At 44.2% G+C, this 131,857-nt stretch overlaps 4 protein-coding genes and 2 long non-coding RNA genes across 27 annotated transcripts; 4 read left to right on the forward strand and 2 right to left on the reverse strand.

The window, feature by feature from the left end:
* Positions 1-8,177: 8,177 nt before the first annotated feature.
* On the reverse strand, positions 8,178-34,940 carry LOC140848768 (uncharacterized). 2 transcript variants are annotated; one of them, XR_012129885.1, is made up of 3 exons: positions 34,595-34,940; positions 26,382-26,508; positions 8,178-8,493 (listed from the first exon to the last, which is right to left on the reverse strand). It is a non-coding gene; the product is annotated as an uncharacterized lncRNA (long non-coding RNA). The 2 variants fall into 2 exon arrangements; XR_012129884.1 differs by lacking the exon at positions 8,178-8,493 and adding an exon at positions 15,395-15,711.
* A 109-nt stretch (positions 34,941-35,049) lies between these two features.
* Positions 35,050-51,756, forward strand: MEIOC (meiosis specific with coiled-coil domain). The gene is given in 9 exon segments (XM_073235688.1): positions 35,050-35,296; positions 35,299-35,330; positions 35,870-36,001; positions 40,443-40,600; positions 42,842-42,946; positions 43,833-45,696; positions 46,173-46,307; positions 48,861-49,041; positions 49,465-51,756. Coding segments are annotated over 9 exon segments (2,868 nt in total). The 5' UTR covers positions 35,050-35,265; the 3' UTR covers positions 49,695-51,756.
* On the reverse strand, positions 48,881-62,246 carry CCDC43 (coiled-coil domain containing 43). Of its 3 annotated transcripts, XM_017670984.3 has the most exons (6): positions 61,993-62,241; positions 58,220-58,307; positions 56,580-56,715; positions 55,188-55,246; positions 53,818-54,043; positions 48,881-49,020 (listed from the first exon to the last, which is right to left on the reverse strand). In XM_017670984.3, the coding sequence occupies exons 1-5, from the start codon at positions 62,194-62,196 to the stop codon at positions 53,856-53,858; spliced, it is 675 nt and encodes a 224-aa protein (XP_017526473.3). In that variant the 5' UTR covers positions 62,197-62,241; the 3' UTR covers positions 48,881-49,020; positions 53,818-53,855. The 3 variants fall into 3 exon arrangements, with proteins under 3 accessions (XP_017526473.3, XP_017526474.3, XP_017526472.3); XM_017670985.3 differs by lacking the exon at positions 48,881-49,020 and having other exon boundaries at positions 52,445-54,043; positions 55,221-55,246; positions 61,993-62,246; XM_017670983.3 differs by lacking the exon at positions 48,881-49,020 and having other exon boundaries at positions 52,445-54,043; positions 61,993-62,240.
* A 25-nt stretch (positions 62,247-62,271) lies between these two features.
* On the forward strand, positions 62,272-68,610 carry LOC108403682 (uncharacterized). The gene is made up of 3 exons (XR_001854753.3): positions 62,272-62,415; positions 63,788-63,878; positions 64,592-68,610. It is a non-coding gene; the product is annotated as an uncharacterized lncRNA (long non-coding RNA).
* A 4,243-nt stretch (positions 68,611-72,853) lies between these two features.
* DBF4B (DBF4B-CDC7 kinase regulatory subunit) lies at positions 72,854-96,057 on the forward strand. 9 transcript variants are annotated; one of them, XM_017670958.3, is made up of 13 exons: positions 72,861-73,503; positions 73,997-74,059; positions 79,217-79,370; positions 82,337-82,522; positions 83,141-83,191; positions 83,993-84,074; positions 85,156-85,229; positions 86,806-86,839; positions 88,274-88,319; positions 90,486-90,602; positions 93,064-93,172; positions 93,287-93,411; positions 94,160-96,057. In XM_017670958.3, exons 3-13 carry the CDS (start codon positions 79,251-79,253, stop codon positions 95,091-95,093), a joined length of 1,878 nt encoding a protein of 625 aa, XP_017526447.2. In that variant the 5' UTR covers positions 72,861-73,503; positions 73,997-74,059; positions 79,217-79,250; the 3' UTR covers positions 95,094-96,057. The 9 variants fall into 9 exon arrangements, with proteins under 9 accessions (XP_073091792.1, XP_017526439.2, XP_017526448.2 ...); XM_017670961.3 differs by lacking the exon at positions 72,861-73,503 and adding an exon at positions 73,593-73,665 and having other exon boundaries at positions 73,997-74,063; positions 79,232-79,370; XM_073235691.1 differs by having other exon boundaries at positions 72,854-73,503; positions 93,064-93,411; positions 94,238-96,057.
* Positions 96,058-101,792: 5,735 nt separating this feature from the next.
* ADAM11 (ADAM metallopeptidase domain 11) lies at positions 101,793-121,657 on the forward strand. 11 transcript variants are annotated; one of them, XR_001854752.3, is made up of 27 exons: positions 101,794-101,922; positions 102,363-102,538; positions 110,256-110,332; positions 110,466-110,532; positions 111,550-111,635; positions 111,720-111,795; positions 112,178-112,244; positions 112,311-112,378; positions 112,727-112,801; positions 112,881-112,952; positions 113,150-113,316; positions 113,850-113,934; positions 114,055-114,145; positions 114,278-114,329; positions 114,735-114,834; positions 114,917-114,988; positions 115,102-115,194; positions 115,557-115,637; positions 116,148-116,198; positions 116,305-116,368; positions 116,598-116,697; positions 116,903-117,022; positions 117,114-117,282; positions 117,373-117,487; positions 117,575-117,665; positions 118,258-118,429; positions 118,790-118,924. XR_001854752.3 is itself a non-coding variant. In XM_036997013.2 (27 exons), the coding sequence occupies exons 1-27, from the start codon at positions 101,862-101,864 to the stop codon at positions 119,176-119,178; spliced, it is 2,790 nt and encodes a 929-aa protein (XP_036852908.2). In that variant the 5' UTR covers positions 101,794-101,861; the 3' UTR covers positions 119,179-120,850. The 11 variants fall into 11 exon arrangements, 10 of the variants coding, with proteins under 10 accessions (XP_017526436.1, XP_073091791.1, XP_073091790.1 ...); XM_036997013.2 differs by having other exon boundaries at positions 118,151-118,275; positions 118,790-120,850; XM_036997014.2 differs by having other exon boundaries at positions 118,151-118,429; positions 118,790-118,972.
* Positions 121,658-131,857: the final 10,200 nt, after the last annotated feature.

The following is a 131,857-nucleotide window of genomic DNA, read 5'->3' on the forward strand; positions in this document are numbered from 1 at the left end:
ATACAAGAGGTTCAGGGTGTCTGTATATTATAGACCATTGAATGGTACACTTTAAAAGGGTGAGCTTTACAGTATGCATATTATATATATCAGTAAAGCTGGTTTGTTATCATTTTAAACAAGTGTCTGAGGGGTGGTAGGTAAGTCTGTCTCCAGAGGTAGGTAATACTGGCTATATGGGGCAGGTAGGAGGATGGATAAGAAGTTTAGATGGACCTGGTTGCCTCCAGGTTAAAGTGGATCTGGGTTGGACTAAAGCAGTGGCATCTGTGCAGACAGTGAGGTTGGGACCAGTCACTGCCCATGGAGATCCAAGGCGCGTCCAGAATGTCAGCCTTGCTGTCCTGAAACATCACCACCCAAGTGGCCCTTTCGCTGATTCAAATAACACTTCACAGTTTACCCACATCCTTAAGATCCACTCGTACAAACAAGTCCTGAATTTAACCTCATTTCAGGCTTATGTCCTCACTCTTTTTTTTTTTCCACTTCTAACTTACTTTCTATTTTATGCTATCTTACATCTTATGTATCCTTTAAGCCTCTGTAAAACTGCACAATAATATCAAGCTGAAAAGCTTCTGTACAGCAAAGGACACCATCAATAGAACAAAAAGGTACCCTACAGTATGGGAGCATATATTCATAAATGACATATCCGATAAAGGATTGACGTCCAAAATATATAAGAGCTCATGCACCTCAACAAACAAAAAGCAAATAATCCAATTAAAAAATGGGCAGGGGAGCTGAACAGACACTTCTTCAAAGAAGAAATTCAGATAGCCAACAGACACATGAAAAGATGCTCCACATTGCTAATCATCAGAGAAATGTAAATTAAAACCACAATGAGATATCACCTCACACCAGGAAGGATGGCCACCATGCAAAAGACAAACAACAAATGTTGGCCAGGTTGTGGAGAAAGGGGAACCCTCCTACACTGCTGGTGGGAATGTAAATTAGTTCAACCATTGTGGAAAGCAGTATGGAGGTTCCTTAGAATGCTCAAAATAGAAATACCATTTGACCCAGGAATTCCACTTCTATGAATTTACCCTAAGAATGCAGCAGCCCAGTTTGAAAAAGACATATGCACTCCTATGTTTATCGCAGCATTATTTACAATAGCCAAGAAATGGAAGCAACCTAAGTGTCCCTCAGTAGATGAGTGGATAAAGAAGATGTGGTACATATACACAATGGAATATTATTCAGCCATAAGACAAAAACAAATCGTACCATTTGCAACAACATGGATGGAGCTAGAGGGTATTATGCTCAGTGAAATAAGCCAGGTGGAGAAAGACAAGTATCACATGATTTCACTCATCTGTGGAGTATAAGAACAAAGCAAAAACTGAAGGAACAAAACAGCAGCAGAATCACAGAACCCAAGAATGGACTAGCAGTTACCAAAGGGAAAGAGACTGGGGAGAATGGGAGGGTAGGGAGGGAGAAGGGGGGGAAGGGAAGGGGGCCTTACGATTAGCATGTATAATGGGGGGGCACAGGGAGGGCTGTGCAACACAGAGAAGACAAGTAGTGATTCTGCAGCATCATACTACACTGATGGACAGTGACTGTAATGGGTTTGTGGTGGGGACTTGGTGATGGGGGGAGTCTAGTAAACATAATGTTCCTCATGAAATTGTAGATTAATGATAACAAAAAAAACTGCACAGCAAGGCAGGATATAAATAACATTTTAAAAATACGATTTGCAAAACATTCTCATGTGCATTTTCTTTTTTGGTGCTTAGAGCGGCCTGTGGAAGGTAGAGAAGGTGAAGCTATTTCTATTTTTAGACTGAGAGAGATTAAGGGACCCAGTCAAGGTCATCTGGCTATTGAATAGTGGAGTAAGAACTAAAACTTGTCTATTCAAACTCCAAGATACTATACTCTTTCCTCTGCAGAAGGTACTGGGGAAAAGCCTGGAGAAAGACCAGGTTGTCTTCCTCCAGCCTTGCCAGGGCACACATCACCACCCAATAATGCAGACAGGCCTTTTAACAGAAGAATGTCTATGTCCATCTGCTCAAGCAGGAGAGACCAGGGCACTTGAGAAGGAGAGACATGGCTTTTCATTCCTCCTTCCAAGAATGCAAAGCAAACAAATGTACCACCTAACAGTCAGTTGACACACAGCCATGGTACCCTCTCTCAGAAAAAGGGCAAACAGGATACTCTACTCTGAAGCCTCAGGCACAGGTTCCTGCTGTTTCTGTAGGGTTTGTATAGGGGCATATGCAGTGAGGGGTTCAGGGCTGACATTATCTCCTGATTTTAAATAGAAGACTGCTCTTAGAGGAGGATCTGCAGGGATGGCTGCAGTGGTCAAGTTTGGACAGGTCCAAACGTGCCATTTCTCATATTCAAAGTGTGGAAGAAAACAGGCAGCAGTCAGGAGAAGCTCTTCCGGCCTCAGAGCACCCCATAAGCAAGCACTGATCCACTGTAGGCCATCACACCAGCTCAGCTTTTCAGCCCTCTGCCTGAGGTGGTGCAGGAATCCGAGGATGAAGATACAGTGAACTGGGTAATGAGAGGTGTATAAACAAAGTCTGACTGGGGAGCCAAGCAGGAGAAGATTATATCCTTCTGAATCGGGATCTGAATAGGAGTCTTTGAGGGCAGTTGCATTTGGGAAGGAGCTGGATGGATATGTAACATTTATTGCCTCTCTTCTTTTTTAAAACTTATTACCCTTACTTTTTAAACAAAGTGTGGGGTGGGAAGAGAGGGAGAAGAGGACATCAGTGATGGAAGGGGAGCAAAAAGGAAGGTGCACTTGGCACAGGAAGCCCAGCATGGACAAAGGCACAGGGGTAGAATGTGGGCACACTTGAGGAGCATTGAGTAATTCAGTTTAGTTGGAGCATAAGGTAGTGGAAAAAAGGACTGTAAAGGTAGACCAGAGCCATATCATCATGAAGGCCCTTACATTCCATGCTAAGGAATTTGTACTTCATTTAGTAGGCCACAGGGAACCTCCACAAGTGAGCGGATTAGAAATGTGCTTTAGGAGGAAAAGCCTGGCAGCCACGTATGGGATGAACTGGAGGTCCCTCTAGTTAAGCAGAGAATGATATTGGCCTTCAAGCTGTTCTGTTCTCGGGAAATGGAAGGCAGGGAGATATTCATTCAAAATTCCTATGTGTTAATTCCACCTTTATTCTGAGGAGAGATTCAATGATGAACAAAGATGCGAGCTCTAGTTGATCTGTAGCCTTGTGGAGAAGGCAGGTAAAGTGGCAATTACACTGCAGTGGGGTCAAGTGCTCTGGGACCACAAAGAAGGGGGATTTCAGAAATGGTTCTGAGGTTTCCCATGTAGAAGAGAGTGTTGGTTCTAACCTCATGCCTTCCCCACTTTAATCTAAATACCACTGTTCCTAAAAGCATTTTCTGTTTAGCCGGCACCTCATCTGAGGAAGTTGTAACCAGCCAGTCAGGAAGCAAACAATATTCACTAAACACAGACGAGTGTCAGGTACCTACTCTTTGTCCACCTTCCTAACACCCTACAGGGGTTATGGGATAAGGACACTGAAGCAGTGACTGAACCATTGGACTGTGTGGATTTAAGAAGCCCAAGGACTCAGGCCTACATCTGGGACATATGTCCCCCTGCCTCTGCTTTGCTTAATTGGGTTACAAGAATTAGTATTGAGAAAAAGAGAAAAGACAAGAAACCACATTCTCCTCACTCCTAAACCTCTAAAGAAGAGGTCAAGCGAGGTCACCCCTGCTTGATCCACTGAGGATGGCCAAGCAAAAAAAAAAAAGCCTTCTTGGAAGATATGGTAAGGCAGGCCAGCCCAGAACAGTCAGGGAAAGACAGTGGAAGCCAGACCAGGAATAGCTGAAGACCTAACATGGTGCCTGGCACACAGAAGGCATCTGCTAGTTATTTACGGATTGAGTGAGTGAATCTCAGAGGTCAGAGGCACTCATTTTAAGAGAAATGCAATTAAAACTGTAGTGAGAAACCATCTTTCACCTACGGGATAGGCAAAGATAGAAGGTTTGATAAGATTCTGTGTTAGTGAGCGTGTAGGAAATAGACTCTTGCACGCCCTGCTAATGGAGCCCTAAATGGGTAGCTTCTGTGCAAGTGATTTAGCAATGTTGATCAACATTATAAATGCATGTAATTTGCAGGAAAGCAATTTCACTTCTGGTAATTTATCCTGCAGATATATGTATATGCAGAGTGGCCTATGTACAATGTATTTATTTGCAGCTTGGCTGGCAATTGTACAAGAGAGAAAATAATATGGGACTGGTAAAATTGATTATGGTTTATCAATTCAGTTAAATATTAAGAATTATGATAGGGACTGATCTGCAAGATAAATTGTCTAAAAAATCTAAAAAATAGTGTATATCTCATGGTACCATTTGTATTTGCAATAAAAAACAATGTGTGCATGTTTGTATGCTACCATTTGTGTGGGAAGAAAAATAAATATTTGCTTATACAAGCATAGAATATCTCTAGGATGAAACAGAAATCTCCCTGGGTTTGCCCCCAGGATGGTGTACTGGGTAGATGGGGAGCAGGTAGATTGTATATTTATTTGTACCTTTAAAATTTTATACTGTATACAAGTAGTACTTACTAAAAGATTTTTAAATATAAACAAATTAAAAAGGAGAGATCCTCAGGGAGGAGGAATCTGGCTGATTGCTCCAACAGGGGCTCCCTGGCAGCCCGGACCCTGTGTGCTGGTCTGCAGCGCCCCCTGCTGCTGTATGTGAGCATGCACTGCACAAAGCGGGTGCGGGGGGTGGGGGGTAGGGTCGGTGACAAGGCAGGGGAGTCCCTGAGGGAATACTGGGGTCTCCTTAAAGAAAGAGAAAATAATAGTGTACTATATTGGAGTTGGAGGAGACTAAGAAAGGATGAAATGTGCCCTGTGGCATCTGAAGTGTAGCAGGAGGACCACCAGGAACAAGTAGTCCTGGGCCGGAGTCCTGATGGCCCTTGCCAGCTGCTTGCTCTTGGATACATGAGTTCTTAATGACTCTCAACTATTTATTTATTAATTATTTATTTATTTATATGTCTATTTATTTATTTATTTACTTGTTCTTACCTTTCATATCTGTTTTCATTTATTTATTGTTATTCAAGGACACAAAAATATTATAATCATAATACTTATTTTGTTTTTTGTTTTAATAACTCTCAGTTCTTACCCTGTAAATTGGGCTAATCATGTCCACCCCTAGGTTTACTGTGAAGATCAAATAGGGTACAGAATGTCAACAGTGCTTCAGAATTGGAAACATGCTATAAAAATGCTAGGGGATTATTTTTAACTAGCCCCCCTCATTTTATGAGGAAATAAGAGGTAATATAAGGTATAAGGCAGTGTTAAGACAGGGAATCTGGAGTCACAACTGCCTGAGTTTGAAGCCCCAATCCACCACCCACTGGCTGGGGTGGTATAGGATAAATTACTTAATTTGGAGAACTCTCTGTATTTTCATCTGTGAAAATAGGGTTAATAATAACATTGTCATAGGATCATTGTGAGGATTGTGAGTAAATATATGTAAAGCATTTGGTATAGTGTCTGGCACACATTAAATGCTTTGTAAGCATCTGCTATTATTGATTTCTTATAATATACACAATGTTTATGTCCCTTATGTAGATACTTGGTAAATGTTAGCAAGTCTTACCATTTTATGTGTGAAGAAATTGAGACTTGGAGAGATGTGACTTGCCCGAGCCACCCAAATAATGAGTAGTCATGATTCCCCCTCCAAAGAATGCTAGGCACCTCCTAGATGTAAGTGTTGTACTTTAGAGGGCATTCCCAGGTGGGGGTCTATTTCTTAATCCCTGCAAGCTGAATTAAAGCTGAAGGGAAGGGGGGACCATGAGGAAGAGAAGCTTTACTGCAATGAAGATATGGACAAGAACAAGACTTAAAGGTAGACCAAGGGGCATGCCGTATCAAGGTCTATCCGAATTTAGCAAAGAAATGTGGCACTAATATGAAAATGAGTGGAAATTAGGGATATAGGATACTGCAAGAACTTTAGGGGAGAGGATCAAGGATGGGGGATTTTCAACCAAGTGCGTAGGAAGTAAGAACTGAGTACATGATGATGCTTGCTATGAATAAATAGTTCCTGAGAAAGAGAATATGAGCACCAACAAGTTTTTATTGATCATCTACTATGTGCCAGGCTAACGACCAAACAGAGTTAAAAGACTGCCATTTGCTACCTGGGTGCCCTTTAGCAGATCACTAAACCATGTCCCTTGAGAGTAAAAGTTTTAGACTTCTAAAAACCAAAACAAATAGCAAGAAATATATTTTATGTATGCCTCAGTTCACATATAATTTATACTTTTATAAATTTATAAGTGAAACAAGCTCCTCAAGATAATAGCTACCCTTCCTACCAGCCGTGCTCTCTGAACTTTTCTATTTCATTCTATTCTTTTATTAAGGCTGGTTACATCTCACTAACTGATTTCACAACTCACTAATGGGTTGCAACTTGCAGTTTGAAAAACTGTTCATGAGTATGTAAAAAGGCATAATAACTAAAAGCTGGTTTTGAGCCCCAGCTCAACCATTAGCTGTGTGGCCTCAGACAAATTACTTTGTCTCTCTGGGCTTCTGTTTTCTCATCTGGAAAATAAGGAAATTGAACTTAATGATTCCTAAGCTTCCTTCCAGCATTAAGGTCTTTTAGCTCACCACTACCCCCGGTGCTCCATACACACACCTCCACCCCAAAAGCACACTCACTAAGAACAGGGACTGGGTTCCTGTCGTTATTGATTGAATGTCACCTAGGAGGTTGGGTTGATAAAGGGTCATCTAATAAAAATGGCTATTGATGTTTGTCCTTATGTAAAATCCCCTTGAAGGAAAAATCTTAAGACCATTTTATAAATTGTCAGTTCATTTGACCTAATTTGGCCATTATCATCACTTGTTACCTCTCCAAGACTTTATTATGCAGCTAAATGATGATAATGGCTTAACAGTTTACTGCAAAGTGTAACTATGATGTAACAAAAAAACTTTCAAGCAGATAGGAAAGAGGCTATCATTAATCCCCCCACTTTTTTTTTACAGGTGAGGACATTATTAAGACCAACTGTCTTGTCCAGTCACAAGAGCTGCTAAATGGCATTGCTGCATCATGAACCCAAGCCTTCCTCTTCTACATTCCAGGGCCTCTGTCCTCTGAGAACACAGATCCACGACTACACCATCCCAGAGGTGGCCTGCCTTTCTGTGGCTGTGAGGATGAGGATGTATCAGTGTGCCCAACTAATTAGGATTTGCTGAAATACCCCCACCCTGCCATGCCATACTTAACAGCCCATCTGGTCTTTGTCCCATATGTTTTCCTTTCCACCTTAAAATGTGTATCTCTTCTGAGGGAAAGACTATCCACATGCTTCTGATTTGTTTACACTTAATATCTCCAAATAGATAGTACACTTAATATCTCTGACATCCCTGAGCTTCAAACATTTTCTAGAACCCAGGAAATAGGGAGTGTCAAGTATGGGAAGATGTGGAAGAGATGGAGCTCCCAGGCATTCACTGGCATTTTCCCCCTTAGGAAAATGATGTCGCCCATTCCTACAGTGGAGGATGTGCCTGGCTTCAACTCCATATACCAGCTACAGCTCAAGCCAATGTGACAGTTATAACACCTGGGCTAGCTAGCATAAGACTCCACCCAGAACGTATAAATAATAAAGCAAGGAATGAACTTGATCCTTGATAGCTTGGCCAGGACATGAAGTTAGGTCATGTGTGATAGAGGCAATGAGTCTTTGGTGCCTTCTGACTATCCTAATCATATACCTCAGCAGGAGGACTTAGATGTTGCCTGTAAGCAAACCTGACTAGAACAATGAAAGTAAAAACATGATGGAGATAACATGATGGGTAGCCCTTGTAGGAGAGAAGATATGGAGAAAGTACAGCATGGCAGAAAGCACTGTGTTGTCAGGCAAACCTGGGTTCAAAGCTCAGATCTGACATGCCCAGGGACTTAAGGTAAGTCATTTAACCTCTGTGAATATCATCAATAAACTGCTACCTCAGAAGATTGTTGTAAGAATTAAATGAGACAATGTGTACAGCAGGAAAATTAATAGGCATTTATTAAGTGGACGCTGGTAGTATCATATTATCTGAAAGTAAAATTCTGTATGTTGAATTCCCTCTTAATTCCTATTTAAATCATGCTCCAGGTGGTCTCTTGACACCCTGTGAGTCCAATATGGAAGATCTGATAACAATCAACAATAATTTAATGTAAATATGATGGTATAAAGCCAGTGCCAGATGCTATGAGGGTAAACCGGAGATTTAAAAAAAAAGCTGGTTTACAAGGTTGTTGAGAAGACACAGCACAAGTCACAGAGGCTTGAGAAACATCACAAAGCAATTTAGCAGCAGATTGACATAATCCAAGTTGAGTCCGCGGCTCCTGGGGATGCAAAAACGAACATGAGGGATGCAGAGGCTGGAGGATGGCCTCAATCATAAAAGGCTTCTCTATAGTTCTGAAGTTGGACTTGAATTTTAAGCTTCCTTAAAACAGGACTGAGGCCTGCGACTTTATAATAGAAGTTCAATTCTGTGTGTGTGTTAAAAATGTGTGTGTGGAGGGTAGGGAATGGGGAAAAACTGCTTAGTGGTATGGGTTTCCTTTCAGGGTGATGAAAATGTTTTAGAACCAGATAGAAGTGGTGGGTGCACAATAATGTGAACACAGTAAATGCCACTGAACTGTTCACTTTAAAAAGGTTTACTTTAGGTCCATGAATTTCACCTCAATTTTAAAAGTTGCAGAAATTTAATTTATTATTTTTAGAGAAGTATCCCTATCAGTTATTAAAAAATATTTGTAAGTTACAAAAATTCAAACAACATATTTTTGACACAGGAACAAATGATGTATCAAGGGAGAAGAATCAAGTCCAAAAGTAGACTCAGGTGTATTTGGGAAATTAGTAGATGCTAACCTAAACAGTTAAAATCAATGGGGAAAAGATAGATTCCAATAAATGCTTTTGGAACAAGTGGCTAACTATTTGGGAAAAAAATAAAGCTAGACCTACACCTAACAGTTTATACCAAAATGAATTCCAGAAGGATTAAAGGATGAAATGTAGAGGAATGGAAGCATGAGAGTTCTAGAAGGAAACTATGACAGAGCTTTGTATAATCCTTGGCTCATGGGGGATTTTATAGGCTTGACTTGAAGCCCTGAAATCAAAAAGGAAAAGATTGATAAATTGGACCACACTCATGAAACACACAAATAAAAGCAACTTTTGTATGTTCTATGTGGCAAAAATTACTATAAACAAGGCTGAAAGACAAATAACAAATTGGGAAAATATTTGCAACTCTTATGATAGATAAGTAATTTCTCCAATATACAAAGAACTCTTATACATTAATAAGAGAAAGCCAATCACTGCTATTGAAAATGAGCATAAGGATAAAGAAAAACTGAATGATCAATAGACATATGAAAATATGTTGAACTTCATTATTAATCAAAGAAATATGAATAAAACCAACAAGAAGATTGTATTTATTGCTTACCAAATTGACGGTGTCCAGACAATAGGTTCTCTCTGTAGTTCTGGTAAAGTTATAAAATAGTATAACTTCCCTGGAGGGCATTTTTTTCACTTACCCTTCAATGCAGAAATCCTATTATTGTGACTATCATTAAGAATTAATATGATAAGCCAGGGGGAGAAAGATAAATACCTTATGATTTCATTTATTTGTGTAATATAAAAACAAAGCAAAACAAAATGAACAAAATAGCAGTAGACTCATAGACACTGAGAAGTGACTGGTGGTTACCATGGGGAAGGGTGGGCAGGGGAGGGGGATAAAGGAGTACAAAATGTTCAAACATAATATAAGTTGGTCATGGGGATGGTACAGCATGGAGAATATAGCCAGTAAATCTTTAACATCTTCCTGTGTTGACAGATAGTAACTGCACTAGAGGGGGTGAGGATTTAATAATATAGGTAACTGTTGAACCACTGTGTTGTATACTTGAAACCAATATAATATTGTATATCAACTAAATTTCAATAAAAGAAAGAGTTAATATGACAAATGAACAAAAATAATAGGTGAACACTGGAGGAAAAACCTAAATGTATATCAAAAGAGTATTTGGCCATACTAATGCAATACTATTCAGTCATTAAAAGTAAAAGAGATATGCTTTGGTATATATACAATGATATATTGTTGATTGAAAAAAATAAGTTGCAGCTGAAAGTTTTACCTCTAAAAACAGGAACAAGACAAGGATGCCCACTCTCCCCACTTTTATTCAACATAGTACTGAAGGTTCTAGCCATGGCAATCAGACAACACAAAGAAATAAAAGGCATCCAGATTGGTAAGGAAGAAGTCAAATGGTTACTATTTGCAGATGACACAACTGTACATAAAAAAACCCTAAAGACTGCACTCCAAAACTACTAGAATTAATATCTGAATTCAGCAAAGTAGCAGGATATAAAATTAATACACAGAAATCTGTTGCTTTCCTATACACTAACAATGAACTAGCAGAAAAAGAGATCAGGAAAACAATTCCATTCACAATTGCTTCAAAAAGAATAAAATACCTAGGAATAACCCTAACCAAGGAAGTGAAAGACCTATACCCTGAAAACTACAAGACACTCTTAAGAGAAATTAAAGAGGACACTAACAAATGGAAACTCATCCCATGATCTTGGTTAGGAAGAATTAATATTGTCAAAATGGCCATCCTGCCTAAAGCAATCTACAGATTCAATGCAATCCCTATCAAAATACCAACAGCAATCTTCAACGAACTGGAACAAATAGTTCTAATATTCATGTGGAACCACAAAAGACCCCGAATACCCAAAGCAACCCTGAGAAGGAAGAATAAAGTGGGGGGGATCTTGCTTCCCAACTTCAAGCTCTAATACAAAACCACAGTAATCAAGACAATTTGGTACTCGCGCAAGAACAGACCCACAGACCAGTGGAACAGAATAGAGAGTCCAGATATTAACCCAAACATATATGGTTAATTAATACACGATAAAGGAGCCATGGATATACAATGGGGGAATGATTGCCTCTTCAACAGCTGGTGTTGGCAAAACTGGACAACTACATGTAAGAGAATGAAAATGGATCATTGTCTAACCCCATACAAAAAAAGTAGATTTGAAATGAATCAAAGACCTGAATGTAAGTCATGAAACCATAAAACTCTTAGAAAAAAACATAGGCAAAAATCTCTTGGACATAAACATGAGCAACTTTTTCATGAACACATCTCCCCGGGCAAGGGAAACCAAAGCAAAAATGAACAAGTGGGACTATATCAAGCTGAAAAGCTTCTGTATAACAAAGGACACCACCAATAGAACAAAAAAACATCCTACAGTATGGGAGAATATATTCATAAATGACATATCTGATAAAGGATTGACATCCAAAATATATAAGAGCTCATGTACCTCAACAAACAAAAAGCAAATAATCCAATTAAAAAATGGGCAGTGGAGCTGAACAGACACTTCTCCAAAGAAGAAATTCAGATGGCCAACAGGCACATGAAAAGATGCTCCACATAGCTAATCATCAGAGATATGCATGTTAAAACCACAGTGAGACATCTCCTCACACCAGTTAGGATGGCCACCATACAAAAGACAAACAACAACAAATGTTGGCAAGGATGTGGAGAAAGGGGAACCCTCCTACACTGCTGGTGGGAATGTAAACTAGTTCAACCATTGTGGAAAGCAGTATAGAGGTTCCTCAAAAAACTAAAAATAGAAATACCATTTGACCCGGGAATTCCACTCCTAGGAATTTACCCAAAGAAAGCAACTTCTCAGATTCAAAAAGATATATGCACCTCTATGTTTATCACAGCACTATTTACAATAGCCAAGAAATGGAAGCAACCTAAGTGTCCATCAGTAGATGAATGGATAAAGAAGATGTGGTACATATACACAATGGAATACTATTCAGCCATAAGACGAAAACAAATTGTACCATTTGCAACAACATGGATGGAGCTAGAGGGTATTATGCTCAGTGAAATAAGCCAGGCAGAGAAAGACAAGTACCAAATGATTTCACTCATCTGTGGAGCATAAGAACAAAGCAAAAACTGAAGGAACAAGACAGCAGCAGACTCACAGAACCCAAGATTGGACTAACAGTTACCAAAGAGAAAGGGACTGGGGAGTGTGGGTGGGAAGGGAGGGATAAGGGGCATTGCAATTAGCACACATAATGTGGGGGAGGCACGGGGAAGGCAGTATAGCACAGAGAAGAAAATAGTGACTCTATAGTATGCTACTACACTGATGGACAGTGACTGTAATGAGGTATGTGGTGGAGACTTGATATTGGGGGGAATTTAGTGACCATAATATTGCTCATGTGATTGTATATTAATGATACCAAAAGAAAAAAAAAGAAAAAAGTAAGTTGCAGAATTATATTATACTGTACTGTGATGTCATTTTTAAATAATTAAAAAACTATATATTGCTCATTTTTGTTTGTATCAAAAGTAAAAATATCTGGCAGAATACATACCACACTATTAACAGTAGATACTCTTGAAGGGAGTAGGGATGATAGAGGGAAGAAACTTACATTTTACTTTGTATATTTCTGTAGTTATTTAAAGTGCTTTAAAACAAATATGTGTTACTTTTATAATAAAACAAATATGAAGATTAATTATAAATAATTACAAAACATTTTCATAAGGGAATACTTCAAAGAAATACATACATACATATATATATATAATCCAACAGGTAGACTTAGAAAGATCTCCTTAAAATATTGCCTGGTGAAAATGATGTGTGCCCCATCTCTTTTACAACATTTTCCAGGGAAACAGTGTAATAACCAGAGTATCTTTATGACCACCCTAAATGCAATAAAAGACACACAAGGATGCATGTGAACTCACCTACATAAATTGTGAGTTGTAATTTCACAATTTTCAGAACAAAAACCAAAAAATAATCTTTGAAGACCATCTCATGAAGATATTTTCCTCTATGTTAAATTATGCAATTATGCCCCAGTATTTCTATTTGTAATGTGGGGAGAAAAGTATGACATGTGCTTTTCATTATGGTGTGTGTGTGTGTGTGTGTGTGTGTGTGTGTGTGTGTGTGTGTGTGTGTGTGTGTGTGTGTGTACACAGATACAGGGTAGAGAGAGATTGAATGCTTTAACAATATGATGAGATTTCTATGGTGGGTTCTTTTTCTTTTTTCTTTAACCTATTCTATGTTGTTTAACCTCTCTACAACAAGCAGTGTTATCTTTGTAAAGAAAAGAAAGCATATTTAAGAAGGAGGTAAAACTTAAGGTAAGATGTATATATAGTTTTAAGTTGAGTTTTTAAGGAACTGCTCCCAGCAGGGGAAATTCCTGAAAATGTTTTCTAACACTGTACTGGTCAAGAATATGTCAAAGTCATGACCCATGCAACACCCTCCCACAAACAATGTTTGACATTTTCCTAAAGCCAAAAAGAAAGCTCAAACAACAAAAATAAATATTCAAGATAGGAGGCATATGAGTCTGGGAGTACTGGGTAAACAGAAACAGTTGAACTCTCCAGGCATTGTTTGATCTTAATATCCAGTGGTGTGACCTGCAAACCACATTGCCACAATCCTCTTAACTCCCTCTGAAGATCATTTAGTAGCTCTAACTAATACAGAATAAAGTTTCCCACCAGAGTGATCAGATGGCAGCCCCTCTTCTCCTAAATCAGAGTAGTGCAACAACCATACAGATGACCAGACAAAGCCGCATCACACATGGGCAAGTCCCATCCAGCTACTGCTTATTTGGGGATTTTATCTGCACAACATTAAAATAGCCCCATAACTGATGGAATTTATGATAAAAATTAAGTTAGGTAAGTCAATAAAATATCAACACAAACCATTAAAAAGTGCAAAATTTTCAGGGACAATGAAGGAGAGTAAACCATGGAGAGAGGATTAGAGAATGTTCTCCTTAAAAAAAAAATAGAAAATTTTCATACCAGTGTCTTGGTCTATTCTACATAATACCAAATAACTGAATTTGACTTTCAGTTCAGGAGATCATTATTTTTCTTTTCTTCAATAAATCTAACTAGGTTTCCTAAGTCAACAGTTGTTTTTATATTGCATGCACATAAATTTGCAAGGGAAAACCCCCAAAAACAATAGCTTGTAGGAAAATTTTTTCAGAGGAATACAACTTAGCACTTTCAACTGGCTCTGGTGAGCATTAGTGTAAGGTTCTTACCATTGGTCCATATCCCATTAAAAAATATGATCTCCAACAAATCTAAAAAAAAGAGGGAAAGACTCCACTCTTTACCACATTGTCCCCACATATGAAGTGTTTAGATTCACTTTCCATCCCTATTCAGCTCAGTTCCACTCAGCCTCAAAAACTATGCCACCTTTTCTCAGGAGCAGAGAATAACAGACAGGGCTGCTCAAAATTTATTTCACAGCACAGTCATTGTGAATTAGATTTATGGTTACATAATTACTTTGACTGCTGTGAGGAGAGAATAGGCCATGATCAATTCCTCTTAACTGACAACATAGGAAGCCAGGCTTTTCTGTCTTCAAGATGCAGAAGGTAGAAGAAATTCTTGTGATAGGCATGAAGCTAAGAAGTCTTGTTTTATTTCCAGCCGAGGATCTTACTGCATAATTGATACTGAAATCTATGGGATAAACATCTTTATGGCCTCTACTACTAAATGAACAAGTTCCAGCAAGATATTTCTTAGCTTTTCATACTGGGACCAGGATTGGAAAAATTACATAATAGCCTTTTGGATATGATGATAATATTGAGAGACTATACACTTGTTTTCTAAAGTGTAGGCAGATTTGCACTGCTATGTCCACATTCTCTCATCCATTCACACTTCAAACACATTTGAAAAATATCTGGCTGACATTATGAGGACACATTGTGGATGAAGAGCAGTAACATTAATGGAAATTTCTAGTCTTTTCAGGTAAGTGACCACAGAAGAATATCCATTGTTTGAAATGATTTCAAATGATTTTTTTTTTTTAGATATTTGCTGGGAAGGTTGTTCTGAAAGGAAGAGGGAAGCAGTTACTAGGAAGCAATGTTAATTTCATTGTCCTGGAAAGCCCTGGGAGGTCTGAGGTCAAGGTTCTAGTCCTGATACTGCTGTTAACAGTTATGTGATCACGGACAAGGCAAATCACCTCTCTGAGCCTTGTGGTAAGAAGGGAATAGTACCTCTTCTGCACAATGACAGAGGCTGGACCAGATAATCTCAAACTTCGTTGTCAAAAGTTTTGGGAACCCCGATCTCAGGTGAGTTAGTGTTTATGTGCTAATAGGATTGTGAAATCATTCTTGGTCTGGCTTACAGGGAGCAAAAACACCAGCAATCCAACTTGTCACCATCACCTCTGAACTCACCATTCAGTATTCACCTGCAGCCTCACAGCTGAAAGGTGTAAACAGAGCAGTAGTTCCCAAAGTGGAGTTCCTGAGGCTAGGGAAATCAGCATCACCCCTGGACTTGTTAAAAATGCAAACTCCAGGTGGAGAAAGACAAGCACCACATGATTTCACCTATCTGTGGCATATAAAAAACAAAACAAAATGAACAAAACAGCAGTAGACTCATATACACATACAGCCAATGATTCTGTAACATCTTCCTATATTGACAGATAGTAACTGCACTAGAGGAGGTGAGGACTTAATAATATGGGTAGCTGTTGAATCATTGTGTTGTATATTTGAAACCAATTTGTATATAAGATTGTATATTAATGATACTTCAATTTAAAAAAATGTTTAAGGAAAAGTCTGAGACTATACCCCCAGATCTATTTAATCAGAGACCTTAGTAGTTGGAGACCCCTGTTTTTTAGCAAGCCCTCTAGGACCATAGGCCAAAGTGTGAGAACCACTGGCATAGATGAAGCTATTCAACGGATGTCTGAAGCCAGCCATGTTGCTCATGACCGTAATAATAAAAGTATTACTACGGTAGAGAAGAACAAGATAACTGACACAGAACATAGATCCCAAAATCTGTTCAGTTCCTGAAATTTGTATGGATAGAGCCACACATATAAAACTGTTATCTTATTCCAAAGGTCACCAACATTTGTATCCTGAGGAGCTACTTTTTATTATTCTGGAGTCCTTGAATGTGCTAGTTATAAAACCCTAAGTATATATATATATATGTATGTATGGAGAAAGAGGATAAAGGACAGTGAGTAAAAAGCATTATTATGTATTATAGTCTCCTTCTTACTAAAGAAATTGGGGCAAACCAGAACATTTGCTTCTAAATTTATGGGTAAATATCTAACTACTAGTCAGGGAGTCTGATCTAAATGATGCCAAAACATCTAGGTAAAAAGTGAAATTCTTTGCAAATAAAATATTTGGTCCCATATATATGCTTTAAAATTTTGGTTTCAAAAACCTCAATTTTAGCTCTTTAAAAAGAGTACAAATGTAGTCCCACCTCCCCATGTCATACCAATTATTTCTAAAATAATACCAATTATTATATCTTGACTAATAGGAAATTATCTCAATGAACAATGGTTATGATGGTGATGACATGAATAGATAATTATGAGAGGATTATGATGCCTTAGTATCTACTGAGAATTAAAAACAAGGTGACTATGGATCTTAATGAATGCCCCTTTCTCCAAGAGGCAATCCTTGCAGGACATAAGAATTTTAGAGTCTGCTCTGGCATTTGGGCTTCTCTGAGCCTCAGGTTTCTCATCTGTACATTTGAGGATTGGGTCAAATGATTCCTTCCAGATCTACAATTCTGTAATTCTAAGATTTTTTTTTTTGAGAGGGCATCTCCCATATTTATTGATCAAATGGTTGTTAACAACAATAAAATTTTGTATAGGGGACTCAATGCACAATCATTAATCAACCCCAAGCCTAATTCTCCACAGTCTCCAATCTTCTGAAGCATAATGAACAAGTTCTTACATGGTGAACAAATTCTTACATAGTGAGTAAGTTCTTACATGGTGAACAGTACAAGGGCAGTCATCACAGAAACTTTCAGTTTTGATCACGCATCATGAACTATAAACAATCAAGTCAAATATGAATATTTGTTTGATTTTTATACTTGATTTATATGTGAATCCCACATTTCTCCCTTATTATTATAATTATTATCTTTTTAAATAAAATGCTGAAGTGGTAGGTAGATGCAAGATAAAGGTAGAAAACATAGTTTAGTGCTGTAAGAGGGCAAATGTAGATGATCAGGTGTGTGCCTATGGACTAAGTATTAATCCAGGCTAGACAAGGGCAACAAAGCATCCACAGATGCAGAAGATTTCTCTCAAAACAGGGGGGGTGAGGTTCTAAGCCTCACCTCTGTTGATCCCCAATTTCTCACCTGATGGCCCCCCTGTGACTGTGCCTGTCTTAGGTTGTTCCTCCCTTGAGGAATCTTACCTGTCTCTGGCTAACCAGTCATCTTCCGGGGCCATACAGAGAAATGTAAAGTTGGTAAGTGAGAGAGAAGCAATATTGTTTGAAAAGGTTAGCTTTTTACTTCTTTGCAGATTTATGCCCTGTGGCTTCTATGCCCAGCATTTGTCTTGAGGTATCTTTACCACTTGGAAGAATTATGATACTCAGTAATTTCGATATGAGGCACGAATTCTACTTAAGGGTTGTAATTAGGAAGGAAGAAGAAAAGCTTTAGAAGTAGCAGACGGAAGAAAACATGGGAAGATTGATTATTTCTTTGACATATCTTCTTGTAGAGTAACATAAACATGTATAGGTTTTAAATTACTAATTAAATTGCGTACACACATTAACATAATAGGAATACAGCTACATAACCAAAGCAGACCTACAATTACCATCTCCAATGAAACCAAAAAAACCAGTTAGGCACCCTAGGCATTTGTGAAAACTTATCAATTATATGATGGATATTGTCTCACTGAATTTGAATAGTTTGAGAAAAATCAGACAAATTAAAACAGCACATTCCTGGGAACTGTTCACATCCCATATGTTCTTTTAACAGTAGATAGTCTATAGTCGCAAGATTTTGGAGCACTGCAACTTGCACTTCTCCTAATTCTTGGTTGAGTTCCGACAGTATAGATCCAGTCAAATTTGTTGTTTTACTGTATGCACAGGCCAGTTTAGATATCTTCTTCTTCATTCCAATGGCAAATCCAGGAACCGGTGGGATGAATGCAGCTACAACTGCAACAGCGCCAGGATCTTTGTTGAAGTTTTTTGATGATCGTCTTCTGGAATGACTCTTCCAGAGAATGTTGATGTTGGAAGTTCTTCTTCATATCATATCTTAATTTGTTTTCTGGGTAGCCAAATTAGGCTTTGATCCTCTGTATAAACACAAACAAACCCTTTGCCCACACTTTGATATGCACTTTATACCACTGTGAAGAACTTATTGGAGATCACCACACAGGAACTGCTTTTTTTTTTTAAGAGAAAGAAATATTATCAGAAAAATGTATTTCCATAGCTGATCATCTGACACCCTTTAAATGATCAAAATTAAGGATATTTAAAGCATGCATTAATCATTGATTTACAGTTAGTTTTATCCTATCAGGGAGTAATCCCCCTTTTCTTTCTTTTTTTTGTTATCATTAATCTACAATTACATGAAGAATATTATGTTTACTAGGCTCTCCCCTATACCAGGTCCCCCCCACAAACCCCTTTACAGTCACTGTCCATCAGCACAGCAAAATGTTGTAGAATCACTACTTGTCTTCTCTGTGTTGCACAGCCCTCCCCTTTCCCCCACCCCCCATTATGCATGCTAATCATAATACTCCCTTTTTTCTTCCCCTCTTTATCCCTCCCTACCCACCCATCCTCCCCAGTCCCTTTTCCTTTGGTAACTGTTAGTCCATTCTTAGGTTCTGTGATTCTGCTGCTGTTTTGTTCCTTCAGTTTTTCCTTTGTTCTTATACTCCACAGATGAGTGAAATCATTTGGTATTTCTCCTTCTCCGCTTGGCTTATTTCACTGAGCATAATACCCTCTAGTTCCATCCATATTGTTCAAATGATAGGATTTGTTTTCTTCTTATGGCTGAGTAATATTCCACTGTGTATATGTACCACATCTTCTTTATCCATTGATCTGATGGACACTTAGGTTGCTTCCAATTCTTGGCCATTGTAAATAGTGCTGCGATAAACATAGGGGTGCATCTGTCTTTTTCAAACTTGAGTGCTGCGTTCTTAGGGTAAATTCCTAGGAGTGGAATTCCTGGGTCAAATGGTAAGTCTATTTTGAGCATTTTGAGGAACCTCCATACTGCTTTCCACAATGGTTGAACTAATTTACATTCCCACCAGCAGTGTAGGAGGGTTCCCCTTTCTCCAGAACCTCGCCAACATTTGTTGTTGTTTGTCTTTTGGATGGTAGCCATCCTTACTGGTGTGAGGTGATACCTCATTGTGGTTTTAATTTGCATTTCTCTGATAATTAGCGATGTGGAGCATCTTTTCATGTGTCTGTTGGCCATCTGTATTTCTTATTTGGAGAACTGTCTGTTCAGTTCCTCTGCCTATTTTTTAATTGGATTATTTGTTTTTTGTTTGTTGAGGTGGGTGAGCCCTTTATATATTTTAGACGTCAAGCCTTTATTGGATCTGTCATTTACAAATATATTCTCCCATACTGTAGGGTACCTTTTTGTTCTATTGATGGTATCTTTTGCTGTACAGAAGCTTTTCTGCTTAATATAGTCCCACTTGTTCATTTTTGCTGTTGTTTTCCTTGCCCGGGGAGATATGTTCAAGAAGAGGTCACTCATGTTTATGTCTAAGAGGTTTTTGCCTATGTTTTTTTCTAAGAGTTTTATGGTTTCATGACTTACACTCAGGTCTTTGATCCATTTTGAATTTACTTTTGTTTATGGGGTTAGACAATGGTCCAGTTTCATTCTCCTACATGTAGCTGTCCAGTTTTGCCAGCACCATCTGTTGAAGAGACTGTCATTTCCCCATTGTATGTCCATGGCTCCTTTATCAAATATTAATTGACCATATATGTTTGGGTTAATGTCCTGAGTCTCTAATCTGTTCCACTGGTCTGTGGCTCTGTTCTTGTGCCAGTACCAAATTGTCTTGATTACTATGGCTTTGTAGTAGAGCTTGAAGTTGGGGAGTGAGATCCCCCCTACTTTATTCTTTCGCAGGATTGCTTTGGCTATTCGGGGTCTTTGGTGTTTCCATATGAATTTTTGAACTATTTGTTCCAGTTCGTTGAAGAATGTTGCTGGTAATTTGATAGGGATTGCATCAAATCTGTATATTGCTTTGGGCAGGATGGCCATTTTCACGATATTAATTCTTCCTAGCCATGAGCATGGGATGAGTTTCCATTTGTTAGTGTCCCCTTTAATTTCTCTTAAGAGTGACTTGTAGTTTTCAGGGTATAGGTCTTTCACTTCTTTGGTTAGTTTTATTCCTAGGTATTTTATTCTTTTTGATGCAATTGTGAATGGAGTTGTTTTCCTGATTTATCTTTCTATTGGTTCATTGTTGGTATATAGGAAAGCCACAGATTTCTGTGTGTTAATTTTGTATCCTGCAAGTTTGCTATATTCCGATATCAGTTCTAGTAGTTTTGGAGTGTAGTCTTCGGCGTTTTTTATGTACAATATCATGTCATCTGCAAATAGTGACAGTTTAACTTCTTCTTTACCAATCTGGATTCTTTGTATTTCTTTGTTTTGTCTGATTGCCATGGCTAGGACCTCCAGTACTATGTTAAGTAACAGTGGGGAGAGTGGGTATCCCTGTCTTGTTCTCGATCTCAGAGGAAAAGCTTTCAGCTTCTCGCTGTTCAGTATAATGTTGGCTGTGGGTTTGTTATATATGGCCTTTATTATGTTGAGGTACTTGCCCTCTATACCCATTTTGCTGAGAGTTTTTATCATGAATGGATGTTGAATTTTGTCAAATGCTTTTTCAGCATCTATGGAGATGATCATGTGGTTTTTGTCCTTCTTTTTGTTGATGTGGTGGATGATGTTGATGGATTTTCGAATGTTGTACCATCCTTGCATCCCTGGGATGAATCCCACTTGGTCATGGTGTCCTTTTGATATATTTTTGAATTCGTTTTGCTAATATTTTATTGAGTATTTTTGCATCTACATTCATCAGGGATATTGGTCTGTAATTTTCTTTTTTGGTGGGGTCTTTGCCTGGTTTTGGAATTAGGGTGATGTTGGCTTCATAGAATGAGTTTGGGAGTATTCCCTCCTCTTCTATTTTTTGGAACACTTTAAGGAGAATGGGTATTATGTCTTTTCTGTGTGTCTGATAAAATTCCGAGGTAAATCCGTTCGGCCCTGGGGTTTTGTTCTTGGGTAGTTTTTTGATTACCGTTTCAATTTCTTTGCTCGTAATTGGTTTGTTTAACTTTGATGTTTCTTCCTTGGTCAGTCTTGGAAGGTTGTATTTTTCTAGGAAGTTGTTCATTTATTTTAGGTTTTCCAGCTTGTTGGCATATAGGTTTTCATAGTAGTCTTTAATAATTCTTTGTATTTCTGTGGAGTCTGTCGTGATTTTTCCATTCTCATTTCTGATTCTGTTGATTTGTGTTGATTCTCTTTTTCTCTTAATAAGTTTGGCTAGAGGCTTATCTATTTTGTTTATTTTCTCAAAGAACCAGCTCTTGGTTTCATTGATTTTTGCTATTGTTTTATTCTTCTTAATTTTGTTTATTTCTTCTCTGATCTTTATTATGTCCCTCCTTCTGCTGAGTTTAGGCCTCATTTGTTCTTCTTTTCCCAGTTTCGATAATTGTGATGCTAGACTATTCATTTGGGATTGTTCTTGCTTCTTCACGTGTGCCTGGATCGCTATATACTTTCCTCTTAAGACTGCTTTCGCTGCGTCCCACAGAAGTTGGGGCTTTGTATTGTTGTTGTCATTTGTTTCCATATATTCCTTGATCTCTATTTTAATTTGTTCATTGATCCATTGATTATTTAGGAGCATGTTGTTAAGCCTCCATGTGTTTGTGAGACTTTTTGTTTTCTTTGTAGAATTTATTTCTACTTTTATACCTTTGTGGTCTGAAAAGTTGGTTGGTAGAATTTCAATATTTTGGAATTTACTGAGGCTCTTTTTGTGGGCTAGTATGTGGTCTATTCTGGAGAATGTTCCATGTGCACTTGAGAAGAATGTATATCCTGTTGCTTTGGATGTAGAGTTCTATAGATGTCTATTAGGTCCATCTGTTCTACTGTATTGTTCAGTGCCTCCGTGTCCTTACTTATTTTCTGCCCGGTGGATCTATCCTTTGGGGTGAGTGGCATGTTGAGGTCTCCTAAAATGAATGCATTGCAGTCTATTTCCCCCTTTAGTATTTGTTTCACATATGCTGATGCTCCTGTGTTGGGTGCATATATATTTAGAATGGTTATATCCTCTTGTTGGACTGAGCCCTTTATCATTATGTAGTGTCCTTCTTTATCTCTTGTTACTTTCTTTGTTTTGAAGTCTATTTTGTCTGATATTAGTACTGCAACCCCTGCTTTCTTCTCTCTGTTGTTTGCCTGAAATATGTTTTTCCATCCCTCGACTTTTAGTCTGTGCATGTCTTTGGGTTTGTAAGCAGCATATATATGGGTCTTGCTTTTTTATCCATTCTATTACTCTGTGTCTTTTGATTGGTGCATTAAGTCCATTTACATTTAGGATGACTATTGAAAGATATGTACCTATTGCCATTGCAGGCTTTAAATTCGTGGTTACCAAAGGTTCAAGGTTAGCCTCTTTAGTATCTTACTGCCTAACTTAGCTCACTTATTGAGCTGTATATACACTGTCTGGAGATTCTTTTCTTCTCTCCCTTTTTATTACTCCTCCTCCATTCTTCATATTTTGGGTGTTTTGTTCTGTGTTCTTTTTAGGAGTGCTCCCATCTAGAGCAGTCCCTGTAAGATGCCCTGTAGAGGTGGTTTGTGGGAGGCAAATTCCCTCAACTTTTGCTTGTCTGGGAATTGTTTAATCCCTCCATCATATTTAAATGATAATCATGCTGGATACAGTATCCTTGGTCCAAGGCCCTTCTGTTTCATTGCATTAAATATATCATACCATTCTCTTCTGGCCTGTAGGGTTTCTGTCGAGAAGTCTGATGATAGCCTGATGGGTTTTCCTTTATAGGTGACCTTTTTCTCTCTAGCTGCCTTTAAAACTCTTTCCTTGTCCTTGATCTTTGCCATTTTAATTATTATGTGTCTTGGTGTTGTCCTCCTTGGGTCCTTTCTGTTGGGAGTTCTGTGTAGTTCTGTGGTCTGTTTGATTATTTCCTCCCCCAGTTTGGGGAAGTTTTCAGCAATTATTTTTTCAAAGACACTTTGTATCCCTTTTTCTCTCTCTTCTTCTTCTGGTACTCCTATAATATGGATATTGTTCCATTTGGATTGGTCACACAGTTCTCTTAATATTGTTTCATTCCTGGAGATCCTTTTATCTCTCTCTATGTCAGCTTCTATGTGTTCCTGTTCTCTGGTTTCTATTCCATCAGTGGCCTCTTGCATCTTATCCATTCTGCTTATAAATACTTCCAGAGTTTGTTTCACTTCTGTAATCTCCTTCCTGGCATCTGTGATCTCCCTCTGGACTTCATCCCTTAGCTCTTGCCTATTTCTCTGCATCTCCGTCAGCATGTTTATGATTTTTATTTTGAATTCTTTTTCAGGCATACTGGTTAGGTCTGTCTCCTTTTCTGGTGTTGTCTCTGTGATCTTGGATTGCCTGTAATTTTGCCTTTTCATGGTGATAGAAATAGTTTGCAGAGCTGAGATGAGTGACGGCTGGAAGAACTTCCCTTCTTGTTGGTTTGTGACCTTCCTCTCCTGGGAAAACAGCAACCTCTAGTGGCTTGTGCTGGGCAGCTGTGCCCAGACAGGGCTTCTGATTCCTGCCTGGCTGCTATGGAGTTTATCTCCGCTGTTGCTGTGGGTGTGACCTGGCTCAGGCTGCTGCTCCAAAGTGGTGGAGCTGCATTGGAGGGGAAGTGGCTGGGAGGCTATTTATCTCCATGAGGGGCCTCCGTGCTCCCTGCTGCCCAGGGGGTTAGAGTGCCCAGAGATCCCCAGATTCCCTGCCTCTGGACTAAGTGTCCTGGGACGCTTCCGTCTGGTTTTGGGGTCCCTGTCCCTTTAAGACTTCCAAAAAGCACTCGCCAAAAAAAAAAAAAAAAAAAAAAGCTGCTCGCTTTTCTTTGTCTTTGGGCGCCGGCCTCAGGGACCTGCTCACTGGTCTTGCTGCCCTGTTTCCCTAGTATCCAGGACCCCACGCATGCACTGTGTCTGCGCTCTGGTCCAGATGGCTGGGGCTGGGTGTTCAGCAGCCCTGGGCTTCCTCTCCTTCCCCGCTCCGACTCCTCTCCTCCCGCCAGGAGCTGGGGGGAGGGGCTCTTGGGTCCTGCCGGACCAGGGCTTGTATCTTACCCCCTTTGCGAGGCTCTGGGTTCTCGCAGGTGTGGATATGGTCTGGATGTTGTCCTGTGTCCTCTGGTCTCTATTCTAGGAAGAGTTGTCTTTGTTATATTTTCATAAATATATGTGGTTTTGGGAGGAGATTTCCGCTGCTCTACTCATGCCGCCATCTTGGCTCTCTAAGCTTTTTGTAGCTCAAATTTTTCTATCTTCTAATTTTGTGAGAAAGAAAAATTATAAACAAAGCTTTCAAGAAGTAATTTTGATTATATATTGTTAACTCAGCCCAATTTTATCTACAGCTTTAAGGCTGTACAATGATTTTAAGGGTTCAGAATCTATTCTGAGGGCACTATAGGAGGCTGAATGAAAAAGGTCATGCTCTGATTATCATAATTCCATTGTTGGTTATTCTATTCTAATTGTAAAAATATTTGCTAATGCATATATGGTATGTAACAACTTTCATTTAACCAACATATGGAATAAATTGTAATACATTACTTGCTCATTTTGATTAAGTGGGAGTTAAATGAATCTAATTGTCTTCTGAGGAATTCAACAAGTTTTTATTTCTGGCAGTTCATTAGCCTTACTTAGTCTTTAAATGACAATGATAGAGATTATTGTCTCTAAGTTATAGATGGGGATATGGAATCAGAACAACTTAGAGTTAGAAAGAACTTTAAAGGTTGGCTAGACAGACCCTTTATTTCACAGATGAGAAAAGTAAAGCCCACAGAAGGTAAAGGCCAGAAATTTGGAGATGATCTAGACAAGAGCTGGAATAAAACAGTAGGCCACTGGATCCCTTAGCTTATTTTCCAACAGAAATCCTATGATAGATTTCCTTCTTGGTGACCAATACTTAAGATGAGCTAGATAGGAAGAACCAGGTTTATTTAGGGTTTACCTTTGTAAAAGAGTTCCTGTCTCTTCCCACTCCCAACCTAAGGTGGAAATTCAGCTCAACTATAGAATCTAGACAGTTGTTTAAAGGACAGAGTTCTTAAATGAATACAGATACAAGACTCCTCCTTAACTCTGACAATGGCTGAAAAGGGAGCAATACCTCTCAGAGAGGCCCCTTTTAATTGTTAATATTCACATCATTACAATGTTCATGGAGTTTGCTTACAGACTAGCTCATATTAGAAAGTTAACAGTCCTAGGTATAATCTACTGATCATACGTAATCTACTAATTAGACCAAGGAAAAAAGGAATGAAAGACGTGTGTGTGTGTGTGTGTGTGTGTGTGTGTGTGTGTGTGTGTGTGTGAGAGAGAGAGAGAGAGAGAGAGAGAGAGAAAGAGAGAGAAAGAAACTCCAGACTGGTGCCAATCTACTAAGGAATGATGATGCCCTTATGGGTGGAAGGAGCAGGTTAAGGAGGAAAAGTCAGGAAGAGCACTGTTGCCAAGAACTGTTATCAATTAACATTCTGGAAACCACAGCCATACTTCTCTTCTTTGGGGATCTTATAAAATGAGACCATAAACATTCATTGAGTCAGCAAGGCTTTGGTTGCATATTGCTGCTGGTGGTAGGGAACAACAATCTGGAGGCTCACAAAGGGATCCAGCTGTCTGCTTTGCTGGAGTGGAAAAAAACCATCATAGCAATTTCCACAATATATCTGGCAGGACAAGGTGCTGCAGAAGCCAACTAAATTGGCTCAGAGTAGACATAAGCTTCGCAGCTGGAGAGTTTTAATTTAAGAGGTGCTGCTGAGGTGTGAAAGAAATGGGCCAGCCTTAAATCATAGACTCACCTCTCAATCTGATGGAAGTATCAATCCTGAGTTCTCTTGTCCTCTAAGAAGTCCTCATCTTTGTTGAAAGAAGCTATTAAACATCTCTCTGTTCCTTTTTTGACGAGTCCATAGGTTCCTTGCAATTCTGGAAAGCAAGAATATTTTTGCTTTGCATCTTTGTAGCCTCAATAATGCATAGGTCAAATCTTGTAACCCCCAAACACCACTGAGATTTGGGCAGTAGGGGTCAAGGAGTTGGGACTAAAAGCTAAGGAAAGGCTTGGAACAAAGAATAGAGGCAAATTAAAAGCAGAGTCCTCTCCCAGAGAGTATGTGAAAGCTGACAGTCTAGAACATGGGTTGGAAAATTTTTTCTGTAAAGGGCCAGATAGTAAATATTTTAGACTTGCAAGCCATAGGGTCCTTGTCATGGCTACTTTTCACCTATTTCAGAGCAAAAGCAACCATAGATAATACATAAGTAAATTAATATGTGTTCTAATAAAACTTTATTTATGGATAATGAAACTTGAATTTCATATAATTTTCACAGGTCATGGAATATCATCCTTTAATACATTTATTTTCAACCATTTGAAAATTTTAAGCCATTCTTAGCTCATGGGCCATACAAAAACAGGTAAGAGGTCAGATTTGGCCCACAGGATGTAGTTTGCAGACTCATGATCTAGAATAATGCTACCCAACAGAAATATAATGAGAACTACATAATGTAACTTAATATTTTCTAATAACCCCATGTCAAAACAAAAAAGAAACAGATGAAATTAATTTTAATAAAATTTTTGTTTAACCTAATATATTCAAAACATTATAATGTTATCAATATAAAAATTGCCAATGAGCTATTTTCTCTTTTTCATACTAAGCTTTCAAAATCTGAGATATATTTTTACACTTATAGCAATTTCAATTCATTCTAGATATATTCCAAGAGCTCATAGGTACATATAGCTGGAGGCTACCATGTTGGCCAGTGCAGGTCTAGAGCAGTGTTTTCAAACTTTAGCTTGCAATAGAATCACCTAGAAGGCTGTTAAAGATTTCTGGGCCCCATCTCTAGCTTCTCATTCAGTAGGTTTGGACAAAACCCCAAATCTGCATTTCTAACATGATCCTAGGTGGTCTGGGGATCAAGCTTTGAGAATACTTGTCTAGAAGCTGAACAGTAAAAGTAGAGAACTAATTAGGAGCCAGGAATATGTAAAAGCAAGAGGTAAAATATGAACAACAATGAGATACTATTACACACTTATCAGAATAGCCAAAATTCAAAACACCACCACCAACAAATGCTAAAGATATGGAGCAACAGGAATTCACACTCATTGTTGGTGGGAATGCAAGATAGCACAACCACTTTGGAAGACGGTTTGGCAATCAGCTTCTTACAAAACTAAACATACTTTTATCATAATTGAATGATAATGCTCTTTGGTATTTACCCAAATGAGTTGAAGATACGTCTACACGAAAAGCTACACATGGGTGTTTATAGCAGCTTTATTCGTAATTGCCATAAGTTAGAAGCCACTAAGATTTCCTTCAGTAGGTGAATGTATAAATATCCAGACATGGAATATAATTCATTGCTACAAAGAAATGAGCTATCAAGCCATGAGAGACATAGAGGAAACTTAAATGCATATTACTAACTGAAAGAAGACTGTATGACATTCTGGAAAAGGCAAAATATGGAAATAGTAAAGACCAGGGGTTGCCAGGATACCAGGGGTTAGGAAGGAGGGAGTGATGAGTAGGTGGAGCACTGAGGATTTTCAGGGCAGTGAAAATTTTCTGTATAATATTATAATGGTAGATACATGTCATTGAACATTTGTCAAAACCCATAGTATGTACACCACCAAGAGTGAACCCTCATGTAAATTGTGGACTTTGGTTGATAATGATGTGTCAATGTACGTTTGTCAATTGTAACAAATATACCACTCTGCAAAATGCTGAAAGTAGGGAAGGCTGTTCATGTGTGGAGACAGGGGGTATATGGGAACTCTGTACTTTCCACCCAAATTTCTGTGAACCTAAAACTGATCTGAAAATAAAGTCTGTTTTTAAAAAATAGGGCACCAGATCATCAAGCCAGATAAGCAGCAGGACTCCAGGTCAGAGGTAAAAAACTTGAAACAGAGGTAGAGCGTTAGAACTGAGGAAACCTCCCTTACTCTGACTTCCAAAGCAGGAGTCAAACAAGTAGCTTCCTCAGGTTTCAAAATTTTGTAGGTGCCCTGGGGAAGGACTGGCTGCCTAATTAGGGGGCAGCTCAGAACCTGTGGATTTTAAAGCTTTTCAGTGCAACAACTATTTCCAGGCACTAACAAATTCTGATAAAGATACCCAAGCCTCATTATTTAACACAGTGATTTCCAAAACAACCCAACTTTCAGATTGGACCTATAAGTATGTCCTTCTCACATTATCTTAAGACTGCTCAAATAGAAAGTGAGATAGATAAAATATATAGAAATTTGGGGTGCTTAAAGATTGCAACAAATAGGTGGGCTGTGAGTTTTCAGGAAGATTCTATAAATCCAGAATTTATTTCCCACTTAAAAATATATATAATCATCCACTTTGGATATCACACCTTTCAAGAATGTTCTTTTAACTTGATTACCCTTCAGAAGGAAGCTAGCTTGTAGTGGCACATCACAGAACACAAGGCTTTAGCAGACCTTTAAAAATGGATCTCCTCATAAGTTCTCAAACTCTGTGGTCTAAATTAAAACTCTGGATCTTAATTTTTTAAAAAGGGCTGTTTTCTGATCCATTGGTGACAGAAGACCCTTCATGATATAGTCTGGGAATCCCTCAAATTCAGGAGAAATGTAAAGGCCTAAAAGAAATTTATAAAGACATATTTTTAGGGTGTCTTTTCCTGGTGGCACTCTTTAATGAACCTTTGTAACATCTGGATCCAATCAAATACAGATATAGAAACTGAGTTTTGGAGGGCAAAGAAACAAAAATATTCACAACTTTTCATTACATAATGAAAATTCTGGTTCAATGTCTAATTCATTAGAGTAAATATAAAATATATCCCCATTAAAGTCCATTCAAGAAATAAGGAAGTTATACTTAAAAAAGATCAAAATATAAAAAGTTGAAAAAGAACATTAATTCTGAGTTTTGAAGGAATAGGGCAAGAGTGCTATTGGAAATGCACATTAATATTATCTTTGATAAGTACTAATCAACTTAAGTATCTCCCCAGCTCCAAGCAGAAGTATTTACTCAGCAAAGGTAAGTGCATCAATTTTTTCAGGATCTCATCTCAAGATAAATTGAAACCTCCAATTTCACTGGAGCAGAGATAGTGACTTGGAACCCCATCCAAGCAGAAACAAGTTTTACTTCCTAGAAAGGAAGAAGCTACAACTATAATGCTAGAGAGCCAGAAAAACACTAATTAAGTTCCCAAACAAGAAAGTCGTAGTTTCAAAAGCTCTAGTAAGGAGAATTTTATAAGGCTTTTCCAACCTTTTAAAAGAAAAAGGTAAGTAACTCAGCCAGCAAAATAGAGTTTATTCAGGAATAAAGGAGTTCCAGTTCGGGACAAACTAGGGCAAGCTAGGAGCAAAGGAATACACAGGAGGAGAGCTACTTTTATAGAGGAAAGAAAGAAGTTGGGCAGGATTGTGCCGAACAAAAGTTCATTGGAGGAAAATGAGAGTTTGAAATGGGGGCAGCTTCTCATTGGCTGCAGAGGAGGACAGCGTGCTGTTGCTGGGCGGAAAGTAAATACACTTCTTCTGGCTGGGACTATGCAAGCCGCCACAAATGGTACTGGTAAGAGCCCTCCCTTCGTGGCTTCCTGACTCCCAATTTTTAGTTAGGTTTCCTAAACACATTCTCACATTTCCAACAAGCTATTAGAGGTTGAGAAACCAAGTTTGGCAGCCCCGTTAATTTGAGAAGGTATAATTAAAGGAACATTGTCTCTTAAATCAGAGAAGCCCATGAAGAATTTCAGGTTTGCTGCTCATGAAGTCATTGGACCACTAGTCCATTAGGAAACTGGAAAAACAATTCATTTAATACAGATATGAGCACATATAATAATCCTGCAGTGATTTAATGATATACTGACTTGGAATTATATGATTGCTTTCTATGGAGGATTAATTCAGAGTTCTTTCTCTCTTTGGCATTGAGGTTGTGCCCCTGTTAAACCTGAACTTTCAAAAATTAGTAGTTTATTTGAACTCAAATTTTACGTGGGAGAATAATGAAATCCTAATTATTTTATCACCAAAACATTTCTAGGGAGCAGATTGACATTTTTTTTCAATGAAACATTATTTTTGTTACAAAATGTTTAAGTATCCCTAAAAGTACAAAAGGGGCTCCATTAATGTAACTTAAAAATATCACATTGAAAATATATATATATATATATATATATATATATATATATATATATATATATATATATATTACATTGTACATAGTCTTCCAGAATTGCCAAAAAGAAGAAACTAACATTTAAATATATTTTGGAAGAGAAAGTATTCATTCTGCACTGTTTTCAGGATGGAATAGTTTAAACTGTTCCCAATTCTATCAAAGGATGTTCTTAAATATTCTTTAAAAATCCAATCATAAATATTGTCAAAATGGCCATCCTGCCTAAAGCAATCTACAGATTCAATGCAATCCCTATCAAAATACTGACAGCATTCTTCAACAGACTAGAGCAAATAGTTCTAAAATTCATATCAAACCACAAAAGACCCCAAATAGCCAAAGCAATTATGAGAAGGAAGAATAAACCAGGGGTGATTATGCTCCCCAACTTCAAGCTCTACTACAAAGCCACAGTAATCAAGACAATTTGGTACTGGCACAAGAACAGACCCATAGATCAATGGAACAGACTAGAGAGCCCAGGTATAAATCCAAGCATATATGGTCAATTAATATACAATAAAGGAGCAATGGACATACAATGGGGAAATGACAGCCTCTTCAACAACTGATGTTGGAAAAACTGGACAGCTACATGCAAGAGAATGAAACCGGATTCTTGTTTAAACCCATACACAAAAGTAAACTCAAAATGGATCAAAGACTTTAATGAAAGTCATGAAACCATAAAACTCTTAGAAGAAAAAAAAACTCTTAGAAGAAAACATAGGCAAAGCTCTTGAATATAAACATGAGCAATTTTTTCCTGAATGCATCTCCTTGGGCAAAAATGAACAAATGGGATTATATCAAGCTAAAAAGCTCTTTACAGCAAAGAACACCATCAGCAGAACAAAAAGGCATCCTACAGTATGGGAGGATATATTTGTAAATGACATATCCAACAAGGGGTTAACATCCAAAATATATAAAGAATTCACATGCCTCAAACCCAAAAAGAAAATAACCCTATTAAAAAATGGGCAGAAGATATGAACAGACACTTCTCCAAAGAAGAAATTCAGATGGCCAACAGGCACATGAAAAGATGCTCAATACCACTAATTATCAGGGAAATGCAAATTAAAACTACAATGAGATATCACCTCACACCAGTTAGGATGGCCAACATAGAAAAGACAAGCAACAACAAATGCTGGCGAGGATGCGGAGAAAGGGGAACCCTCCTACACTGCTGGTGGGAATGTAAACTAATTCAACCATTGTGGAAAGCAACATGGAGGTTCCTCAAAAACTAAAAATAGAAATACCATTTGACCCGGGAATTCCACTCCTAGGAATTTACCCAAAGAAAACAACTTTTCAGATTCAAAAAGATATATGCACCTCTATGTTTATCACAGCACTATTTACAATAGCCAAGAAATGGAAGCAACCTAAGTGTCCATCAGTAGATGAATGGATAAAGAAGATGTGGTACATACACAATGGAATACTATTCAGCCATAAGAAAGAAACAAATCCTACCATTTGCAACAACATGGATGGAGCTTGAGGGTATTTTGCTCAGTGAAATAACTGAAGCACAGAAAGACAAATACCAAATGATTTCCCTCATTTGTGGAGTATAACAACGAAGCAAAACTGAAGGAACAAAATAGCAGCAGACTCACAGACTCCAAGAAGGGACTAGTAGTTACCAAAGGGGAGGGATGGAGGATGGTGGGGAGGGAGGGAGAAGGGGGTTGTGGGGTATCATGATTGGTGCACATGGTGTGTGGGGGTCACGAGGAAGACAGTGTAGCTCAGAGAAGACAAATAGGGACTCTGTGGCATCTTACTACACTGATGGACAGTGACTGCAATGGGGTATGGCGGGGACTCGATAATAAGGGTGACTGTAATTGCCACATTGTTTTTCTTGTGAAACCTTCATAAGAGTGTATTATCAGTGATACCTTAATAAAAAAATCCAATCATAAATTCAGATTCACTTAAATGTCCCCAAAATAGAAAGGAAAAAAAGCTGAGTTTTATCCTTGAGGGCATCGCCACTCCGAGGTGTTTCAAGATTACCAAAATGTGATCAACATCATTATATAAAAATCTTCTGTGGCTACCCGCATATAGGAACATTCAATAATGGAAAAAGATGGTCAGCATTTCTTCAAAAATTTTAAATTCAGATGAAGGCAAAGAAGACATAAAGCAATTATTTGAATATTTCTAACTCCTCATTTTCATCTGAGGTTGTGAAACCAATCTCACTGCCCTCTCAACACACATGTTTAGAATGAGATCTTCTAAAAGAAATACAAGAGCTGAAAGAAAGAACTATATACATACAAAATACTTGCCTGGCTTCATAACTAAAGTGTTCCCTTTCCTAATGTATTCACTTGAGTTCAATGGAGTGTTAAATTTTCCTATAATCTTCATTTCCAAAACAAATCGTACCAATACTAGACAGTATGATCTCAAAAAATGAACAATGGACTTGAACAGTTATTTCTTTAAAGAAGATATACAAATGGCCAATAAGCACATGAAAAGATGCTTAATATCAGTAGTCATAGGAAAAGCAAATCAAAACCACAATGAAATACTGCATCATACCCTCTAAAATGCCTATTTTTTTATTAAAGTATCATTGACGTACAATCTTATGAAGGCTTCACATGAACAACATTGTGGTTTCAACTTTCACCCGTATTATTAAGTTCTTACCCCTCCATTATAGTCACTATCAGCGCAGTAAAGTCATTACTTGCCTTCTCCATATACTGCCTTCCCTGTGACCTACCTACATTGTGATTGTAAAATTCCTATTCTTAAAAAATAAAAAAGGAAAATAAGTGTTGGTGAGGTTGTGGGGAAATTGGAACCCTGGTGCATTGCTGGTGCATATAAGTGGTGCAGCTGCTGTGGAAAACAGTTTAGTGTCCCTCAAAATTAAACAATTAAAATTTAACAAAAATTAAACAGCAGCATTATTCACAATAGTAAAAACGTGAAAACAATCCAAGAATCCATCAAGTGATGATTGGATAAACAAAATGTGGTATAAACATACTGTGGAATATCACTGAACCATAAGAAGGAATGAACTTCTGACACATGCAGCAACATGGGGAAACTTTGACTTATGCTAATGAAATAAGACAGTCACAAGAGGACAAATATTGTGAACCCACTTATATGACATACCTGGAATAGGAAAACTCATAGTGGCAAAAAGTAGAATAGAGGTTACCAGAGCTTGAGAGAAGAGGAAATGGGGAGTTATTTTTTATTAGGTACAGATTTTCTGTTTCAGATCATGGAAAATTCTGGAAATGGATAGCAGTGATGGTTGCACCACATTGTGAATGTACTTGATACTATGGAATTGTGTGCTTGAAAATGGTTCAACTTATATATATTCAAATGGAATATATGTAAATCTTATATATATCTTATTACAATAAAAAGATACACAAGAGGATTTAAAGCCTTTCAAGAACATCTTCCACTTAACTGAACGTTTCTCAAGTTTTGGTTTTAAATCTCAACATCTTAAAGATGTTTACATTGTTTACGTGGATCATCTTTAATATTTCGAAACACAAAAATTTTTAACACTGCCTGTAAACAAAAATATGCATTTCTACGAGACAACCACATCCCCAAATGGGACTGCCAATGTAAATGTTTCGTCCAGAATAGGTCTAGGTGAACTTCGTTCAAGGTTACACTGACACTAAAATGCTTTCACCCCCACTGTAGCCTGGGGCCTAAGAGAAGCCTCCCAACAATACCCAACTCCAAAAGGAGTTCCTCACCCTCTGAAAAGGCACAGGTCTAAGATTCTCTGGGCGGTTCCAAAGTATTCTGGGAGTTAAAGGAGGGATCAGGTGCAAAAAAGAACTGCTGGCACTTGGTGAGCAGAGGCTGGGTTTAGGATTATCACCCGGTTGCTGAGCGACTTCTCAAATCTTCCCATCAACGCCATTCCTTTTCCCACCCGATAGGCCTGCGCTCCATCCCCTCCGTCCTATTAGCCAATCACCGGGCTGGTGATTGCCAGTTCGGTCCAATCCCGGACACGGTTACTTTGAGCGGGAAAGGCTCCGAAGCTGCGGGATAAATTGAAGTCCGCTAACCGCCCCTTCTTGGCCTTATCACTGGGGCAGGTGGCCCTGAAGGCTGTTGCCCATTGGCTTGGCTGCGGGCCAATGATGGGGGTACAAAGAGGGGAGCGGCCTCACAGGAGAGGCTGCGGGGCTGGGCGGGCCGGTGCCGGGTCGCGAGCTCCGGGTAGGCCTGTAACGGCCTCTGCCCCTGCCCCTCCCTTCCCACTCTAGCGCCCCCCATCGCACCCACAGACCAGCTCCAGGCAGAGCCCGGGGCGGTGGTGGCGGCAGCGGCGGGGTGCGGGCCGAGGGAGTCGGGCCCCCCCTCACTTCCCATACCCCAGGAGGTGTACCTAGTCCAGGAGGGGCTGCGGGACCCCATGGAGGTGAGAGGCGGCGACACCTGCCCGTCCTCTTCCCCGCAGGCCTGAGGGAGGGACTTGAGGTAACCGGTGGGAACCGTCAGGGTCCGGTTGGCGACCAGGCGAGAGGATGGCGACGGTGAGGAGAAGCTGAGGGGCGGGAGCGTCCCTAGACGCTGTTCTCTGACGACACCGGGGCCAGGCGGGAAAGGCCAGGTCGCCGGTGAGGAGCCCCGACCGGGAGCCAGAGTCGCACCGCGGGGGCGGCGGCAGGTCGGGCCCAGCTGCGGGGTGGCGGCGTGGGCTGACTGGGCGACCAGGCTGGGGCTGGGGTGGCCGCGGCTCTCGGGCTGCAGCCGTCGCCTACTCGTCGGGCAGAGACGACGGCCGGCTGCGTGGGCCAGTCAGGGTCGGCGAGTGAGACCCCTGGGGGTCGGATCGCAGACGGCTGGAGGCAGAGAGGGAAACCTGGGGACGGAGGCGCGGGCTCCCAAAGTGCTGTCCTCGGAGAGGACTGTCATTGAGTTACGCGAACGGTGGAGGTGGCAAGTCGCCTGGCCGTTTCGGTCATGGCTTTACCCTGCGTGACGTTTCTCCCATTTCCTATTCCCGTTTTGTATAGCCGAAAGTAGTGGTCCGTGGAGGTGCGAACCGCTGCTGGAACCTCAGCGCCGACACCAGCCGATTAACAGACGTCCTCAACGGCGTGATGTTGACTGGCTCCACTGCCTTCTACGATTGCCGCAAACCTCAGGTCCACCCTTTGTTAGATAGTTTATTCTAAATCAAATAAATTTACCCGCAACGATTCACACAGGTGTTTAAATTGCTCCAGGTTTAGGACCAGAAAGCCGGTAACAACATTTGAAATACTTATGCCTTGCCAAATACGTATTTTGCCTTGAAAACAAGTTCAGAAATAAAATTTTTCATTGCTTTTCACCTCGTCCTCATATAACATGATGCTAGAAATATAAGAAAATCTACATTTGCTTAGTAAGTCCATAAAATACTTTTTCTTTCAATCGTATTATTGCAAGTTAGTACAAACATTCTTTTGATAACTTAAAGGTGAAATTTTTCTTTACCTTTTAGATGTTCTTTTATTTCACCTAAAACGTTTGGTTATGTTAATCACATTTAGTTAGACTTAGGGTAATGTAAGACATTTTCATTTGAAATTATTTAACTAGGACATAAATGTTGATAGTTATACTTTTAATTTTAATAATATCCTGAAATAATTTTATTTAATCCATACCACAACTTTGTATAGTATTATACCCACTGTACAGATTGGGAAACTGAGGCTCAGAAAGCTTGATTTGTGCCCTAGGTGACAAAGCCCAGGTCTTTTCACTACCAAGACCAGTATTCTGTGTTTACATGGCTACTAAAATTTAATTGGATTTAATTTCAGTCCATTGTTTTAAGTATATCAAGGATATAAATGATAAATGTTGCAGTTACCTAAACTAATTAATATGCCAACCTCAATCCTTTGCATATTTAATTTCCATAAATGTTTTAACTACAAAGGATTCTGATAAAGTATAATTATCATTTTTTTGTATCATTAATCTACAATTACATGAGCAACATTATGGTTACTATACGCCCTCCATTATCAAGTTCCCACCACATACCACATTACAGTCACTGTCCGTCAGTGTAGTAAGATGCTGTAGAATCACTACTTGTCTTCTCTGTGTTGTACAGCCCTCCCCGCCCCCCCCCACATTATGTCTGCTAATCATAATGCCCCATTTCCCCCCCTTATCCCTCCCTTCCTACCCATCCTCCCCAGTCCCTTTCCCTTTAGTAACTGTTAGTCCATTCTTGGGTTCTGTGAGTCTGCTGCTGTTTTGTTCCTTCAGTTTTTTTCTTTGTTCTTATACTCCACATATGAGTGAAATCATTTGACACTTGTCTTTTTCTGCCTGGCTTACTTCACTGAGCATAATACCCTCTAGCTCCATCCATGTTGTTGCAAATGGTAGGATTTGTTTTCTTATGGCTGAATACTATTCCATTGTGTGTATGTACCACATCTTCTTTATCCATTCATCTACTGACGGACACTTAGGTTGCTTCCATTTCTTGGGTATTGTAAATAGTGCTGCGATAAACATAGGGGTGCATCTGTTTTTTTTGGTTTTTTTTGTTATCATTAATCTACAATTACATGAAGAACATTATGTTTACTAGGCTCCCCCCTTCACCAACTGCCTACCCCACACCCCATTACAGTCACTGTCCATCAGCTTAGTAAGATGCTGTAGAATCACTACTTGTCTTCACTGTGTTGCACAGCCCTCCTCATGCCCCCCACATGCTAATTATATATGCTAATCATAATACCCCCTTTCTTTTTTCCCACCCTTATCCCTCCCTTCCCACCCATCCTCCCTAGTCCCTTTCCCTTTGGTAACTGTTAGTCCATTCTTGGGTTCTGTGATTCTGCTGCTGTTTTGTTCCTTCAGTTTTTCTTTATTCTTATACTCCACATATGAGTGAAATCATTTCATACTTGTCTTTCTCCACCTGTCTTATTTCAGTGAGCATAATACCCTCTAGCTCCATCCATGTTGTTGCAAATGGTAGGATTTGTTTTCATCTTATGGCTGAATAATATTCCACTGTGTATATATGTACCACATCTTCTTTATCCATTCATCTACTGATGGACATTTAGGTTGCTTCCATTTCTTGGCTATTGTAAATAGTTCTGTGATAAACATAGGGGTGTCATCTGTCTTTTTCAAACTCGGCTGCTGCATTCTTAGGGCAAATTCCTAGGAGTGGAATTCCTTGGTCAAATGGTATTTCTATTTTCAGGTTTTTGAGGAACCTCCATACTGCTTTCCACAATGGTTGAATTAGTTTACATTCCCACCAGCAGTGTAGGAGGGTTCCCCTTTCTCCACATCCTTGCCAACATTTGTTGTTGTTTGTATTTTGTATGGTGGCCATCCTTACTGGTGTGAGGTGATACCTCATTGTGGTTTTAATTTGCATTCCTCTGATGATTAGCGATGTGGAGCATCTTTTCATGTGCCTGTTGGCCATCTGAATTTCTTCTTTGGAGAAGTGTCTGTTCAGATAGATCCTCTGCCCATTTTTTAATTGGATTATTTGCTTGCTTTTTGTTTGTGGAGGTGTGTGAGCTCTTTATATATTTTGGATGTCAATCCTTTATCGGATCTGTCATTTATGAATATATTCTCCCATACTGTAGGATGTCTTTTTGTTCTGCTGATGGTGTCCTTTGCTGTACAGAAGCTTTTCAGCTTGATATAGCCCCACTTGTTCATTTTTGCTTTTGTTTTGCAAAGTGTAATTATTTTTTAATCCACCACATTACTTAAAAGTATTATGTTTGAAGACACCACATTACTGTCGTTGCTTGTTTTATACTAGAATATAAAATTTAATCTTTTAAAAGGATTTAATTTTTCAAATACTCAGATCTTATTTTAAAATGTAAAATGTACTTGAAAAAATACTCCCAAAATACATTTAGTTTCAGATACTGTTCACCTCATTTGATATTACATAATCTGAAAATGCTTCTTTTAAGCAATTATTTTAAAAAGATAAGCAGTTATTTATGTCAATTTGGATACTTCACATCTAAAAGAGAGTTAAGGTATAAAATTAAACAAATATAATGGAATAAATAAAATTATGAAAATTTCTAAAGGTAAAAAGTCTTTGTAAAAGTTACTGCTAAGTAAATCCTGGAGAGGTAGTTCGTAGTGGCACTCTTAGCAAAATCCCTTATGTGCCTCAGTTTTCCCAGCTTCATCATTAGAAACAAAATTAAAATGTGTAGTTTGTAAATAGTAATCATAGCCAGAATTTAAACAAATGGTTGTAAAATATTTTGAGTTCTTGGAAATGGGTGATTGGAAGGCATTAATTTTCATATTTTAATGGTATAGTATAAACTCAGTGTTGTACAGTTAAAATGTTTTTCAGTTAGTATGTCTGAAGAACAAAAATTTTGAAATATTTTGATCTAAAGATGTCTTCTCTATGTAACTTTTGATTAAAGTAAAAGCAATTAGACAATATTTTTAGCCAGAATTATATCCCTTCTGTATTTATAAGAATAAAATCACATTTCTATTGTAATTACACCTGGATATTTATAGTTATTTACATATCAGGTTGTAGTAGTTCCTTGCTTGGAGAATTAAAATTGTGAATCTGAGCCTTCAGGCTTCTTTAAATTTTCTAGAATGAAATACATCCAAATTGATCTTTTTTATTTGTTGTTTGTTAAATTCATTATGGCACTTAAGTATTTAAAAGTATTTTTACTGCACTTCAATTCCTTTTGGAAAGAAGCAGGGTTTTAAATAATTCATTAAAATCTTTAAAAACTTTTTACCTTACTCAAAATTCATTATAGAAGCATTCACAAGAAAAAAGTTGTATTTTTCTTCTAATTATACATTTTTGCATTTCTGAAAATTAAAGATGTTGTTTTTAAAAGGCCCTACAGTAGGGGTAAGATGTCCTTGAGTTTGGGTTTTAGTTTTGTCACCTATTAGCTCAGTAACTTTCAGCCTCAGTCTCCTGGTTTTCAAAATACAGAGAATACACATCACAAGATTGATTGAACACAATGTATGCAGAATTTCCTTGCAAATTCTATATCAGTATGCATTAACTTTTTTTTAACAGATTGGGGGCATTAAGACTGAGTTTTGTTAATGATTCATGAAAAATAACAGTGCTATTATCCACATAATGCTCATCTGTTCAGAAATTTTAAATTGCAATAATTGTTGGCATTTTTTAACAGGGATAAGCAAACAAGTACCTATCATGGGCCAGAGCTTCTGAGTGCCTGTTTTTGTAAGCAAAATTTTATTGGAACATAGCCACAACCATTTGTTTACATATTGTCTATGATTGCTTTGATGCTAGAAGAGCAGAGTTAAGCAGTTTCAACAGAGACCTTAACAGCCAGCAAAACCTAAAATATTTATTACTGGCCCTTTACAGGAAAAATTGGCCAACCACTAGTATAAAGTAAGTTTAAGTGGCTAAGTCTAGATTTGATTTTAAGTCTCCTAACTCTTATATATGCATTATTTCCTCTAATTTCTTATTATTTCACTAATATTCTGTATAAAATTTGGTTTTGAGGTATCTGATATGCAAACACGTCTTTAAAATTTCAGAGTGAAGGCAATGTTGACCTAAGGCAGATCTACACTCCACTTTCTCCATCAACAGAATTTTCAAGTTCTGTAGATTCTTCACTTTTCTATGCACCCTGGTCTACTTACGGAGATGATACTAAACAGCCTTCTAATTCTCAGATCAATGTAAAGAACAGGTAAATGAATTAGATTTCTCAGGCTAAATGAAGTAAGTTTGATTACATAGGAACCCAGTTATATTAGCTCTTTATTCCCTGTATCATATGTTTATCAGACTTAGAGGAAGCCCTAAACTGGGCGGTTATGTGTGTACAATTTTTAGCTTTAATTTTTTTTATTCATTAGAGGAAGTCTTTAGTGAGTAAATCTTCAGTTTCTCTTTCTAAAGATAGCTTATAGAAATGAATTAAAATTTTTAGATCTATTTTTCATCCAGTTCTAAATTTTAAGTAATTTTTCCTGTAAGTACACAATAAACATGATTTTGTCAGATAATTTAATTTTTCTATTCAAGTCCACGAATAAGGGCCTACTTTATGCCAGATTCTCTCCCACTAGCGTTACTAGAATTACATGGCAAATATTATCCTGGCCTTTTTAGATCTTAAACTAATAATGATGATGATGATGACTTGCCAGGCACTGCAAATATAGTGAGGTTGAAAAGGGAAAGTGTAGAGTATTATGGGAGCCTTTGCAAAGAGAAGCCTATAAGAATGACATCTACTTTTATTTTAATCATATAGTTAATCAGTTGATAGAGGCTGGTGCATCTTTAACCAGTAAGTAATTATTTTGAAATCTTACTAATTATTTAAAATTTAACATTTTTGGTAAGTTCTATAAAAGTGACTTTACTAGAATATATAATTCTACAATAAATATATTTGTTAAGTCAATACATGCTCGAAAAAGTCAGACTTTTCAGAGATACATAAAAGTGAAAATTCACCTTAACCCTGCTACCCTGCCTCCCAATAAGAACTATTAACAGTTGCTATATTACACTAAATATTTTTCTAGATATATGCTAATATATTATACAAAAAACTTTATGAAACATGATGTAGTAGAAAATACTTAGACTTACAGTATTATAAGTATATAATAGTATATAGTAGAAAAAGCCTTAGAGTTATAGGCAGACTATTTGTTCAGTAAGTGTATAAATAAAGTTTGACAAATCATATATCCTTGCATGTTTCTTAATATCTCAAGGGATAATTCATTCAACAGCTGAATGATTACTAATACCTGCCCTTTCCACATTATGAAGATCAATGTAATGTTTGACTGTTATGCAAATAAAAAGTACTTTTATTTCTAAAATGCCTTAACACTATGAAATATTAGAAATAAAATATGGAAAAACAAGAAGTTACCATTTAAAACAACGTATTGTTGCTAGAAACAAATTACCCAAATCCATAGGCAGTAAAAAGGCATCAATTTTCCATCCTCATATGTTTTTTACATTTTGTTTTATTTAGACAGTGTTAGTTACTAGGTAGTATTTCAGGTACATGGAGCTCCAGTTACTACTTTGGCAGGGATGTAGGGATAGCCCCCAAGTCCATTACATTTAAGGGACAACTGGAATATCGCTGTGGTATCTAGAATGACCATATCACATTTCACTTTTTAATCAATATTTAATATAAAGAATAATGAAAATAGGTTCATATGGTTTTCAAATCACAAATGAAAAAACTGAGCAAATGTTGATAGAATGATATGTAACAGAACCAGACATGCTTTCAGGAATAGCCATGGTATCCATGCATGTCTACATCATAGGTCAGAGATTTTTATCTTGCTAACCTAAAATGGATAGCATGTGTTTTAGAGAAATTAGAGATAAACATACATTCTGAACTAGACATAAGATTTGAAATGATGGAGAAATACTTGAGTAGCATAAACACTATGCTAAAGTGGAAAATACTTATTTTAATTAAAGTATCATTGATATACAATTTTATGTTGGTTTCAATTATAAAACACAGTGGTTCAACAGTTACCCATATTATTAAATTCTCACCCCTCCTAGTGCGGTCACTATCAATGTAGTAAGATGTTACAGAATCATTGACTACTCTCCATGCTGTACTACCTTCTCCGTGATCAACTTATATTGTGATTGTGAATTATTGTGTCCCTTTATCCTCTTCCCCTTTCCCCTGTACCCACCCAAGCCCCTCTCCCTTGGTAACCACTAGTCCCTTCTCAGTGTCTATGAGTCTACTGCTAGGAAAATACTGAGTTCCTGTTCCCTCTTTATTTGGAATAATAGTACAGATTCAATCCAAGTGTTTTGTAGAAAAATAATGGTAGAATTAAGTCTGGAAATAGAAATCAAATATATAGCATTTCAGTATGAGCAAAATAATTTACATGTGATGTTCATTTATTCTTAGGATTCAAACAGAAAGAAATGACTATGGCAGTGAAACAGACTTATATGGACTTGTGTCTAACATTTTGGAAGAACAAGATAAGACACAGCCATATTTTGCTGAGGGGTTAGTATATTATATATACTATGTAGTGTATATATACTTTTAAATTCATATAACTAGATTACCCTTTTTATACTTTTATTTTTACCTAATAGAGGATCATCTTGACAATAGACATCTTATTAATTCATACACTTGTTTCTAGAAGTCTTGATTTTGCTGAGGTACTTGCCAAACAGTTGAAAATTTTCAGTCTAAAGTTAAATTTGCTACTAAGAACTTCCACTTGGAAAATTATTCTTACATAATTCAGAGCTTTTCCCTTGAGTCATGAGCTAAAGTTTGTCTTACAGAGTATAAACTCTAAGGAGCTTTTACACATATATCCCAAAGAATAAACAGTCATTACTGCTGTGCAGAAAAATGTATGGATTTTATTCATATGGCAAAAACTTATAAAATATGCTTTGTTTTATTCCACAAATGCCCTATTTCATAAATAGGAAAATATGCAACACACATGTAACCAATTAAAATATTTCAGTTTCAGTAATAGTTCAGCAAAGCACATCTTTCTTCATTACAGAATTGTAGTTAACACTTTTGTATTATATAATAACCCAATTAAAGGAAAAACTTAATTTTTTCCCTGTTACTATAAATAGGACCACGCAGTCTTATCAGCCTCAGGTTAGTTAATGCCTCTTGGGAAAATATGATGAGGACATATTAAGATTAAAATGCATATTTATGTAGTACATAGTTCATTTCAAATGTTGAGAGAATTATTTGGATGTAAGGGCAGCTTATAAGACAAAGCTTGACAGAATTAGAGAATGGTGAAGAGAGGCAATATAAATATTTTTGAAAATCTTTCCTACCTTCTCCACTGAGGAAATAAAGTCTTTCAAAACCTAATTTGTAACTAAATATATTTTACTTGTTCTAGGACCTGCTCCTCCAATTTAAAGGCAGTTTGGCCAATGAATACAAACAGATTTGCAGATCACCATGACCTCTTAACAGAAACCAAAAGGCCAGTAGATACAGCCATCGCTCAGCAAGCTTTTTATAGTGGTGAATCTGTGTCAGCAGTGGAAAAGCAATACCTGCATAATAGTAATCTCACACCACAACAAAAAATAGATGAACTTTATCATGGATTTACTGGTTTAGACCTTGAAGAACAATGGATATACCCCTCACGAAGTGATCATCCTAACTGTTACAATATTCAGACAAATAATACAGCTAAGACAACATTTCAAGAATATTCATTTACCAAAAGCTGTTTTATTCCACAGACTGGTCTGTCTGACATCATGAAAGGATCAGGAGTTGATACTTACCCTTATGGAAGAGAGAAAATATGTGCTAAAGGTCTTGAAGCACCATTACAGCAAAAAAGGGCAGAGATGTTTCTTTCCCAATTTAATAGATACAATGAAAATGCAGATTATTGTAGATACCCAGAATATGCTCATCTTAGTAAGGCTAAGCTGAATAAGTGTTCAAATTTTAGTGTCCAAGACAGTAAAAAATTAGTCAGTGGCACATCTGAAACAGCAACTGTAGAAGCAGACACTTACACAAAGTTATTTCAGGTTAAACCAGCAAATCAGAAAAAAATGGAGGAGACAATTGACCAGCAGAATTTCACATTTCCAAAAACTACACCACTTCTGACAGAAAAACAGTTTGCAAAGGAAGCAGCATTCACTGCTGATTTTGGCTTAAAACCAGTATATGGACTAAAACCTCACACAGCTTGTCCAGCTAATAATGATTTCGCTAATATCACAGAAAAGCAACAGTTTACTAAACCTGACCCCCCAAATTCTGATTATTTTAAATCAGTGAATTTATTATCAAAGTCAGCCCCATCTTCAGGTGGTATTAACTTAAACAGACCAACTTGGATGAATGTACAAACAAAAAACACTCCTATTCCTTATCGAAATCAAGGGAACTTAATAAAATTAAATAGCCATTTAAATGCAGTTTCAAAAGGTTCTAACCATTCTAAAGATTTCCCCCAACTATCATCTACAAATTTAACCCCAAATAGCAATTTATTTCAGAAGTATTGCCAAGAAAACCTTTCAGCATTTTCTGGTTTTGATTTTGGTTACAATGGTGCAGAAAGAATTCAACCTGTGGATCACATGGAAGCACTGACAAAGACTGGAGAAGAAAATCTCTTTGAATCGGTTACTGATAAAAAAATAAAGCAGCCAAATGGATTTTGTGATAACTATTCAGTTCAGCAGTATGGAATCACTGAAAATGTAAAACATAATTTTCAAGCTAAGCCCCAGAATGGACGTTATGATCCTGAGGAAGGTCCAAAGCATTTAGATGGCTTATCTCAAACTACATATCAAGATCTGTTGGAGTCACAGGGTCATTTTAATAGCCACAGACAGGGAAGTGGAGACAACAATATTAATAGCCATGTGAATCGTGCACAGACGTCATGTTTTTCTAATAATTATATGATGGGAGATTTAAGATATAATCAGAGTTTTCAACAACTTGGTTCAAATGGATTCCCCCAAAGATCTGCCCACCCATTTGGACATTCAGTTGTTCCACTGAAGGAGTCCTATGATTTGCTTTCTTATGATGACTTAAACCGTTTATACCCTTATTTTAATGATATGATGTATGGTGATAATTCCTTCTCTGGTTTCATGCCAACTTTTGGATTTCAAAGACCAATTAAGACCCGTAGTGGACCAGCCAGTGAGCTTCATACTCGTCTAGAAGAGTGCTATGAACAATGGAGGGCATTAGAAAAGGAGAGAAAAAAGGTAACACAAACCTGTTCATTTAGGAGTAACTTAGTGTGTCCCCTCTGCTTATTTACTTTAAGAGTACTGGCCTTATTTTTAAATTGAATTCTATAATGTGCAGTGTTGGTTAAGTCCATAACTATGTGGAATTAGAAAGGTGACTTAAAAAAAGGTTGGGTTTTAAAAATTATTTATGTAAATTTTGTTTTGCCTATGAAGTAGACTTTTTTTTCCTTGATGGGTTAAAAGTTTATTCCTTTGAATTTTTTGAAGTATTAAAATAGTTGGAGTATTCACATATTTTATATGCATTAAGGATGACCGAAAAATAGTGTGGTACTGTGGTTTGTATTTGTTGCCTTTTGATACCGAAACAGAATTCTTAATTTAAAGGAGTCATTTTCAATTTATTACTTAGGCCTGTAAGAAACATTATTCATGATTGAATCACATTTAGAAAGTTTAGCATCTAAAAATTATGCAATTTTTTACAGACTGAATTGGCCCTTGCCAAGAATTACCCAGGAAAAAAAGTATCCAGTACTAACAATACTCCAGTTCCACGGCTGACCTCTAACCCTTCTAGAGTTGATCGCTTAATTGTGGATGAACTTCGAGAACAAGCCAGAGTAAGCTGTAAAAACATCCAATGGTGGAGTTTTTAACTGCTTGATAAAATTATGAAACATTTAAGCAAGTTAGTTTTGAGGGATTTTTAGATCACATTTATGTGTTATTCTCTGAAATATATCCTTTTCCATGTTTGATCTTAGAATTATGATTAATATTTAGGAAAGGGAAAAATAGTTCCACTCAATCATTTCAAAAACTGGTTTGGTCGTTGAAATGGTTCCTCTCCAAGAAACCCAAATTAGCCACAGAGCTAATCCTCAACAGAATTTTTTTTACAGCAAAAACCACTGTGAATATTATTTATAGGGAAAGTCCCATTTCTTAATCACAAACATTTGTTTTCTAGCCTGATGAGCAAGCTATGCTTGCATTATACAAGATGGTAAATTAATAGGGAATTACCATATTTCATTTTCTTAACCCTGCTCTTCTGAGTTATTCAACAAACATCAAGTAGACCAGCAATATATTAAATAATAATAAACTGAAGTAAGTGGGTATGTATAATTTTATAAAATAGCCTTGTTTTGGAAAAGTATATCACTTCAAATCAAATGTAAAGAATCCTGATGTTAGGCCATTTTGTAATTTAATAAATGATCATTCCTATTACCTCCTTTTGATTTTCAGAATTTTCTAAGCAACTTTAATAGAGTAAGGTCAAGTATTTTATTTTTTTACTTTCCTCTCATAAAAACTTACAAATAAAATTTTTTCAAATAAAATTTGATAAAGATCCTCAGGAAAAAGCATGCAGTGAAACAGGTTGCTTTTATGATTAAATAAAAGCCATTTTAGGAATTAGAAAAATCAACATAACAATCAATTTTATTGAACATCATTTTCTTACTTGTACCATGCTGTCTTTAAAATATAGATACAAGCTACGTTGGTGGAAAAAGATTGAATGGACCTAGCTTTCAGCTTTGGTCAATTGATGTTCTTTATCAAATTTATAAATCTATACAATAGAATTTATCAACGGTATATCAGTTACAGACATAGGTTACAGCCAGATGTTATATAAATAAAAATTCAGTCTTTTTTTCTTAAAACTGTTCCAAGTTAAATTCCTTTTCTCAGCAATATATTTCTAGGCAATAAATCAAAGGATCACAAACTGTGGATATTGAGAAATATACTTTTCCAGCTTTGCTATAGTTCATGTTTAGAGTATGTTTATAGCCGCTAAAGTAATTTTGTTTTATCTATATTTAGTAACATTAGATCAATAATACACAAAGGGCAAAAATATTTTTATACTTGCTACCTTCTAGTTTGCTGGTTTTGTAGAATTCTGAAAAAAAACTTTTAGAAGTTGATTAAAAATCACCTTTGCAGATTTTTCTTTACACTTACCACTTTCAATACACTTAATCATTTATTCAAAATGATTGTCTTACTTAAAAAACATGTAATTGAGATAAAAATTTTTTAAAAAAACATGTAATTGATAGTTCACTGGAGTTTTTTCACTGTTGTGTTTTTTTCTTGTTTTGTTTTCCCATCGAGGATCTGGGAAAACTGTACATTCATGTACAGTTGAGAGGAAAATATATTTAATACCTATGTACTTGTGTTTTCCTGATGGGCCTGACCTGGCATAGACTTATTCCAAAGAAACTTAATATGAGCGAGCATGAGGTTAAAGATATTCATTCAGGTGCCAGTATCTTCTTAACTTAGATGTATTTTTCTACTTCAATCATTCAACACCAAGTGAATTATGTGAATTTTGAATCATTTAGTTCCCAAAGGCAATTGCTGTATTTATTCAATGTTCAAATCCTAATTATTCAAAAAGTTCTCTCCCTTATACCTTCCAAGTTCAGAATTTGAAAGAGGGTAGGTATATACAACTATGAAACATACTATCTTATAAACCTAACAATATCCAGTGCCCTTTTTAAGCTTAGTTAACCAGAAGATGGAGGGACTTCCTAATTTTCCTTAGCAGCTTTGAAAATTCTAAGACTTTATATTACTTTATTTCATATTACTCAACAAAAATTTAAATCAGTATTTTCTGGATTAGGGATGCCTTAAAATTACCACTAGTCAGTATTATCTAAATGTTATTTCCAGAAGGAGAACATTGGAAGCTGATAAGGATTTGCAGAGGTCAGGATTAATCAATCCAGAAATTCTCCCTTATAGCTTTTTTCCCCTTTATATTACCTCCTGAAAATGCTGCTTGTAGGCTATTCTTATATTGCCAAAATAAAATCTCAGATTTTGTATTTGCACTTAACTTTAATGACATGGAAATCTTTGAATGTTTGACTTTTTCATTGTTGCTTATTCCTAGTAACTGATAACCTGAAAGGGCTTTAGAATTAACATATACAGGTAGGTACAAAAGTCTAATTTTTCATCTTCGTTTCCCCTAGCATGGCATCAGGACACAATAATCATTCAGTTACTTATTAAATGAGTGTTGTTGCTTTCATCTCAATTCTGCTTCTATTGAAGATTTGTTTTTATTTATGTTAATGACAAAGCAATGTAGTAGTTACATGCCTTACCAAAATTTAAAATGTTTCCCTCAGGTTGTGACTTTACTAGGCAAAATGGAACGTCTTCGAAGCTCTCCCCTTCATGCCAATATCTCTACTGCTCTTGATAGACACTTGGAGTCCATTCACATTGTACAGTCACGTAGAAAGGATGAAATCGTTAATACTTCAAATCGACAAAGGCAAGGAGTTCCTAGATGCCAAGATGACAGAGGTACAGATATTAGTGCATATTCTTTGGATAAGACAATGAAATAATTTGGAATGTTAATAAAATAAGATTTTGAGGTTAAAAGGTTGGATTTCTAAAATTTACACTTTAAAGAAATAAACTGGCAAATGATGCCCACATAATTTATTCCAAAAATACTTTGATCTATTTTATTAATTTTATCCATTTATTATTACTCTGTCAAAGTCTGTGTTCTATCCAAAGCAGTCATTGTCATACAAGTCAGAAATAAAGTATCAACACTCTTAGATATTAAGTCAAGTACTTAGCCATCCTTCCTTTATAATAGTTAATAGACATCCTTTTTATAAGAATATTATTTGATTATTGAGTAGCATGGTATTGGGCTTTGTAAGAGTTGAGGGACTCTTAAATGGTATCTATTAAGAACTGTTTCTTTTACAGACGTTTTTGCCCTCGCTTCAGCAATTAAAGAGATGTGTGTGGCTACTCGGAAAGCACGCACTACCCTGTGGTGTGCTCTGCAGATGACCTTGCCCAAAACAGCCAGTACAGCTGGCCAAACAGATGTGGAAAAGGCTTTACAAGATACAGCAAACTGTGAAGATAAAGTCCATGAAAGCATAAATAGTAGCAATCCAGTGAGCCAGAGAGGTGAAGCGAACAAACATTAAGGAAATGTCAGCAGAAAAAGGAATAAAAAGCTGTTAAGTTAATGTATCAAGACATGCTAAAAAATTTTAATGAACTTGTCAAACTTGAAAATTTCAGTACATTACTTTTCTTTCAGATTTAAAGTTAATACCCTAATGAAGTCTAACTTCTATTTAAAAAATCTTCTGTTTGGAATGAATCAGATATAGTTTAAAGTGAACTCAAAGGTAATGTTGACTACTCTAGGAGTTCCGAGTAGTCAGATAAAAAGTTTAAGTTGAATATTTCCTAACAGCTAAAATATTCCTTAAGTTCATTCTGCAGTACAGGTAAATGCAAATGTGAAATTCTTCTCGAAGATGTTTCATTTAGGGCTGCCTTAGTAAGTATAATTCCAAATAATGAATCTAAGTGACTGTAACCTAATTACGGCTACAGTCTAGTTAACCAAGACAAGTTTTGATTGTGATGTAAAAGCATTTTCCTTACAAAACTGGATACCTAGGAAACAGGAAAGTAAGGATGAACCCAAAATTCATGTAAAAATTGAATATTTAAAATACTACTGTATTTATAAATTTGAAATCTTAATACCTAAGTATATGGAGGGAAAAAATGCATCTGATTCTCCTAAATTAGTGATAAAAGTGCCAGTGTAAAAACCATGCAAGTTACTGAATATAGAACCAGTTCAAATCACTTGTATATATTCTTTAAAATTTAATTGTATTATCAATTATTCAATATTTCCAATTTTAAAATATTTAAATCAAATCAAAAACAAAACATTTCCTTTATCTGGATCTTTAGACTTGGTACACAGTAACTAAAATAATGACTTGTTTTAATACCCTTAGTTTGCTGTCTTTGTAGAGGGTATCACGAGGTTCTAAAATGTATTTTTTTAAGGTTAATCTTTAATTTAGTTTGCAGTTGGTTAGTGTATATTTTATGTAGTTGTGTTCATTAGTTTGCTTCTGTATTTTTTTAAAAGAGCTCTTCAAAGCTTGGCTTTTTCTGTTTCTTATCACTTAATATCTTTGTATGGAACCTGAGTAATTTATTCACTAAAATGAAATATTGGTATTATGTGACTCAGAAGATCTTGGGTTTTAATAACATTTCTAGCATGAGTTAAACTATAATGTACTGATGAAATTTAATTGAACTATCCTTGACTAGAAACACTGATGTTTTAAATGTTGGTGTTTTTCCTAGGTTTAGAAATCCTGGTATTAAAAAAAAAAGTGTAATCACACCACATAAATTTTCTTTAGATGATGTGCGGAAGAAACTGATAGAGAATGCAGGAGTAACTGTAGGGAGAAACATTTTGATCACTGATATGCCTTAGAACCCAAATGAATTACATTGAGGGTAGTCAAATAAAATAGATCACCCCACCAGTCACTGCATAGAAAGTGGTTAAGTTTAACATAAGACATGTTGGATGTTATGTAAGCAAAAATGTACTGAATTTAGTGTCTCAGGGAAAATAAATTACTTTGTTGAAAATACTTGGTTTCTTTTTTTGTGTTAGTTTCTAACCTTAGAGTCACTTATGTTAGAAAACCAATCAAATTCCTTTTAAATAGGAACAATTGCTAAGTTTTAAATTTCATTATAACACATAAGAATGTTGGTAGATAAACCAGTGTCATTCAGCTATCCTTGGATATATAACCTGACTTCCTTCAAAGATGAACTTTTTATCGTCTTTATCTCATCCCAGGCAAAGCAGAATAAAAATCCAGGGAAAGCTTTTACGTGACAGTGAACAGAAATGAATACTAGCCCATTAACAAAAACTAAACACAAAAATTATTTTAAATTTTGTTAATCACATCACCCTGTAGAGAATTCTCAAGTTAGTCAGTTGTCCCTTTCTATTTCTATGGCATACCCTCTAGTGGATAGTTCTTAGGTATTACACTTAAGAATTACAACCTGTGAAAACAAAGTTAACACAAGATTTGTAGTGAAATTCCTGAAACCAATGCACCCATCATTTCTAATCCAAAATAATTTGGTATACTCAATTTTTTAAAAATAGCAAAAGCAATTTATATGAAGGTGGTTGAAAATTACCTTGAATTGTATCAGCGTTCTCACTTGATCATCTGCCACTTTGAAGTTGTCCTTTTTATTTTTGAAATTTTGCCCTTTGCAATATTGAACATTTTACACATAAGGGATTTATTAGCACCTGAGTTAAGTGGATAACCTTACTCAAAGCCTAATGAGCTGGCCTTTTTTTTTCTGTTCACTCATTAGTTCAAGGGTACACTTAACTGTAATATATATAATAGAGTCCCAGAAAGAACTGACTACTGTTTTAACAGATTGAAACGAGTACCCTTCAGGGGGTCCATGGATATAACCTGCCCACTTCAGAGACCAAAATCAAGGTGAGAACAAGCCAAATATCCAAAATAAAGGTTACCAAATTCAAACTGGCTCTCTTATAAGCTATCTATAGCCACAGCCTATTGCTACTGCTACATAAAGGACTCAGGTTCCAGTAGTCCTTCAAAGCCAATTTACTGTCTTTCCAAAAAAAAGGGTTATCTTTCTGATCTAATACCTAACCTCCCAGAAAGGAAAACTGAGGCAGAGAGTTTATGGATTCCAGGAAGAGGTTCTGCTAGTATTATAGATTATTGGCTAACCAAAACAAAATAAAAGTAAAATTCAACACATTCCTAAGTGACTATCCACAGAGAACTCATTTCCAGGGTAGCTGGAAGGAATAAGAATAAATCAGAAGACAGTGATTTAAATAGTTTATTTTTAAGTTTTTTTAAATTTTTGCAATGCCAAGATCACAGGAGTGTATAGAGGTGACATCATTTCTGTATTCTATGCTTTTTACCTTCTGCACAAAGGTAAAACATTTTGTTAATTTCATATAGTTAATGGTATAAAACAGAGGTCAGCAAATTTTTCTCCAAAGGGGCAGACAATAAACATATCAGGCCTTACAGGCTGCATAAAGTCTGTCACATATTCTTTCTTTTACAACCCTTTAAAAATATAAAGTCCATTGTTAGCTCGCGCGATACAAAAACACTGGGCCAAATTTGCTTGCTGGCAGCAGTTTGCTGACTCCTGGTATAAAATAATCTACTTCCTGTCATGTCAGAGAAACTGTTCTCTAGGCTTCCTGACGGTCTACTACCTGAAGCAGAGAAAGGCCTTATTTACAGTTGAATGTGGCTTGTGACAAAAATGAAAGTAGAGTGTTCCTGCTCATTTCTGACTCTCCCACTTTTTCCATTCATTCACTCATTCAATAAATGCGTTGAGTACCTACTCTGCACACTCTTAAATATCTTTGTGTCAGCAGAGATTTCCAGTGTTTCTTCTTTAAAAAGGTGAAGGTTTCTCCAGTTTATTTAAACCTGTAATTATCAGGTCTTCATACTCATACTTTAGGGCAGATCAGGATTAAAATCTCTACTAGCACTCAAGAGGATTCATGCTTATAAAAAAAGAATCTAGCCAATAACAATGAGATCCTTGCACCCAATACACATCCTTAAAATCACAGCCTAGATGAGGAAAAATCTGTAACTATCTCTACTTAAAAAGATACTTTTCCTCAAATAGGCTGAACCTCTTTAAAAAAAATATTTCTAGAGCTTCCAACAAATAATTTCTTCTCATTGTCCTAGTTTGTTGCCATGTAACAAACTCTAAATCCAGGTAGGGCTCTTCATTAGCTTTCTAGTTCAGCCATCAAACAGCACATTTAGGGATGAATACTACTTCTGAAGCAATGTATACTCATGTTTCATCTCAGGAAAGGAGTGACCATGATTCTGCTCCCTCAGGATAAAAACTTAACAATCAGCTTTTGGAATATTCCTGCTGTTTCTCCAAGGTGAGGGAAGACTTTTTAAAGTGGCTAAAATAAGCACAGGAGTTCAGTATTAAAATATAATGGTTGCCCCTATTCCAGACCTTTGCTACAGATATCAACTATAATCTGATTACCTACACCACACAGACATGGCACATTCTGTAATTAGAAGCATTTGTGATTTTCCTTTAATCCACATAAACAGAAGGGGAAAGCCTTAGGAAACCACTTTGCAGTGTTCTCATTTCTCTTGAATACACATGTGCAAAACCAGTTCTCACTTTGATCAAGTTCATGAGGAGAACAGAGTGGATCAAGGTTATCGCTTTCGTTCCCCTCTTTGTGTCCTTTTCTTTTCCTTTTCCTTGCGCTCCTGCTTGGCTAGTTTGTCCCTCTCCCTCTGCAGCTTGTCCTGTTCCTTCTTCCTTTGGGACTCATCCCGAAGTGAGTCTCGTTCCAGTTTTCGGGCATTGAGGACATCTTCCACATTGGTGTTTCGGAACAGAGCTACAGATGAGTTAAGGGATTAGAGTGTAGGTCACACAGGTGCCAACTACTGCTCTTTCCTCATTCTTGCTGTCCTTTCTCTACATGCTAAGTCTTAAATATTCTCTACCTATTCCTTAAAAAGAAAAAAACGCTATGTTTATTTTTGATCTAATGCAAAACCCTACAACTACCATTACAAAAGTTTAAAACTAACTGCCAGAATAAAAATCTCATCCACACTGGACTAAATTTGAATGTTAAAATATTCTATGAAAATGAAATTTCATTCTAGAATATGTACTTACATCATTCAATGGCAGGATATTGTTGGATTATCTAGGCTAATTTAGTGAATAGAGTATTAATGTAACCTGTCAATTTTTTATGTACTTGGCACTAATAAAATGCTTGAAGAGTTAAATAAGTTAACCTTACTAAACTTTATCAGTTTGTTTTTCCTAGACCACTAAAGCTTAAGTGAAAACCATGTTCTACTAACCACAAACTGAATTTATAAGACATGAAATTTAACCAGTTAGAAAATACCTAGACAAAAAACTTTACCCCCATTTCTTGTGACTTTAACCTGTTACTACCAGACAAGCTCTCTCTACTCTTAAAAGATGTTTTCTGCGTTAGTGCTTTAAAACATGTAAGTTTTCTTGAAATAACCTTTCCTTCTCTGATAACCTACCATATTTCTCACCTTTAAGAAGGTGGGTTTCTAAATTTAGAAGCTTCTCATAAGTGATTCAGTTGGTAGGGACTTACCTCAGCACATGTTATAATCTGTCCATACTTTCAGCTTAAAGTATTCAGTGTTCGTTCTCTTTCAAACAAATAAGGTCTTTGAGGAATAAGAAAACTTCAATATTATTTTAATTGCTTCCAGTGCTGGGAAACCCAGTGCTATAAAAGGGATTACAGATCCTTATTTTCCCTTAGAAATCCTTCCTCTAAGTTTTCCTCTAATGTTAGCATGTGTTCTTTGGGGAAAGTTCTTGTTAAACTATTTAAGGCTGTTCTAGGAATGGGGCTCACAATGCTGGCCTGCTATGAGTCCCTGGAGGTAAAGGGGGCCCCCACAATGACAGCAAAATAAAAACTCTTCCTCAAGAGGATTCTATGGAGAAAGACATGGGGATGGAACAGACAAGGATACATTTATCAGAACCAATGTTCATTGTGTTGGTACCTGAATCGTCTTTCTCATCTGCTTCGGTAAGTGATGTTAAGGAAAGTCGGATGGAATACAAAGGCTAGCACATCCCAACCCAACAGCAGAAAACGTTCAAGACACTGATGGGTAGGAAAAGCAGGCTGAATGTAAAAACACTGGCAGGGATGTGGCAGTAAGCCCAAGAGTGTCATCTTTTAAGAGTCTCATTTGGGGGAAAATTGTTCAGAGTTTCTGAAAGACCCTTACCTCTTGGAGGCTGACAAAAAACTTAGGCAGGTCTGGGTTGACTGTCAACATTACCTCGAAGCCAGGGGATGGTGAGCTGACCTCTAAAATAGTGGTTCTCCAAGTGTAGCTCCCAGAACTCCCTGGAAACTTGTTAGAAATGCACGTTCTTGGACCCCACCCTGGACCTCCTAAATCAGAAACTCTGGGGTAGTATGGCCCAGGAATCTGTGTTTTAACAAGTCCTCCAGGAGATCTACTGCTAAAACATTCTTTATTAGCTCAACAGATGAGTTTTTGCAATTGCAACCACAGTTCTGCCAATTGTGGCAAGAAAAAGAATGAGGGAAAAATAGAAGTTGACCCAAAAGAGCATAAGAATTCTTTCCTTAACTACTGATTAGACAGCTAACATTTCTGGTATTATGTCCACTGCAGAATGCACCACACACTCCATTCAAATAGTCTCAGGAAGCTAAGCAAATTCCAATTTCTAAACAAATATCAAATTCACAGGGAACCAATCTATCTGCACCTGCTAGCAACACTTTATTTTTGCATAGGATCTGCTCAAACTGCAGATCTATTCTGGTGTTGTTTGGGGATTCAGTCTCACTTTTAATTACATGACCACTGGAATAGTAAAAAAAAAACAAAGATTCAAATGAAACTGCTCCACATTTGGGAATACATCATACAAAAAACATCCAGGTTTTAGTCCTGGTTTTGCCACTAATTCCATGAATGTCTCTGATCACCTGATCATCTCTTACTGGCTCAGTCTCCTTCACAACTGGGAAAGAATATAAAGATTATACATGTGACATTACACTGCATAGAAAGATATTATACAAATATAAGAAACAGTAGCTTTATTTTCTAAAAATATAAGGGTCTATTATTAAGGCATCACTTCTTCTATACTGAAGTTTTCAGGAACATATTGATTATGTGTTGAAAAACTTAAGTTCAGTGTCACCTATTCCAAGACCATTTCTTATACCCATGAAGGGCCACAGATCACTACCATTTTAGAGGGGAAAAATAAGCTGCAGAGGGGGATTGGCACCTTCCCAAAGCTCACTGTAAACCAGCAAACACTTTTGGCTTGAGCCTCAAGGAATGGTGCCGAGACGCCAAAAAGGATATCCCTCTTCATCTGTTACATCCGCATACTGAGCCAGGAGGGCAGCTTTTCTCTGCTTCTCCTCTTCTGACACCATCCTGGGCTTCACCACGATCTGCGCCTGCTTCTCAATTAGAGTGGCAATGGCCTGTACCTCGTCTGGGAGGCGGTAGAGGGAAGGGAGGGACAAGAAGGTTGTACTGGAGAGCAAACAAGCTCACTGAACTACTGGCCCACCCAGGCGGGGCTTGGAGTAAATGGCATCTGCTGACTTTTTTGAGCCTGAGGGTTTCAAGGGAGGTGCCTGGGGGGCCCATGAAATAGGAAAGGAAAGGCCATGCAGGTCAGGCTTTAGGTCTTGTACCCGCCTTCAATCAGAGCAGCCCTGCTTTTACTTGTTTTATATACGTAAGTTCTGCTTCTTTAAAAAAAGGGCTGCATTAGAACCATGGAAATTAAGCTTCCAAACATGCAACTTTCTCCCCTCTCAACCCAGAAGCCTAAGAAGGAATCTAGAATCAACTTAAGCCGGTCCCTTTCATGCCAGGTAAAGTTCTTACATTATTTTAAAATAAAATCAACTATCAAATTCTCCATTCTCAAAGAAAGTAGGCAATGGTATCAAGCAGCATTTCTCATGCCTTGCTGCCCAATAGAATCATCTGAAGGAGCTTTAAAAAAAAAATACCAATACCTGGGTTTCAACCCCAAAGATGTTTATTTACATAGCTGGCTCATGGTATGGCCCAGGTACTGACTTTTTTTTTTTAATTGAAGTATATTTGACATGTAATATTATGTTAGTTCCAGGTATACAACATAGTGATTCGACAACTGTATACATTATGAAATGCTCACCCCAATGACTATAGTTACCATACAAAGTCTTAAAATATTGTTACTGTATTTCCTATGCTGTACTTTTCATCCCTGAAGCTTGACCCTCTTTATCCCCTTTACCTATTTTGCCCATCCCCTCCCTCCTCTCCTCTCTGGCAACCACCAGCTTGTTTTCTGAATTTATGCATCTATTTCTGTTTATTTTGTTAGTTTTGTGTTTTAGATTCCACATGTAGATGAAATAATATGCTATTTGAGGCACTGGCATTTTTTAAAGTACATCAACTAATTCCACTGTACAGCCAAGACTGAGAACCAATGTGTACATAGTATCAAACAGAATCTATGTGAGTTTGGCTTTTCAGATTTGAGTTTTCTGCAGCTTATTTGTCACCCTAATGGTATATTAACCCATTCTGCTTTCATTTCCAAGGGGAAAGAGCTTAGCTGAATAAAGCAAAAAGCCAAACATGATTTATGTTATGAAATGAGAATATGAAAAAGGTGGGAGGTGGGAAAATATAACTGACCCTATATCTGCACTTGAAACTCTACAAGGAGCAGTGAAAAGAGGATGAAAATAAAAAAGTAAAAACAACAATGAGGATAACTATGGTCAGCTGAAGTGGGAAAATGTAAAAGGAGAAAACGAAACTAGCACTCAGGTAAAAAGTTAAAGTAAGCTGCTGAGTGTTTGCCAGTTTCAATTTTCTTAGGGAAAATGAGTATCCAACAGAGAAAACTATAAACTCTCCCTGAAGGCTGTATAGTAAAGGTTACTGGAAAAGGCACTGAAGGTTAGCCATGAAAACTCCAACTCTACCTTCTTTTTTCACTTTGGTGACAACATTCTGAGTCTCTGACCATCGTTCCACAATCTCCTTGCAAATGTTAAAGAGGGAATCTTCTTCCTAGTTGGAAAAGCAGACCAATTAATTTCCTGAGAGAGCCCTCAACCTGAACAAAACCTATGTAAAGGGCACAACTCTCCCTGCTGGATGAGAAGAAATCACAGGGAGGGTTTGGGAGCCCACAGAATAGAGTATGTTTCTCATCTGAGACTCCAAACACAGAAGTAATGCTATGTGTGAGTCCAGAATCCACAACTGCTAGGTCAAGAGCACCTACTCCATCCTGCCAAGCTCCAGGGAAAAGGACTGCCATCAACTCAGGGCAATCTTGCTCATTCTTTTGGAGCAAAAAGCTGTTGCCTAAGTCAAACCTCTCCTCCGTGAAATCTCCCCTGGCTAATATACTCAACTCAGTACCCTCTTGAAGCCTTATAAACATTGATACTAGAACACATCCATGAGCTTGCTGACCCCTATTAAGCAGAGATAAATAAGTAGGTGGTCTCCCATCCAACCACCCCTTTGACAATTTTGCATAAGCCTATATTTCCTCCATGCCCCCCAGTCTTCCTCCTTAGCATGGCACAACAAAAGATGCAGGCTTTGGGGCAAGACATACTTAAATTCAAATCCCAGATCTGTGAACGAGTTTCTTAACTTTCTGAGCTCCACATCTTCCCAGAATTTTAGTAAGGATGAATGAGAATGTGTATAAAGTCCCTACCCTGCTTGGCAAAGAAGAGGCATTTCGACAAACACGGATATTTCCCTCCATCTTCATTATAGCTGCTTCACCATCTTTACATTCTAGCCCTCAGGACAAACTGTCAGAGTTCACATTTACTAAGTGTTTACCACATGCCAGGCACTGTTCTCAATATTTTACATAAGAACTCTAAATTCTTAGAACAATCCTATGAAATGAGTACTATCACTATTCTCAATTTATAGATGAGGAAACCAAGGCACCCAAGGTCATACAAGTCATAAGTGGATTACACAGGATTCGAACCCAGGCAGTCTGGCTGGGAGACCGTGTTCTCAATCATTATATTACACCATCTCTCAAAGAACCGTGAGGAGAGGCAGAAGCACAGGCCTACTATGGATCCTTATTTTGTACCCGATCCTTACTGTGTATCCAACACAGGATTCCATCTCTGCCCTGCTCCTTTTAGAGCACATCAAACACAGAACTTCTTTGGTCCAGAGTGCACGTAGGTCACAGACCCCCAGCAGGAAGAGCAAAGGAAGAGGAAAAGAGAAAAAGAGGAGGCAAGAGAGGAAGGGCACTCTTGGAAGACGGGGTAGTTTATCCTCCCTTCTCCTCACCCTTGAATAACATGGAGATTAGGAGCACCGACCCCCCACTCAGTCAAAAAGCCACATATAAGTTTTGACTCCCCCAAAACTTAACTACTAATACCCTGTTCACTGGAAGCATCACCAATAACACAGTCAATTAACACATGTTTTGTATGTTATGTGTATTACATGCTGTATTCTTACAATAAAGTAGGCTAAAGAAAAGAAAATGTTTTTTCAAATTGTCACAAATCTGAAAAAAGTTTCGTTTATTGAAAAAAAACCTGCATGGAAGTGGACCCCTACAGTTCAAACCTATGTCACTCAAGGGTTAACTGTAGTTCATTCATCTATTTGATCATTTATTCATCCAGATCATGCCTGTTATGCTCAAGGCACTAAGATGAGTGCTAAGAGATGAAGAAGTAGTTCCTGGCCTCATGACACTTACAATTTAGAAGGCTGGTATATAAACACGGGCTATAAACTGTAATACCCTACTTAATGTAATGATCCAAATGAAAATTGCAACTCACCCCTCCATTCCATCCTGATCCTCTTACAATGCTCATTATCCTTTCCTAACATACTATGTAACTTACTGATTAAGATTTCCCTGCTAGAGTGTAACCCCTTATGAGCAGGCATTTCTGTCTGTTCCGAGGTACCACAAGCACTTACTTAGGACAGTGCCTAGCAGAAAGTAATCCATCAATAAAGACTGGAGGAACCAACCAATAAACCAATACAAATGCTATCGGAGGGAATAAAGAGGATGACAGAAGCTGTTATTTACTGCTATTTGCTCCTGACTATACACACTGTTCTTGAATCTTACCTCAAACTGTTGCTTAAGACAAACTTCTTAATTCCTAAAATTAAATCCTAGCCCAATCTGGTAACTGATTTGGCTATGCCTTTTGTTTTTCCTAGAAAGGAATTTGGTACAAGAGCCAGGGGCTTTTATGTGTAGCCCTACTGACTGACAGAGAGAAGCACTGTAAATTATGTTTGAAATACACCATATTCATTGGCATTGCTGCTCTATAAAGTTGCTCCTGCTGTTTCATGGACAGGAGCCTCTTTATATAATTCCTGTCCAATTCTTCCTGAAGTCAATTTCTACATAGATAGGGCAGGGAAAACAAGAAAAGTAAGCATGGTGTGTGTATTGGGCAAAAGGGTGAGGGAGAGAAACCCTTAAAAATAAGTTTGTCTTCTGCACTTTACGTAAACATGAGACATATAGAACAAATCCGAATCTAGTTCTAGATAACCTTGTCTCTTCTACCAATAGTCGAAGGCAAATCCATGCCTGCCTTAATCAGGAGACATACAGCTCCAAATAATGACACCATGAAAAGAAAAGGTCAAGAAGCTGATACCAATGGGTATCCAAGTTACTTCAACTTCTTTTTCATGTTGGCTTTAGAAACTTCTCAGCTGGAAATAAAAACTAATTTAAGTTTCTTACCTTTTACTCTCTCCCCTTACAACCTTCAACATCAGGGTCCTAGAAAAGAATTTATTTACTGTGTTCTATTTTCACCGAACTTATGAGCTGCATCACAAGCTGTGTTAACGTTTTCCCAGCTATTGCTCTGGTCAATCTCACCAGAGCAGGCTTTGGGACTAAATGAGAGCACTTGCCAGAAGACCTGGGACGGCCTCAACTAGCCATACCCTTAATCAATGAACTGTATTTCCATTGAGTAAGTTTAAGTGGAGATGAAGGCAGCAGAAATTATTAGGTTGGACTAGTGGACAACTTGATGAATTACTATTTAAACATAGCATAAAGTACACATTTCTGAATTCTTGAATCTGTTTCTAAGAGGCTAAGTACCAAGTTTATTCCTTTTTCAAATCCCGACCTTATTTCCCCACCTACTCCACACACAAGCGCGCGCGCGCACCAACCATTGCTGCATTTCTAAATGTTATAAAGTATTATGCACAATATTTGCTTCTGTTCGGCCTAGGCATGAAAAGATCTGTACCCTCAGCTTACCTTTTCTGGACTCCTACCTCCAAAATGGAAAGAGAGTACTCCCCGCAGGATTTTGTAATGGGACAGCCCTGAGCACTTACTTTCACCGTAAACCAATGGGAGTGAAACTGGTCATTAAGACGTTTATGATAAAACTCTCATCTAGACATTTCAGCGGCTTCGGAAAAATGACCAGCTCACTCACAGACACCGAGAGGGCCTTGTCCCCAGGAATAAGGGAAAGCCATTCCTTTCTATGCACCTGCAACCTTCCGGCTTCCCAAAACTCTGGTTGGGGAGCAACCCCCTTCCCCCGCGACCCAGAGATCAGAAAAGTAGCCCTCTCCACGGTGAGACCACTAACCCTCTAGGACGCCGGGTAGGGGAAAGGAGATACGAAGTACTGACACAAGTTGGCAAGAGCTAAAGGAATGTGTCTGGGCTTCTCACCAGGAAAGCAGAGAGGATACCCTGCAAAGCGTCCAGCTTCTCTTCTTCCTCCTCCTCCTGCAGGACACCCAAAATATAGGCACCGTAAACGGCTCGGTCCACTCCCAGCGCCTCCAACCTTCCGTCCAGCCACGATCCAAAGCCGCTGCCCCCGCCATCGCCTTCGTTGGAGGCAGCAGCGGGCACTTCGCTGGGCGCCGCCATCTTGGGGTCGGGGTCCTAGTAACCCCCAGAGCGCCTACCGCAGTGCCTGTCGGACCGCGCCGCATGCCCACTGCGCATGCTCAGAGAAGGAACCTGCGCCGCAGCGCGCAAGGCGTAGAATCCTGCCAACCCGTAGCCAGCGGTCAGGGCATCTTGTACTTTCGGAATGGAACGCGTCCTGGCGCATGCTCGGTTATATGGTGTCTGGAACGCTGGCAGGTGAATATTCTTAAAAGACTGTTTTTTTACATTTGGGGAAGTTCTCTGAACTGGTCAGTAACTTGGCCAAAGTCATGCGGCTAATAACTAAACTGAACTGGAACTCGGCTTCGATTCCAGTTCTTCAAGATGACCCTCGACGCGTTCTTGTGAGACGCCGAGCCACCCACTCCCACACAGCTTTCCAGCATGTTTACAGCAGGAACCTGACAACTCTGTCCGGAATACCTACCGTCGCTATCATCTACCACCACCTTCACCTTTCCAGGCCCCTCACCTATCAAAACCTAAGCTCCAGAACACCTGAATCCCTGCAATCTGTATTAAGACCACTCCAATGCTGTACTTAATGCAGTACTGGACGTTTAGTAGGTGCTCAATAAATGATCAGGCAACCGCGAATCATTAATTTCTCTCATTCATTCAGCACTTACACAGGAGTATCTTTGAGGAGTACTCTTTACCCTCTTTGCCTGGCATTGTGCGTTTGATGCATTATCTGTTGTAATCCTCCCAACGACCTGTGAGTTGCTTTTATTGCCCGCATGTTTAAGACAGGAATCTGAAACACAGAGTCACACAGCTACGGGGTGCCAAACCAGAGGCAAAAGCTAGTGCACAGCAGTCAGAGCCTCAACTGACTCTGCACACTGAAATAAGTTGCCCAAGAACCTGGGTTGGCTTTCCCTAAACAGCAGAGGCTGGCAGTTCACTGGCCTAACTCTTTCATTCAGTAAATATTTCCTGAATGCCTAGAGTATGGCATTGCTGCTGGGCACCAAAAATCTATGCCCTCAAAGGGTCTTTAGTCCTTTGGGAACAGACGTATTTAAACCAATGACAATATAGTGAGAAATGTTTAATGGAGGTTGCAGTAAGATGCCTAGAAGATTAGGTTAACGCTGCCTGTTGAAGTGAGGTGGGGGGAAGCTGTGGGGATGAGGGATCCAGGAAGGCTTCCTGGTGCGTGCAGTTTTTTGAAGAATGAATAAAAGTTCTATAGGCAAAAAGACTGGAAGAGAAAGGGAGCAGACCAGATGTAGGAACTGTGTGCAAAGGTTTGTTAGGCGGTCTCCAGAGAATCGCGTGGCTTGAACAGAGTTCAGATAAAAGATACGCAGAGGTTGACAACAACAAAAAAGGGAGGAGCTTGCATACCTGCAAAGGGGCTCTTGACAGAGTTCTCTATCCTTATCATCATTGGGATAATGAAAATGAATGGACACAGAACACTATAAAAGTCAGAGGAAATACAGGATAGTGTGAATATTAGCCCTATAGCTTGTATGTGTTAACTGAGTTAGAATGTGACAGTAATAGAGTCAGATCAGAGTCAGCCTCCGAACCACCTGCCTCTGTTTCCTGTTTTCAGATGTACCTTTTAACCCAGAGGTTGTCTTGCACGTGGGTCTCCTCAGCTGACAGAACTGGAGGCGATCATGGCTTAAGGATCATAATTCGAGGTCAGTATAGAGCCTGCATAACCAGAAAAGTAGCACAGATGTTTGTTAGTTGTGTTTTTTTTTTCAATTTTTTATTTTGAAATAATTACAGAGTCACAGAAAGTTGCAAAAATGGTACGCAGAGACCGTGCCCCGTCACCCAGCTCCCCCTATGGTGACGTCCTACATAACTATAGTACAGCATCAAAACCAGGAAATTGATATTGGCACAGTGCACAAAGGTTTTTTGAAGGTATTACAAGCTCCTCACGAAACTGAGTGAAGGCCCTCATAGCCCGCATGAAAAAAAAAGCCTCATTAAATATTTTATTCAGAAGTCATTGCTCACGATTTAAAAAAAAAAACCATAGAGCTAGACAAATGAGAGCTTATAGAAAAATCAAAATGGCTTTTTACATTATAAAAAGATGCTGTCACATTTATGACTTTTAAAGTATGCAAATTAAACTTGCAATGAAATAGCATGTTTTCTTCTCAGATCAAAAAAATTCTGATAATACTTGGTGTTAATCCGTGATTGGGTTACCGGCACTGGAATGTTGGAGCAGGAAGTAAATTGGCACAATCTTGTTGGAGAGCAGTTTGAAAACACCCAGCATTTCTATTAATTGTAATACATAACCTGTGTGCAGAATGATGCATATATAAGGATATTCATTGCAGCGATTCTTATCATAGTGAAAGAATAGAAATAGTCTACATTCTATCTATAGGAGACTGGCTCAAAAAAACCACAGAAACAGAAAGCGAGCAGCGGTAGCAGCAGCCCGAGCAGCCCGGTCCACCATCCATCACTGGAGGAGCAGCCCTCCTACAAAGGTAATCAGAAAACTAAGGAAAATAACCATGTTATTTTATCTACAAAGGATGACAACAGCTTTTCAGATAAGAACAAGGAGCATAGCTTTTTCATCACAGACTCTGATGCTTCTGGAGGAGATTTTTGGAGAGACAGATCAGCTGAACACACACAAGAAACGAATTCACCTCATTCACTTAAAAAGGATGTAGGAAATATGGGGAAAGAAGAACTTCAGAAGGTTTTATTTGAACAAATAGATTTACGGAGACGACTAGAACAAGAATTCCAAGTGCTAAAAGGAAATATATCTTTCCCAGTATTCAATAATTTTCAGGATCAGATGAAAAGGGAATTAGCCTACCGAGAAGAAATGGTGCAACAGTTACAAATTATCCCCTACGCAGCGAGCTTGATCAGGAAAGAAAAGCTTGGTGCCCATCTCAGCAAAAGCTAAAAGGTACACAGAACCACTTGCTTTCGCTCTCTTATAAGATACAGCCTGCCACTGAGCACTTCTGACCTGCATAAAGACTGCAAATTGAAAGGGCTTGGGAATCAAATATAAAGTCAGGCTCGTGAGAACCCAAGGACAAGTGACCTCAAAGCTGCATGGACAACCATGTAAAATAGACTGTAGCAGCCATTCATTAGCGGGGGGAGGGGGGAGCCAACCAGAGCAGTCAATGCTTGTCGCATCTTTTGGTGGAACCAAAGTTTTGAGTCTTTGTGTTTTTAAAGGCCCACTGAACCCAGAGAGTGGAAGTGCTGTTAGCCAACCAGGGTGGGAAATCCACGGATGGTCCCAAGGGATCTCAGTGCTGCATATTTAGAGAGAGCAGCTCTACAAGACTGTCTTTTACGTTTGAAGAAGTGATTCTTGGTGGAAAGAAAACACAAGACCTGTCCTAGGAGTGAGGATCACTTTTCTACAGCTAGGACAGCATCAGCTGAACAAACCGGCTTTTCCTAGCAAACTGGGTGGACTTCCATGTGACCCCCTTCCTCTCTGGTACTTTGCCTGCTGTATGAATGAAGATTGTATTCCTCTGGAAATATTTTACAGTTTAATACTGAGTGTAATTAAGAATATAATCATGTTATCAAAAATGGTATTTAACTCTGTTGTAGTTTCTTTAACATTCATGTGGATAAAAAAAAGTCTATAATAAAAAAACTAAGTAAAAAAAAAAAAACCACAGAAACAAGTATGGTGCAGCTGTAAAAATGAAGGAAGCTCTTTATGTACTGACATGAACAAAATTCAAGATTCCTTGTTAAATAAAAAAATGAGGCTCAGAACAGTAAGTAATGTTGCTATCATTTGTGTTTAAAAAGAAGGGGGATAGGGGAATACATGTACATATATGTCCTTGCATGTGCATAAAATATCTCTGGAAAGATACCCAAGGATGTGAGGATGGTTATCACTGAGGAGGAGAAATCAAGGAGACTAGCTTTAAAACATCTGTTTTTAAAATTATGAGGTATTTGTTATATTTATTTACCTTCCCTTCTTTTTTTTTAAGATATAAAGCTTACTTGAAGCCTTCCTCTATTCTCATTTTCTTCCCTCTCCCCAGAGGTAAACACTATTCCTCAGTTTCCTGTTATCTTTCTCCTGAATATTTTGAAACATACTACATATCACTATATGTGTGATACATATTACATGTATGTATACATGTATATGTATGCATAAACAATATATCACATTGTTTTGCATGTTAGATTTTTTTTTCTGCAATATGCTTTCTTCTCTTAAAGGATTGTTTAGAACATTTACCCACATTAATACATGTAGCTTTTATCCATTCATTTACACCAATATAGTATTCTGTTGCTTGAATATGACCTAGCTGATCCATTTCTCTGTTGATGGACCTCTAGATTCCCAATTTTCCAAATAGTGCTTCAGATCACATTCTTACATGTCTTCTTGCCCACCTGTGGAAAAATTTCTCTAGGTCAGTGAGTATCAAACATATTTTTGCTACATATTCTTTGCAGTAAAAATATTTTCTCCAGGCACCTCTAATGTAATATATGTATTTATTTGTGAATTACAGATATGAACCATTATACCAAATTAGTATGTCCATAAGACATAGAAAATAACTAAAAAGGGTTATTAGTTAAGTAAATACTGTGTTACAGATATTTGCTTGTGGTACAGAAATCCTCAATGAACATAATGTGGTTGAGTATGCTTCATTACTTCCCCCTTCTTTTTTGTTTTCATTCTCAATTGTGTAAAATGCACCTGTAAAACTTATCATCTTAACCAGTTTTAAGTATACAGTTCAGTAGTGTTAAGGAATCATTACTGGCAAGAGTTTCTCTTGACCCACAGTGATTTTTCTCAAGTGTTGGCCAGCAGGATTATTTGTAATCTTAATCTTGCTTTTTCAAAGGAATCTTATTAAACCCCTTATCCACTTTGGGGGATTAGGGAAATTAAATCTAGATCATATAATCCATAAGAACATTTATTTGAGAATGTGTAAACTGCTTAGAACGTTGAAAACAAACACACAATACCCCTCCAAATAATGAAGCTTCCCCATACCTCTAACCAGATAATTCGCCTGCCTTACTATGTAACTCAGGGTGTCTGACAAGAGTCCAGGGTAGGTTACCAGCACCAGCGTCAATCTGTTCACTAAAGATTAGTAAAGCTTACTTGTTTTTCTTCTTTTGTATAAAAAAAAATTTTTAATTATAACGTTTCCTTTTAGCACCTTTGTGATTATCTTGTGTCTGAGGGCTGCACACCTCTCTTTGGAGACCAGGATATACCTAGAAACAAAATTACTGGGCTGAAGGGCTTGTACCATACTGGGTATCACCAAATTGCTCTCCTAAGGGCTTCTCCCAGTTTATATGCCCACCCTTTTCTTTCTTCACACTTTACTAAAACCTGGTTTTAATATAAATAAATTTTTTTTTGCCAGTCAAAAGGGTGTGAAATGGTATGTAATTGTTTAATTTGCATTTTCCTAATTATTGGTAAGTTTGAACATTTTATATAGTTATTAGCCATTAAAATTTCCTTATTGCCTATCTATATCCCTTGTAGATTTTCCTACTGGGTTATTTGTCTTTTCCATACTGATTTGTAGGAATCTACTTTTTCTTTTCTTTTTTTTCTATTTCATTAATTTCTATTCTGTATTACTTCTAACCATCTGCAATTTCTGGGTGTACAATGTTGTTCATTTTCTGACTTCTCAAGGTGAACACTTAGCTGATTCACTTTCAGTCTCTCTTATTTTATAACATAGCATATACATTTGAGGTCATGCACATCCCTAGAGTTACTTTAGCTGAATTTTACAGCTTTTTGAAAGGAATCTCATAGCTTTTGATATGTAGTTTCTCATTGTCGCAGCTCTAAACATATGGCAGTTTCCATTGTTTTATTCTCCTATCATGAATTATTTAGAAGAGTGTTTTTAAATTTCCAGAGGTATGCATTTTATTTTATGCCTTTTTAAAACAATTATTTTTATTGATTTCTAACTTCATTATATTGTGGTCATAGGATAAGTTCTGTATGATGCTCATTTTTTGGTTTTGGTTGAACCTTTAGTGGCATGGTATAAGTTAGTTTTTATAATGTTCCATGTTTACTGGAAAATAATGTTTATTTTCTAATATTTGTATCTTAAAGTTTGTCATATAATTTAATCTTTTATATGTTACTTGTTTTGTTTTTGTTTCATCTATCATTTTATTTTGAGGGGAAAGTATGCTAAAATATCCCACCACATTTGTAGATTTTACAGTCTTCCCTTGTATTTCTGCCTTAAATATTTTGAGGCTATGTGGTTATATTCATAGAGACACTAGGTTGTTTGATTTCTATATTGGAGAATTGTTTGTCATCAAGCAATGACGCCTTTGTCTCTAATAAATTCTTTGTCTCATAAAGTCTATTTTGTCCTATTTCAATATTGCTGCATCAGTTTTTTTTTTCCTCCATTTTCTGCCCTATTTTGAAAGACAGCAGAGAGCAATGTTGTAAGAGCGGCCTCTGAAGTCAGGCTGCTTGAGTTCAAATCCCAGCACTAACACTTTCTGGTTGTGTGACCTTGAGCAAGTTATAACCTCCATGTTCCCATGTATAAAATGGGTTTAGTTACTACCTATCTCATAGGATTGTTACAAGAATTAAACTAATTACTATTTTCAAAGCACTGTGAACATCATAGTAAGCACTCCATATGTATCTTAAGGTACAATAAATGAATATATCTGCATCCTTTTTCTGTGCCTTTATTTTATAGGTATTTGTCTGCTAAACACCAAATAGCAGGTAGATACTGCAGTGCAGCAGTAGATACTTTTATTACGTAAGTCATATCACATATGTGTGAGTGTTCTGTAGAATAATTCCTAGAAATAGGACTGCTGAGTGGAAAGATATGTACATTTGTAGTTTTGCTAGATAGTGCCAAATTGCTGTGCAGAGAAGGCTGGTATAACCCTCGTGGAAGGCAGTGTGGTACTATCTAGCAAAATTCGTCTTTGCCAGTCTGTTAGATGAAGAATGGTATTTCAGTTTAGATTTGATTTGCATTTCTCTTAAGTGAGGTTGTGCATATTTGAATGTTCTTTGTATTTCCATTTCTAGGAATGTTCTGTTACCCATTTTCAGTTATGTTGTTGGTCTTTTCTGTATCTTCAAATTTTTTAGATATTGGGAAATTGGTCCTTGTTCTGTGATAGGAAATGAAACTTTTTTTTAGTTCTAAGCACTCTCCTTCAAAGAATCAAGAAAAAATGATGAGAAAGAATATTTTGAATTATTATCTCAAAATATTTTCTGCCAAGTAGGAAAAGCTACCTTTTTCTGCTCATGACTTTGTGCTAAACACATCTTTAGTCTTTAAAACCTCACTGCCTGGTGGCTAATATTAACTTCATTTTACCTATGAAAAATCTGAAAATCAGAGAGATTCATTCATTCAACAAATGCTCATTAAGTACCTACTGGTTTTTTACTTTGGGAATGGATATACCAGTGAGTAAAACAGTAAAGGTCCAGCTATTTATAGGCCTTCATTCTAGGGGAGAAATAGAGACAACAGAAGAGTAAACAAGTTCTTTCTGATAGTGGCTGTGAAGAAAATAAGCCAAAGTGGCACACTTTGAACGAGGGAGCTACTGATGCCGGGGTTCTTATTCATGAAGCTGAATGATGAGTTTCACAAACACTCAAGGTAGGAGAGCAAGGTACAGGCTTTATTTAGAGATAAAGTGAAAGGACAGGGCTCCTGGCTTATGCCAGGAGGGGACAAGAGAGTCCATAGTGGTGTGTTGTCTAGGGGGTTTTATAGGCAGTTGAGGATTTTTCGAGAACATGAGAAAAAGCTTAGGGATGTGGACTTAAGTGGTCCTAGGATATTTAGAATTAACTAGATATAAGTAACTTCCTGCTGTATTGATTTCTCCCTGAGACACCAGCATCTTGGTCTGGGGGCATATGAAACAAGGCCACCTGCTCAGTCCCCAAAATGGGATGAGGCATTGTTTGCTAAAGAGTAAGTTAAGTGCAATCTTATCTTTAAGGTGGAATCCTTCTAGCCCTTCGCTGTGTTATGGCTGGGCTTGCATGCTAAATTAGTTTGCCCAGTCACTTCATCAGATCTGAAGGAGGAAAGACAGCACATAGGCCTGGGCCTTTTAGCATGTTAAAGTGAATCTTACACATGATTATAAATGATTAGAATAAAATAAACATGTGCTACTCTTCTTTATCTGGGGTATATTAACTGATCTCACTGAAGAATGACTCTAGAGCTGAATGTTTTACACAGAGTTTTAGTAGGGGGTTTCCTTGCAAGTAGTTACATTGCTCTGACTGCAAATAGCCTGCCTTGTTTTTTCCCCGAGGCCCTCACCCTACTCTGACTACACCCACTCTGTCCCTGTCTCACTACTATTGGATGGGTGGTCTCACGTCTTATCTGAAAAAGTGAGATTTGATCTGATGCCTAAAAGGAAAAAGATCTTGGAAATGAAACTGTTAAGTGCAAAGGTCCTAACACAGGATGAGCTTGGCTCGTTCAAGCACTAAGACATTTGGTCCGAGAAGCAAACAGGTTAAGCCACTGGGAATCTTTGAAAGGGAAGGTAATTTGATCTGATTTTATTTGTCAGGATAAACCAGGTTAGCAATTCTGAAAAGTGGTTTCAGGCCTCTTTACATTTTTAAAAATTCAGGATCCCAAACAGCTTTTTTGTTTATGTGTATATTAGTTACTTATTGCTGTGTGACAAATCACCCCAAAATTTCATGACTTAACAATCAATTTATCTAGCTTTCTGTGGGTTTGGAATTTGGGAGCTACTTGGATGAGATTTTCTGGCTTAGGATCTGTTGTGAGATCTCAGTCACCCAAAAGCTTAACTAGGGCTGAAGGATCTGTTTGCAAGATGGCTCAGTCACCCAAGTGGTAAGTTAGCAGGAAACCTCAGTTTCCACATGAGCCTCTCCGCAGGCATACTTCAGTGTCCTCTTGCCGTGACCGCCGGCTTCCCCCACAGCAGGTGATCCAAGGAACAGCAATACAGATGTTGAAATGTTTTCTATGACTTAGCCTCAGAAATCACACATTGTTATTTCCTCAGTATTCTATTGGTACATAACCCTGTTTGATGTAGTTCATGACTACCAGGAGTTGAGTATCACTGCAGGCCATCTGAAGAGACTGGCTACCACAATGTATTTTAAAATTTATATGTATAAACATTTTATATATTTGTCTATATATTTATAAAATAAATTCATATTTGGTATTTACTATATTAGAAATTAAAATTTAAAAATATTCATTTGAAAATAAGCCCACCGTGTGTTAATATATATGATGCATTTTTAATGAAAATGTATTTTCCAAAAAATAATTTGAAAAATGGTATTGCTTTGTATTTCTATAAATCTAATATCTGGTTTAACAGAAGAGTGTGGGATTGTCATTTTGCTTCTGCATACTCCACTGAACAGTCACAAGAGGATGAGAACAAAAATGGAAAATAATGTCTTGGTATTATTTTAAAAATAGGTTTGACCTCATGGAACCTTCTGAAAGGGCTGAGCCACACTTGGAGAACCTTGAGCTAGATTATGAAATCCTATCAAGTGAGGCCAAAATCTCAATAGCTTACAACAAGAAAGGTTTATATCTTGTTCATGCTACAAATCCATTTTAGGTTGCCCTTGGTTTTATTGCATGTCATCTTCACTAAGAAACCCTATCCCCTAGCTAGGACATTGTCAATCATTGTGATGGGGGAAAAGCTTGATAAAGCTCATCTTGGCTCTTAAAACCTGTGTTTTGAACTGATGTAACTTTTTTTCTTTTATCATCAGCTAAAGCAAGTCACATAGCCAAGCTCTGGTTCACCAGGGCTGGTATGTATAATTTTTGGCAAGGAGGGGCCCCAGTGGAAGGGTTACCAAGTATATGGTATATACACCTCTACCATGGTGTTTCAAAAATATTCTGGTTGTGTGGGGAGAATGGATATATATAGCATTAGGAAGCTACTCAAAAATAGTAGTCCTAGCAGTTGATGTAATAATACCTTGGACAAGAAGTTCTAGCGACTTGGACTGGGGTAGCAGTAGTCTGATTCAAGATGTACTTTGGAGTTGGTAGAACTGTTTTTGGAATGGAGGTGGGGGTAAGGGAAAGTACTGACAACTATAGGTTTTTGGCTTGAGCAACTGAGTGGATCATGTGACATTTACTGAGGTAGGAAAGACGGAGGGGAATTGGTGGGTTCTGTTTTGAACATATAAAGTCTGAGATGCCTGTTTTGACATCCAAATGGAAACACCCAGGAAGCACTTGAACATGTCTGGAGATCAGGGGAGAGGTCAGAACTAGAGATAGAAATTATGCAGGCATTAGCATAGAACTGAATTGTAAAGCTGTGAAGTAGAATGAGATCTCCTGGGGAAAGTGCTAATAGGTAAGAGGAGGCTGAGGGCTAAGACCTGCAGGCTTGGTGTGCTCCAGTATTTCCAGGTGGAGTAGTGGTTTTGGATCCAGCAAAGGTGATTGAGGAGAAGCCACTCAGATACGATGAAAACCGGTAGAAATCGAAGCAAAAAGAGTGTTTCAAGAAGGGAGTAGTTTATTTCAATGTTATAGAGGTCGGATAAGATGAGAAAAGTGACCGTTGGATTTGGGAACATGGAAGTCAGTTTACCTGAATAAGCACAGTTTTAGTGGAGAGACGAAGATCAAAGTGGGCAGAAGAAAAGATGCGAAGTAAGGAATGAAGACACCTCTTTTGAGAATTTCTTTGTTGGATGGTTAAGTGGAGAAAGGGGAGGGAGGCAAAGATGTGAAGATGAAATAATGTGTGAAATCTTTATGTAAACTGTCAGTGCTTTGTAAGTGTTAGGCTTATTTTGTTATTTATTCTCGACCTCCTCGGCATTTCAAACCACAATGTGAAGAATCACTAAGACGTTACCGCTAGTGCCCCGCATCCTGACTATTAAGGCGCAGAGTACTATCTCTACCCAATGAAAAGCCAAGAAATAGGAGACGGCTTTAAAAAACGGAACCGAAAACTTTTGGGGGTGTGGGAGTAGTTGCTGAGTTAATACTGTCCTCCCTGCGCTACCGTAGCTCAGCTCTCGCAGCTTCTACGTCGTGTTAGAGGCGGAGCCGACAGGAAATTTAAACAGAAACCGCGACCGGGGCGCCTAGAGAGTGATATTGTAGCGGCGGAACAACAACCGAGGTTCGGGAGTCCGAAAGCTCATGGAGCCCGTGAAGGTAGCACGGAGGTCTTGAAGAAGAGGTACGGAGGCCGAGAAGGAGCGGAGAGTTTGAGGAGGGAGCCGAGAAAGGGTACGGATGCCGGTAGGCGGAAGAAGGAGTCAGAAGGAAGGCGAAAGGGGTCGTAAGAGTTGCAGAGAGGATTCGGGGTCGGGAATGAGCACAAGAATTGGGGAGCAGATAGGTGCAGAATCAGGGGAGGTGGAGGGGCCGAGGAGGGGTCACAGGAGTCGAGGGGACAGAGGTCCAAACGGAGCGGAGGCCCTGGAGGGAGGCACAAGACCCGAAGTGTACACAGGGAGGCCCAGAGGCCACAGGGGTTGGGGAGTGTGAGGGGGCGGAGGGACTGCGGGACGCCGGGCTGGGAGGAGGTGCGGGAGCTGAGATGGCGTGTGGGTTGAGTCCTGCCTTTCAGAGAGCCGCGTGGGGAATTGCGCGGGATTTGGGAGGCGGGGGTATGGTGGAAAGCCGAAGGTTAACGAAGGTGGTTCATCTGCAGTTTTGTCCTTTCTCAGGCAACGATTGTCTTGAGCTGGAAAGTTCCATGGCCGAGAGCAGGCTCCGGGCTCCGGACCTAGGTAGGTAACAGGGATGCGCGGTCAAAGTTGCTACTCCTACCCTGGCTTTTCTTGGGGTAGGGGGGTGGCGGGGAAATGTTAGCCCTGTTGGGGTTTTCTAATTAGTTAGTGGTTTTGTGGGTGGGTATGTGGAGGGATTTCATGGATCATTTAGGAATTATGATGAAGGTCAAACAAGAGCTTTCAGTCTAATAGTATGAACAAAATTAGCAGACAAATGGAGAGTCGGGATAGAGTAAAACTCATATTCATGATTATTTTATCATAAAATTCGTAAGTTCATCGATAAACTTAAACACCCCAACCCAGTTAGATAAGTATTTGAGCACATGGTCACTTCCGTCAAAACTCCGCCTCCCCTCTCTTTTAGTGTTAGTCCTGTATTGTTACAGATAAACGCTATTTGGTTGTTGCCTTTTAAACAGCAATACCCTTTACTAAGTTGTTTATTTTTCCTTCCCATGTCTTTTTTTTTTCTGGATCTCTTTATCTTTTTGCTGGAGAACTGTCTCCAAGACTTCAAAAGTGGGCTTGTGTGATAAACTTTCTGAAGCTTGTATGCCTTAGAATATAATTATTTCACCCTTGTAATAAAATTCTTGAGTCAAAGTTCTTTTCCTTATACATTGAAAAATTACAGCATTTTCTTCTTGCAAAAAGTAGATGCTGTTGAGAATTGATGTCGATCTGTTTCTAGTTACTTTGTAAGTGACCTGCTTTTCTCTTTAGAATATTTTAGATTATTCTCTTTATATTTGTTCTGAAAATTCTCTGTAACATGACTATATGTGAATTTTAGAGGGTTGTTTTCTGATTTTCATTACAGTTTTATGGTTACATTGTTTAAAAGGCCAAGATCTCTCACACAAAAAAAATCAAGTGGGACCTGCCTCTCCTTTCATAACCCCCTGATTCTCCCTCCCCAGGGTGCAACCACTTACAGCCCTTTTAGATGTTTCTTCTAGTATTTACCTTATTTTTAAAAAACATGCTCATACTGCTTTTTTCAATTTTAAATTGTATCTGTTGACTTTGTAATATGGATGATAAAGATCTTTTTTCTCTCCCCCGACTTCTCTGCACCACAGAGAAACACACACACATTTCCTTCCTCTCCTCTAATCCTCCCAGTATATATGTAGTAATTTTTGTTTTGTCATTTTGGTATTTACATTATTATGACTGTGAAGATTATTCACAAATGAGCCATATAGTAAACTAGGAAATATGCTTCCCTCTCTATGTATGGATCATGAATTCATACCCAAACTATAAACCTTCTCCCAATACTTGGAGGCTCATCAGAGAATCTATCAGTTTCTCCTTTAGGAAACATAGCTTCTGAAACCATTTATCTTAGTACTCAGTCTGGTCCAGCTATGCACTGGGCCTGTTGCACTGATTTGATCTAGGGTCGCCATCATCCTGTGGAATTCTCTGCTTATTTCCTGCATAGGAACCTCTATGTTCTCAATTCCATATTTTCCTCTCCATTTACTTCCTCATTTTGGTAGAGTACATCTTCTAGTATAGCTTCCTGAGAAAGGGTACATGACAAGTAAGTTTTTCAAGACTGTGCAAGTCTGACAACTCTTTATTCCACCTTACATTTGAATGACAGATCAGTGAAGTAGAGTTCTAGGTTGAAAATAGTTTTCTCTCAGAATTTTGAAAACATGTTCCATCTTCTTTTAGCTTCCAGGATGCTATGGCAAAGTCTGATATATATATTTCTACCTTCCTCCTGAACACCTGCCTGAGCCTAGACTGAACCACCCCAACCCCCATCTAGCATTATTGCTATTGAGCAACAATATTGTTGTTGCTTTTTTACTACCAAACCAGTCGTCATTATTGTTTTCTACAGTCAGTGATTGTTAGATTTATACATATTTTCACCAATTTTTTAGCATTTCAGTCCTTTCTGGGTTCAGTTTCTGTCTTTCCAAAGTACACCTATGAGAAGTCCTTTAGTAAGAACTGGTTGGGGATAAACTGTCTGGTTTTGTTAGAAAAGTATCTTTATTTTGCCCTCATTCTTGAATAATTATTCAGTCAGATATAAAATCCGTAGTTGACATTTATTTGCTCAACATTTTAAATGCTCATGATTTAAATATTTACCTGTTAGTCTTTATCTTATCATTCTATTTAAGCTCTTGGGGATATAATTTATCTGTCTCATATTTCTGCTGATTCTTATCTGTGGTGGTTTCCTATGTGTGTTTTTTAATGTTGGAGTGTTTGATGATGGTTTATCTGAGGAAATTTTGGGAGCCCTGAACTAAGCTACGTACCTCAGAATTGTTTTGCATTTGTTTCTGAGATATGCCAAAGGTGTTACTAGCTGGGATTACTTTTTATATTAATTTCTCTGTTTGGTTGTGGTAGTAATGGGTTCTTAGGCCACATTAGGAGTATGGATTTGAATTCCAAACTCCTGAGAGGCCTGTAGTTACGAATTCTCAGAGAAGGCTTTCTTTGCATGCAGAGCCTGGGCTAAGATAGACAGTATTCCTTTTTGTCTCTTCTGGTGAGTGGATTATTTTCTGATTTACCTTTTCTTCTAGATTCATACAGGAGTTCTCAATTCTAACTCCCCACTGGAGGCTGGAAAAAGACCCTGTCTCCTGGGCCCATCTGGCTCTTCAATCCCCAGCCCTTTGCTTTTAGGCCCCAGACTCCCTCAAGAGAGTCAGCATTGCTTTCATCAATGTGGTTTTCAGTTTTCTCATCATTTTGAGCACTTGCAGAATCCTCTTATTTATTTATTTTGTGGACTTAGAAGTTAAGCGGAATTTGTGTTTATATTTCAGCTAGTATTTTTAGGTACTTTGTATTTGGAAGGATTTGAGTTACCTGGTCTTTGAGTGTTGCCTGAAGTGAAGCCAAAGTCCCCTCTTTCTCCTCAGTGTCCTAAACTATCTTGATTGACAATGTGCCTTATGTGGGACTGGTTTCATTCACCTTACAGTCACCTTGTGATGCCGGAGGCAGGTGATGAGGATAAGGCTCATCACCAGTCCCATTAACTTAGATCGCTTATTGGGTACAGTTATAAGAATGGCCAGGTCTGACATCCAGGGACATACTCCTGGTATGGCTATGCGAGATGTTTCTGGCCAGTCTCAGTTCTGAGTGGGTGGTGCCTATTAAGTACTTGAATATCCCCTTGATGTCATTACCTAACACTGTTTACAATATTTCATTCACTCCATTTGGACTGTCTGTGGGGGTGGGTATTTATTATCACTATTTCCAAGATACAGAAATAGAGATTTGAGGTACCAAGTGAGATTGTGACTTGCCCAGAGTTCCACAGCTAGTAAGAGGCAGAGGCAGGACTCACAAGTAAGAGCTTCTCTGGGAAATGGCAAGCCCACTTTCCAGTATTTTCTGTCTCCATACCTAGGAATTTGAGGAAGAGGGAGGTTTATGGGACCAGAAGGTAAGTGCTTGTGGGTCAAGTACCATCTGAGGATGGGAGAACAGGTTCTGGTTTAAACATAATGAAAATGATGTATAAGTCAAAATCTCTTCCCTAAATAGTTCCTAGTCCAATGAGGAGGCCAGAGCTTTACCCTGAAAGAGTAAACAAGAATGTGAAGCTGAAAATACTAAGAGGATAGACAATAAGTAATATGGAACTCAGAAAAAGAAAACTATCTCATTACGGCAAGCAGGGTTACCTAGAGGAGGTCCAGTTGAAAGTCTTCCTGGGCAGCAGATAGGAGAGATGCAGGAATTCATGGATCAAAGAGTTTTAGAAGATTTTCTTAAATATTTGGCCCAACCCCCTCATTTAAGGTCTAGCAGTTTTACTAACTACCTTGGTATTGGCCATTCTGGGTCAATTTTTTCAAGTATGTGATATGCTTTAAAAGTATGTTGGTTTCAAGCATACTTTTTTTATTTCAGGAAAGTTTTCTTACAGTTTTTTAGCATTGTGGATTTTTTGTTTTAGTTTTTGTCTTCAGGGACTCTTATTACATGTATTTTAGAACTTCTGTGCCTATCTTCAGTATTTGTCACTCTTAAATCCTTTTTTGTCTCTTCAGGTTTTAACATTTTATTATGAAAGTTTTCAAGTCTGCCACAAAGTTGAAAGAATTTTACAGAGAGGGCTGAGAGGCATACTGCTTATATTTTACCATGGACATTTCATATACTTGCTTTGTTACATACCCATCTTGTTTTTGATACATTTCAACTAACTTGTAGACATGAGTACATTTCGCTCTAAACAGTTCAGCATGCATTCCATTGACTATAATTTCATATTTGTTTATAGTTTTTCCCTTTTGATGTAAAATTTATGTACAATGAGATGCACAATTCTTAAAGGTACATCCACCGAGGTAGGTCTTTAATTTTTTTAGCTTAACTGAGGTATAGTTTATATACTGTAAAATTCATTTGTTAAGTGTAAACTTTCAATAATTTTTTTAGTTAATTTGCAGAGTTATGCAATGAACACAACAATCTAATTTTAGAGTACTTTCATATTCCCTAAAAGAAACTCATGCCTATTTGGATCTTTTCTGATTCCCACCCCCAGCAGTAAGCAACTACTAATCTGGTTTCTGTCACTATATATTTTTCCTTTCCTACACATTTCCTACAAATGCAGTCACACAATATGTTATCTTTTGTGTCTGGTCTTTCTTACTTAGCATGTTTTTGCGGTTCATCCTTGAATGTATTCGCAGCTCATTCCTTTTTATTGCCAAGTAATATTCCATTGTACAGTGTACCACATTTTGCTTCCATTTTATTTACATTTGAATTATTTCCACTCTTGGGCTAAAATGAATATCACTGCTTTCTTGCACAAGTTTTTATCTGAACATATGTTTTCATTCCTCTGGGACACATGCCTGGGAACAGGATTTCTGGGTCATGTGTTAACTTTATGTTTAACATTTTGAGAACCAGCAAACTTTTCTAAAGCAGCTGCACCACTTTGCATTCCCTCCATTGATGTATAGGACTCTGGTTTCTCCATATCTGAGGTTCCTGCAGGTAGGAACACTGGTCTCTCATTCATCTTTGTGTGTGCAGGGCCTCACTAGGGCACAGCACACACAGGCCGATGGTGAGAGCTGCAGGACACTCTTACTCCAGGCTTCTCACTTTGTTCCTCTTTGTTGTTTTTAGGGGCTCAGCTGGGAGTTTCCAGTTGTCTGAAAAAATGCCGAAGAGCTCACCAGATGCTAGAAGGCAGCCCTTTTCTGGAAAGTCCTTTTACTTGGATCTGCCTGCTGGCAAGAATCTTCAGTATCTGACAGGGGCCATCCAGCAGCTGGGTGGGGTCTGTAACCTGCTTCTCTCCTGTGCTACCATGTGCCTTTGGGGGTTGTAGGGCAGGAGCTGGAGGGGGGTTATGTTTATGGCTTCCAGTTATCTTCAATGGTATTACTACATTTCCCAAAGCTCTTTGAAGTATAACTTTTTTAAAAATACTTAAATTTATTCCTAATTAGAAAAATACCTGTTCACTCTAGAAATTTTAGAGAACCTGGAACTGCTCCGTTGACAGCCCTCATTTTGATGCTTTTCTCTTCTCTTTTCTTTCTTTCTTCCACAGCTTTATTGAGATACAATTCATATACCATACAATTAACTTATTTAAAGTATACAGTCCAGTGATTTTTAATACATTCACAGAGATGTGCAAATGGTATAACACAGCCAATGTTAAGAAATTTTTAATAATTTATTTTTTACTTTTTTATTGAAATACAGTTGCTGACAGTTTTAGAACATGTTCATCACCCCCCAAAAAAACCTGTACCCATTGTCAGTCGCTCCCCATTTCCTCTCAACATCCCCAGCCTGGGCTAACCACTCATCGACTTCTGCCTCTATTATTATTATTTTTTTTAATGCTTATCTTCTTTGTATCTATGATCATGAATACATTTTCAATTATCAACTTTTTGCCTGTAACCTTAAAGCATTAGCACTTTCCTATCATTGCCTCTCACATGCATTATTTGTAATGAGAATATAATATTCTTTAGGGTGGATTATTGATTTACTTAGCTGTTAACCTATGGATATTCAGATTATTTCTAAATTTTTGTTATTTTAAATATCACTGTGGTAAAAACATCTCTGGGTAAGAAAGCATTTGCTATATTTGAGTCCTTTAAAATATTTTTAAAGTATATATATGTCATATGATTCTTTTAGTAAGGGGTTGACATGGGTATCTCTTGTGTTAGAAAATAGGTTGATAGTGCTTGGCCCAGGAGAGGTGGGTAACTAGGGAAACTGCTTGACTAGACTTAGAATACAGAGGCTCTTTGCTGTCAAACTAACAGAAACTCAGGGAGGTAGAAAGTTAGCAGTGAGGATGAACTGAATGACGATTATGCACCCAGACTGGCCCAGAATTACCTTTTGAACTCTTAGTCCATTCTGTCATTTAGCCTTTGCTGTGTAGAAAACCACCCCAGAATCAGGCTTAAAATAACTGATGCTTTCTCACTGTTCTGTGGATTGGCTGGGGCATTTCTCTGCAGGTTTCATCAGGGCTCCTTCTGCAGCTGCATTTGGCTGGGAGGGTCAGCTGGCCTGAAAGGACATCACTCACTCTTATGGCAGTTGGTGTCAGCTGCCTTCATGTACACTGTATGAGAACCTCCTAGATACACTGTCTGTATGCTGTTGTATATACAGTAAGCTGTATATACAGACCAGCCATGTCACGCAGCAGTCTCACAGGGCGGCTTTCCCAGAAGGCGAAGGGAGAAGCAACAGGGTCTCTTGTGGCTTGGGCTCTGGAACTCACAGTATTTTCACCACTTTACACTGTTCAAAATGAGTTTGATTCAAGGGGATGGAAAAACAGGCTCCACATCCTGATGGGAGGAACAGCAGAGTCACATCGCAGAGGAGAGGGTGTACTAGGCTGGGGGGAATGTGCAGCCATTAAACGATCAACCACATCTATGTAGGATAATCGTTGCTGCATCGCATCCTCTAGCATTTGTTTTTGCTCTATTACAGAAGGTAGGCATATGCCTTCAAGCCATAATTTTAAAGATTTTTTAATTGTGGTAAAATATAACAAAATATGCTGTTTTAACCATTTTTAAGTGTACGGTTCATTGACATTAACTACATCCAGACTGCTGCATAACCACCACTCTTCCCAAAACTTCTTTCATTCCAAACAGACACTGTAACCACTAAGCGATAACTCCCCATTTCCCTTCCTCTATCCCCTTAACTCTGATCTACTTTCTGTCTCTGTGCCTTTGTCCGTTCTAGATTCCTCGTATCTGTGGAATCACTGATAATCAGTCCTTTGGGGACTGGCTTATTTCACTTAGCATAATGTTTTCAAGGTCCATTCGTGTTGTAACATGTATCACAGCTTCATTTCACTTTATGGCTGACTGATAGTCCACAGTGTGTATATACCACTTCTGCTTATCCACCAATGGACCCTTGGTCTACAGATGGACACTTGAGTTATTTCCACTTTTGGCTATTGTGAATAATGCTACAATGAACACAGGTGTACAAATAATCTGTTCAAGTCCCTGTTTTCAGTTCTTTTGGGCATATACTTAGTAGAATTGCTGGGTTAGATGGTAATCCGTGTTCAGCTTTTTGAGGAACTTTGCTTTTTTTTTTTTTAAACTAAGTGCCAAGTGTCTCACCCAGGCACACTTTGGAGACACCATCCATTCCTATTTTCAGTGTTGTGCTGGAGCTGGCTGTTCAGGAACTGAGTTGGGCTCTTGGATACAAAGATGGGTCAGACCATCTCAGTGCCCATGTGGGCAGGTGGGCAGGGTGAGCAGATACCTATGCAGCTGAGTAGTAGCTGTAACACTTTTGTTTTGTACTTTGGGCTCCTTTTGGTAGTGTGGTCAAGATGACAGAAGCAGCGTCTGGTTGTCCCCAGAGTATTTTCACAGAAAAATCATGGCCTAATTAAGCTACTTAAAATCCTGCCCGGCTCCTTCAATATGGTTGTGCTTTGTGCAAACTCAAACTGGTCAAAAAACTCAAAGCCTTTGGCCTGCTGCTGCTGGGAGCAGCAGTTCAGGAGAAAAAAACCTGTATTATATATATATCTATAAACCTGTTGTGTTTCAGGATGGTGTCTTCTTGGGGGCTCAGTACACAACTGCATTTGGTCTCTTTAAAGACATTGATTCTGGGACTTCTGGCAGCCAAGATTCCTTTCCCCAACCTCTCAATATTGATGATTCTACATCTGCCTTTTGGTTTTCAGCCACTTCTGTGATCTGGTTTCAGGTAATTGAGGGTTTTCTGAGCAAAGAAGTAAGTTACATAGTGTCTGGCCGCAGGGAGGCAAAGGCAGAGAGCAGCGGGACAAGCCACAGAGGCTGCTCCAGCCCCAGCGAGGCCAGAGTGGAAACGCCGTCCACGGCCGATCCAAAAGGCGACCATCCCAGGCCTTCACAGAAACCCGCAGCCTTGGTAAGAACCTCGTAGGGTAGGAAAGGTATGTTCTGTAAGCAAAGGAAGGCCAGCTCAGTGAGTCCTTCAAAGCAGTCTGTAGTTTTAGGTGCTTCCGGTTTAATTTAATCTCTCATTTGAATTCATGGGCTGGAACTATTTTATCATAGCTCTCGACCTGACACCTCAACAACGTGTTACTCCATGCTATCCCCTCTGTGATGTGTGTTCACTCTTTGTGGGACTTCAGAGGCAGAGGCCCAGAAACAATAGCCCTCCTCTGTGAACCAGATAGGCCTTGCTGGAAGTGGCCTGACTGAGCATAGCCGCGGGAAAGTGCAGTGACTCTTGAAGAGAGGTCTTGGGACATTTGTAACACTTTGGCTTCAGGTGCACTCAGAATGCCCTTTTCTCCAGGGTGCAGGCTGCAGCTACCTGTGGGCAACCTGGACTTGGGTGTGGCTGTACCTTTACCTCCAAAAGGTGCCCTATACCCTCATTTCTGCCACTCCTTAGCTGTCACTGCTCCCAGCTTTGCAAGAAATGACTTCAAGACCCACCCTCCAGTTCCTGTGTAAGCATCTGTTTGTGCACAGGTGGGCTATGCCGCATACCTCATCACTCTTTTCTTCCTGGCAGGTGCTCATGAGCAGAGGGAAGGAGCTGCTGCAGAAGGCCATCGGGAACCAGGTGAGCTGAGGGCGATGGGCCGGGGGCGGATACCTGGCACACAGAGCGGTTGAGCCTTGCATCTCAGGTTCTTCTGAAGTACCGAAACAAAATGCACAAAAGGGGTACTGTCATTATCTCCTTAAAAAGGAGGGAGTGAAGCTCAGAGAAGTTAAGTAATTTGTCCAGTCAGCCAGGGTGTCAGTGGTAGAGCCAGAATTTGATTCCTTGATCTTTCCAACTCTAGAGCCTACTAAGAACCTTGGGATATTATGGGACATAGCTGCCCTGCACATAAGCCAGACTTAGTACATCATTTCTTAGATATGGGATAAAAGTAGCTGCTTATCCCTTTTGTGAGAATCCAGGGCCATTAAAAGTGAAGTGGTGGGAGGAGGAGTTAATCTGATCTTGTGAGAGGAGTCACTGAAGTGTTATCAAGATGGACGCATTGGCTGTGATGAGGGAGGGGCTGTTGACAGGCGCAAGCAGTGAGGTGGAAACATCAGCAGCTAGCATGGTTTCCTGCTTCATCGTGGTCACTGGTGTTTATTGTGGGCTTAACTGTGTGTGCTGAGAGCTTTCCCCACAGACACCCTCCCAACAGATAGCTGTGTTCCTTCCTGGTCACAGAGCAGATAGGCAGATGAGCAGCCAGCCCCTAAGGAGAACAGGGTCTTCCCAGGGGGTTAGGGTAGACTCCCCACAACATCCCTCCATGTGAATGACCCAGGGCTCCCCAAAGCCAGAACAGCCTGTCCCTGTAGTGTTCAGGCCTTGGGGAGACTCTGGTCCTGTCTGAACTCTGCCTCATCTTTCCAGGGGAGCGGCGGCAGCGGGAGCGGGAGCAGCAGCCTCCTGACCAGTGCCCGCTCCTGGGGAGTCAGGGTTCTGCATGTGGACGGTACTGTTGTCACCTGGGGCTCCGGTGGAGGGGAGAGTTGGTGGCAGACCAGAACACCTGCTGGTAGAGGGACCAGGTCCTGTGAGCTAGTTGGCAGCCAGGTGGACTCAGTTACCATGTTGATCCTCGACAGTGGGGAGGGTGTGGCAACCAGCAGACATGGTTAGCAGAGGGCAGACTGGAAAGTGCTGTTTTGTTTAACCTGCACACCACTCTCCTCAAGCTGGTAGGATGATCATGTTCCACAAATAAGGCAGCAACCCTAATATCCATAACCACTTAGCAGCTATTTCCTCTGTGCTAAGGATTACCTCATCCTCACTGCAGTCGTCTGCCCATTGTAGAGATGAAAAAGTTAAGCCTCAGGGGGATTAAGTAGATTATCCAGTCTCTCCAGGAACAAGTAATGTGGCCCACATTCCAACCTAGTTTGACCCAGCTGAAATTCATGGTCTCTCTTTCCTATAGGGTTGCCTTACACTATAACCTGCTGTCTGCAGGGTGTGATAAATTTACCCTAGATCAGCCGTCCTGATTTGGCTGGCAGTGACTGGCCTGCTTTGAGTCTGCAGTTTCGCTAATCCACTGTGGGAGTCTGAGGTCTGCTGACTGGTCAGAGAATTGTGCTCCAGAAGGTCATTGTCGGGATGTAGGGCTCCATCACTACTGGAAAATCAGTCGTTTCTGACTTGATCTCATCTCCTGCCTTCTGGTGTGTTAGGGAAGCTCCTGCTGGGTCTTCCCTCTCAGGCCACATCTGAGTAGCTCAGATGGCTTGTCTTTCCATGGAAGCAGCTCCTCAGTCGTACCATAAAGCCCTGTGAGCCAGAAGGCACCTCCTTGTAATTGGTGTTGCAAAAGAGCCTGAAGCAAGCTTAGGTACTTTTCCAGGGATAGAAGACCCAGCCCTTTATCATCAGCAGGGGCAGAGGTGACACAGAGCCAGAAGGTGGCAAGCAAGGCCGGTGTGATCCAGTGGGCCAGGTGGGCCGAGAAGTTTGGTCCCCAGCCCCAGGAAGGAGCTGTGCTGGGGAGACGAGTGGAGGAAGCCTTTCGCCGCAGCCCTCTCTTTCCTCCACAGAAATGATGGTGCATGTGCAACAGCTATCTCTTGATGCTTTATGTGTGAGGAAACAAGGGTCGAAGAAGCCAGAGGTAGGTCCTGCTGGCCCAAAGGGAAATGGTTGGTAAACTGGGGTCCATGACAACTTTGGTGAGTCCAGGACCCAGCTAAGCCATCTCTTTCTGGCCTTCCTTGAAAAAGTAGGAGGGTGCGGCCTCTTGGTTAGCTCATCCCTGGCAGCCACAGCTGCATTGCCTGTCTTCCGTATTCCCTGGGCTACCTGCAAATCTCCCATGGTGCATGAGGCCTTCACTGCAGCCTAGGCTGTGGACTGCCTGTATGTGGTTCTGGCCTACATAAAACATAAATGCTCATGGCCTATGGGCCAGGCTGCCATTCTGGGGACAGCTCTGGGCCTGGGAATGATCCTGCAGATCACATGAGTAAGGATGGGGGTGTCATGGTTTGAAATAGCTATCATCTTTCTAACTCTTGTTTGGCTTTTACTTCCTTTGCTGGAGTTAAGAGCTGTGTTACCACATGTGAAGAGAGTCCAGGCTGATTCAAACCCATGGTGTCTCCATACGCCTGAGTCTGAGGCAGGATTAAGCCGGACAGGTCCACCCAGGGGCCTGGCACCCAGGAGCAGGAGCTGCATCCACACCAGATGGCTTCAGGCCCTCGGTCCACACCCTGGGAATCTCGGGGGTTTTGCTGATGCTGCTAAATATTTGTACTGTTCACAACTGAGCAGGGCAAACAGTGAGTCTCTCCCTGCAACTTCAGTCCCTGAGCCACCAAACTCCTCCTGAGATAATGTGAGCAGTTGCTCAGGTATCTTTCCAGGACCTGTGCACATATGAGGAGTTATGTCAAAAAAACTTCCCTTCTGTGCAAAGGCACAGTATTTTTACTTTGCTTTGTCCATTTAATAATCTATTTTTCAGATTTTGGGAGTCCTTCGGAGTGACTTCTGGGTGCATTCTGCTGATATGCAAGGGGGTATGGAAAGTTTCTTTGGGTTATGTTTGCCCTGGAGGAGACTGAACCCCCTTGGACCCAGAGGCCCAGGGAGTCATGGACCCACTGACTCTCTCATTCCCCCACCCTGAACTCTTGATTTCTTCATGTATTCTATTTGGTTTTTAATACTAGCTTTGTGTGACCTTGGCCTAAACACTGGTTTTGACCAACAGAGTCAGAGTATGCAAGACAAGAAAGCAAAAGGCATCATCTTCACCTGTCTTGTAAGCTGACCTGGAGGGCAGCAGTGCCTAAAAAATGCAAATTGCCATTTAGTGAGCACCTGCCCTGTGTCAGGCCCGGTACCTTCTTTGATTTCATTTGGGCCCCATCTGGTGGGCCATCACATCCCGGCTCCATCCCACCTGGGCCTGTGGGGCTCCGCAGCCCTTGCTCATTGCTCAGTCCTGCATTCCTTCTTCACGGTCATCTGTCAGTGAGCTTCACACAGTGCTGACCCCTCATCGTGTCCCTGGGGAGGCAGAGGGAGCCGCTGTGCTTGCCTGTGCTCTGGCTCAGGCCCTAGCCGACAGCAGGAAGTAAAGTGGGGCAGACACGCAGCGACCAGCAACTCAGCTCTCCAGGCCTGGTTCCTCGGCCCTCTGGCTCCCTCACATCCTTAACCTATTTTCCTCTTCCATTCAGGGAATATGTCCAGCAGAGTCAAGAACACGGAAAGGTCAGTGTGGTAGCTTTTCCTTATCTGCTTGGAATCCCTCCCTCCCTAAATGCCTCTCCACGACTCCCTCTGTGGCAGCATCTGCTCCATTTTCTGAGGCAGGAAGCAAGTCCAGGTTGTGTTGCCCCATTGTGTTTCCAGGGCCTGAGCTTCAGAAAGGAGAGCGGTGGGAGTGGACCATCAAAGAGCAAGTCTAGCTGCCGGGCTGGGGCCTCTCTTTAGAGCCAAGGCCCCATGCAGTCACTCTGGCTCCTGTGTCCTCTGGCTGTTCCTGGGGATTGAAGTTCAGCATTCTTTTCCTCCTGATTCAGGAGCAGTGTGTGGTGGGCAGTTTGACAGCTGCCTACCTCTTTTGGAAATGCCACACTACTGAAATTGACAAACAGGCAGATTGACAGGCCGTTTCCCAGCTCCTCTTAGACAGCCGGAGAGTTTCTCCCCTGTGTGTTCCAAAGATGCTCTTTAAGTGGCATTTATTCGTGCACAAGCAGGAGCTAAGAAAAGTCACTTGGCACCTCTCATGTTCAAAATTGAAGGAAATCTGTGGGGGAATTGATTTTAATCACTGTCTCAGTTAATTAGAAAGACGAATCTCCCCCAAATAGTAATTAATGGGAGCTGCTGCCACAGGAAGAGGAAAGCTGCTTTTTGCTTGGGTGCTGGTGGCAGCCTCTCGGGGGTCGGTGGCTGGGCTCTGCCTGGGCTTCCAGCCTGTCCCAGCTGCCACTTCGGCGGGACTTCTGGTCACCGTGGGAAGCTAGAAGTGGTTCTTTTAAGAGATTTTATAAACTATGCAAGTAACTAGCTAGTGAAGGATGAATCTCTTCTTGATTAATGGACTCCAAATATGTCTTCCCCACACCCTTTGCCCTATTTTTTCAGGAACCAGATTTCACATTTAATTTTTTTTTGCCTTCTTTCTGCTAACATCCTCTTTAGCTCTCTTCCACTTGCTCCCCCCACAAAATACTCAGGGTCTTCATGAAGAGTTCTGCCAGGGAGTGTTCTCAGGCCCCGGGATTCTGACACACCAGGAGTAAAGGTCTGGGAGGGATCTGAGGCTTTTAGCAGAGACCAGCAGAGACTGGCTTATTCCCACCCAGCCAGGTCCCTTGTGGTCAGCTCCCAGCCTCCAGAACCCACATGCAGGACAGCTCTGTGTCCTGCTGAGGGATGACACATCTAGTATCCCAGGTCGCCTGCAGCCTCTCCCCACAGTAGTGGAACTCTTCCTCCCAGGGTAGTGGCTGGAGGAGATGGGAATGGGGGCCCTGCCTCAGTCAGATGGAAAGGCACACCTTGGGGTGGCGTGGGCACCTGCTTGAGGAGGCTCTTAGGCTTTGGCAGAGCCTCGCCCATGGAGCATTTCCTGTGCGTGCTGTGCAGGCCCTGCACCAGGCAACACATGGCTAACGTGTGCACTGTTCTTTTCAGTGGCCAGACTGAAGGCACCATTCCTCAAGATCGAAGATGAGAGCAGGTATGTGGGGCCTCCTCTTCCTCCCCTCACCCCTGCCAGGCCCTCATGGAAGAGAGGTATTCAGGGGCCCCAAGCTGGCTCAGGGTCTTGGAGCCCCTCAGCCCTGCACCTTCGTCTTCCCCAGAAGCCACTTTCTCTCCCTGTCATGGCGAAGTCTCACAGAGCAGGAGCCTCTGAAGGTGGCACTGCACAGTTGGCACTCCTCTTGGTCATGAGTCAGAGGTTAGTGACCCTGTGTGTGAATTACCTCCTTTTAATGCTCTGATTTTGTGAGCTCACCATGTCCCATCCAGACTCTTATTGCTCCTCATTCCCCCCAGGCGACAGGCTTACTGTGAGGCGTTGCTGGCCCAGAGCAGTGCCAGTACTGTCATGTCAGCCAGAGTGAGGGCACCTGGGCGGTATTGGCGATGCCCTCATCAGACCACCTCGTATTGATGAAACCTTTGTTTGCTGTGCAGAACCTTTTCTGGCACGTGTTGTGTCATGACAGCCCTGGGTACAAAATAGCATGAGGAGAATCCATCCTCTTCCCAATGGGGAAACTGAGGTTAGAGCAATTAGGAGACACATACACAGCCACTGTGCTAATGAATCTCCACCAGAGGCTAGAACCCAGGTGTCCTGACTGTCCTGCCTGGTGCCTCTCCACTGCCTTGTCTGTCCACTGCCAGGGCCCTGCTTACCTAGTGTAGGAGGGTCACATGGATGATAACCTGACAAGCTGTTGGCCACTTGGGTTATCACTGCCTCTTCAGTAAGTACTAGGTCAAAAGCCTGTATGAATCTATAATTATCTCTAAGTATTCTAAAAGAGAAAAAGCCCACGTATGCTCAGCAGAGACTCCTGGAACCAGAGATTTCTGGGTCCCTTGGCCTCAGGTAGGCAACTAAGACCAGCACTGGACCGTAGCACGCCTGTCCACCTAGACAGGCCCAGGTTCCCTTCGTGGCGCCTGCACACAGCACAGAGTTGGCTTTGGTGGTCCAGGAGTGAGTGGAAAGGACACAGGGAGGGTAACGCAGTGCCCTCTCCAGTTCCGGTGGGGTGGGGTTCATGTCCCCACCAGCCACTGCCTCACTACCAGTTAAATGCAGGTAGTCATGACTCATTTATTAGTGGCCAAGAGACACTGCCAGGGCCTCACAGGCACAGGTGATGTCACTCTTCCTGGAGGGGGCATGTGTTTGTGTACTACTGGCATCAGGCAAGAGAGGAGATGCAAATGGAGCTCAGGTTTCCTGTGATTCTTTCTAAGTGCTGTTCTGAAGCAGGTGCTCTTCCAAGCCCGACGGTCTACCATCCTCAACTTCCCAGCTTAAACAGAAGCAAAACAATATTGAGGATGAAGAAGGGTATGGGGGCTGGGGGGAGGCTACCAGGGCTGTGTAGGGCACTTCCTCCCTCAGGACCCAAAAAGACCCATTTGTTATTTACTCCTGAGGCTATAGGGCTCTCACCATGCCACCCAGGAGCCCATTGCCTGCACTCCTCTGGAGCATAGGCCATCGCAGCCAGACACAGTGTGCCTGGCAGCAGCAGGACTCACTGAGTATCCACAAATCACCAGACCTGGCTCTGAAAGTCTCTTGAATGTGGACAATGTGAGGCAAAGATCTGACAGTCTAGAGCCCTCACTATGCCTCTGTCTTTGGTTCAGAACACTACCCCTCAGATGGAACAGAGGACCAAACCAGAGCAAAAATGTTCCTCTTACGGTTTAAACGTTCTTCCATTTAGGTTCCGCCAGGCCAGAGTCCTCAGCAGTGGTTTAGGGTCAAGAAACAAAACCAAAAGGTAGATCAGGAGTCAGGAGACGTAGCTTCTGGTCTGGCCTTGGCCACTCAGGAGTTGTGAGCCCTCAAGCAAGTCAGAGGACATTTAGGCATTGTTTCCTCTTTTATAAAATGGGATAAAGCCACTTGTTCCTCTCAGCTCAGGCTGGTTACAGGATTCAGCTGAAGCACTGAGAGTAAAGAGGCTGGAAAAGTAGTGGGGGCATAGGTACTAATTTAACCTAGTGAGGATGACAAGCAGTTGGGAACCTAAGACATGCAGGTGAGTCTCCTTTATCAGGACTGGTATTCTGGGGAGTTGGGCTGGCCCCCCTCCTCCTCCTCTCTCTCCCCCACTGTAGTCAAAAGTGGGAGTTTTCTGTGTTTCAGGAAGTTTCGTCCTTTCCACCATCAGTTTAAATCCTTTCCTGAAATTAATTTTCTGGGACCCAAAGATGCAAGTCCCTTTGAGGCCCTGACGACCCCAGGCAGCTCACACCATACCAGGTGGGTTTTTCTGGCTTATGAGTACCAAGGGCTGGTTATAGGCCAAAATCCTTCCCCTCAGGGGCCTGCTGCTCAGATTTGGGACTGGCCATGTGTTAGCTCCTTAGGCAGTCTATTCTGGGAACTTAGCCCAGAGAAGAGAGACACTAGAAATGTTCATCCGTTTTATTTGGTATTACTCTCTATCCCTACTGAAGAATCTGACTTGTGTCCAGAGGGCAGTAGGCTAGTTTCTGAAACTCATATCTAGAGTCCACCCTCATCAGAGACCCCTGGGACCCCATTAAAAATGCAGGTTCCTGGACTCCACAGCTACAGAATCAAAATCTCTGATGAAGGAGCCCCAAAAGCTGCCAGCACCCTGAGTGATCCTGGAGCACATCAGAGTTTGAGTCCTTTGGGGCTAAACGCCAGGAATAGCTAAAGGGGGTCTGGGGGACCCACTGCATTATGTGGCCCAGAGTGGCTAGTCAGCTTATTGGTATTCCTACTCTGCAGATGTGTAAGAACGTGAACCCTCACTGAGCAAAGTGCAGAAGGAATGAGGCTCAGGCAGTGGACTAGATGCCTTCTCAGACCCTTTCTAACTTCTAGGCCACGTGACTGGTTTATAGACCAGGAAAGTATGACAAGGCAGACTCACAGCATGAGGTCCCAGGGCCAAGGGACGAGGCCACGGGAGCAGGACACAGTGCAAATGGAAAGGAAAACAGAAAGGGAGGGGGCCATAGGTGCAGCGGGCAGGAGGCAGAGAACGAGCTGAAGTCCCAGGGTCCTTCATACCCTTCCCAGAAGCTGCCAGGGGTACCAGAGAGGCAGCCAGGGGCGGCCCAACGTGGGGCTGGTACGTGCAAGCCTGGGATGGCCCTGGGGGTGCAGAGGAGCCAAGAGGTTATCAAGGCAAGAATATGGAGCACCTGAGGAGCATAGGGACGGGGTTGGCTCAGTGTTGTGTATACGTGTGTGTATGTGTAGAAAGTCTGTAGGAGGAAATGTTCAACTTTAAAAAATTTTTACAATTATTTTTCTTGAAAATTCAAGACTTTCAAATGAAAAGCCTGTATCCCACACCCACCCTCCAGGCTCCAGGGTGGTTCATATGTAGAGAAGAACACCGTGTGTCCTTCCCTCTTCCTGTATAAAAAGCAGCTTATAATACTTGCTGTGCTGGATCGTGCTTTACCCACTAAATCTATTTTAGATTAATTTCCTATTGGCACCTAGAAAACATCCTCATTCCTTTGTATGGCTGTGGGGCGTTCCATTGTACAGGCTTATTGTACGTTATTTAACTGGTCTAACTAATAGGTGCTTAGATTATCTCTAGTTGTTTGTTATTATAAACCATGCTGCAGTGAACAGTCTCACTCAGAGTGAATTTACAATTGCTCAAATATATTTGTGGAATTAATTTGTAAAAAGTGAAAATATGCAGGGTCAAAGGGTTCCTGCATTTACAAAGTTGATAAACATGGCCAAATTGCTTTTCATGGAGGTGATTCCACTGTACAGTCCCTCTGCCCTGGACAGGAGCCTGTCTCCTCATCCCCATGCTAACACTGCAAGATGACTTACTGACCTCCATCAATCTGAGAGATTAAAAACTCTATCTTAATGTAATTTTTTGACTTTCTTTTTTTTTCTGTTGTGCATGAAGTCAAGTATGTTTGTGTACATCTGAGTATTAGAATCCCATGTGTGAACTTTCTTTATATCCTTTGCCCTTTTTTTCAATTATTGATGTGAAGCAGCTGTTTGTGTATTAGCAAATGAGCCCTTTGTGTCATAAATATTTTCCCATCCCCCAGTTCGTAGCTTATCTTTTAATTTTGCTTATGTTCTTTGCCATGCATACATTTTTCAAAATTGCATGTAGTTGAATTTATCAGCTTTTTTTCCCTATTTTCTGGGTTTTGTATCATACTTAGGAAGTCCTGAATGGGGAATATTTCTGACTTGTTGAGTTGGACAGCAAAATAGCAGTGCCCTAAAGGCCATTAGAAATATGAGACTAAAATTCAGGTAAGAAGTCAAGTTTGACAAAGAGATTTGAAGTATTCAGGGAAGGTGGCAGCTGTGTAAGGAACAGCTCAGCATAAGGGAGAAGACAGACTGAACCAGGGCAAGGTGACATTCCCTGGAGAGGAGGGCGAGGGCAGTGCTGTCCCCAGCTGCTGCTGAGGTCTCTGCCTGTTTATCTTGCAGGTCAGATGAACGTGGGCTTGGGTGTGAGCACAGAGCTGCATTGTCCCAAGAGGGGTTCTTGCTGCCGCCATTACTCGTCCTCACCTGTGGTTTGAGATGTGTGGGCAGGGAAGGACAGAGCCAGTGCCTCTCCTAGATAGGCAGTGCCAAGCACAGCAGCCTGTGGGCCTGCCCGGCTCCAGGGCGGTTTCAGTCCTCCCCCCCTCCAAGGGCCCCAGCAGCGACCTCTCTCTCCCACACCCTGTTCCCTCCCCAGAGAACCCAAGAACCGGGAGCCCAGCCCTGGATCGGCTGCCCGTGCCACGCCCAGGAGGAGGAAGGGTTACTGCGAGTGCTGCCAGGAGGCCTTTGGGGAGCTGTGTGGGGTGAGCCCCTCCCTGCTGAGCCGCTGCTCTGACAGAGCCCCCACCCGGCTCTCCCGCTTGCATCCCACCCTGGCCTTGTCTAATGTGCCTTGTGCTTCCTTTCATCCTGGGCAGCATCTCCAGAGTGCCCGGCACCAGGGCTTTGCCCTAGAAGGCCATCTATATGCGGAAGTCGATCGGATCATCGCCCAGCTCAGCCACAGTTTGGCAAACATTCCCTCCCAGGCCAGCCTCCCTGGGTGAGTCTCCAGCCGGGTCTCCCTCTTCTGCTCTCTGGGTGGGAGGGAGCCTTCCGGTCGGCAACAGCAAGAAACAGCCTGTGGCGTTTTGTCTTTCTCACCATCCTCTGTCCTGTTTATATTGGGAGGGCGGGGACAAATATCCTCTTGTGACTGTCGGGATTGGGCACGGCCCAGAGTGGGACCCTGGTGGTTGGGGTGGTGGGGAGAGCACTTCAGTTGCTGCTGGTAGTGATGTACCTCTCTGGCCTTCTCAAGGTGGGGAGGCAGATTCCCGGTCCTTCCCAGACAGGCGAACAGCAAAGTCTTTCTGCTTCTCTAGAAAAGATTTTAGGGCGTTCAGTGGGATCCCAGGACCCTCTGTGCCCAGCCTCCCCCTGCTCACCATATTGCTGTGGCTCCCCAACTCAAGTCTCCACTGTGGGCACAGCTTGGACAGCCAGGCTGTATGCTGTTTTCTATATCTGCCTAAACGCACAGCCTCCTCTATGAAGTTATTAAATGGAACAGCCTCTAACCTGTTCTCTAGCCAACCCCAACCATAGGCTGTAGAGCAGAGAGAGGCACAAACGGCACTGCAGGGTCACCCCAAAAAGCAGGCCTCTCACAGGCCCCAGAGGAGGCAGCATGCCATGTCCCAGAAGGGTCGTGTACCCCATCCCATCTTCCCCTTAAACCTCCTTCTGGGAGGCTCCCAACTTGCTGCCTTTTCTGGAGTTGAGCTGCGTGGATGTTTCTGTCCCCACAGGCAGCCAGGCTCCCCAGTTTCAGATTGTAACCCTCGGTGTCCTGAGACTCCACCTGCCAGCCAGCCCTCCCATTGCAGGGCAGCATCACCCAGGATGAGGGAAGAAGATGACCACCGGGCCCCAGGCACCCCAGGACTGGATGGGATGGCGGGTGACATGAAGGCATCAGCAGAACCTGTGGGAGCTGGCAAGACACCTGGACCAGAAACAAGCTGCCAGGAGGTGGGGGGGTCAGTTGATGTCACTGTGGACCCCCCAGGGACACCAGTGTCCAGGAGCCCTGCTTACCAGTGCCTCCTGACCAGCTCTGGTTTTGCAGATCCTGTCTCTGGTACGGACCTGGCACTTGTTGGCCATAAGAGGAAGGTTCAGTTCCCTAGTAGCAGTGCTGAAAAGAGGCCAGGGGTGTCCTGGCCAGAGGCCTCCTTCTTTGTCCCAAGAGCCTCCAGCCTCTGTGGCACCAGGACAACCAGTGACAGGCATTGCCTCTCCTTTCCCCTTCCAAGCCATGTATCCAGGCCTCAGGCCTTGTGCCACCCACAGACCTGCATCTCCCTCCCAGACCCCTGCTCCTGGCAGCCCGCAGGCAGACCAGCAGAGTTCTGGGCCACACAGCCCCCGTGGCTTGGGGGAGGATGGCCCCCAGGATGTGAGGATTCTGAGTATGCAGCCCCTGGGCCTGTCTCCCGTCTGGCTGACCAGCTCTCCAGCTGCCCCACAGCTCCAGGCCAGCTGTCAGCCCACCTGCACTCGGCTGTGGGCATGCAGCCCCCAGGAAGCCCTGCAGAGAGCCCCTCCACCTCTCTCCCTGACCCTTTGCCAGCCAGTGGGGGAGCCAGCTGCTCCCAATGGCTCTGGGCCCCCCAGCCTCTCCCAGTTCCCTGCCTCCCTGTCTCCCAGCCCCAGCCGCAGCCCCAGCCCAGCGCCAGCTGAGAACTGCTCCTGTGAGTCCCCCTGGGGTACACAGCAGCTCTGAACTCAAGGGCCAGATACAGACACAAGTTACACTCATGCAGGGTGCTGCCCACCTGGCCAGGGCCGACCAGCCACAAGAGCAGCAGCACTGCAGGCCCCCCCAAAGGAGCCAGAAGGAGTACCAGACCTGGCGCTCGGAGGCCAAACGAACAGTTGTGGTCAAGCTCTGTGGGGCCAAAAGATCCAGGCCTCCCACCTGCCGGGACTTGGGGCAGGGCCAGGAGAGTCTGGGCTGGGGGGCTGCCCTCTCCACCTCTACCTCCAACCATAGTCCTGACCAGGTGGCAATCCAGGATGGGTTGTTCAGCCATGCCAGCTGCCCGTGCCAGGAGGCCGAGACAGGGTTGGCATAGGGAGGGACCACAAAGAAGCTGGAGCAGCAGGAGCCCTGGCCTGGCTTCATGTTCCTCTGCAGGCACTTGCCAGAGGCAAGAGGGCTCATTGCTGGTATTCCCCACCCCCCACCGCAGCCTCCCTTCCTGCAAGCATGTGGCTCTCCTGCCTTCTGAAATGCCTGTTGTGTCCCCTCCCCCAGCCCCCCACGCGCGTGCACACAGATCCTCAGGAACATATGAAGCAGAGGAGGGGCTGGTTTATAGCAATTAGACAACTTCTTCCCCAGGCCCTTAGTGGGGGCCCAGCACTGCCTTTTGCCCTGGGCCCAAGACAAAGCTAGAGCCCCCCTCTGGGGACTCTTACCGGTTCTACCCTGCCTCCACCTTGGCTGCCCACCTAGAGTTACTAGTCCCAGGGTCAGTGGCTCACCTGCCAACTTCTGCATCACCCTCCTCCCTCCTTCCCCAAGGACCTCCCCCACTTTTATTTCAGCCAAGCCACTAATCTCAAGACGGAGATGGGTTTGTTATTGATTCTTGAACCACTTTCTTTTTATTATATTTTGTGCTGTGGTTCTTCTCACCTTTCTCTGCCTCTGTGTTTGTTTCTTTAAATGTTGAAGCTACCAGGAGCCTGGTGCTATTCTGTGTCTCATTTTGGAGGAAGAAAGGGGGGCCTAGCTGTGGGCGAGGACCTGAGTTGTTAGCTTGGAAATGGAGCAACTGTGCAACCCTCATAGAGGTCATGTTTAGCCTTTTATGCCATTCCTATTAAATTTCACAATTATCTTGGTTCAAGAACTGTAAACAAATTAATAACAAATAGCAAAGAGAAGGGGCTGGAGTGCAGTATGTCAGGCCTTGATCTGCCCCCAGTGACCCAAGCAGGGCTGAGGGACCCTCAGAAGTGGACGAGATAACTGGATGGTGGGACGGGAGCCGCCTCCAAGTGGGAGCACGTGGGAGCACCACCACCTCCAGCGGCCTAGCTCTGAGGGCTGGGAGGAGGGGCTGCACCTGTCCAGGCCCCTCAGGGCACTCCCCTCTGCTGCCTGCTGTGCACTCTGAGAAACTCCTTTGCCCTGATGAGCTTTTCTGCTGGGGGCCCTCTCCTGGGGACCCAGACAATGCTGTGACTCTGTCACGGGTGCCTCCTTTCCCACTGGATGAGGAGCTTCCCTGCCCACCTTTCTCAGACCCCTGATGGCCTCATGGGCTACTCACCAAAGCCTGAGGCACCAGGTTCTGACGCCCTCATCGCCGTCTGACCAGGACTTCATGTCTGACTGTGGTCTGCCTCTCCCGCCCCCACCAACAGTGGTGACCTTGGGTGTCACATCTTGGCCAGGACATCACCTCTACAGCCAGGCTCTGTTCCAACCCCCAGGATATAAATGAGAAGTGAACCCAGGCCACCTGAGCCCTATTTGACATGAATTAAGCCCCTCAATGGCTCCTTCCACTTGCTTCCTCAGCAAAGAAAGCCGTGTGCATTCTCCCCAAGTCACACTGTCCTGGGCGCTCTGGCCAACCCTAGCCAGCCTTGTCCGTTTCTAATTCGCCACCTCTCCCTCCCTCTGCCTGAAAACTGGAAAACCCTTGGCTCTGTTCAGCAGCTCGAAGCAGCATTCCTACTGCCTCCGGCTCCTGCCTGCGGTCTGCAGCCGCCAGACCGCTGCCTCCCTGTCTGCATCTCCTTGCCCTTCCAAGCAGCAGTGGCTCGGCCTGAACCACTCCACGGGTTGTCTGTTCCAAGGTTACTGGGGAGCTAGCTGGTAATTACCAAGAGCAGGTTCCTTTTCTTTTTCCACCTTCTTGAAACCGGGCTCCCCTGCTCCCAGTGACCCCCACATTAGACCACTTCCCTCCCTCCTCCACCACACGTACTTACTCAGCAAGCCCTCTCTCTGCCCTCAGATGGCTCCTAGAACCCTAACTAGCCCTCCAGGCCTCCCTGCTCCCCCAGATGTGGGCCTAGGACTTTTGTCCTCTCCTCTGTGCCCTGGTTCATTCACCTCTGCACAGGTGACCTAAATTGGTAGCTCCAACCCTGGATCCCTTCTGAATTCTAATCTTCACCTGTGCTAGGTGGGAAGGCGGGAGGTCCAGCAGTACCTCCAACCCTGTGTGACTTTAAGCGAGTCCCTCTTCTGCACTGGTACTGCACTAGGCCTCTGCTTCCTCATCTCCAAGTAAGATGAGTGGATGAGATGACTTCAAGGGTGCTTCCTTCCCACGATAAATACCGTGCCCACCAATAACCCCTTGCATCCCTTCTGTCCTGCCACCACCGCCTCAGATCACCTTCCCTAGGAGCCCATCTGTCTGTCTGAGGCTGGCTCCCCCTTTCCACCTAGCCATAACTGCTGCCTCTCAGTCACCCCAACCAGTCTCAGGTCACCCTCCCTGCTGGCCATCCTCCCCTTACAGCCACCCCACCTCCCTCGCCCCACCCCCACCTCCAGCTCAATCCAGCCAGATTGATCCTGGATTACCCCTCACTGACAGCAAGAATGCCTCATGTTCTCCATGAACCCTGTAGTGTAAGCCTTCAGGCCACACAGGCCTGAGTTCAAATCTGATCCTACCGCTAACTCTGTGACCTTTGGCAAACACCTAAAACTGTTTTCATAATCTGGAAAATGGAGGTAATTCTAGTTGTCACCTCACTAGGAAGTTGCAATAACTGAATTAGATACATTGGTAGGTGCTTGACACAGAACTTGGTGCTTTATAAACGCTCAGCTGACTTGATCACCCCACCATACACACCCTTGACCTGCCTCCTGACACTTCAATAGAGCTCATTTTCACTAACCTCCCACCTCAGCAGGCACCCCTTTACTGCATCCCCATCTCCAGTGTAAATTTGTGGATGAAGCTGTGAAGAGGCTCTGTGAGACAACCCCCTGCTTTCCAACAACTGGTTCCCCCAGAACTCCAGGAGCCCTTTCACAGAAGAAAAAGTCCAGTGGGGTGGGTGTTGCACCCCCCTGAATAGCATATTGGGCCCTGGGGGGTAAGGCTAGATCTGTGCCCTATAAAATTCCAACTCCTCCCTAAGGGGAGGCCTCCAAACTTCAGAGATTGAAGAAGGGGTTACTTGGACAATGAAGACAGAGGAGCACAAGGCTTCCCACAGAGGGCTATTCAGATGGTCTGAGTGGTCCTCTCTGGTGGAACGGACAGAGCGCTGGGCTAGAATCAGGGAGGAAGCAGAAAGAACTTCCTGTGCAATGCTGTGGGCATTTCCACGCTCCCCACCCTTCAACACCAGATGACACACACAGTCTCCATGTGCTGGGCAGTGGGGAGGCGGGGGGCAGCTATAAATGAGTCCCTTGGTTATTAGACGAGGTCCAGGAAGCTGGTTTTCTCAGCACCTTAAGGATTGCAGTGCGAGCCCAGGTTGAGTGAGCCCCCTCTGTGCACCAGGCACTGCCCTGAGCGCTGGAGGCTCGCCTGCCCATTTATCCCCCAGCAGCACTGTGAGGGTGGGCTTTTCTAACCACCTTTTCACAGATGATGAGGCAATGGGCTCAGAGGGGCTGGGGACTTGCTCATGGTCACACAGCAATGAAACAGGGTTGGGACCCCTGAGTCCTGCTCTTACCCATCACACTACCCTTCTTGCCTGGTGTGGTCTCTGCTGCAGGCCTCGCAGACTGGGCACAGGGCCTGAACGGCATCTGTTGGCAGGGATCCTCACCCATTATGCCACCCCAGGGCTGAAGGCAGCCAACACCCCTCCCTTACCTGCAGCTGCTGTCACTAGGTCTTGGCCCCATCAACCCAGCTTGGACCCTATGCTGGAAAATTTGAGGGAAGAGCTGGCTGAAGGGCAGCAAGGACTGTGGGAGGAGGGGGCCCCAAACCTCCTGAGGGGGGCTCCCAAGGGGGAGGCTAGAGGTGGGGGCCAGAGCCTAACAGTTCTCTCAGCAGGAGTGACCCAGAGGGTGGCATCAAGACGACACAGAGCCTCCGGTTTGAGGAGAGCCTGTCTCCACAGCTCCAGACCTCAGGTGAGGGAGACTGAAGCAAGCTTCCTGCATGGAAAAGGCACACACTTGCAGCCAAGCTGACACAGAGGACAAGATGCAGAGGCGGCCCTCAGACTGGGCAGTGGAGTGTGGTCAGGGAGAGTCCCGCTGTCCAGCTGGGCCTGCTTGAGCGGAGGAACGCAGGGAAATAAGGGACTGCTTGGGGCTGAGGGGCCATACGATTGAGCCCCAACTGGAGCTGGCCCAGGTTGCCACCAGAGAGGAGTCACTCCAGAGGTGAGGAACGTCTTCCCAACAGGAGGCCCAAGGAGCCAGGCTCACAGAAGTGATAGGAACATGCCTCGGCCGAGGAGGCCCAGACTACAGACTGTGCTTGCCATGTGGTCTTGGGCGTGCTGGGGGCAAGGATCCAGACTGCCCCAGGCCCAGGGCCCTCCACTGTGAAATAACAAACCCTACCTACCCTTTTGGGAGGCACCCTGGATTAGGGCTCACTAATGTGGCCCTGGAACATGGCGCTGGTGGACAGGACAGACTTACCCTGATGGTGCGGGGGTGCCACACAGAGCTGGAGGGTGAGAGAGAGGGACCAGAAGGACCAGTCCCCTCTAGGTCTCAGATGGAAGGCAAAGGGGGCAATAGAGGGGCCAGAGAATAGTGGGGCCTTGGAGTTTGGGGTGCACCTCCCACTGACCAAATATGTGACATTGGGAAGCATATGCAGCCTCTTGGAGCCTCCGTTTCCCCACCTCTGAAATGAGGAGTGCAATCTCCCCTTGGGTAATTGTGGGTTTCCAGGGAATGTCCTATAGTAGGTCATCATTCCCAGGAGCCCCTTCACCTTACACCTTGGAAAAGGTTTCCAAGATGTCTCCAGAGTGAAGGAGCAATTGGCTCAGCTTACTGAGCATCTGGGTCTAGGGCGGCAGGTGGCTGGGGTTCAGGGTTGGGGGAGGAGTCACCCATGCCCAGCATTGATGTCAACGCCTCCCGGGAAATCGCCTTCTCACCTCTCCTGGACCCAAAATAGAGCTGAGTGGTGCTGTCACGAGCCAGAGGCAGCTTCCTCATCCCCGGCAGAAGTCCTGGGTCGCTGAGGAAACACAGGACCCTGGAAGGGGTTTCCTGCCTCCATTCCTGCTCCTCAGTGACCTGTAGCTTCCCAGTGTGGGTGCAAGGATGCTCTGGCCTTATCACCCACCCCCACCCATCTCAGGTCTCTGGCTCTTGGGATCCCTAGTACAGATCAGAGATCCCAGATCCTAGTAGGGACCCATCTTGCCCGGGAGCCCAGGAGCTGGGCTTAGGGGGGGCACAAATGGAGAAAGAGGTGGGGAGGTCATGTGGTTTGCAGAAGACAGGCAACCTAGTCTGGCCAGAGAGGGGAAACAGGGGGCTCCAGAGATGTCTTCTGCCCCTCAACTTAGGCTGGCAAGGGATTGGCAGGAATGGGGCCAATGTAAATGACCTGGCTAGTTTATGTTACATTTAGAGGGAAGGATTGGGGTGCCCTGTGTGGACTCAGAAGCCCAAAGGGAGTGGACCAACCCCTTCTGGTGGCTCAGGTGACAGCAATCCCTGAAGCCCTCGTAGAGACAGAGGTATGGTTGGACGGGAGAAGAGGGAACCTGCTTGATGGAAGGGGGTCTGTACCCAGGACTCCAGCAGTGAACTCCTCCACCGCGGGTTGGTCAGAGATCCCAGGGGCGCGGAGCGGGCCATTAGCCAAACCAACCTCTGTCCTCCGTCCAGGCCCTGTCCCCCTAACTTCCCAACTCCGACAGCCTTCAGTCGACCCGGCGCACGGGCCAGGTCCAGAGAAGGACCCTCTTGGGTACCACGCCGCGGCGGGGAACCCAAGCTGGGCAGCCACGCCCCCGCACCTCAGTCGCTCTGGTTCCCAGACAGGCGTCACCGGGTCAGAGCCCAGGGGTTCTGCTGTACCCTGTCTTCTCCCTCCAAATCTGCGGATCCTCAGAGCTCCCCGAGCGAGGGGTGGCTGAGAAGGGGGCCGCGGGACAGGCATGGGGCGCCCAGCCCCGCACCTGCGAAGGGGACCGAGGAGCTGCGAGAAGGCCGGTCCCGGGCGGCGCCTCTTTTGTCCTCCCGTCGCGGTGGCCCCAGCTCTGCCCGGCTTGGGGGGGGCTGCGGGGGTCAGGGGCGGGCCCTGGTCTCACGTGCTCGCCGTCCGCCTCTTAACCCGGCCCGCCGCCCCGCCGGGATGGCCGTGGCCGGAGAGCGCTGAGCCGGGAGCCCACCCCGCCGCCGCCAGCGCGCGCCCCCCCACCCCCGCGGCTCCCGCAGCCGCGCCGCCCGCCCCCGCCCCTCCCCGCGCGGCGCCGCGCCGCTCGCAGCCGCAGCCCCCGGACCCGGAGGATTATGAGCGAACCATGAGGCGGCTGCGGCGCTGGGCGTTCGCGGCGCTCCTGCTGCAGCTGCTCCCCCAGCCCGGTGAGTGACCCCCGTTCCGCCCGGCGCCCCCTCCCTGCCCCCGCCCCGCGTTTTGCGGAGGTTTCCGCTGCAGCCACATTTTCCTGCAGTGCTAGGGGTGACAGGCGGTCCAGAGCGCGGGAGGGTGGGGAGCGAGAGAGGACGGAGGTGCACCCACCTGTCCCCATCTGGCCCGCCCCACCACGGCCACCCCCTGCTGCTGGCCGGCGGACTCCGCAGGTCTCTGCGGGTTTGGCGGGGCAGTCGTGACGGTCGGCCAGTGAAGCTCCTGACGCCCTCCCCATCTAGCTCTTCCTCTGCAGGGCATCAGATCCTCCCACCCAAGTCCCCCCAGGGCTCCAAGGGCCACACCAGAGTGGGGGATGGGGCGTGCCCACCCACTCCCAAATCTCCTGCCCCTCGGTGGGCAACTGCTTGCAGCTATGGCCTTGTCTCCGTAGGTCTTGGGACCCGGGGTCCTGCCGAAGCTCTGCACTGGCGAGTTTCACCCCAGTTTGGGGGCCCGCGAGCCCCTGAAGTCACAGAGCCCAGCCGTCTGGTGGTGGAGAGCTCCGGGGGAGAGGTCCGAAAGCAGCAGTTGGACACCAGGGTCCGCCAGGAGCCCCCTGGGGGTCCGGTGAGTAGGGCTGGGTAGTGAAATGCTGGGGGGTGGAGAGGCTGAAGCAAGCCTTAGAGCCCACGGGAGGCCACGGGTTTAGGCACTTCCCCAGCAGTTGGCTCTGGAAACTTCCCCTTCTGTACAGTGGCCTATACCAGGTGGGCGCTGGAACCTGCTAATGGGGAGCACCAACCTGCCTCACTCCAGGCTCCCTCCCATCATCTTGGGAATCCCCTGCCCCCCTGGACACTGGAATGCCCAGAGCCCAGTCCAGCCAGGGTCATCCTACCTGCCCCTACTCCTCTTGCCAAAGCAGGCAACTGTGCTCCAGATGGGGCTCGGCAGGGCAGTTGGGGGCAGGGAAAAGCAGCTAAGAGTCCAGTCAGGGACTAGGACTCCTGTCACCACAGCTACCCTCAGTGAGCTTTCTTAGAACAGCTTAGTGCTTGCTTCTGCCTCAGTTTACCCCTCTGCACTGATAGGCTTTTGTTCTCCTTCCTCTCCTCGCTGAGGGTGGAGCCTTGAAAAAAGGTTTGAGGCCCCAAGCTTACCGACAAATGCCAGTTCTACCCGCCCCTTGTCCTTTTCAGCTGCCAGGCCCCTCCTGTCTCCCAGAGGAAGGTTAGGAATGAAGGAGATTAATTGCAATTAATAATTAATTAATATCATGTGAATAATAATCACCCAGATGGAATATTCATTCATTCAGCATGCCTCAGCTCTCCAGGAGCTGGAAGCTGAAAGTTAGCCAGGCCGATGGGGGCGGTGGAGGACGGGATGGTGAAGGCCTGGCAGAAACAGGAGATGTAGAGGAGACTCAGAGGAAGGTCCAACTGAGGTCTGGGAAGTTTTGGCAGCTGGGAGTGGTGGGAGGTAAATTGGGCTGGGCAGAGGGAGGAAGGGGGGAAACGGAGGCTAACATTACGGACATCTGTCAGATTGGCATCTGGCCCTGCCTAATGTACTTGGTTAAAAGCCCTTAGGGGGGGTGGAGAGGGCTGGGGGGTGCAGGGGGGGATACTCGGGAAATGGAATGGAGCAGGAAGGCAGCATGCATAATAGATGGACCATCACTCAGAGTAGTGCAGCGAGGGGAGGGGGTTATTTAATGGGCCTGAACAGGCAGGCCTGGATGCGGTGGGAGTTGGGGAGGGGCAGGGGGAGCAGGGAGAGGAGGGGGGAGGAGGGGGAGTGATGCGGGTGGAGGCTGCCCTCAGCACCTGCGGAGGATCCCTGGGAGGTGGTAGATGGGGAGTAAGGATGGTCCCAGGCCAGGGATGGCATTTGGTCCTTAGTCTGGCTTTTTTCCTTGGTGTCCCCACACTGAGAACTGTTCACCCCAAGGCTTTGCTGGCTAGGAGTTGACTGCCAGCCCATCTGCTGGGCCTCCTGGCTGGTGCTTTAGGGGATGTACAGACAGGAGAATGCGGTGATACCACAGTGGGGGCTGGGTAGAGATGCAGAATGGGGTTCTTAGCCTAGTCCTTGCTGAGCAGAAAGACAGTTGGGAGGCCCTGGGGTACATGGTGCCTGTGCTGTGCTGGAAATTGAGAGAATGCAGTCAGACTGCATGTGCTGAGTATGCAGAGGATGGAGGAGTCTCTTTGGGTGTCATTTTGCTGGGTAGCATGTGTGTGACTGAATCTGAATCTAACCAAAGGGGGTCTGAGGGGGTGGGGGTGGGAGTGGGGGGTTCTGTGGATCTGTGGGGCCACGGTCACTTCCAGCAGTGCAGGGGGCCTCTCTGAGATTGAGCCTTCCCAGGTACCTCACTGCAGCCTCCCGAAGGGACTTACTCATAACCCTGCCTTATTTCTACCTCAGTTTCCCCTGACATGGAGTTCTCACAACTCTGTAAGGCGGTAACCTCTGTCTTCCCACTTTGCAGATGAGCAAAGCGAGGCTCAGAGAGATTGAGTAACTTGCTTAAAATCAATTAGATCTTAAGCAGGGGGGATGTCTTCTCCAAGACCAGATACTTACCACTGCACCATTCTGTCTCCAAGGGAAACAAAAAGACATGTTCAGAATATTTCCCCCTGGCCAGGAGATACTGCACCCTCTGCCTCCTACCTGGCATTTCTCCCTGGAGCTCTTCTGGCCTAGGGACCCGGAGCCATGCAGGGTCAGCCTGTGTCCCAACAGGAAGTGCCCCAGCTCGGAGCTGCTGGGCCTTGTTCGAAGTTATAGCATTGGTTTGGGACCTCAGGCAAAGCGAGATGTTGGATCACCAGCAAGATCTCCATCTGCTGTGGGTCATGTGGCAAGTCTGGGGGCATGTGCTGGCTGACAGGGCTCAGATGGTGGAGCCTTGGGTGCTAACTTGCTCTGGCCATGGGCTGGTCACACCTTTCTGAGCCCTAGATCCCTGATACCTAAAATCAGGATGGTCATACCATTCATCTCAGCCTCACCCACAAGTAGCCAAGTAAAGACTGATACCTGGAGCTACACTCCAAACCTGCCTTTCTTTTGCTCAGGAGTATAGTAAAGAGGGACACAGGGACCCTTTCTCTCTTTGCCGAATTTCTGTCCAGTCTGGAAGCTTGCTGGGCCTGAGGCCCAGAGGGGTGGGGGAGCTTCTGGAGGTGCAGAAACTGGTGGACACAGAGAGCCTGCAGCTGAGGGTTGAAGCCAGAGACAAAGGAGGGCTGCCGTGTACAGTTGGGTTGGTTGTTCACTGCAGGTAGTCTGGGCAAGTGGGCTGAATGAAATCTGCAGGCCTATGAGGCTGTATGTGTTCTGAGGAGACTTTCTCTAATCCACACAAAGCTTCCTGCCCCTTGGGGAAACCTAGACCAAGAAAAGGGCAAGGTGTGGGGAAGTGAACAGGATGGGTGTGTAGGGGGTCCAAGGCCCAAGAGACAGGCAGATGCTCCTCTGAGCAACCTGGGGGAGGGGAGCCCATCACTGGGCTGAGCTGCCCAGCCCAGCACTTACTGCAAATGCCACCCTGGAAGACCTGGGCTGCTGTCTGCTCAAGTGTTTGTGTTTTCTTGCTGCAGAGGGCTGGCGGACAATTGGGCAAGGCTCAGTCCCCAACCTTTGCAAGATGACAGTCACAAAGAGCTACAGGGTCTGTGCCTGGGGCCGTAGTGCCCCACCCAGGCCAAGGCCACACTGTGGTCTGTGCAGCCAAAGTTGCAGCTCTGTTCTGGGATCAGAGGCAGGCGGGGGCCTGGGAAGGGACTGGTGACCGGAAGCCAGAACTAGGATTGGTGCTGAGCCCATCTTGCTCCAGGGAGGGTTGTGAGCCCTGCCATGACATCTAGTAGAGGGAGAGTTCACACAGGAGGCTAAACTTGGGTCTGAGAGGCTGTATGTGGAGCAAGACAGCCTTGGTGGGTCCCGGCTCTACTGCTTCTGACCAACTGACTGGGGCAAGCTGCAGCAGCCTGCTGAAGCCCACCCTCCTCATCCATAAAGCCATAGGAGTTTCCACTATGCCCAAACTACTGTGAGGATTACAGGAGATGTACATCAGGTGTCCTGCCTGGGATCGGGCAAGAGCAGATGCTCAGCGTCTGTGAGGCTTGCCCTCCCTCCTGAGCGTCAGGGCCAGGGTGCAGGACAGTTAGTGCTGGCGTGAGGGCTGGGTGTCACACACAGGAGCAGGGCATTTGGGGATTACCTGTCAGGCTCCGGGGGTGATGGTGGTGGGGACAATGAGAACAGGAATCTTGAGTCCTTCCCACTCTGTCCTGTAGGCTTGGCCTAACCTAATCACCTTCCTGGCTACCTAGAGGGATCCAGCTGCCCAGAGTCTGTCCCCAGAGGGACTAATGACCCTGTAAGGAAGTGACTCTGTCCTCAAAAATTCAGGTCAAATCCCATTATCGGAAATTCATCCAACTGTTCTCACTATCTGGAACTCTTGCTGCCCTGCTAAGTGGAGGCTTGGTGCATCCTGGGGAACATGGGAGGGGATTTCTCCCAGGTGGGGTCCGTGCCTCTCTGGCTCCTCCCTACTCCACCCAGGCTCCTCCACCCAGCCCATGCAGTTTATCCATTTCGTCAAAGCCCTGTTCAGCTGGAACACCTACACTTCCTTCTTCATTTATTATTGCTAGTACTGATTCTTGTGATAGAACACTTTAAAAAGGGCTTTCATCTTATCTTCACCACCCCATTTTACCAATGGGGAAACTGAGGCTGAGAGACTTTAATCAGCTCGCTCAGGCCTTCTGATGCCTTTCCATTCCACAGAAGGTTGCCACAGCCCTCTTTCCAGGGGACTAAAGGCTGCCCAGGGAAAAGTTGAATCAGGGATCAGAGAAATAGATGCCAAGAACTTTGTGTTTAAAGGCCCAGGAATAGAGGCCAAAGCCCTGTGTTGGATGGTGGGTACAGGCTTTGCAGAGAGGGTGAGGAAGAGAAGGTCAGGGGAGAGATTAGTTTGGGAGGAGGGATTTGGGGTGACTGAGGGGCAGTGCCTGGACATTTTAATTTTCTGGGGCATCTGGGAACTCTAAAGATCCTTAGTCTCCCCCTTCCCAAGACTGTGATTCTGTAGGTCTGGCACCTGCATTTGTGGTTCGGGACTTCAGTGGGACCTCTGTCTCCTTCCCTCTGCCCCCTGTATTTGGTTGGGCCTGATAGTGGGGCATAAACAGGTGCCTGGGGAGTGGATAGGCCAGCAACAGGGAAGCATGGTCACCCTAGCCAGGTGGCCACAGCTGCCACGGCGGACACGAACTCCAGCCCAAGGGTGAGACTTGATGCACGCCTCCCCCTGTGGCCCTGGGCTGGTCACCTCCAAGTGTCTCTCCCTGAGCCTTGTCTTGGCGGCTGTAAAATGAGCACCAGACAGCCTGGGTGGGTTGAGATCAAATGAACCTGGGCACCTGAGAGCCGGATGGCCGGGGAGAAAGAGGCGAGAGCAGGGCACTGGGTCGAGGGCTGGCCAGCTGCTCACCAGCAGCGCTGAGCTGGGCTCAGGGGAGGGAGGTGACAGGAGACCAAAGGGGCTCCCCAGGGAGGGGCTGAGGGACAGTGGAAGAGGTCAGGGGCACATCAGGGGCAGGAGGCAAGCCAGGCAAGGAGTGGCTGTAACAGGACATGGGCTGAAAGCTTGACTGGAGACTTAGGACTCTGGTGCCAGCAGGACCCTCTCCCAGGTTCCTGAGGTTGGGAGACCCTGGGGCCTGAGGTGGGTCTGACCGATCCTTTTCCTTCAGACAGGAGTTGCCCTCTGTGTCCCCTGTATTGGGCCAGGCCAGGCAAAGCTTCCCAGCTCTCGGGTTTCCTTCCTCTTCCTTCCACAGCCTTTGGTGGCTCCCCCAACCCCTCCTGGGCCTGCTTCCAGCCCAGGCCCCAGCCCCAGCAGCTGCCCTTGCTCAGTGGCAGGGTCTCAGCTGGCCTGAGCCCAGTCTCCTGCCAGGGAAGAGGGCAACACAGCCCCACAGATAGGCCTCAGCAGACGGGGAAGGCGATGAGGCCTTCGCAGGCTGCAGGAAGTGGAAGGGACAGAGGATCTGGTCTCTGCTCCAGCATTAGTCCCGGCTTTCCCCAGGGTGGGGGCAGCTTGGTCTGTGCAGAGAGGGGAGAGTCCAGGTGAGTTAGCTTGCTGACTTTCCGAGTAGGCGCAGTTCTGCAAGCACCAGGGCCGACTGCAGGAACCCTCTAGGCCTGGGGCGACCCCTGCCATACAAGCCAACCTCACAGCCGTGCATCTGGGCTCATCTACCATTTTCGGTGGGAAAATTTGAGGCTCGGAGAGGTTGCTGAATCGTCCCTGAGGCTGCACAGCCTAAGAGAATGGACTGAGGACAAGGGGCTTGGATAGGCAGCTCCTCTGGGTGGCGAGTGTGGAGGTGGGGATAGGGGCTCATCACTGGGGGCCAAAAAGAACAAGCAGGAACAGACACGAGGGCAGGCGACTTAGAGGTGGTCCAGGCAGGGATGGCCCGACAGGGGTGGGGGAGGGAGAGGCAGAGAATGCCTAAGCCCAGGAGGGGAGGACCAGCTCATCCAGGCCGGTGGGGGTGGGGGCAGGGGTGGGAGTGGGGCTTAGGACTGGTGCAGGCTCAGGTGCTGGGGGACAGCAGAGATGGTCCAGGCCAAGCTGGGGCAAGGAAGCAGTGACTCCTTGTCCTTGACTTTCTGTTTCGGGCCTGAGCAACACTCTCAGGCTCGGGATGGAGCTTGGAGCCTCAGTCAGCCTGGGAAGGGGTGAGTCGGTGTCCTTGGGACTCCGAGAGCTGACTACCCAGGCTCCAGCCCTTCACTCTGCCTCACCCTACTTCCAGGAACTGTGATGGACATTGGGCCATTTCATCTTACCTCATCTTTGGGGTGACAAGGCCTTGGAAGCTGGTTTCCTAGGCTTGAATCCCAGCTCCACTACTTCTTAGCTGTGTGGCCTTGGGCAAGTTAATTAGCCTCTCTGTGCCTGTCTCACCATCACACGAGGATAACAGTAGCATCTATCCCACTGGGTTGTTGTGAAGATCAAATATGGTAATACTTGTGAAGTATTTAGAACGGTGCCTGGCACATAAGTGCTCAGCAAAAATTAGAAATACAGGTGGCTGATGAGGATATGGGATATCTTGACATCAGGGCTCCCTTCCATCCCATGACCTACTCCATGCAAAAAAAAGGCAGCAAATGAAAGCCCAGTGATGGGACCCTTAGCTGGGGTCTAGATTTCTTATATGGACCTGGGGCAGGAGGAAGGCTCCAGCCCCTCTCACACCTTTTCTGTGTTTCCAGATCTTTTGTAAAACCTGAAGCTTGGGGTTGGGGACACAGAGCCCAGAAAGCTGACTCTCCCTCAGCCCAGACCCTCCTGCCCCTTCTTCTCTTGGGGTCGCTCTCCCTCCAGGCACACGAGCTTCAGGTCTGGAGTCCCTGCCCCCAGGGGGAGCTGGGCGCCGGCCTGGGTGGGCAGCCCTCTTGCTCAGGCTGGTGCGTTGCCATGACAACCCGGAGCCTCCCAGTCCCACTGCAAAGGCCCCTCTGAAAAATTTATCAGGAAAACTTCTGTGTTTAAAAATTAACCATGGGATTGAAATATTAAAGATGAGCTGCTTTGGGCAAGGCAGAGGGCAATGGACTTGGGGGTAGAGGAGCCAAGTTCTTTCCTCCTCACAGGATGGCATCTGTCCATCACCCCAGCTTCCAGGGTCCCTGCGATCAATTCCAACCCATCTACCCCTGTCTGCAGAGTCTGAGGCCTCCTCCGTAAACTGAGACTGGGGGCCAGGAAGGGAAGGGCCTGCTTCAGCAGGGCCTGAGGGGTCACACTGCACTCCCTCCTTCTTGCCCCTCTCCCATACTTCTGGGGGCCTCCCTTTAGTCCCTGTGAGGGTGTTGTTGGCCCTGCCAACAGAAGAGAGGGCCAGGCATGGGGCGGTGGGCAGGCTGAACTACTTCTCTCTGACCCTGCCGCTCCCGTAGATGGGCCCCAAGGAGGCGCCTACACCAGGGAGGCTGGGCTGGCACCTGTGCCCTACATTGCTCACCCCCCTGGCTCAGAGAGTGGGTAGGCTGTGCCCAGGGATGCCCACTCCTGCCCCCACCCCCAGGAAAGGAGCAGCGTCTTAGAGTAAAGTGAGTTTCTACGAGGTATCTCCACTGCCACCCCCCAACCACCCCCCACCAATCAATGGTCCCCTCAGCTGCTGGGTTGGGCCATCCCCTCCCCAGGGCTACTCCCCATTCTGGGTTTCCCCAATTCCCACCTTCAGGCCTCCCCTCGTTGACTCGCCCTCTGCCCTTCCTCTGCCCCTAGCCTGTCCACCTGGCCCAGGTGAGTTTCATCATCCCAGCCTTCAACTCAAACTTCATTCTGGACCTGGAGCTGAACCAGTGAGTGTGGTCTGGAACCTGGGAGGAAGGGCAGCAGGTGGGTGGGCAAGGAGTGGCCTGGACTTGGCTGGCTGGGGGCTGGGCTGGGACAGGCCCCAAGTGACCCCCTCCTTCCTCCTGCTGACTCCTTCAGTCACCTGCTCTCCTCACAATATGTGGAGCGCCATTTCAGTCGGGAGGGGACGACCCAGCTCAGCACGGTGAGTGCCTTCAGTTGGGAGGGCACAAGGAAGGTGGAAGGAAGGGACAGGGGGCTGGTGGAGATGGGGTCCAGGGTATTCTCTATACTTGGGACGGGCCCAGCCCCTGGGGACGCTCTGTCTCTCCCCACTTTGGAAGCTCTGAGGGTCAGGGTCAGAGCTGGGGTGGCATGTTGAATGACATAGAGCTTGAGCTCCCCTCGCGGCACTGGGGGTCTGACTCCCATTCAGCCCCACTGCCTGGCATGGAGGCATTCAAGGGCCCTCACTACCCCATGCCCAGACTCTCTGGGAGGGGGATGTTGGGGAAATGCCTCTCGCTCAGAACCAAAGTCCTGGGAATTCCTGGCTGCCCAGAACACTAGGGTCCCAGCCCTGGAGGCCCAGGGGCCTAAGCAAAGATGAATGTCTATAAATAGCATTCCCCCACCCCAGGCTGCTCAGTAACTGGAGCACAAGTAACTCTGCAGGAAGCAGGGAGGGGGTGCTGGTCCCCTCTGACCTGTGAGTCCCGCCAGGACACATGCTGTTCACTTCCTCGGCCACAAACTGCCCGTCCCGGGGAGGCCCATGGAGGCAGTGTGTCTGTGAACACACTATGTGTGAAATTGTGTGTGCATGTTGGGAGTGAGTCCAGAGCTTTCACCTGATTAAGTGAGGTGATCTATGGTAAGTGCTTACCACAGTGCCTGGCACACAGTAGATGCTGTGTGAATGTCAGCCGTTCTGCTCAAAGGAGTCTGTGATCCCTGCACCAGCCCCAGCAATTGGGTAAGAACCACTGAGATACTCCACCCTCCTCATTTTATAGGTGAGGGGCAGGAAGCCCAGAGAAGGCTAGGAACTTGCCCAGGGGGAAACAGCAAACTAGGAGCACAGAGTAGAGCCAGGCTCCACAGGTCCAGGTGTACTGGGGCTACAGTCACCTGCACACGGGGCAGCTTCAGTGTGCCCAGCCATCCTCCTGGCCTTGCGCAGGGTGGGGGCATGTCCGCTCATGTTCCGCTGCTCTTCCAGGGGGCTGGAGACCACTGCTACTACCAGGGGAGGCTCCGGGGGAGCCCTCACTCCTTCGCCGCCATCTCCACCTGCCAGGGGCTGCAGTGAGTATGAGGAGGGCCTGGGTACTGGGGAAGCCTCAAGCCCGGCCCTGGGGACGGTGGGGAGCTGCACCTCTCTCTCTGCAGTGGGGTCTTCTCTGACGGGAACTTCACCTACATCATGGAACCCCGAGAGATGGCCAGGCCTCGGGAAGCCCCCCAGGTGAGCCCCATGTGGTCCCTTCTGCCACACTTGTTGGCTTGTCCCAATGGCTGTCACTGCCTTCTCCCTTGGTAACCTCAGCCTCACTGCCCTCTTCAGTGACCCCAGCTCTGGTTGCCTACCTCGGTGCCCCCAGCTCCAATGTCCCCTCTGTCCCCCGAGTAACCTCCCATTGGGCTCCAGTGTCTTTGCCCCTGCCTCTCAGGGGGCTCCCAGGTCTTGACCCCGGAATCTGAGCATCTGGGTGATGAGATCCGACCTGGGAGCCCCGGCCAGTTCTGTGTCACTGTGGGGCGGGGGAGGGGAGGACTGGAGCTGTCCCCCAAGCGGGCTCCAAGCAGACCTGGCTGGCCCCCAAAGACCTAATTCTCCCTCATTGCAGGGACCCCTTCCCCACCTCATTTATCGGACCCCTCTCCTCCCAGTCCCCTTCGAATGCAGGGAACCAGGTAAGGAAGGGAAGGTGGGGCTGAGGAGGGACGGCTGTGCCCCCCTCACTCGTCCCCTCCCACCAGGCTGCCTGTTTGCTACCGCTGCCCGTTCTGCTCCTCTGAGCCGCCTGAGGCTGAGAAGGAAAAGGCAGGTACGGGGCCCGCGCAGACCTCGGGCTGCAGAGACCTCAGGCTGTGGTCCAGCGCAGGACACCCTCATCCATGGCTGGGGCAAAGGGCTCAAACTGATGTGGCTGGAGGCCAGGGAACCGTGTCTGGGAGGAAGCCCCCCAACCCCCTAATACAGTATCTGTACACGTCCTCACTGTGGACAAACCGAGGCTGCCCGCCCTCCTACTAAGGCTGAGGAGGGATGGGACCCTCACCAGTGGGGGTCTGGCATTGTCCCTGCTGGAATCCAGCCCCCCGAGTCTGTCCATGGCTTGGCCACAATGCCAGATGTGGAGGGGACTGATTCCAAGTGCCCACCCATCCCCCAGGTCCGCCGGGGCCACCCTACAGTGCACAGTGAGACGAAGTACGTGGAGCTGATCGTGATCAATGACCACCAGCTGGTGAGTTCCCAGGCTGGAGGCAACCCTGGGAGGAGGGGCCGGAGCAGCTTCACCCTCTGCCCACTCTCCCCTCTCCTAGTTTGAGCAGATGCGACAGTCGGTAGTCCTCACCAGCAACTTTGCCAAATCTGTGGTGAACTTGGCAGATGTGGTGAGTAGCTGTTCCTTGCCTTCCCTCTCCCACCACGTCCCCCCACACACTACACACATCCTTGGGGTGAGTTCTTGAGGGCACTATCAGCCTCTGAGCCCCACTTTCCGGAGAGACAGAGTGAGACCTTCCTGCAGCCCTGCCCCCCACACCTACTCCCATCCTCCAGCCCCTCCTCATCTTCCCTCTGGGCACAGATGTACAAGGAGCAGCTCAATACTCGTATAGTGCTGGTTGCCATGGAAACGTGGGCAGATGGGGATAAGATCCAGGTGCAGGATGACCTCCTGGAGACCCTGGCCCGGCTCATGGTCTACCGGCGAGAGGGTCTTCCTGAACCCAGTGATGCCACCCACCTCTTCTCGTGAGTCCCCCACCCAATGCATCCTGCCAGCCTCTGCTGGTTGCTGCAGTGCATGAGATTACTGCATACCTGCCCTGTGCCAGGTGCTCTTGCAGGGGCTGGGGGACTGTGCTCACCTTGCACCTGCTCCCAGCCACCTGCAACAGGCTGGGCACCTTCCCTTGCATCTTAGACTGATGCCCCGTTTCCCTACCCCTGGTGTTCTTCCTCTGCCCATCACCTCCCTTTTGTTCCCTCTTCCCCTTTCAACCTGTCCCAGCATCCCTTCCTCAGGGACCCAGCACCCTGCAAGGGGGGAGAAACCTGATAAAAGGTCCCTGCAATTAGAGATGATCTAATAGGAACCTGGCTTGTGGGCAGATGAAACCTAAGAGGGGAAAGGGCTTCCCGAAGGCTACGTAGGTTGACATAAAGGGCAATGCTCACCTCCCCAAGGAAGGGCTCTGGTGTGGGAGGCTCCCCAGTCTCCCCCTCAGTTCGGGAAGCTACTGAGGGAGGCCAGGAGGTTCTCCTGACATCCTTCTCCTCTCCAGGGGCAGGACTTTCCAGAGCACCAGTAGCGGGGCTGCCTACGTGGGGGGCATCTGCTCCCTGTCCAGGGGTGGGGGTGTGAATGAGGTGAGCAGTGTGGGGCATGGCTGGGGTGGGGAATTGGAGGCAGAGGGGATGCGAAGGGCTTGAGCCCTGTGCCTTTTGGAGAGGTGTAGACATCTTTTGCTCCATCTTCTTCACCCCAAGTATGACAACATGGGGGCCATGGCGGTGACCCTGGCCCAGACACTGGGACAGAACCTGGGCATGATGTGGAATAAACACCGGAGCTCGGCAGGTATCAATGAAGACCCCAGGTGGCCCACAACCAGCCCAGACCCGCACCCAGCAGCTCTAGAAGTAAAGAGGGTATCCATGGGACTGGGGAGGCCCTCTACCTCCCCTTATATCCACCTGACTCACCTCTCAGGGGACTGCAAGTGTCCGGACAACTGGCTGGGCTGTATCATGGAGGACACTGGGTGAGTTCTTGGGGACAAACTACAGGAGGGGTCTTGGGCGAGGGGAATACCAGAGCGAGCACTGGGTGGCATGCAGGACCTGGGTCCCCAGAGGCCCAGCTCTACTGCAGTGCGTACTGCTGCCACTGGGCGCCGCCAAAGCACCTTTCTTCCTTGGGGCTCTTACCTCCGACTGAGGTTAAGAGTCCTGAGGTTTCTGGGAGGGGACAGGAGTGACGTCCTCCGGTCTTTGTCGCTTGATGGACAGGCAGGACGATTCTCATGGTCTCCGGGCACATAGATTTTCATCCTCCTCGAAATGGTGACCGAGTGCCCCGGTTCATCCCATCCCCAATCTTGAGAGCGTAGGTGGCGGGGAAGTCGCGGGCCAGGACCCGGAAGCACCGTCCTCTTTCTCCTACCCAGGTTCTACCTGCCCCGCAAGTTCTCACGCTGCAGCATCGACGAGTACAACCATTTTCTGCAGGAGGGTGGCGGGAGCTGCCTCTTCAACAAGCCCCTCAAGGTACAGGCCGCGGGACAGAGAACGTGGGGGTGGTGCTTGGGCAGGACCCTGGCCGGACTCTGGACACCCCTTTCCCGTCCAGCTCCTGGACCCGCCCGAGTGCGGGAACGGCTTCGTGGAGGCAGGGGAGGAGTGCGACTGCGGCTCGGCGCAGGTGAGCGACTGGTGCGGGCGCCGGGTGGGGACGGGGGGGGGGCGCCAGGGAGAGGGCGGGTAGGGAAGGCGAGGGTTCGCCCGCCTCCCTCCCCTTCTCCCCGCGTCCCTCAGGAGTGCGGTCGCGCGGGCGGAAACTGTTGCAAGAAATGCACCCTGACTCACGACGCCATGTGCAGCGACGGGCTCTGCTGTCGCCGCTGCAAGGTGAGGGGTACCAGCAGCTAGGGCGGGACCAGGAGAAACGCTGGGGAGGAACCAATAAGGGGCGGGACTCAGGGGGGAGGAGCCGCGGGAGCGGAGGAATCTGGAGGGGTCGGGTTTGGCGTGAAGAAATCGCCAATGGGGAGAGGAGGGCGTGCCGTGCGGTCTGCTCGGGTCTGTTGAGGGCGGAGCTACGAAGAGTGGGAGGGGAACTGTCGGGCTGTGGAGGGAAGGGCGGACTGTGAGCCGGCCGGGGGGCGGGGCAAGCGGGCGGGGCGAGGAGGGCAGGCTCGGGCGAGGCGAGAAGGGCAGGCCCGGGCGGGGGCCACGCAGGTTCTTCCCGGAACGCTCCCTCCCTTCCTCAGTACGAGCCGCGCGGCGTGTCCTGCAGAGAGGCCGTGAACGAGTGCGACATCGCGGAGACCTGCACCGGAGACTCGAGCCAGGTCCGCCCGATCCCGCCGCGCTGCGGAGCCCCGGGCGTGGCAGCTCCTGTCCCTATCAGTTTGGCTCTGCCGGGTGACCTCCTTGCCCCTCAGCTCCCCTCTGCCGTCGCCGGCTCTGATCAGCCTGTTTCCACATCTGAGAAAGGGGTTCTTCATGCCTCCTGGCTTTGGTCCTTCAGTCATTAAACTAGTATTTAGTCTGGCTGGTGTTCCCAGCGTCTGGCGCGCTGCCTGGTATGTGCTTGGGATCAGAGTGGATAATTTTAGTTAACAACTCGTAAGGACTTACTACGTGCCAGGCATTTAGTTCTCCCAGTCCTGTGAAGTAGGTGCAGGAAATGGAGACTGGGAGACTATGGCACTTGCCAGTCTGCGTGGTCTGAGTTCTGAGCCACACCTCCTGTCTGACCCGGAAGAGCCCTGTAACATGAGCCCTTCACCCCTCTCTGGGTCAAGCCTCAGCTCTCCGGCCTGGGGCTGCTCTGCTCAGTCCAGTCCCTCTCTTCACAGTGTCCCCCTAACCTGCACAAGCTGGATGGTTACTACTGTGATCATGAACAGGTATGATGGGGTGGGAGCTTCTCCCCCTTCGAGTCTTTAATTCTGTACAGTCTCTTGTCTCCACTTTGACCACTCTGTGTCTTGGTCCCTGTCCTCTATATGTTAGGGCCGGTGCTATGGGGGTCGCTGCAAAACCCGGGACCGCCAGTGCCAAGCCCTTTGGGGCCATGGTGAGTCTTTGGCCCGGGAATGGGAGAGGGGACGCTGGAGGACCCAGCGTCAAGAGGCTGGGGAGGAAGCACGTTCTGGTTGTATATGCCCTCCACCAAATGTGTGGCTCCCCAGGATCTCAGGGACCCCGCTAGATTGGGGACTAGGACAGAATGTTTAAAGTTCAGGCCTGAGGTCCTGGGGGGTGGGTTCTGGGTGAGTGGGGTGACATCTGGCATCATTTTACAGTGGCTGCTGATCGATTCTGCTATGAGAAGCTGAATGTGGAAGGAACAGAGCGTGGGAACTGTGGGCGCAAGGGGTCAGGCTGGGTCCAGTGCAATAAACAGTGAGTTGCTGTGGCTCTTGGTTGGGCCTCCCCAGCTCCTGAACTGGGGAAGGTTTTTTTCAGACATGGGGCAGCAGGTCTCCTAGGACAAGTCTGTGAGTCCCAATGGGAGAATATGTGAAAAACAAGGTGGAGGGGAGGGGGCAGATTTGAGTTCATCAGTTGGGTCTTAGGTCAAACTGTCTTCTCCATGCTGCCCCAACAGGGATGTGCTCTGTGGCTTCCTCCTCTGTGTCAACATCTCTGGAGCTCCTCAGCTGGGGGACCTAGGGGGAGACATCAGCAGTGTCACCTTCTACCACCAGGGCAAGGAGCTGGACTGCAGGTGATAGCTGGGACCGTGGCTGGGAAAGGGGAGGTTGCAGCTGTGTGGGGGTGGGGGCAAGGGCCTAGGTTGGGTATGTGCCACTCTCCAGGGGTGGCCATGTGCAGCTGGCTGATGGCTCAGACCTGAGCTATGTGGAGGATGGGACAGCCTGTGGGCCCAACATGCTGTGCCTGGATCACCGCTGCCTGCCAGCCTCTGCCTTCAACTTCAGCACCTGCCCTGGCAGTGGGGAGCGTCGGATCTGCTCCCACCACGGGGTGGGTGCCTGGAGGCCAGGGATGGGGAGGGGCTTACAAGAGGGGAACAGGCCCTGCTCACCTCTACTGGCCCCACCACCTGGCCTTTAGGTCTGCAGCAACGAAGGGAAGTGCATCTGTCAGCCGGACTGGACAGGCAAAGACTGCAGTATCCACAACCCCCTGCCCACGTCTCCACCCACGGGGGAGACGGAGAGATATAAGGGTGAGGCTGGTGCTGGCCAAGGTGGGGCTCTGGCTTTCCCATTTTCCAAGCCTGGCCCTGCCAACCAAGCCCCATCCTCCTCCCTAGGTCCCAGTGGCACCAACATCATCATCGGCTCCATCGCAGGGGCTGTCCTGGTTGCAGCCATCGTCCTGGGTGGCACAGGCTGGGGATTTAAGTAAGAGACACACATGCTCCCTCCATCCCCCGCCATCCTTGGGGAGTTATTAGAACCCCAGACTATTGGAGCTGCAAGGTTAGCTAAACCAGAGCTCCCACATCACAGTCCAAGCCAGCCAAGGAGTCTTGTTTTAAACCAGGAGATTTTACAATAACAATCCTGATTTCCAGCTTCTCTTGAAAAATGAGAAGATTGGGCCCCCCTGTTTCTCAGTGCATCCCAGCACAGCCACAGAGTGGAGCTGAGCAGGCTGCCTGAGACACGGCCTGTGTCCCCCATCCCCAGGCCCCACCCAGCCTGTGGTGTTCTGTGGGCATCCGATTCTGGGACCCTCGAGCTGGTCTAACACCCCTACCCCCCAATGTACAGAGGAGGGACTTTAGGCACAGAGCCAATGGTGAGTCAGCTGCACAGTCAGGACTCAAACCCAGGTCTCACTCCCTCGACCTGTCACTAGTGACCTGGCCCATCTCTGGGGCAAGGGGTCTAGACCATGGGAGCTGGAAGGCCCCTCCCGGAGAGAAGTGGAAGGTCACAGATGGCTCCTTTTCCTCTCTCTCTCTGCCTGTCCTCTCCTTGGCTCCTGAAGAAACATCCGCCGGGGAAGGTACGACCCGACCCAGCAGGGGGCAGTGTGACGCCGGCCACGTCATCCACCCTGCTGTCCCTGTCTCCTCCATCTCATTGTCACCTCGCATTCTGTTGATGGGGAGCTGGGGGCTGCTTCCTCCACCCCTGATGTCACTGCTGTCACTGCAGGGGTGGGCAAACCCCACTCGGGGATGGAAGTCCTCAGCCTGCCCTTGCCCCTTCCTCTTGCCTACCTATCCCCTCAGGCCTTGATCCATTTACTCCTGCCCTTCCTGTGACCAGACCACCCCTGGCCAGGTGGACCCTGGAGCTGTGTCCCCTGCAGCCCGTCCCCTGGGACGGGGGTCTACCCCAGCGTCCCATCTGTTTTGTCTTCCATGTCTCCACTGTCTGACCTCCTGCCAGATCCCCTCCCTGGCCAACCTGTGACTTGCCTCAAGGGCCCAGCCCTGACCTCCCGGGGCTTCCTCGGGGGCTCTCCCTCTGGGCTCTGCCTCATATCCTCCCCTGACAGCCCCTCTCCGTTCCAGGTCCGGAGGGGCCTAGGTGCCACTCCCCTCCCTCCAGCCTGGCGCCCGTCTCCGCCCTGAACCTCAAGGCTGCCACAGAGGGAGGCACCATGCACATGTCTTCCGGGCCCAAGCCCTTCAACTCCTGGCCTCACGGGCACGGGTGGGGGGCTGTGGCCCTGACCTTCACACCACCATGGTGGACCAGGCCTGGGGCGCTTCCCTCATGGTCCCTCGCCCCACCTCATGCGGCTTTGGCCTCACACACCAACCCTCCCCGTGTGAATGTAGCTTCCATTATCACAGACTGCCACAGCTCAAGGGTCCGGGGAGGGCTAGAGGGAGGCCCCAGTGGGCACGGCCTGGGGTGGCCCTTCCGCAAAACCAGGCAGCTGGGACCAGGGCTTTAGCTCTCTGGGACTTAGGCAGAGGGGGCTGACATCTACACTTTTTAAATGAATCTTAACTGATGAATGTAACTTTGGGGGTGTTGGGGTTAGGGTAGTTGTGGGGATGTTTTGACATTTGTGGGAGGGGCCGGAGGAACCGAGGCATGGCCATCCTCAAGGCCTTCTCCTGGGATTATTGCACCTGGAATTCTCACTAAACCCAAACGTTCCCCAAGCCAGGTGGGGGTGGGCATCCTTGCTTGCCCCTCCATCCAGCCCTGCCGAGCTTGGAGAGAAGTACCAGTGCTGATACAAACCAAAGCTGCCTGTCCCGTGCCCAAGGCCTAGGTCATAGGTACGGTGACCCCATGTCCCAGAATGTTTTCAATTCCAAAATGACCATCCTGCTGTCTTTGTCAGGACGCATATATCTGGGGGTCTAGATACAGTTCCTGAAATAGAACGGCACCTTCCCCCTTTCAAGAAGGGTAATTCTGGAGCTGACTCAGGGTTTAGGTGCCTCCTGGCATGGCCTAGAGGTCCCAGGCTGGGCCGTTTTCCCAGGGAGGACTCTCCCAAGTAGGGAAGGCCCAGTGCCTGGAGGATTTGCCTGTGATGTGAAGAGAGGTGGGAAAAGGCAGGTCTCATGTATGATCCTCAGCTTCTAGAAAAGTCCTCAAGGCCCTGTTAACTCCATTCTACTCCTTGCCTTCATTCCAGGGCCGAGTAGTAAGTTTACAGTTGTTTTCCCCATTATGCCCTCTGATCCCCACTGCAGCCCAGCCTGAGAGACAGGCTGAGGTCTGGCAGAACGCCTCAGCCTTCCCACCAATACAGTCCTGCCCGTGGCCTTCCCTCAGGACTCTTGCTTGGGACAGAGGAGCTCTGGTTCCTGACTGCTGCATGCAGCCAGCAGGGGCAAGATGGGGATCAAGTTACCTTATGGATGAAAGCCACAAACAAATGGAGCCCCTCTCCCCAGGGATGCCCCACCTAGACTCAGCAGGGGCTTCTGAAGGCCCCAGGGCCTTTGAGCTGCCTATTTCAGTCCCTGTGTTTTTTGGGGCATCTTTGAGGAGTCACGAGATGGCTCCTGTTGATCTGCACCACCCCTCAGGGCAAACTGGGGCTGAGACCCATTGACACAATTTTGGTTACAGTGGTCACACTGGGGTTCTTAATACTGAGTTCCAGCTGGCACTGCCCAAGCAAAGGGGGTGGATGGGGTACCCCTCTGGCCAATCCTGCTCCACCAGCCCCACAAGCTGGGCCAGGGCAGGAGGGTAAGGGCTGGGTTTTGCACTATTGCTGTGGTACTTTAAGGCATCCTTGGGTGGTACACACATACACAGGTGGTGCATCTGGTACAAGCATTTGAATCTACATCTGCACAAGTGTGAACATCTCTGCATACACAGGCAGGTCTGTGTGTGTGTGTGTGTGCACATGGGGGGTGGGGGTGGGGATGTGAGGACCGAGACACTTCCTGTGACCAGTCCGCTCGGCTCCCAGCTGTCTGCATCCTCGAGCCCCACCCTGGCAGCGCTCAGGGAGGAGCGGGGGCTGTGCTGGCCTGGGCCTGGAACTGGCTCCATACAACATCCTGTAAATATGTCATATGGGCTCAGAGTGGGGAGGCAGGGATAGGAACATCAATTAAAGATCAAGTCCTGGGGCCTCCATGGAGCTCATACCAACTTGTGTCTCTCCTTTCTGCAAATGACTGCACTTGACTTGGGGCCCTGTGTTGCCCTCCCAGGTGCTGGAGGGAGCATGGTGACAGGGGCACTGAAGCTGGGAGGTGTACACCCAGGCCTGGCCTGGGAGGCTGGCAGGAAGTGGGCTAGCTGTCCACTCACAGTCAGGAAATAGGTCCCGACTAGGCGGAGGGCCTGGCCCTTCTGCTTCTGCTGCTCTCCCAACAAAGATAACGCCCTCCTCTGGCCTCTGCAAAGCAGACAGTGGTGAGCAGGAAAGCTACTTGCCAAAAGGCAGAACCAACTTCCCTTTTATGGCTGAAGCCTAAGGAGCCTCTCCTTGCCCCACTAGAGATCCCAGGAAGCTGGAAAAATCTGCTAATCTGGTCCCAAGGGCACTTGTTCTTGGCCCCTCCACAGAGAATGTGCTCTTTCTCCCTTCTGCTGGGCCTGGGGCAGGAAGGGACTGAGCAGGTCCAAAGCTAAGAGCTCCTCCTGGCTGGAGGCCCAGCAGAGCCAGAGCCTCTTATTTCCATCTTCTCCTGAGCGCTCTGGGTCTAGAGGCACTGGCTCTGAAAGTCCTGTTTGTCCAGGGGAAAGATAAGATGAGAGAGGTGGGGACAGGGAAGGAAGGAATGGAAGGATAGGAGATAATGGGAGCAAGAAATAGCAGCAGCGGGTGAGGGTCTGATGAGAATGAGCAGCCAACTGGAGGATCACAGTCCCATCCCCGTCCTCATTCCTGGCAGCACTCCCAGGACCACCTCGGCTCACGGGCAGAGGAGGACACAGATCCCCCCCGGTCTGGCACCTCAGTCCCCCAGGACATCTGGAGCATGTCCAGTCTCCCCTACAGTGGACAGCTTCCTCCCGCTGGGCTGGGGGTGCGGCAGCCTGGCTGGACTCACAAATCTACCAAGCACGACCTGAAGTCTAGGCTTGCCCTGTCTTCCCTGCTTAAGGCAGGAAAACCCTGTTTTGACCTTTCTTCACTGCTTCTGCCCTTAAGTCTCCCATTCTCATGTTCCCGTCTGTTGTGACTTTCAAACTTGGTCTGATGTGCCCCTTCAGCTAGTGGGAAGTGTGGCTTCCAGCAGAGAACGGCAAAGGATGCAGATGAGGCTGGGCAGCAGTGGCTCAGTCACTCTTGACAGCTGCCCCTCAGCCTCATGTTACCCGTGTGGGTGCCCAGAGGCACAGGAGGCTGCAGGGCAGAGCAGGCCCTGGCTGGCAGTGGGGATGCCAGGAAGGTGCCCTGAGCCCTCTGCCCTGTGATGCCGGCCTTCCACCCGGGTGGAAGGCTCCATAGACTAGAATGGAACATCAGATCTGGTCCAAACAGGTGATCTGAAAAGTACTTACTTTGGCTTCAGAATATGTCAAAGGCAGTGCTGGTAGGGTGGTTCCTAAAGAAAGTGGAGTGGGACAAGAAATTTGAAATTTGCTATGTGTGGAACCCCCGGGTATGTTTTTTCAAAAGTGGAAAATCCTTTGGGAAATCATTACCCAGGCTGTCTCTGAGCCACCTTCCCTAAACTAGCACTCCCCTGCTGAAGATTGCTGGGTGGATCATGGGTACAGGTTCCAATTTCCAGTTCTATTTGCTCAGGCTCATGTGTGGGCCCCTCATGAGTTGAAAGTGGCTAGGCTGGAGAGCTGGGGGTGCCAAGCCCACTCTGCACCCTGCAGGTGGCTCACAGTCTACATGCTGGGTTAAATGAATGATTACGAATTCATTACAACTCATTCCAGGGTCTAGACCAATGCTGTCCAATAGAATGAGGCCCACAAATGCAGTTACATATGTATTTTTGTATTTTCTAGTGGGCTTATTAAAAAAAGAAACAGGTGAAGTTAATGTTTTATTAAATCTAATATATCCAAAAAAAATCTCATTTTAACATGTGATCAACATAAAATAATCATTGAGATGTTACACTGGTGTTTTTGTTTGGGGTTGTTTTTGTCACTAAGGCTTTGATATCAGGAGTATATTTTGCACTTAAAGCACATCTCAGTTTGGACTGGCTACCTTTCAAGTGCTCAACAGCCACATGTGGCTACCATACTGGACAGCGTAGGTCTGGACCATAAGTGACGCTTCTGAGTTGCAATATCTAAACCCAGGAAACCCTGAGATTAGGCAAGAGCAGAAGAAAGGAAACAAACTACCGCAGGGAAGACCCAGATCAGCTGCAGTGGACACAACCACACAGGTCATAGGGGATTTGTTGGAACATTTGTAGGAGGCAAGAGAGGTGCTGGGGCGATTCACAGGATTGGGGAATTTTAACTTGACCTATAGTGAGACAACTAGCTGTGTCCTGGCCTGAAAGTGCCTCTGGCTCCAGGAACTTGGGGTGACTAAAGTAAGATTTCTATCAACCTTTTCAAAGGTTGGTGGGAGAGAGAGGCAGGCCCTGAGGCTTGGTGCAGAGGAACCTCTTCTTGCCAAAAAGACTTCGCAGGCAAGGGCCGTCAGTACCAGCTTGAGCTTCAACTTTTGGCCTTGAAGACTGAGATTCACTCTCATTTCTTGAGAAGCCACATCTAAGGGAGTGAGATCCACAGAGCCCCTCACAGGGCCCTGAGAACCTCCTACCAAACCCAGAGACCCCTTGTGCCCTGGCCTCGCTCTGCACCCCCTCGGGGCCTCTCCAGCCTTCTGGTGTTGAAAGCAAAGGCAGGAAATAGATGCTGGTCAGTGTGGTGAGTTGAGCTTCAGCTCTCCTGTCCTTTAAGAGGTCTACGATATTGCAACCCAGGGACCACCCCTGGCAGCCACAGCTGAAACACGCACTGGCAGCCCCTGCAACAGTGCGGAGTCCTCGGGAGGGTCCACGGTCACCTGAGCCCTTGAGAGAGCAGCGTCTCCCTGCCTCAGGAGGCTGGATAAGATCCTCCATGCTGAGTGCCAGCGACAGCCTCCCACTTGGTCACATGCTGCATTCTAGGTCAGCTATAAGGGGACAGGTGCCACTTTGTCCCCCAGAATGCTGATAGAACACCCTTAGTGCTTCACTGCCCTTTGCTCTTACACAAAGCTATTCACATGGCCCACTGAACTCCAAACTGAGACCAAGCCTGCTCTGTTCCCTGGAGAAGGGACAGCAGTTCGGCACCCTCCCTGGCCCTGTGCTGCCACTGGCTCAGTCCTCGAGCCCTGTGGCCTTCTTGGGCAATGCTTCAGTTGGGTTCCAAAGTGTTAACTGCTGTTCCCCTCATGCCCCACGCCAGTGCCTCATGCACAGGCTGGAGTCCTGGCCTTCAGCCACCTGAACCCCTGCCCACTTGGCAGCCTACAGGTTTCCTGACAAGTGTCTGACCAGCTGCCAATCTCTATTCTCCCCAAGAGCTGTCTGCATCTCACTGGCAGCTGTAGTGCCCACTTGGGTTTAAAAATAAACTCATTGTCTGCTTTTTCCAGTCTGACCCCAGGAACTTCTTCCAGGTTGAGCCTGATCCTGACTGACTCTGAAAATAAGGGGCCACTGTTGTTCCAGAATATGTTCCAGTGTCTCACAGAGGACAGACCACATGAGGTTCATCCCAAGAAACTCGATTGTGCCGTGAGGCACCTGTCAGTTCTCGGATCTGAGGGTCATTCCTGGGTTGATTCCAGCACACAGGCAAGGCTGACCTTAGGACTGCTCAGATCAAGGTCCTTATAAGACCAGTCTCCAGCCCACCTGGGCGCTTGCAGAGGTGGTGTGGACACACCTGTGCCTACCTGGGTGGGGCTCCTCCCTCCCCCCACCATTTAATTTCACCTTCCTTGCTCTCAACAAAACTCACCCATTCCCGCCCCTTCTCACCCAGGTAACCTCTCCCCTCCTGCTTCCCACGCAACCTGAAACCCCACTCTAAGGCCCTGCCAGCCCCCCTCAAGAGGGTTAATTTTTTAAATTCATTTTATTATCATTAATCTACAATTACATGAAGAACATTATGGCTAATAGACTCCCCCCTTCACCAAGGCCCCCCCTACAAACCCCATTACAGCCACTGTCCATCAGCGTAGTAAGATGCTGTAGAATCACTACTTGTCTTCTCTGTGTTGCACAGCCCTCCCTGTGCCACCCCCCACATTGTACATGCTAATCATAATACCCCCTTTCTTTTTCCCTGCCCTTATCCCTCCCTTCCCACCCCTCCTGTCCAGTCCCTTTCCCTTTGGTAACCATTAGTCCATTCTTGGGTTCTGTGAAAGAGGGTTAATGTTTTACTTTGAACCCCAACTCCTCCTCCCTTCTCAGGACATCATTCTGCCATTTCCCAATCCTCTCCCCTGCTATCTTCTACTTCTCTCTCCCATAACCCAAGACCTTTCCATCCTTAAAAACAAAAACAAAACCCACCACCACCAGAACTGTCCCCTGGCCACCAATCCATCTTCACAGTCATACTTCTGGATGGAATTGTCTGCCCAGACCATCAGATTCCTCCCCAATCAACCGGTCCTTGGAGCAAACACCGGTTGCCCAGTCCACCTCCTCCAATCCCACTTCTGGGTCCTGGTGACAGCCCACTCCACTCCTCTGCTGTGCCCTCTCCGGCCCTCTCAGTCCCAGAGCCCTGGCTTCCCTCTCTGTCCCCTGCTTGCCTCTCCAGCTCATTTTGGGCCCATTTTTCTCTCTAGGCTCCAACCTTGGGAATGTCTGTCAGCTCCTTGAAGCTTCTTCTACTTCAAGGTTCTTGAAGGCCCTTGGGCCTTCTCCGTTTACAACTTCACCCCCACTTTACTTGAACTCTATTCATCCTGTAGGTCTCAATTTATGCTGCTTGCTCCAGGAAGCCAGCCTGGGTTGGATGCCTCCCCCATGTGCTCTTAGAGCACTTTCTAGTTCTACTTCCGGGATCAGGGTCCTCAGCACACTGTATCAGGAGACTGTTTACACCCCCAGAGGCAGCCTCAGCTCCATGAAGAAGGCTCTGCTTCTTATGGTGTCATATTTCCAGCATGTAATCTGGTACCTGCAACATTCACGGTGCTTTATGAATGTCTGTCCAATGAAGAAAAGCAGTGTCCTCCTCCAAAGACCAAAGCTAGCTGGATGGTTATGTGCTGGGTGAAGAGAAAAAAAGGGAAACATAAAATCGGACCTTAAGTCCAGACTGGCTCACAACTGTTCCGTTTAACTGGAGTTTCATCTGGAATCTAAGTGATCTTTGGGGTGTGGATGCAAAGCAGCTTCGAGATGTCCCCCATGGGACATGCTCACTGTGGACGTTTCTTTTCCAATGCTTCATAGAAAGAATAACTGATTTGCTGCTGCAAAGAATTGGGATTATGTTCCCAACCCCTCCCCATTCCCCTCATCTAGCTTCCCCTTAACCCCTCTACGTAAATCAGTGGAAACATTATTCCGGCACCAGGTGCCTCCTTCTGTGACATCTCAGAATCAGCCCCTGGCTGTTGAGTACTCACGGAGGGCCAGTCACGGCACGGCATCTCCAGGCATCCTTACACTTGCCAGAGTGGCAGGGACAATACCCACCCCACTTCCCAAGTAAGGGAAGCCAGCCCTATGGGACCCAAGTCTTGAACTCACTATATTGTTCTATACGGCTCATCTCCCACTGTTACATTGATGTAAAGATCCTATTTCGTGCAACTCGGTGAAGCTGCCCCAGGAGTCTTGTTTTCTGTCTCCTTGCATCTTGCCCAGAGCCTTTCATAGGCCCACCTAACACCTCCTTGGTGGTGAGGACGCCACCTCGTGATACCCTATTCCCCTTCCCCTGGCTCCAAGTGGAGACGACACAGCTGTGGAGTAGGAAGGGCCTGTTGCTCCGACACGAGAGCCAAACACTCCCTTCAAAGAACTTTTATGGGTTCTTCCCTTTTCTGAGTAGTTTATAAATGTCAAAGATTTATAGTGTTTAGTTACTAAAATACTTGCCCAGTATCTCCAGGCTCTTAAGGAAAAAGGATAGATGTTAAAAACAAAAACAAACCTTATAACCAGTTGTTGAAAAGGGGATGGAAACTGAAGTCCTGTTTATTCAGGCAAAATGGCAAAATCTGGAGATTAAAAGGGCCTAAGAAAGTACCTGTCCAAGTTCCCACTGGATTCCTCCTGCAAAACCCCTAGCTTGGCCTTTGTTTATTCCTACCATCATGGGAAACATTTCACCTCAAAAGGCAACAGATTCTTTATCAGAAAATTTATGTCATTGTAACCCTCCAATTTTTCCCCAGTGTCTTTTCCTAGGACACTGGGACAATCCTTTAAGTATGTGAAAGCTGCTATTACCCAGGGCAAGCCTGCTTTTCCTCAGGCTAAAGATACTTTCGGACCCCTAAGTGTGGCCACGGACCCAGGCCTATGTCTGTCCTGCAGTCCCCTCTGGACACACCCCAACCTACTCACATTCCTCCTAAGGCGAGCAGCTCAGAAATATAGGGCATACTCCAGTGCCTCGTGCCCATTACCTTCCTTCAGGAAATCTTACTTCTACGGAAGCAATAACTATGCTTTGATCAGACCACATCAGGCATGTTTTTTTATTGGCCTTCATGTTACCAGGATATGGTCTAAATCTGTAGATATTAAATCTGAGTTATTTGGGCTAAATTTAATGTAGATTTTAGTTTTTAGGGAGATGCCAAAATCTATGTTAATCTTGTTCACAGAATTTATTACATGAAGACACTAGAAATCTTATTGGGAGAGACAGAAGACCCATCACTAAGATCTACATGATCCTCCCACTTGCTAAGTGCCGCAAATTCACTTCTGGAAAGTGATATCTTGTTCTCTTGAGAAAGCAGCACCATGGCTAGGCCACTGCACTGCTAGCAGCTGAAAAGCATGAAACTGAAGGTCGTCGCAGTTGTGCATCAAGTAGAGTGTACATCAGAAGAGCAAAGCAGGTCAGTGAGGGATGGTATGAAAAGTACTCCAAGATGTTAAGTGCAAAAACAAGATGGAGAAGTGTTTATAGGTATATAGGCTGACAATGAACATATGCAATGGACCAGCAGTTACATTTGGGGAGAGAGACTATTAGGAGTGTTTATTTTTCATCCATTTAATACATCTTAGTAATTTTAATTTTTAAGACATGTGCATCTATAATATTGTTTAAATGTCAACAAGGATTATCTGATGGAGAAGTTGTGGGACATTTTATTTCTTACATACTTTTTTGTGCTTAAAGATGAATAAACACATGCGCTTTTAAAAAGAGACTGCTGCTTTGCTTTTGTATTCCATCAACAGCAGCAACTGAATAAACGTCTTAAAAAAATAAGTAAATAAAAGTAAAGAGACAATGCTAACAACAGTATTTTAGGGACTGGGCAATTATTCACGTCTTTTGTTTTCTCTGTACTCTTTTCTGAATTTTCCAAGATTTTTTAATAGGGAGCATATAATGCCTTTATAACCAGAATAAAATGTCATTAAAATATAATAACCAGAAAAACAAGAAACCAGTAGGCCATGGTATTTGTATTTTAAAGAAAGGAACAAGTCACTTAATGTACTGACAGGCACATTTCATTTATTGCCTGTAACTTATGCTCCATAAAGTTAATTTTAAGAAGTTAAAAAAAGCTTATATTGTTCTTACATTTCAAAGTTTGTTACAGTGTGTACATTATAATCTTTATGGAAAGTTAATTCATGTACACTAGCAGATATTCCTGCTAAATTTCTAAGTGTTCCCTCTAAGACAATTAATGAAATTTAAGTTAGCTAATTTTGGTGCAACCAACTTTGGATTCGGGGTCCTGTAACCTGCTATTACTAAAGATGAAGCTTGTATCCAGTTGGAAAAATGGTTTGCTAAGCAAAGAACAGACATATGTACATGGCCTGCATGTACATAACCATTTCTGGAAAGAAATGTTAGTTATTACCCATGAAGAATGGGACTAGGAAGGAATATGAATATTTAGTTTTTACTATCTTTTAGTATTGATCAAAATTCTTTTATTATTTTTATTTATTCTTTTTAGAATTGTGGTGAATAACACATGAAACTCTCAACATTTAAATGTAGAGTTCACTAGTGTTCATTATATTCATTGTTGCGTGATATATCTAGAATATTTTCATCTTGCAAAACCAAAACTCTACCGATAGACATGGAAACTCTCTATATCTCCCCCACCCCTTGCTATCAACATTCTACTTTGTTTCCATGATTTTGACTGCACTGAATGTCTCGTATGAGTAGAATCATACAGTATTTGTCCTTTTGTGACTGGCTTATTTCATAATGTCCTCAGGGTTCATCCCTGTGATAGGATTTTCTTTAAGGCTGAATACTAGTCTATTATATGTATACACCGTGTTTTCTTTATCCGTTTACATGCTGATGGACATCTGAGCTGCCTCCACTTCTCGGCTATTGTCAATAATGCTGCTGTGAACACGGTGTGAACATCTCTTTCAAGATTCTGCTTCTTTCTTTTGGATATACATCCAGAAGTGGAATTGATAGATTAAGAAATTTTTTAAAAAGCATATTAGATGCTGGCCTGAGTTTAGGTTTACATGGTTACTAAATTGCTACTGGCAAAATTATAGAATCAAAAAATGGTTTGCATCAAAGGAAAACGGCTACAATCAGGGAAGGCTGAAAAGCATTCTTCATCGGTAGCATTTCTTACTACCTTTCTGCACGAAGTGGCTCAAACTCAGTGTACAATTTGTGTTTACAGATTATCTAATAGTTGATTAAAGCCTTCTCCATTCTCTCTGTTACTAGGCTTCAGCACACATGTCTGAGTTGAATCAAAGTAGTTACCAGTTTTAGCCAAAAAAAAAATATAGGACACTCAGTCAAATTTGAATTTCAGATAAACAACAAAAATTTTAAAATATATTATCAGTACATCTTACATAATATATCAAAAAGTATTCACTGTTAATCTGATATTCAAATTTAAGCTGGCATCCTTCATTTTATCTAGCAATCCTAAAACAAGGTCTGTGGCTTCTGCCCAGGACTCTACTCCAGGCCAACCTGTGTTAACCTAGTCACAACCACCTTGGCAGTACCTAGTTGTGCTATGGCGCTGCACTTTCCTCCTGACCTCAGCAGCAGCTCCCTCCCCTGACCCCCGACAGTTCCTTAGCTTGTGTTTATGCTGAATGCTCTCCCTTTCTTTCTTTCAGCTGTTTCCCAAATAACAGCCACTACTCAGAAGAGCTGGCTGGAGTGGCCACACTCTGCATAAAGGCAAGAAATGGAAGGAAAAGCACCCCACACCCCACACAATGTCGCTTCTAGGTCAATAAGCCCCCAAAAGCAGACCACTGGAATAAAATAGCATAACCACAAGCTGGTCTGTCATCAAACACTACAGACCCTTGTTCACAATCATTTCCCCATCTGAAAGCGAAGTAAACAATCAATTGACAAGTTGCACGTACCCTTTTTCCAGGGCTTTTATCTTTGTCTTAAGGACCCCAAATCCTCATGCAGGCCACTCTGCAGTCAGAGGCTGAGCCCTGTCACTGCTCTCAACGGCACCAGGGTACAGGATCTAACAGCAGTCTCTGCCTGCTGGGCAGAAGCCACAGCTGCAATGTGCTCTCAGAAAATTGGGCCAGGCCAAAGGGGCTTCCTGTCAGCATTTTTCAATGTTGCCAGTGCAAAGATAAGACTTCACTTTCACAGGACTACACAAACTAAAAATAAAACTAAAAAACGATCTAGTTCTCTATCATTCTCCCCATGGTCAGGTCCCATTCAGGTCACTGGCTATGCACCGAAATCAGTTATGAACAGTTGCTTGGTCCTGCCTTGCCTGGAGTTTAAGGCTGTCAGCCAGCCATGCCCAGTGCTGGCCCGAGAGCAGGGCAGACAGGAATACTCGCTGGAGGTTCGACCGAGGGAAAAGAGGGAATCTGGTCAGCTTTTCCTGGAGGGATTAGGAGTGGGCTTCCTTTAGGTTTTCTTTCACAGTCCCTCAATCTAGTTTAAAGTAGGCACAGCATGTCAAGGACAGGGCAAGGAAATGCTGTGCTGTTCCCCCACGATCAAGAGGGCAGGAGAGAAACTGACTGACAGCGTGTGCTTGTCACTCTGTTGTCACCTTTTCCCTTGGTTTTCCAATCCTGAGTCACTTCCTATTTGTAATTTCCTCAAAGATGTCATTAAATGCAAGTTAGAGAAATTTCTAAGTAATGACACCAACTCATTTACATACAAAGTGGACGGTTCCTTTCACATGGGCCTAGTCATAAATCAGAAGTCCTGAATCCCTACTGGATGATGTCAGATGGCACTCTTCCCAACACCCCTGCCCCATCCCTCAAATCACTTCTGGATTATTCAGCTGATCAAGTCTCTGACTCCTCTACAGTTCTCCATTCCAGCCTGCCATCCACCAATCTGAGCTGGTGGATGAAATGACACTTGTGCTATGCCAGGTCTACAACCTCCTTGAAACAGAGCTATCATTCAAAACAATTCCTCTTTCCCTTTTATTCTGGCCCACACTTCAAGTATTTCTTTTCTCTAAGATAAGTGGTTCTCAAACCTTAATGTAGATAAGAACTACCTAGAAAGAATTTCTGGGTGATGCAACTATTCTGTATCTTCTGGTGGTGGTTACTCAATTGTATTCATTTGTGACTATACGCCAAAAGGGGTGAATTTTACAGCATATAACCTGTACCTTATTAAAATTCTTAAAAAAAAAAAAAAAACACCTAGAGAACTTACTAGTTCTGATTATAGTCCTGTTATGTGTCCAAGCTAAATTTTGATAGATAATTAATTCCCTGTTACTTCTTACACAGACGGTCCAACGGTCCCATTTGGAAAAAACTATAGATACAGCAAGGTCCACCCAGCATAGATCAATGCCCTTCAATTCCGCCCTTATGAGAAAGCTCTACTAAACAGCTGTTTCTGCACATTCTCTAGGAAAAGGGCATAGGATGCTGGATTGAGCCACACTGCAGACGTGGATTGTTCTCAGCTCTGTCTCAACCTCCATATTCTTCACGCCCTTCTGTAACATGCTTCCAATTTGAGAT

The sequence above is a fragment of the Manis javanica genome, chromosome 4 (assembly GCF_040802235.1).
Source record: "Manis javanica isolate MJ-LG chromosome 4, MJ_LKY, whole genome shotgun sequence".
NCBI lineage: Eukaryota > Metazoa > Chordata > Mammalia > Pholidota > Manidae > Manis > Manis javanica.

Excerpts from the sequence above, each read along its gene's own strand:
- DBF4B (XM_017670950.3), top strand. The coding sequence starts at position 79,251 with ATGCCGAAGAGCTCACCAGATGCTAGAAGGCAGCCCTTTTCTGGAAAG. Across the intron at positions 84,075-85,155 it reads CAGGGTTCTGCATGTGGACG|AAATGATGGTGCATGTGCAA; the intron begins GTACTGTTGTCA and ends TTTCCTCCACAG. Across the intron at positions 86,840-88,273 it reads AGAGTCAAGAACACGGAAAG|TGGCCAGACTGAAGGCACCA; the intron begins GTCAGTGTGGTA and ends TGTTCTTTTCAG.
- ADAM11 (XM_036997013.2), top strand. The coding sequence starts at position 101,862 with ATGAGGCGGCTGCGGCGCTGGGCGTTCGCGGCGCTCCTGCTGCAGCTG. Across the intron at positions 115,195-115,556 it reads TCTGCTGTCGCCGCTGCAAG|TACGAGCCGCGCGGCGTGTC; the intron begins GTGAGGGGTACC and ends TCCCTTCCTCAG. Across the intron at positions 116,369-116,597 it reads CCAAGCCCTTTGGGGCCATG|TGGCTGCTGATCGATTCTGC; the intron begins GTGAGTCTTTGG and ends ATCATTTTACAG.
- CCDC43 (XM_017670984.3), bottom strand. The coding sequence starts at position 62,196 with ATGGCGGCGCCCAGCGAAGTGCCCGCTGCTGCCTCCAACGAAGGCGAT. Across the intron at positions 58,308-61,992 it reads GTATCCTCTCTGCTTTCCTG|GAAGAAGATTCCCTCTTTAA; the intron begins GTGAGAAGCCCA and ends TTTTCCAACTAG. Across the intron at positions 55,247-56,579 it reads GATGTAACAGATGAAGAGGG|CGAAGCAGATGAGAAAGACG; the intron begins ATATCCTTTTTG and ends AACATCACTTAC.